General features: G+C 46.4%; 3 protein-coding genes across 9 annotated transcripts; 1 reads left to right on the top strand and 2 right to left on the bottom strand.

The window, feature by feature from the left end:
* Window positions 1-50,675: 50,675 nt before the first annotated feature.
* On the top strand, window positions 50,676-69,823 carry ENPP4 (ectonucleotide pyrophosphatase/phosphodiesterase 4). Of its 5 annotated transcripts, none has more exons than XM_048502896.1 (4): window positions 50,676-50,841; window positions 52,831-53,696; window positions 54,331-54,501; window positions 66,952-69,823. In XM_048502896.1, exons 2-4 carry the CDS (start codon window positions 52,874-52,876, stop codon window positions 67,314-67,316), a joined length of 1,359 nt encoding a protein of 452 aa, XP_048358853.1. In that variant the 5' UTR covers window positions 50,676-50,841; window positions 52,831-52,873; the 3' UTR covers window positions 67,317-69,823. The 5 variants fall into 5 exon arrangements, with proteins under 5 accessions (XP_048358853.1, XP_048358844.1, XP_048358836.1 ...); XM_048502887.1 differs by having other exon boundaries at window positions 50,676-50,950; XM_048502879.1 differs by having other exon boundaries at window positions 50,676-50,967.
* ENPP5 (ectonucleotide pyrophosphatase/phosphodiesterase family member 5) lies at window positions 53,871-83,840 on the bottom strand. Of its 3 annotated transcripts, none has more exons than XM_048502848.1 (5): window positions 83,753-83,840; window positions 81,090-81,956; window positions 79,559-79,735; window positions 78,302-78,413; window positions 53,871-53,979 (listed from the first exon to the last, which is right to left on the bottom strand). In XM_048502848.1, exons 2-5 carry the CDS (start codon window positions 81,916-81,918, stop codon window positions 53,904-53,906), a joined length of 1,194 nt encoding a protein of 397 aa, XP_048358805.1. In that variant the 5' UTR covers window positions 81,919-81,956; window positions 83,753-83,840; the 3' UTR covers window positions 53,871-53,903. The 3 variants fall into 3 exon arrangements, with proteins under 3 accessions (XP_048358805.1, XP_048358797.1, XP_048358787.1); XM_048502840.1 differs by lacking the exon at window positions 53,871-53,979 and adding an exon at window positions 74,006-76,407; XM_048502830.1 differs by lacking the exon at window positions 53,871-53,979 and having other exon boundaries at window positions 77,655-78,413.
* A 12,359-nt stretch (window positions 83,841-96,199) lies between these two features.
* On the bottom strand, window positions 96,200-113,721 carry RCAN2 (regulator of calcineurin 2). Its single transcript, XM_048502923.1, has 4 exons — window positions 113,241-113,721; window positions 108,391-108,564; window positions 105,554-105,725; window positions 96,200-97,104 (listed from the first exon to the last, which is right to left on the bottom strand). Exons 1-4 carry the CDS (start codon window positions 113,325-113,327, stop codon window positions 96,950-96,952), a joined length of 588 nt encoding a protein of 195 aa, XP_048358880.1. The 5' UTR covers window positions 113,328-113,721; the 3' UTR covers window positions 96,200-96,949.
* Window positions 113,722-143,831: the final 30,110 nt, after the last annotated feature.

The raw sequence follows: 143,831 nt of genomic DNA, 5'->3' as shown, positions 1-143,831 counted from the left end.
CGTGGAAATGGTTTCGCCCGTAAAAGCGGCGGCTGGGGGAAAGTTTGGTCAGATTTCGCATTGTCTGTAGAAGATCATGATTGCCTACCAATAAATGAACTGTAACGGTTACTATTGGTCTGGACTGTACTGATTCCTTACACATACCCTCAGTGGAGCAGCAGTGGCGTAGGAGGTTAAGAGCTCGTGTATCTAATCTGGAGGAACCAGGTTTGATTCCCCGCTCTGCCGCCTGAGCTGTGGAGGCTTATCTGGGGAATTCAGATTAGCCTGTACACTCCCACACATGCCAGCTGGGTGACCTTGGGCTAGTCACAGCTTCTCGGAGCTCTCTCAGCCCCACCTACCTCACAGGGTGTTTGTTGTGAGGGAGGAAGGGAAAGGAGATTGTAAGCTCCTTTGAGTCTCCTACAGGAGAGAAAGGGGGGATATAAATCCAAACTCTTCTTCTTCTTCACTGCAGGGCAGAGCACCAGTGTATCATTGGCCAGTGATCCCAACCATCATGAAAGTTCTACCCAGCGGTGGGATTCAAATAAATGAATCACTGGTTGTTTACAAGCACCATTTTAACAACCGGTTCTGCCGAAGTGGTGCGAACCGGCTGAATCCCACCACCGGTTCTACCCTACATGGGGTCCACCCCTGGGAATCAATTGTGTTCCAATCCTAGAAGCTCCAGACAAGCAGGTAATGACATTTAACATCCTCTCGGGGACTGACATATTTCCAGTCAACTTGCAGTATATTTTAGGGATTCGATGTGAAATGATCTCTGTGACCTTAACTGCTTTGGCACAGCTCCTTCAGTCTGCTGGCTCATGTGCAACCTCCACAACAGTGACGAGGGCTCGGCAGTCGGGACGCAAGAACTTCCCCTCGTCTTACAGATTAGAAGCTTGCAGGAGGCACTTATTCAATGGCAGAGACATCATGGAGACGGCACTGTCACGCCCCACCGTGCCCCAGTTTGGGATGAGCAGTTGTAGGGTTGCCAGATCTCCTGCTACCTTGTTTCCCCGAAAATAAGACATCCCCTGAGAATAAGACGTAGTAGAGGTTTTGCTGAAGTGCTAAATGTGAAACATCCCCCGAAAGTAAGACGTAGCAGAGTTTTTGTTTGGAAGCACGCCCGACGAACAGAACACCAGAGCATGCAGCTGTGGAGCAGAAAAATAAGACATCCCCTGAAAAAAGGACATAGCGCATCTTTGGGAGCAAAAATTAATATAAGACACTGTCTTATTTTCGGAGAAACACGGTAGCACCCCTGTGACTGCCTGAGCAGCATTAGGAGTGGGAAATTTAATTACCAGCAGCATGTATGGTACAATGTCAATTCCAGGGGAAACCCATAAGTGATGACACGTGACTCTAAGCATCACTGGTAACTCAGTGGTTTTACTGCAGATATTCTGGCAATTATTAGAGCAATATGGCAACACTTATGGTTTCCCCTGTAAATTGTATGACATCACTTATGGTTTCCCCTGTAGACTGGCATCCCCCCCCCCCATGTTTCTGCCCCCATCTACTACTGGTTGCCAGCCATCAGCTGCCACCCCTAGCAGTGATGCACATAGAGGCAAAAAATCCAAACTTCACATACACGCTATAGGAGTCAGTGCTATCAGTCACAGACCAGGAAAGGGATTTGGGCATCTTAGTTGATAGTTCCATGGGAATGCCAACTCAATGCATGGCAGCTGTGAAAAAGGCAAACTCTATGCTGGGGATAATTAGGAAAGGAATTGATAATAAAACTGCAAAGATTGTCATGCCTGCCCCTTATACCACTAAAGCAGTGGTGAACTTCACACTTGGAATACTGTGTTCAGTCTCTGGTCGTGCCACATCTCAAAAAAAATATCGAAGAGATAGAAAAAGTGCAGAGAAGGGCAACGAGGATGATTGAGGGACTGGAGCACCTTCCTTATGAGGAGAGGCTGCAGCGTTTGGGACTCTTTAGTTTGGAGAGGAGGCGGCTGAGGGGGGATAGGATTGAAGTCTATAAAATTAGGCTTGGGGTAGAAAATGTTGACAGAGAGAAATTTTTCTCTCTTTCTCACAATACTAGAACCAGGGGGTATGCATTGAAAATGCTGGGGGGAAGAATTAGGACTAATAAAAGGAAATACTTCTTCACACAACGTGTGATTGGTGTTTGGAATATGCTGCCACAGGAGGTGGTGATGGCCACTAACCTGGATAGCTTCAAAAGGGGCTTGGACAGATTTATGGAGGAGAAGTCGATCTCTGGCTACCAATCTTGATCCTCCTTGATCTGAGATTGCAAATGCCTTAGCAGACCAGGTGCTCAGGAGCAGCAGCAGCAGCAGCAGAAGGCCCTTGCTTTCACATCCTGCACGTGAGCTCCCAAAGGCACCTGGTGGGCCACTGCGAGTAGCAGAGTGCTGGACTAGATGGACTCTGGTCTGATCCAGCTGGCTTGTTCTTATGTTCTTATGTTCTTATGATAGGTGTTGCTTCTAAGAGGGGAGGTCATTATTGAGAAGGTTCTGACTGAAGTGTAATCCTATTGCTCAGATGTTGGTTAGTTGGTGTGGTCGGCTTAAACCATATATTAGTCACTTTCAGTGTTAGTAGCCATCTTTGTCTTTACACATATTTTCCTCTTCTTTTGTCTAAGTGTAAAGGTTTCAATGGTGTTGATTCTCAGCACAGCCGCTTGGCCTTGACTGGATTCCAGGACTCGGGCGATGGGCCAGAATCGGCAGCAATTACTCTGGTAGAGGCCTTATCTCACAGAGAGAGATGAGAATGCCGTTCCCATGAGAATGGGACTGGGGAAACCGGGAGGGGGATGGGACGGAGAAGGTTATAACCTGTGGTTCTGGCGGGAGACTTCATTCCTGTCACGTCGTGTACGTGAGCTTTCTAAGATGTCTGAATAAACGGTCTTTCAACCCAAAAAGCCTTTTATTTCTGCTCTGTGGAATTCCTTACATTGTGACAGGAATCCATCTTCATCTTCCTTCTAAATATCAGTGGACCTCTGGTGTTCCGGCATGCAGAGGTTGAATATTCCTGAAACTGTGGAAGGCACGGTAGCCCCCATAGAGGGTTCCGAGCCTTCCCTCCTGGCTTTGGAGGAACCAGCGGGAGAACGGGTCTCGCTGGTGACTCTCTCCCGTCCTCGTTTCAACACGAGTCTTCCCTTACTTCGTTGGGATGAGGGACGCGGAAATGATCAATGTGGAGTTGCATGAGTCGTTTGGGGCGCTGTCTATGGATCGTGGCCTGTGGATCGGATCTCTACCCGTGTCCGTGTGGATTACAAACCTCAGATGCAACCTGTCACGGAGGAGATGGGTCTGACCACTTTTCATGCGGCAACCCAGGAGTCAATTGAACGGTTCCTTGACTCGTATTTCGATGATGCTCCCAAGAATCCACAGTGGCATAGCACCGGGGCCCGTCCCAAGACCGCAGTTGATACGGGGACTTTTATCGGGATCGGGAATTGGGAGAAGGTTTCGTGCTGGCTCCCCAATCGGGCCCTCCAGATCGGACTAAAGGTAGCTGATGCACAAGAAGCCCGTGGAGCCGTCGGTGGACTCGAGGTGCTGCTCTCCGATGAGGAGGAATCCGAAGAAAGCCTGACTCCCCATCGGATTTATTTCCCTCCGTCCAAAGAAAGCTGGGACGATGAAGTGGCCCGACTGCGAGATGCCCAGGGGGCATGCGCCCGTGAACGCCAGCGATGGGAGGAGGAACGAGAACAGCGGCAAAAAGAGCGTGAAAACCTGCAAAGAGACCGTGAACAACAGCGCAAAGACATCCAACTCGAACTGGACCCGAGCCAAAGGCTGCGTTACAAGCGGCAATATATGCAGGATTTATCGATCCATGATAAGGTCCTGGAACACTCTAAAATGGACCTGGAGCGTCAACGCCTTGAAGGCATCAAAGGCCTTCGAGCGCAAAGTGAACTGACTGCAGCCATTCAAGCGGGGCGAACTAGCCAAACTGGACTGAGAAAAAGCGGCCTTGCATGCGCATCAAGATGCCTTGACTTCATAAGGAGAGGGAATTAGCTGCCTTGGAACAGGAGCTGAAGAAGCAGCGGGATAGGATACCCCGAGCTGGTGCCTACACCGTTACCCTGGCGCCCAACACCACTGCCCCTCCTATCGGTGGCGACGCTTCCTGAGTCCTGCTACTCCGGCGCACCTGCCGCCTCCCAAGGTCCTGCTCTCCAAAGAGGGCCAGCGGCGCCAGGCCCCGATGCCTCCACCGATTCCTGCTCTTCCTGCTCCGCCGCCTCAACCTGCGCAACCGCAGCCCCAGCTGGCTCCAAGGGCCGTGGAGAGAGGATACTACAGGCCCCGATCCCTGCCCGTTTCGATGGGACCGCTTCTAAGCTCCCCTACTTCATCCTGCAACTCGATGCACATATGGAGGAGTTTGATGACTTATATCGATCTGAGCGTGAAAAAAATACGGGACATCGGTTCTGTCCTGGATGGGGTGGCTGCTGACTGGTTTGTGACTCTTTTGAGCTGCAGGCGGATGATACTCGCACAGTGGCTGCATTTCTTCAAGCCTTACGGGCCGCTTCCAAGATCCGGACGCTGAAAATGAAGCCATCTGTACCATAAAATCTATTCAGCAGGGCAACCGTTCTTTTGCCGAATTTGCTCGTGAATTCATGCGGCGGCTGCTCGACTTCCTCCTGAGTGGCCTGGAACGCATGAAATGTGAATACTTCTTTGATGCCATCGACATCAAACTTAGTGAAACGGTGCTTCTCCATCCGTATCCAGCGCACTATCGCTGAATGGATCGAATTGGGATCGCAAGTAGCGGCTCGTTTGGATTACAGCTGCGCTCCGGGGGGCGTCCGCGAAACCTGCTACTACAACCACCCCTGCGTTCGCAAGCCAAGCCCAGCCATCTCTACGAAACCACCTCCGAGCGCCGTCGGCGTTTGGGATTGTGCCTCTATTGCGGGGGACCAGACCATCTGGCTGCCAACTGCCCGAAAAAACAGAAGTCCACGCTCCGACCCCGCACCCCCTCTGCCAAAGCCACCACGGAGGTCCGGTCCTCCTCCAACGGGCTCGTCTAAAGCTGTTACGGAAGATGGTACCGAGGAGGGGGGAGTGGCGGGTTGCCTATCAGCAGCAGCCATGGATGTGGGTCCTACTCCAGATCGCGGTGAGTGAAGGCGAAGCGCCCCCATTACGGTTCAAAGCGGTTCTGGCCAACCCTGCTAAGCATACCGTATTCTAGCCTCAGCCCTCGTAGATTCTGGCTGCTCCCATTTGCTTAATGCGGCCCCAAGTGGCTGAAGAGCTCGGTTTAGACCGAGTTCCCCTAACAAAGCCCATACCGTTCACACAAATGGGCGGCAGCCCACTCGGGCCGAGGGCCCGGCTCGATTCAAAACGCCAACCTGTTCTTCTTCGTTGCGCTGACCATTGGGAGAAGATTAGTTTCATACTTGCTCCAGTGGCCAAACATTCCATTGTCCTGGGCATGCCATGGTTATTGTTACATGAACCAAAAATTATTTGGAAAGAGCCAGTTCTAGAATTCACTGATCCCCTGTGGAGAGCATATGAATTGGGGGGAAAACCCACCACCCAATGACATAAACTCCCTGGTTTCTTCGGCTGTACACGTCCCAATGACTTTCAATTCCTCTGGCATTCCACAAGCTTACCAGGACTTAGCCAGAGTGTTTCAAGAACAGGAATGTGATCAATTGCCCCCCCATAGAGACACTGACTGCAAAATCATATTACAGCCCGGGGCTCAACTACCCAAGGGCAGAATCTATCGTATGAGCCCCAACGAAGAGAAGGAACTCCATGCCTTCTTAGATAAAAACCTTGCTCGCAGATTCATATGACGGGCTACCAAGCATACGCACGCCGCCCCTGTCCTATTTGTAAAGAAAAAGGACGGGTCTTTAAGACTTAGTACTGATTACCGAGGATTAAATGCTGTTTCCATGTCCAATAAATACCCTTTGCCCTTAATCAAGGACCTCTTAGATGCATTGGGCAAGGGACGGATTTTCACTAAGTTGGATTTGAGAGAAGCATACTACAGGGTCAGGATTGCAGAGGGCTACGAACATTTGACAGCATTTAACACTAAATTTGGACAGTATGAATACTTAATCATGCCATTCGGGTTAGCTGGGGCACCCGGCGCGTTCATGGCCCTCATCAATGAAGTTTTGCATGACTTATTATACAAAGGTGTGGTTGTGTACTTAGATGATGTTTTAATTTATTCACAAACCATGGAGGAGCATGAGGGCTTTGGTTCGGAAGTATTGCAGCTCACTCGACAACTCCCTCTTCGCAAAACTGTCCTAAGTGCTGTTTTTCATCAATCCTCCATAGACTATTTGGGCTACAGGATCTCACCGAGGGTTTAAAAATGGATCCTGCAAAGATTGAAGTAGTCCTCAATGGCCTGCCCCACCAACGGAAAGAGCTCCAATCTTTCCTAGGGTTTTGCATAATTTTTATCGTGACTTTATACCCCAATTTGCTAAACTAACCCTTCCACTCACAGACTTATTACGCACTAAGGGTAAAGACCCACAGGCTGCCAAGCCCGGGGCTCCCCTCCCTTGGTCTCAGGAATGTCAAACAGCCTTCCAGCTTTTGAAATCGACTTTCACTACCGAGCCTGTCTTAAAGCGCGACCCAGACCTTCCTTTCCGCATTGGTTCACGTGGATGCTTCGGACAAAGCGCTTGGGTTGCAGCCCTGTTGCAGAGAAATAAAGATGGTAGGCTTGTTCCGTGTGCTTATTTATCAAAAAAATTCTCGGCTCAGAACTCAACTGGACCGTAGGGGATAAAGAGACTGCTGCCATCAAGGTAGTGCTTTTCCCACTTAGAGCCACTGGCTTGAGGGGGCTAAACACCCTTCCAGGTTTGGTCGGATCACAAGAACTTGACCGCCCTCTCCACCCTCAGAATGTCTGCAAAACAACTACGTTGGGCGATTTCTTTTCCCGTTTTTCTTTCACTGTCCATTTTTTCCCCGGAAAAACCAACAAACTAGCTGATGCGCTGTCGCGCCTTCCGGGAGGGGGGTGGAGCTGCTTTACCGAGACATCCCGCGCACTGTCCTCTCCCCCTCCCAACTGGGGCTGGCCGTCACTCGGTCTCAGACATCCACTCCTCCTCCATCGCCCGTTCCCAGCCTTGTCTCCCCCTTCCCTGCGGGAAGTCGAGGAGGCGGGTCTTCGCGAGCTGCCGGCCCGAGGAGGAAGGCGACTCTAAGCTGCGCTTAGTGGATGGTGTTTGGAAGCGGGGAGTGTTGGTACGTGCCTTCCCCTTCGTAAGCAGGTTCTCGAAGCCTGTCATGATGCCCTTCGGCTGGACATTTTGGCTTTCTCAAGACACTGCATTTAGCCCGCCGTCCAGTTCTGGTGGCAGCCATGCGCCAAAGACATTGAGGCTTATATCAAGGGGTGCTCTGTTTGTGCGGAGGCCAAATCCATTCCGGGAAAGCCCCATGGACTGTTAAAACCTCTCCCGGTTGCCTCCCGTCCTGGGAAGTCATCTCAATGGATTTTATTACGGATTTACCAGAGAGCCAGGGAAACACAGTCTTGTGGGTGGTAGTGGACCTATTCTCCAAACAAGCCCATTTCATCCTGCACCTCCATTCCCTCAGCTCCTAAATTGGCGCGACTGTTCATTCAACATGTATATCGTCTACACTCCTCCCCCCTCAAGGTGGTGTCCGACCAGCGGGCCTCAATTCATTTCAAAATTCTGGAAAGCTTTCCTGGAGCTTGTTGGGGACCACCAGGTTGCCATACCACATTCAAAGTGGCGGAAGTCGGAGAGAACGAACAGAACTCTCGAACAGTATTTACGTTGTTACACCAACTATCACCAAGACAACTGGTGCGATTTAATTCCGTTTGCAGAATATGCCTATAACAGCGCCCGTTCACTGGCAGCACGCAAAACCCCTTGAAATTGTGTCTGGTCGCTCCTTCCCGCCATTGCCCCAACTACCCGCGGAGGCGCTGCATCCTCCAGAATTCCAGCAATGGATTTCATCTCTGGCTGAGGGGTGGAAAACGGTTCAGACTGCCTTGCAACAAGCTAAAGATTCCCAAAAGTTCCAGGCGGATAAACATCATTCTGACTTTCCTTTGCGTGTTGGGGCTTGGGTCTATTTGTCTACTAAAAATCTCAGAGACGTACATAAATTCTCAAAACTGGGCAAAACGTTCGTGGGACCTTTTAGAATTACAAAAGTGATTAATGATGTTACTGCCCGGTTAGATCTGCCTAATTCTTTAAGTAATATCCATCCTGTCTTTCATTCCAGTTTGCTCAAGGAGGCTCCCGCTTCCGATGCCTGGCACGACCCTCCGGAGATACCCCCGCCGACTATAATTGATGGCCACAAGCATTATGAAATTGATGCCATTCTGGACTCTCGTTTTAACCGCAATCGCTTGCAATACTTGGTTTCCTGGGTGGGGTATTCCTCTGGTTATAATCAATGGGTATATTCAGAAAATATTGACGCCCCCTCTCTTATTTCTGCTTTCCATTGTACCTTCCCGCACAAACCAGGGGGGGAGAAGTTTTTCTTAGAGGAGGCAGAGTGTAAAGGTTTCAATGGTGTTGATTCTCAGCACAGCCGCTTGGCCTTGACTGGATTCCAGGACTCGGGCGATGGGCCAGAATCAGCAGCAATTACTCTGGTAGAGGCCTTATCTCACAGAGAGAGATGAGAATGCCGTTCCCATGAGAATGGGACTGGGGAAACCGGGAGGGGGATGGGACGGAGAAGGTTATAACCTGTGGTTCTGGCGGGAGACTTCATTCCTGTCACGTCGTGTACGTGAGCTTTCTAAGATGTCTGAATAAACGGTCTTTCAACCCAAAAAGCCTTTTATTTCTGCTCTATGGAATTCCTTGCACTAAGCTTTTGCAACTATTGGTCTGAAGATACTTTGAGAACTTTGCACATGTACTGAGGACTTTTTATATTTTGCTTGCAAGTATTCTTTTCTAGGGAGCAGACTTTAGTGTTGTTGTTTTATTGTATGTCTGAGTGGCCCCTTTGATTTTGTATTCACTGTATTCAAACAGGGCCACTTGGTACACTACCTGTATTGTTTAATAAACCCCGTTCAAAGGAGAGCCATAATGCTCGCCAGGTTTAATGTTATCCCTTCCGCCTTGTCACACAGCAGATTTAACAAGCAAGAAAAGCCTAATACATTGTGCCCATGTAATGCTGTCTCAGTTGAATCTCTGCCCCACCAATTATTACACTGTCCCAGATTTAAGAAAATCAGATCCAAGTATGTGAATCTTACTCCTTTACACTTACCCCATCTCCCCAATTTACTGAAATTACACCACTTGCAGGAAAATCCTGATCCCTCCTTCTGTATGAAACTGGCAGACTTTCTCCTGGAAATTATTAAATGCCAGTGGATTTTCTTCTACTCAACATTTTATCTCCTGTTTTGTGTATCTGTGTTTTTATCAGTTTGTATTATTGCTGTATTTATTTTATTGCCCTTTATGCCAATAAAGGATTGGTTGCTTGCTTTTCTACCTTGTGTTCACTGTTCTATTTTAAACCTTGTTTTACAAACTTTCCTTTAATAAATTGAGATACAGTTTTGTCTGGAGTTCTAGTGTAACCCCCATGCTCAGAATGGGTTGACCCAGAAAAGGGTGGAGCAGGAGAAGGCTGCAGACCTCATGTAGTTTGGAGGAGACAAGGCTACCAGACTCGGACCTTGGATTGGTATAAGCCCTGAACACCTTGTTCAGGTAACTGCAATGTTGTTGGGAACTACTGGGAAGGTAGTTGTTTATTTTTTGTGTATGTAAATGCTGAGAGTTTTCTGGGAACCTTCAACACCTTGAATCCCGTTCACCAAGCCTCTGAAGTCTTCAAAACCAACCACCAGCAAAGAAGAATTGGACTTGGCAATATCAGTACTAGTATGTAAATATAAGGACTCGAAAATGCAAACTTAACAGGACTGTAAAGTGTAAATGTTAAATGTTTTAAAAGTGTTATTTGTTAAGAGAAGTAAACTGTTTTGTTTAAACTTAGTTCTTTGCAACTCCTTCCAAGTACTGCCCCACAGAACCCACAGAAAGAGGTTACACTAGCAGGGCTGGAGCAAGGGGAAACTGCGCCCGGGCCACATGCATGCCCTGTGCCCCTGCCCCGGCTGTGCCCACTCCTGCCCTGCCCCGGAATGCCCTGGAACGCCTCCACCACACCTCCACTGCTGCTCTGCCCGGGGTGTCGCGCCCCCCTGCCCCATTGGTGCTACGTTGCTGAGTTCTGGTCCAGAGCCCACAGCTTGGCACTGCTACCACCCCAAAGGCTTGTGGGGGGGGGGGTCTTTGACAGTAAGGTAATATTTGTTTGTCCCACCATGACGAGGGATAAGTATTGCCAGTCCTTCTGATCGCTGCAGGAGGATGAAGGAGCAGGTTGCCAGATCCAGGTTGGGAAATTCCTGGAGATTTAAGGGTGGAGCCTGGGACGGACAAGGACACCGTGGGGCACCAGGCCACAGAACACCCCCCCCCCCGCCTCCAAATCATCCATTTCCTCCAGGGGAGCTGATCTCTGTAGTCTGAAGATGAGCTGAAATTCCGGAGAATTCCCAGGACCCGCCTGAAGGTTGGCCTCCCGACTGGGGGCTTGGTGGTCCGTGGCTGAAGCAAGGCTTACTATTTGCTGCCATTCAGGATCAGAGGCCTCCAGCACTGTTGGCTGGAAATCCCATAATACCACGTAGTATAGCACAAGGCTGGGAAAAAGGGTGAAGGAAGCAAAGTCTCCTTGTGACCTTCCAGGGCCGTGAAGAAGGAAGAGTTAAAGTCCAGGATGCAGGTCAAAATGATTCTATTTCTTAGTCAGGCATGACGGAAATGCTGGGGCGTATCTGCCAGAGGGACATGGGGAGTCAATTGACCCTGGGCCAGAGGCAAGATCCGGCAGGTTCTCACCAGTTCCCGAGAGGGGGTTACTAATTATTTGTGTGTGCCGAGAGGGGGTTGCTAATGGGGTCCGCTTTTCCGTCTCCACGCCCTCGCCTCCCCGAGAGGCATCCTGCCTTTGAACGTGAAGCGTCTGCCTTATATAGCAATTAAGTGACTAATAGTAATGTCTCTCCCTGAACTGGGTTAATCCCTTTCAGGTCCTGCAATTCATTGATTCCCTCTCAGCCTTTTCAAAATTCCTTTTATCTCACCAGTCTCTATCAAAGAACCTGCGTGTTTCACCATTGCTGTGTTCAGATTTGTGAGTTGGGGCGTTTTCTATAATGTGATGATGATTTAGAAATGACCTGGTGCAAAAAAATTGGGAGGGTCGTCGGGTGGGGTTGGCTGCGCCTCCATGGGAATAGCCATCCAACTCCAGGTTTTGCCCCAGGGCTCCAGGGTTCCCGCTCTAAGGTACGCCTCTGCCCCCATTGCTGAGGGGGGGGCTGGCGAGGAAACCTGTTACTAAAATTTTTGGATCCCACCACTGCCCTGGGCACCAACATGGTTGGCGCAAAACCGCCCCCAACCCCTCCTGCAGAGAGGCACCCCTGCCCAGCATTCCCCCCACTTACCTCAGCCAGTGGAGGAGGGCGGCGGTGGTCCCAGGCAACCTGGCAGGGCTAGGCCAAGGGGTGCCCATTGGGCAGGCTCCCAGCCCGACTGCTCCTTTAGCCAGAGGAGTAGGGCGGCGGCAGTCTTGGGCAGCCAGGCGGGGCTGGGGCTGGGCGGGGTACGGGGGGTGGGCGGGGGTATGGGTGGGCAGGAGTTGCCCCGGGCACCATTTTCTCCCAGCATGCCTCTGCAGAAATGAAAGTAAATAATATTGCCATTCCCTGAGTCTTTGTTGTACTTGTATAGATCTTGGGTATTGAAGGATCTACCCTTTATCTCTGGAAGATTATATAGCCTGAATCTATCCTGTTGCTGCCCCATCCCAGGGGAAGTGGCTTTTGGAATAGCAAGAGTGGTGTTTGATGTGGGATCTTCAGATAAGGCTGTCAGATAGAGGTTGCTGGCGGGACCATCTATTAGGGACCGGATTACTCCGGTCCTGTACCAACTACACTGGCTGCCGATCGAGTACCGGGTCATGTTTAAAGTTCTGGTTTTGACCTTTAAAGCTATTCGCGGCCTTGGACCAGCATACCTACGGGACCGTCTCTCCCTATATCGCCCTGCTAGGCCCCTCCGCTCCTCGGAGGCGGACCTCCTGGTGACCCCTGGCCCCAAAGTGATCCGGCTTGGAGCCTCTCTACAAGGGCCAGGGCTTTTTACCCAGCTCCTGGCCCCTCACCTGGTGGGAACAGGGCTCCCAAGTGAGACTTCAGGGCCCTGCTGCCGGGACATACAGAGTTTCCGCAGGGCCTGTAAAACGGACCTGTTCCGCCAGGCGTTTGGCCAGCCGGGATAACATCTCACTTTTGTGGAAAAATCTGGCCTCCTGTGGGGGGGGGGCAGGAAGGGGGAAGGGGAAATAATTTTAATCGCCATCGGGACTTTGAATTTTATAATTTGTATATGGTTTTAACTGGGATTGGGGTGAAATGGATTTTAACTGTTATTTGAATGATGGACACCGCCCTGAGCCCTTCGGGGAAGGGCGGTATAGAAATTTAATAAAAATAAAAATAAATAAATAAATAAATAAATAAATAAAGAGATATCTCAAAATGGATGGCGAAGATCACAGCAATGAGCTCCGCTTTATTGAAGTATATATTTAAATAAGGTCATTGTTTTGTACAGTGATGTTTGTCAGCCCTCACTCTGTGTCCTGCCTGTGTCCAAAGAATGGCGGGGCAAATAAAAAGCCCTGTCGTTTTGAGAGGATGGCTGGTTCTCCTCGTCTTACATAAGAACATAAGAACAAGCCAGCTGGATCAGACCAGAGTCCATCTAGTCCAGCTCTCTGCTACTCGCAGTGGCCCACCAGGTGCCTTTGGGAGCTCACATGCAGGATGTGAAAGCAAGGGCCATCTGCGGCTGTTGCTCTCGAGCACCTGGTCTGTTAAGGCATTTGCAATCTCAGATCAAAGAGGATCAAGATTGGTAGCCATAAATCGACTTCTCCCCCATAAATCTGTCCAAGCCCCTTTTAAAGCTAATCTAAGTCTTAGATATAAAGCCCGCACAATCTGTGACCCTCCAAGCCAAACACAGCCCAATTGTTGCGTATTGTAACCTGCCAGCGTCTTGACAGATCTATACACTATTTTTTCCTTCTTCTCGAGTTCCAAGTGGGGTTCTCTACATCTCTGTCGGGTGCCATTCAGCTTGATGGGTGGCCCAGTACTGTTTTATTAAAAGTACAATATTGGAAACATTCTTCTTGATGGCTTTTTTTTTTTTTTTGGCTTTCAGGCCAGCTACCTGGAGACTTCCATTTTGCATCTTTCTAAGAAACAATCAGTGATTTGGTTTCCAGCCTGCATTACAATGCCGCTTGCCAAAGCCCACACAAACGGCTAAATGCATCCCGCATCAGGGGACCGTTAATATAAAATTATTTTGCTTCCCTGATAAAGGGGCCATTATTGCTAGACTCGCTCACACAAAGCAGAATAAATATCCAAAAATGTTCTTCAGTTTGGTTTTTGTAAAGGCAGCCGTGGGGAACCGCTCTTTTAGGTACATTCTACCCCTGATTTCAGCAGTTGGAGCAGCTGCAATTTGCAGAGCGCTGCCCCATGCCGCGGCTGGATCTCTACCTCTTTCTACAGCCTCAGCCAGCTGTCTTTTTGCTGCTTCCAAACACAGGATGTGTTTTTCTTTGTGCAAATGTTCAGTTTGAGGTAGTGGATCCGCTGCAGACTTTTTCTACTTGAAACTCTTCATTCATTCACATATCATCGCAGCCCTTGCTGTGGGACAACTGAAAGGGAGAACTACCTCTGCCACAAAACAATGCGCAAATCTTGGTGTTTCTGTCATACAAACATGTCATAAACCAGGTTTCCCCAACGTGGTGCCCACCAGTACCTCATGTAGTGCTCACTTTTTTCAGTACACTACCGCCCCCCCCCCTCATTTTTGTGGTGTCTCCCACCAGCGCCAGCAAGGACATGGAGCTGGCCCATGGGGCAGGGCCTGCCACAAGGTCAGCAGCCACCCCCACCCCCAGTGCTTCCCTTCACCCTGGGAGGGGAAGGTGGGGGGTGTGGCAAGCAGGGGCAATGGGAGGGGAAGGTAGAGGGTGGCGGCAGGGGTACCGTGAGATATGAAGAATGAGGTCAAGGGTACCCTGACCTCAAAAAGGTTGGGAAACACTGCTCTAAGCTATGCCCTTTCACCTGGAAATGTGGGGCAGTGGCTAAAAGCACTGGACTATAATCTGGAGAACCGGTTAAATTCTCCACTCCTCCACAGGAGAAAGTGGACTCTTATCTGGTGAACTGGATTTGTTTCCCAGCTCCTACACACGAAGTCTGCTGGGTGACCTTGGGGCAGACACAGTTCTCTCAGAACTCTCTCAACCCCACCTACCTTACAAGTGTCTGTTGCAGGGAGAGGAAGGGAAAGGAATTTGTCAGCCGCCCTGAGTCTCCTTACAGGAGAGAAAGGCGGGGGATAGATTCAAATTCTTCTTCTTCCCCCTCTCCCTTTATGCCAAGTAGAGGCTGGTAGGGCTGACTCAGAATCCAGAGTTGCCAGCTCAGAGCTAGAACGTTTCTGGGTATTTGTGGGGTGAAGCTTCGGGAGAGTGAGGTTTGGGGGTGGGGGGTGGGGAAGGGACCTTAGCAGGGTATAACACCAAAGAGTTTGCTCTCCAGTGAAGCCACTTTCTCCAAAGGAACTGATCTGAAAGTCACTTGCAATTCTAGGACAGTGGTGGCGAACCTTTGGCACTCCAGATGTTATGGCCATGCTGGCAGGGGCTGATGGGAATTGTAGTCCATAACATCTGGAGTGCCAAAGGTTCGCCACCATGGTTCTAGGAGAACTCCAGGCCACACCTGGAGGCTGGCAAGCGAATCAGAACCACTTCTGGTGGCACCAGCATATCATGCTCTACATCCATGTCCTACACATTACATATAGCAGGTCTAGGTCTCACGAAGACTGAGTCACGGCTGGGCCACTTCAGACCGAAGGTTCAGGCTAACATGACTAAAAATAGCCTCCAAAAATGTCTGCACAGCGGAAGTCAAATGTCAGGAAGGTGAATATTAGATCAGCTTTCTCCTGAACATGCTTCTTTTCCATGAGCAGGGGAGGTCTCTTTCACACGGCAGATTGCACCTCCACTCAGCCCCCTGCATGCGGAAAGAGCCCTCAAACAGGGCTACGGCCTTAATGAGAACAGGGTTCGCTCTGAACAACACCCCTCTGCCCAGGTCTCCACCTTTTCGATAAAGTTCATGCGAGCAGAATCGGTCACTTGCCCACAATTGTGCCCAATGAAATTATGCCGGCTGATTCAATGCCTGGCAAAGGTTTGGCCCTAACAAACTCAAAAGTACACACGTTGCACTCTGGCTGTGTCCAATCTTATATATTGATCTTACATATAATTAAACAACTTAACACTTCTATTTGTATTTACATTTCCTTATTTCTCTGACAAAGTTCTTAAAGATACAGTGTCAGTCTTCCAGCTCTTATAACTAAACAAAAACAATCACTTAGTCCGTTCAATTCTTTGTTCAGAAACAAAGCTTCAGTTCCATATAGTCCATATTCCAATTCTGTAGGTTCTACATAAAAACGTCTCGCGCATATAGAACGTTTTTCGTGCGTCTTCCTGAGTATGCCAGTATGTTCAAACAACTTCCAACAGTTCTTTGAGGCTTCTAATGGGTATATTGGCTCTCTGTTAAGAGTTGCCCGCTCCCATCTCTGCCTTCCGTTTGTCTTTGGCCCAGGTTTGGCCCTGCCATTTGCTACACTTGGGCGTTTTCCGGACGGACATAATATCCCGGGGGGAGGGGGGGACGGGACCATGATCATACATACCAGGTTCTATCTCGGGTTCTCCCTTCGCACGACCGACCGTTATCACGTTAAGACCGGGAGGAAGAACTCCAGGGAATTATGCGTGAGCCCCCAGGTTTTTTCCATTTTCCATGGCACTGTTTCCACGCATGTGCGGACATTCCCGTTTTTCCAACGCTCTGATTGGCTGCAGCCGTGGGGTGGGGAGGGCAGGCGGCAATGTGGGGGAAATAAATCAGTCCGTCTCCCACAGTGTTTTCCTGGGAGCAGGAGCGGCATGGGGTTTTTCAAAAGAACCGCCAATTTAGCAGTTTTTTAAAACCCTGGGATGAGGGAAATCTCGTGCGGTGGGCCTGATTTAGGGCCGGAGGACATGCAGAAGTCATGCTCAAACCAAGATGTTTCACCTCCCCATCCCAGGATATACGGTCTGTCTGGAAAACGCCTTATTCAGCTCAATTCAGGCAGCAGATGTGGGAGGGGGCAGAAAATAAGAGGTAGAAAATAGCCACAGCTTCATTCTTTGTGTGTGTGTGTGTTCTGTCAAATCACAACTGACTTATGGCGACCCTGCTGCTTTTTCATGGTATCAGACATTTGTTCAGAGGTGGTTTGCCACTGCCTGCCTCCTCGTGGGCTGAGAGAGGTTTGAGCAAATGGTGACTAGCCCAAGGTTGTCCAGCAGGCTTCATGGGGAGGAGTGGGAAATTAAATCCAGTTCTCCAGATTAGAGTTTACCGCCCTTAACCATGACGCCATGCTGGCTCTCCATATCAGAATTACCCTATTTATAATTAGATAGCGCCACCTGGATTTGCAGCCTCAGCTGCTATAATATTTTAGACCATAGGTGTCAAACTCGCGGCCCTCCAGATGTTATGAACTACAGTTCCCATCATCCCCTTCCAGCATCATGCTGGCAGGGGATGGTGGGAACTGTAGTCCATAACATCTGGAGGGCCACGAGTTTGACACCTGTGTTTTAGACCATCTCAGTCCTGGGAAAAGGCAGAAGTCTTTTGTTGATCGGTGTTTTGGCCCTCCATAGTGGTGGGAATGCACTTTCCACATGATCAGAGGCACTCTCCTTGATTTGTACATCTTATGAACCAGCATGATGTAGTGGTTAAGAGCAGGCGCACTCTAATCTGGAGAACTGGGTTTGCCACTTGAACTGTGCCGCTCTTCCACTTGAGCTGTGGAGGCTTATCTGGGGAACCAGATTAGCTTGTATACTCCAACACATGCCAGCTGGGTGACCTTGGGCCAGTCACAGTTCTTCTGAGCTCTCTCAGCCCCACCCACCTCACAGGGTGTTTGTTGTGAGGAGGGAAGGGAAAGGAGATTATAAACCCCTTTGAGTTTCGTACAGGAGAGAAAGGGGGGATATAAATCCAAACTCTTCTTCTTCTAAGCTGAGCTTAGATACTGAAATGATTTTATGAGCTGAAGAGATTGAAGTGCAGGCAGGTGAGGGAATGGAAAGTGAAAAGACTTCCTTTCTGCATAGTCCAAAAGACCTGTTGGAGGTAAAATAGATTTCTCTCCCCTTTGCTGGCTGTTCTAAAGCATGATACTCTTTCTCAGAGATGCACAGTTGGAGATAGTAGCTCTGTTGCACAGCAAAACCACTCATGGAATGCCCTAGAAACATAGAACTCATGTCTGGATTGTATTTACATTAGGGAATGAAGAAGAGCTAGATTTGAATCCAGGGGCATTTGGGAGACCCACAAGATTGGGGGAGGGGGGAGGTAGGAGCTTTCAAGAGTCAAAGCTCTATGAACTATCTGGTATGAAACTCTGCCTCTTGAAAGCTCATACCCCCAAAAACCTTGTTAGTCTGCAAGGTGATACCAGACTTGAATCCAGCTGCACTCTGAAATTATTAGGTAATGTAGCAAGACTCAAAATTATCTTGGGGAGGCATCTGAGCCATACTGTGGGTGGGAGCCCTTCTTAGAAGGGTCCCTGCAATTCTACCATGGAAGAATGGTCAGTCTGTCTGCTGTTGACAAAGTACTATTTGGGTTTAATCCCAGAGGCTTTGGAGCAGCAAGATTCCCTTCTGATTTCAAGAGCGGTGGGCCTTCTGGAAATAAATGCTCGCCATACGGTCGACCAGGTTTTGTATTCAGACTTTCTATTCTCAGCATCAAACAGAGATATCTTATGCCACCACAGAGATGCCTCGGGTTCCTCTGGCTTTACTACCCATTTGAGAGTTGATCTACAGATTTATTTATTATTTATTCATGACATGAAACATTGATATCCTTTTCTCAGGGCTCAAGACAGCTTGCGAGAATAGTTCAAACATCCCCAGCTAACCTCCCCACCCCCACACCAACAGAACCAAAGCCCCAAAGGATGTTCCATCTCTCAGTGCCGGCACCAGCACCAACAGCCCCTATGGCTACACCACAAAAGGTTCCCTTACGTCTCACAACACTTCAGTCACGACAGGTTGGATCCCATAGACCAGGGGTCTGCAACCTGTGGCTCTCCAGATGTTCATGGACTGCAATTCCCATCAGCCCCTGCCAGCAGGGCCAATTGGCAGGGGCTGATGGGAATTGTAGCCACAGGTTGCAGACCCCTGCCATAGACACACCCCACTTCCAGTGGCGCTTCACTTCCCCATTCTCTGATGTCAGGAAAAGGTTTAACATGATGGGCAAATGGATCCAGCCCAACGCTTTTCAAACAAACCAATTTATCCATTCTGGTGCCAGTCATTTAGTGACATACGTGCTGAGGGATGCGACCGATACACCCACATATTGCCTTTTTCAACCTTCTCGGGGACTGGCTTTCTCTATTCCAGTGGTGGCGAACCTTTGGCCCTCCAGATGTTATGGACTACAATTCCCATCAGCCCCTGCCAGCATGGCCAATTGGCCATGCTGGCAGGGGCTGATGGGAATCGTAGTCCATAACATCTGGAGTGCCAAAGGTTCGCCACCACGGCTCTATTCGCTACAGGACTCAGAAAGGAAAGAGGCCCAAGGCTTTGTAAGGTGACACAAGCACACAAAAGAGAACATTTCCCTAATTGGGGTGCTGTGGGGTTTCCAGGCTGTATGGCCGTGTTCTAGGAGCATCCTCTCCTGATGTTTTGCCTGCATCTGTGGCTGGCATCTTCAGAGGATCTGATGGTAGTAAAGCAAGTGGAGTATATATCCCTGCGGAATGTCCAGGGTGGGAGAAAGAACCATTTGTATTGGTTAAAAGTATTAAGGGTGCAATTTGTAAGTGTAATTTGCATGTGTTGAGTGGAATCCACCCATTCCTCAGGTGTATATACTCCACTTGCTTTACTACCATCAGATCCTCTGAAGATGCCAGCCACAGATGCTGGCAAAATGTCAGGAGAAAATGCTGCTAGATCAAGGCCATACAGCCCGGAAACCCCACAGCACCCCAATGATTCCGGCCCTCGTGAAAGCCTTCAACAATACATTTCCCTAATTGGCAACGTTCTCACATCACACTCAGCTCCTGTTTCCAAGAGCACCTGTGGCTGTGGGCAGGTTTGCACAAAGAATGCAGAGCTGTCAAACAGAGCCGGGCAGCGGCCGTGTTTGCCACATTCAACCCACGGCAAGCGGACGAGAGAGCGAAGGTGCTTCCGTCTGTCACCTACCTTGACAAAGAGCTCGATGTCCGGATCTTTTTCTTCTCCATTAGCAGGAGGCGCGTCTGTCATCCTCGACCCCCACGCACACAGGCTAGGAGATGCTCTCCTTGTACCACAAAGGAACAATCAAGATCCCGGTTCAACAAGAGCGATGCCTCCTTTCATAAAAGGGCGCCCAAAAAGCTTTTTATCCCTTCTCCTTCAAACCATTCCTGGGCTGTGTTTGAAATTCTCCACTGTTGGGGAATTTTAAGTAAATTTGTTACTTTAGAAAAATCAATGGAGGGGAAGGGGACAAAAAGACAGGGACAAACAGGAGAACGGAGCAAAGCAGGAGAGACTGTTCCAACCCGTTTGCCGGAGCAACAAGTGCAGCCGGCGGTGTGTTGTGTTTCAGAGCACTCGCCTGTCAGAGTTCTGGCTCACGCAGCCAGCCCAAAATAGCCCAGTGGCGGCAGAGAAGAGGGTGGCGTTAACTCACAGGGGAGGAGAGAGCGTATTGGTACCCAGGTCAGGAGAACAGCCTCTGGTTTCTTTTCCGCCTCCCGGGGCACTCTGCCTGGCCCTGCCTGGCCCACTTTCTCGCCCTCCCTTTCAAGGGCTCTTGCCAAACAGCATCGCACTTTTCCCAGCGAGAGCTTCAGTGCACACTCAGGAGTGCACCTAAGGATGCCTGGAGCACATCAGGGGACCTGAGAAAGGCTTTGGACTTGTTCAAATATGGAACAATTTTGCCAACTCTGAAAGGCAAAAGTCCTCCGTCCTCACCTGGAACATGACAACAGTTTTGTAATAGTGATTAGTAATTTAGTAGCTGCCATGAAAAGTGGGTTAGAGAACAGCTGAGAGGAAAATATCCCATTTAGGGGTTTGAAAGGGGCCCAGCAGTGGCGTACTGCTAATGGGGACATGGGGTAGCCAAGCTGTGCCCCCCTGCAGGCCGGCTCCTGCCCTCTCCAGGCCCTCCCGAGGACAGGAGCTGGCCTGCAGGGAGACCGAGGGGCGGGGCTTGGTGTCGGGCGGCCCAGGAGGGCACTGTGACACCTGTCCAAGTTGCTCCCCTGAGCCTTGCCCTCTCCCGGCCTCCCTGCTGGCTCCTGTTAGTGGGGCACGAGGGGCGGAGAACTGGGCAGGGAAGGCAAGGAGGTGGTCATGCCCCCGAGTGCCATTTGGGCCCGGTATGGCATTGGCGCCCAGTGCACCATTTTGGGGGCAGAGCTTAGCCCACCCCAGACTGGCTTCAAGAGCAGCGTTCACACGAACTCCTGCTGGCAGCTCCCCCCCCATCTCCACAGTTTTCAAACAGGGAGGGGGGATACAGGAGCCTCATGTGCCATGCAGACATCTTCCCCCAGAAGTGGGGGGATCCAGCTGGTCACACAAGGAAAAAGGCTGCGCTTACTTGGTCACCCTGTCCTTTTTGTGGCAAAGATGCAGAAGTGTGGCAAACTCCTTCGCAATGCTTTACAGGTTGATAAAGACAAGTTGGCTGCCTTCAGTTGCTGCGCAGTCCATCATCTGTGGTTTAATGTGACATCCGCACCGCCCAGAGCCCTTCGGGGGTTGGGCGGTATATAAAACCCATAAATAAATAAAATAAAATAAATAAAATCCAAACGCAGTCCCACTGAGTGTGCTTCGGAGGACGGTCACAAGCAGAGTTATCTCTAAGGCTGCCGTCTCTGAGTTGGAAAAATCTTGGGGATTTAGGGATTTGGGGCCTGGTTAGGGCAGGATTGATGAACAGGAGGAGCCTCAGCGGAGTATAATGCCTTTGGGGCCACCCTCCGTAGTAGCCAATTCCTCCAGGATCAGTTGTCTCGAGATCAGCTGTAATTCAGAGAAATCTCCCGGCTCAACCTGGAGGTTGGCAACTCTGGTTGGTAGTGACCTCGTTTAGTCATTGGGTCTGGCTGCAGAAATCCCCCAGATATCCAGGAATTCCCCAACCCAGACCTGCAACCAGCGCCACGCCGCTAATGGGGACATGGCACGCCACCCAGCCCCGCCCCCTGCCCTCTCCAGGCCCTTCCAAGGACAGGAGCCAGTCTGCAGAGAGGGTGGGGGCAGAGTCAACGGCAGATGGCCCAGTCGGGTGCTGAGCCCCTCCCTCTCCCGGCCTCCCTGCTGGCTCCTCTAAGTGGAGCATGGGGAGCTGGGCGGAGTGGGGGAGGCAGTTTTGCCCCCGGGTGCCATTTGAGCCCACTACACCACTGCCTGCAACCCTGGCTGTGAATGTGTTTCACATTTTTATTGCAGGTTTTTATTTTGAAGCTTTGCACCCGATGCTGCTTTTATTGCAATACTCCCCGTGCTGGATGCAGCCTGCTGTTTGGTCCCACAGCGGGACTTCCTCCTGAGTAAATATCCATAAGTTAGGGCTGAACAGGTGTCACGTAGGTTGCCAACTGTGGGTTGGGCAATTCCTGGAGCTTTGAAGGCAGTCTGAAAATTGTAATTCCGGGAGATTTCCAGGCCCGCCCGAAATTTTGCACCCAAGTTAGATTTGTCCTAAACACTTTCATGGGAGGGACGGTGACGTGGTATACCCCAATCTCACCAGATCGCGGAAGCTACGCCGGGACAGGAGACCACCGAGAAAGACTCTGCAGAGGAAGGCAAGAGCAAACCACATCTGTTTCTCACTTGCCTTGAAATACCCTTTGTGGTAGGGACTTGAGGATCCCCTAGAATTACAGCTCATCGCCAGACAACGCAGATCAGTTCTCCTGGTAAAAATAGATCCATTGCAGGGAGGGTTGTATGGCATTGTTACCGCGCTGCCTGGTAACTTTTAATAGCTCCAGACCAACCAGCTCTCGGCAGCGCAGAGGAACAGAAACGGGACCCAGCACAGCGAGTGTAGTGAAATAATAAAGATTTTATTGAGATGCCGACCTACGTGTCAGCACCTCCACACCACGGCCACTGCGCTGCCTAGCAGCTTTACCACACCTTAAATACACTTTCTCCTGCCGGGAGTCCGGGAGAATACAGGACAGCCTACAACCATTCATTCACAAAATACATGACAACCAATCATACATCTACAACTACATGGGAACCAATTAGAGTCCAGCGGGCAGTCCCTTCTGGAATTTTGTGGCAAAGGCAGGGCGAGGCGATGACGTAGGCACTGGCAGGAAGAACACAAAAGAGTCCTTTGGGTGCTTGGGGTCAGGAAACGAAACTTAACGATGATGGCATCCTTATCTGCCTGCTGGTGGGATTAGGCAGATTGAGGCGCTTCTTCCGGGGTCCCTTTTGTCAATGTCCATTCGAGGTTTTACAGATGAAAGGGACATGCCCAGGTGGAGCAGGGGTGGATTCCTGCCTTGAGCCAAGGAGGTTCCATGCAGACGCAAATACAAAAGATAACTATAATTCCTACTTTCTACCTAATGCAGTTTGTTCCTACCTATCTAATAAAGAAATAAAACATAGTTCCATCTTTGTTTAAAAACAAGATCAGAAATGGAATAAAATCACTTCTGACTCCGCTATCAGCATTGTGCCCTCCTGAGGTGCCGGTCTTCCCCAGCCTCCATCCCCAAATCTCCAGGAATTTCCAGACCTGGATCTGGCAACCCTACCAGTTGGAATCGCCAGAAGTCAGCTGCAACCTGATGGTACTTTACTCACAAGGTGAAATATTCATTTGTTGAACACCTGTTCTCAGACAAAACTGCAAAAACAAAATATTTCCAGAAAGGGAGCAGCAAAATTTCTTTAACAAATGGTGAGGGCTTAAAAGGCAGCATTATTTAAATAGGCTATTTGCCCTGGAGCATCACCTAGGAAACGAAGGCCCCTGGAGCCCATAATGTATAAATGTACCCGTGCCCCAGAGCCACGGGAGTTTTCAGTCGAAACAGAGATTTGGCAAAAACAGGTAAATGCAGGGAAGTCATCTGTTGTAGAGGAAGTTGTGTTTAACCCTTTCCTCCTACGTTTCCCAAACTAAATGCCTCCCCATGCTATTGTTTGTGTAGATCAGAGAGCAGTACAGATGTAATGTATGTTTCTCCCCTGAAGAGGGCAATATTCTAGGTTATATATATATAAACCTTTATTAGGCATAGAATCCATATAACAGCCAACATTGTCCAAACAAGTATCCCATACATGAGGACCATCGCAGGTAATCATTTCAAAGTTTCCATAAGGAACCTAGCTACAGAAGTTAAAATCTCGGAGGCAGAATTGTTTAATAGGAACGTAATCTTCCCCACAGTAGAGTATTCATTAAAGATTACAGGACAAAGAGCAAAGAGTCTGGTCCTAGATCCCTCGTATTTGGGGCAATATTCTAGGTGAAATCTCTCCCCAAAGCTCCAGGAATTTCCCAGGCTGGAGTTGGCAGCCCTACCAACAAATTGCTGAAATGCTAAGTGAAACATCTGTCCCACATATAGGAACCAAATTCTTCCTTTTGAATGATCGGAATAATCTAGAAGAAAAACAGCCAAGGATGTTCTCATCTTATTGCAACAAATAGGGCCGCGAAGCTCGGCCGGTTTGTTTTCTTACCAGTCCTCAACAACAAAGGCCTAGAATTATACTATGTTCCAATTATAGAATATAAATGACTATAAATGAGGCTCAGCTTGGCGAGGACTCCATAATATTAATCAGATGGCATCAACCCATGAATAAAACAGGAAGGCGGCTCCAGAAATGGAGTCAAGACTTTCTGTGCACAAACGCTTTACTGAACTATCTTGAAGGTGGACTCGGGTTTCATAGGACAGATCAAAGCAGCATTTCATGGCAGAGATTCATTCTGAGAAGGTGAGTGTGAGGTCAAGCAGAAAGCACCAAAGTGCACGCTGGAATCCTTTCTTGCTCACACACAAAGCATTTGGCGACATATACCAGTCACATTCAAGCCATTTGCTTGGCTGGCTGTCCATGGGATGGTTTCATGCAACCCGATTCTCACCTTTAGTTTATTGGCCCGTGTGGAAAGGGCCTATAAGAGAACTGATTGAGGCAAGGAAGGAAGGAAGGAAGGAAGGAAGGAAGGAAGGAAGGAAGGAAGGAAGGAAGGAAGGAAGGAAGGAAGGAAGGAAGGAAGGAAGGAAGGAAGGAAGGAAGGAAGGAAGGAAGGAAGGGGCATGCAATGAATGAGTAAAGTCCAGGCAAAAGTAACAGTTTATCAGTTCTTTATTGTACTGGCAGTCATAGTCGGATACAGGAAATGCGAGTTCTGAGAGCCTCAGAACTTTGATAATAGTTTGAACACAGTAGCAAACCTCCTTCCCGCCACATGAAATTCAACATTGCATAGTTTCACACAGTCAAGCTGAGATAACGCGAAAGCAGAAATCCCCAGACCAGGCAGAGAGCCAGGGCTGACAGGCGGGAAAGATTCAAGGACAGAACACACACCAACATCATCCTGACAGAGCATCATCCTGACAGGGCAGGGAACCACTGACCGCATAGGAAAACTGATGAAGAAGCATAACCTACAAACAATCTACAGACCCACTTAGAAAATTCAACAGATGCTACGTTCAGCAAAGGATAAGAGGGATCCTCTATCTACTGCAGGAGTCTACCGCATACCATGCAGCTGTGGACATGCCCATATTAGGAATCCACCAAACGCGCAGTACTCCAGACACGATTAAAAGAACAATTTAAAAGGCACTGTGACTATTTCAGCCAGAAAAATCACAAAGCAATAGCAGAACACATGATAAACCAACCTGGACATAGAATATTGGTTTGAAAAAACAGAAATTCTGGACCACTCTGAAAGCCACTATGTCAGATTACACAGAGAAGCCATTGAAATCCATAAGCACATGGACAATTTTAACAGAAAGGAAGAAACTGAAAATGAACAGAACTTGGCTGCCAGTGTTGAAAAATACTAGAGTCAAGACAGTGTCTAACCAGCTCCATTACTGCAAACATATAGGATGACTATAGACAAAGGAAACAAAGGCCAGGATACTTCTATTCAGATGCTCTCTACCAGTGACCTTAAGCTATCTCCATTGTTACTCCCATGCTATAGACTCTCCATTGTTACTCCATATAATTTCTATTCAGGATGCCCTCAACTATTGGACCTGGTTGTCTTCTTTGTTGGCTACTCACAGATAATACCGTTTCTTCTACCCACCCTGGACACTCCAACAGGTATATATACTCCACTTGCTTTCCCAACATCAGATCCTCTAAAGATGCCAGCCACAGATGCAGGTGAAACGTCAGGAGAGAATGTTGCTAGAACACGGCCATACAGCCCGGAAACCACACAGCACCCAAGAAAATGGGTTCATTTGTAATTACTGCAACCTATTATCCAAATGTTGTGCGGAATCCACCCTTGTGAAGCAGGTGGGACTGAGAGAGTTTTGAGAAAATTGTGACTGGCCCAAAGTAGACTTCATGTGGAGGAGCAGGGAATAAAACCTGGTTCTCCAGATTAGAGTCTATTGCTCTCAACTATGATACCACTTAGGTTCTTTTGATGAAGCTTGTGTGCGTGCGTGCGTGCGTGCGTGCGTGCGTGTTTAACGGTTGGAATGAGAAAACACGCTTTTACTTGGCTGTGTGTTGTGGAAAACTTTGTCACAAGACCAGGTTTTGATTTCTAAAAATGACCAAGTGAGGGGTTAATATCTTGGCTGTGAGATTAAGGGGTGATTCCCTATGACCCTAGACATGTGCTGTTAGATATGGTGAAAGGAACTCTGCACATGTGCAGAGGTATTATCATTACTAGTGTTTTACAAGTCTGGAGTCAAGCTCTGATGAACTATGCCTCTTCTGCTGTTTTTCACATGCACAGTAGTGACCATCACTATTTGCAAGTTCGTGATTTGTTCATGGACCATTGTTTGGTCCCATGGCATATGGTTTCTGGCCCTTTTTTATTCCCACCAGGCCATGCTTGTATTCATTATATTTTTTAGGAAATTTGGTTTTGATGCCACTGGGAGGCAGCAGAATCCTGCCTCTCAGTATCACAGATTTCACCCTTCATCATGATCCCGGGAACAGATCCTCCAGGTTTATGGTATGGTAGTCATTCTTTCTCTGGTGAACCAGATGCGTTTCCGCACTCCTACATTCCTGCTGGGTGGCCTTGGACTAGTCACAGTTCTCTCTGAGCTCTCTCAGTCCCACCTGCCTCACAAGGTGTCTGTTGTGGGGAGAGGACAGGAAAGAAGCTTGTAAGCCATTTTGAGTCTCCTTACAGGAGAGAAAGGTGAAATATAAATCCAAACACTGTCTTCTTCTTCTAGAAGCCATGGGGCATTTCCTCTTCAAGCTGGGTTGTGTGTCCTAGAATACGTTAACCCAGGAACTGAATACTTTTATAAAACCCTGAGATAAATGTGTTAATCTTTTTTACTTGTTTATTAATGACGTCTAATCTTTTCTTGAGTTATGATCCAGCTGTCACTGGGCTGGCCAGGGCACGGGCCTCCTACAATGAACAACATCCTATCTGCTGACCCTGAACTCTGCTACTGGGAGTTGTAGCGCTCTCTGGCTTTCCTTAGAGGCCAGCCCTTATTCATTTTTAATGCCACGCCTTGATACTCCAGTGCTAAAGTTTCCACAACGTTTGCAAGTCTAATTAGCTCATTTTAGGTTCTTAAGATAAAAACCTTTGGAGATAGAATGGACTGATTTGATCAATTCTGCTAAAAAGACACGTTCACCTTCATTTTTTACAATTCCTTTCCAACAAAACAGGGTTGCCCTATTATTCCAGCCTGATTAATCAATCCTAACCTGAGATGAGCTCTTTGGTACTCTAGTTCCGATTCAATGTTTTTCAGCGGCAGATCCAATAATATAGAAATGATAAAGGCCCCTTGTTCCCTGCAAAGATCGACAAATTGAAACCTTTCTTCACCAACTGTTTTGTTGCTCTAAGACAGAAAAAATTAGACATAAATATTTTAGTCTTTTTTTTTCACTGATGCCAAATGAAATGTCTGATATGTGCAGTGTGAGAAGTCAGGTGGGGTTCCCCCCCCCTCAAACGCAGGTAACTTTCATTCTCTGTGCCTCACCCACTGCTACCACACAACACACATACTCTCAAACACATCCAGCTCATCCTCACACACCTCACTCTGCCCTCCCTCACATCCAACCACCACTTACCCACTTCCTCACCCATATTTGCCACAGCTCTCTTTTACTAAAAGTGAGCTGCAGTCGCTCCTTTCTCTTGGCAAAATCCTGCTGGATGGGGCTTTTAAATCCACACTACTGGTTCCGGGCCTTCTCTAACAACTTTAAGAACCTGTGAGCTGGTCTCGATCTAAAGCAATCACCCCCCTGCCTCTGCCGCCCGACCGGGATAGGGCCGGTTCTGTCTCTAGTTCTGCCTTTCACCAGCTTCAGGACTGTCAGTGTCAACTAGCCCCATGGACAGCGGGATTCGGTGACTCTGGACAGTCTCCATTGTGGAATGGAAAGTGCTACCTTATACTAAAAAAACCGCAGTAAATAAATGTGAACTGAAAAGGGAAAGAGGGATTCCATTTGACCACCCCAAAAGGCTATGCTGCGGATCATTGGACCTGCATGGACATATGTGTGGGTTGCGGACTGTGATGGGAAGGACACTTGTTTCAGCAACGCGTGGTCAGGCCCTTAGCTTAGTATAAGTTGGTAATTTCAGGGCTATTCTCTTTCAACTGGATTTTTATCTTTTATCTTTGTCTTTTATTATTGGAATAGCTGTATATTTCCTTATATGGCGGCAATTTTATTCCCGGCGCCCAATCAATAACAAACTACAAATAACAATAAATAATAAATAATAAATACAAAATAATAAATAATAAATAATAGAAAAAAATAATAATAATTTAGGTTCCCCAAAGACCAATTCAAGACAACCTAAAACAATGAAAACCATTATGTTTGATTCAGATGGATTCCATTTTTGTGCCTGGACAAGTGGATTAGTTGAACTTCCCTTTCCAGCTCCAGTTTCACAATTTTAAATAAAATCTACTTGGTCCAAACTAACACCAGGGTCTACTTTCTTTAGGAATAGGTACTCAAAGGGACATTCCACGTTGAGGGTCGCCTTATCATGTTTCATGGACTCTTTGAATTGCTGGATAATGAGAAGAGACGGAAGATCACCCCACACTGATACCCTGTTTCCCCTAATATAAGACATCCCCGAAAAATAAGACATAGTAGAGGTTCCGCTGAAGTGCGAAATATAAGGCATCCCCCGAAAGTAAGACGTAGCAAAGTTTTTGTTTGGAAGCATGCCTGACGAACAGAACACAGAAAAATAAGACATCCCCTGAAAATAAGACATAGCGCATCTTTGGGAGCAAAAATTTATATAAGACACTTTTAGTTCTAATTAAAGCGTTCCATACGAATACAACTTGCCACATAAGAACTCCAAGAGATGGCACGTTAATAGAATCAATTAAGGTTAACAAAGGGGTTAAACAAGGTTGCCCACTGGCACCCAGTCTATTTTGTCTATTTCTTCATGACTTCCCTGCAACCTTAACTAAAATTGATGGCCATCCACCATGTTTAGGTTCCCTACATATATCTACCCTGCTCTATGCAGATGATGCTGTTCTTTTGTCATCTTCCCAAGTAGGCTTAAAACACCTACTAACCTGCAGTGCAGTTTACTGTCATGTAAATAAGCTGACGCTCAATTATGACAAGTCAAAAGCTATGGTCTTTGCAAAATCTAGGCGTAAATATAGCTGGAAAGTGAACAACCATGTCCTAGAGCAAGTAAGCCAGTTTAGATATCTAGGGCTCCTATTCAGCTACCACAACTCTATTCTTAGGGTCCCAGCCACAACAAACAAGTAGAGAACAAAGCTAAGGTGAATGCTGCAGCGATTCTCTGATTTTTCTATTCTAAAGGACACCAATTTGTCCCCGCTGCACTGAAAATCTTCTATGCAAAGATAATCCCTCAGCTATTATAGGGAGCTCCAATATGGATTACCCAAATTAAATCACCTTTCGAGTCAGTACAGGCATACTTTTTGCGAAGAATTTTAGGGTCACCAAGGTGTGTCCCATATGACACCCTACGTAGAGAAACTGGACAAAATAGAATGGAATTGATGGCATGGACAAGAGCATTTAAGTACTGGACCCAAATTCATTTTGAGCCCAGACCCAATAGTTTTATACATCAACTCTTATCAGAATCTGCATCTGTGAAATGGTTGGCTGACATAGATAAGAAACTTAACAACATGGGCTTAACAGCTGACCAGTTCCAAACTATGTCTGCTATCAGAATTCATAATGAAATTAAATCTGTTTTAGTTGAAAGAGAGAAACTGGAAATGGTGCAGGAGGGGGTGGGGGGGGGGGAGGGAATTGTAATACTAAAAACATAGAGCTATCCTGGCCAGAAGTGGAATGTTATATAAATAAATCTTTCCTTCGTTTACAACTGGCATAATTTCTGGCTGATCTACGAACTCTGGCAGGATATCCACATTGTTGAAATTTCTGAGCCACGTTCTCAACTTCTGTACAATAATACTCCGAACTGGATGTGGTATTCCATTTAACATGTAAAAAGGAACTATAAGGAAGATTCCTAATTATCCATGGAGGATGACAGCTGGTGCGATGTAGTCATGAATTCTTATTTCTCCATTTTGTAAATGCTTCAGCTCTCTCATCCTTCGTGAACAAAAATATGTGTGTTCAAAAAGGCAGTCTGACTGAAGTCAGATATGTAAGAAGATTTAATGGTGGGATTTAAACCATTCAGCCACTTTAGAAGTTCTGAAACTCATCTCTTCCACAGAACATCATAAACATGTCATCAGTTTATTAAATGATGCAAGGAAGTGGTGGAGGACTGAAAAATAAACAGTCAGCAATAGAAGGGTGGTACGCAATTGATTTCATAGTGACTGACCAAACTTTCTGGAATTAGAAATGCCCCAGCTGCTGACAGCAGGAACGGAAAGAAATGGAGACAGAGAATTCAGACGTCAAGAGTCTTATTACCCTTTGTACCCAACTGATTAAGGGAGAGTCTGTGTTTTGCTTCTAAGGCACACTTCCTGCTCACAACAAACAGCCTAGTAATTGCCTGCGGGACTTTATCTGAATTAGCAGTTTTGCTAACCTTCTCACTAAATGCAAAACAGTTCCCACAGACTATCAAAGAACAAGGGAGGAGGAAGCCACAGAAATTAGTGTGAAAGCACCTGTTAACTCAAGCCACTCACAAATCAGGTCCTTCTGTGGAGAAAGAGAACTGGGGTGACATTCAAGATAAACACAATTTCCATCTGTGGTGAACTGATAAGAAAAGTTCACTGCAGCTTGCAAATACGACTCTGCCAATCCCATGCTAGCTTGCACCCTCGTCGGCCGGCAGACGGGGTGGCTCTGCTTGAGCGTTCCCAGCCAAGGGATAATTGTGGCAGTTAAAATAAGTGACAGCTTCAAAACAGCAAAATTTATTCTAGTGTAAGTTCTCATGAGTTACAGTTCAGTTCATCGGACATGTGACACATGCAAAGAACATTTATCTGAAAAGCTGCGAAAGCAGAAGAGAAGGGAGAAGGATGATAAGTTCACGATCCAGGTCCTCCCTGGCGCTCAGTTCACTTCCCTTCTGCTGCTGCCTTGGCTCAGCGCCTGAGCTAAACCACCAAGGAAATGCGATTCATAATGAAAACTTTATCGTGTTTGGTTTCACCAGCCTCTGCCACAACTGGAGAGGGAGGTTTCTGTTGTTGGAGTGTTCCCAGCATAATACTGAAAGAGGTGCTCTCTGGTCTATCTCGGTTGAGTGCATGTGCAAGAGATGAGGTCGGGCCAGAGGCGTATAGCCTATAGGGACATGGGGTCACCCACGTCCCCAGGCGCACACCTTTCAGTCACATGGGGGGCACTGGGCACTGGGTAGCCCCCACATGACCAAAAGACCTGTGCCCCAGCTGCACGCCACCGAACCCCACCTCTCCGGCCTCCATGCAGGCTGGCTTTTGGCCTCCCCAGGCCCTGCCGGCCTGCACGGAGGCCGGGGAGTGGGGCTTAGCCTGTACAGAGCCTGTGGGCAAGGGGCGCCACTGGTGGGCAGCCTCGCCCCCACGCAGTCCCACCCTGGCTCGGCATCAGCTGCCTGCTTCCTGCGAAGAAGAGTCCTCGCAGGACCGTGGTTGAAGCTGGCGCAGGACTATAAAAGGATCCCAAAAGATGCTGTAGGGCAGTGATGGCGAACCTATGGCACGGGTGCCATAGGTGGCACTCAAAGCCCTTTCTGTGGGCACATGTGCACAGAGTTCATCATGTGGGGGGCGGAAAATCACACACATCTAGGCTAGCCTGGGCATGATCCTTTACCTGGGAGTAAGCTCAGTTGCTGGCAATGGGCCTTGCTTCTGAGTAAACCCTCCTAGGGTCGTGATTCACCCATTCGGAGCGTTGCACAGTTTATTTATTTATTTATTTATTTATATTTCAAATTTATAGGCCGCCTCTTCCCCAAGGGGCTCGAGGCGGCTTCCAACATGGCTGTTCTCTGACAGCAGCTCCAACAGCATAAATTAACACATTTAAAATCCAGCATAAATTAACACATTTAAAATCCAGCAACAATCATATACAATTTAAACAATAAACCAATAAAACGGTAAAAACGGGCGCCCAATCCCAAGGCTAAAAGGGAGAATTAAATAATAGAAAGAGAGGAAAAAAAAAGGGGGGAGCGGCTTGGCCCCAGATAGAATCAACAGTGGGCCTCCGACCCGGAAATAACAAAGGGATGGAGGAATGGCAGCCTCAGTTTCAATTCCGATGTGTTTCGAGTGGGGGCAGTATAAACTCGCTGACCAGCCTACTCCAAAAGCCCGGTGGAATAAGCTCTGTTTTGCAGGCCCTGCGAGGAACTCACCAAGGTCCCGCGAGGGCCCGGACTGATGGAGGTAGAGCATTCCACCAGGCAGGGGCCAGAGCATGCGTAAAGGCCCTGGCCTGGGTCGAGGCTCAGCACGCGCCATTCGTCAAGGGGCCGGGGGGTCACCAGCAGTTCAGAAGCCACCGGGGCTGAGCGTAGTGGCCTCGATGCTGGGACATGCTAAGGGGTGATCTCCCGGTCCCGTAGGTATGAGGGCCCCATGCCGCGTAAGGCCTTAAAGGTTATTACCACAAGCACCTTGAAGAGCGCATCCGGAACTCCACTGGGGAGCCAGTGCGAGCTGACGGGCATAGCACAGGGGTGATATGATCTGAATAATCACCACCTGCCAGAAGCCCGTGCCGCTGCATCTCTGGACCAGCTTCAGCTTCGGGATCAATCGCCAAGGGAAGGCCAGCGTCTGCAAAAGCGAAGTTACAGTAATCTAGCCCTCGAGGTGACCGTCGCGATGGGATCCACGCGGTGGCCAGGTCGGGCCGGGAGAGATAGGGGGGGGCCAACCGCCGCGGCCCTGTTTTCAGCGAAGATGAAAAAAGCGCCAAATTCCTGGGTTACATGGGCCACCTGGCTACTCCATTGTCAAGGCAGAGTCCAGGGCGGACCCCCCAGGCTGCCGGGCAGCCAGGGATGTCGAGGGCCAGAGTGACCCCCCTTCTAGAATAGGCGGCACTGGAAATCCCTCGGTCTCTCCCCCCGGCCCAGCCAGAGTGGACCTCCGTCTTTACGTTGGATTAAGTTTTAACCTACTCTGCCTCTGCAACCAAATCCGTAGCAACCGGACTCCAAACAATGCTGTAGAGCCGCGAGGGGCGGAGTTCGATCCCCCCTCTCCATCAACAGAATGAGCTGGAGTGTCATCCGCATATTGGTGACACGACCAGCCCAAAGCTCCGCACCAGCTGAGCAAGAGTGCGCATGTAGATATTAAATAAGAGCGGGGAAAGTAAGGCTCCCTGGGGAACCCCACAGCTAAGTGGAGCCCTTTGGGAAGCCTCGTCCCGCACCACACCTGCTGACCCCGACCCTGGAGAAGCGAGGCAATCCATTGAAGGGCGGTGCCCCGCACTCCAGAGGCTGCCAGGCGGTGGATCAAAAGGTCATGGTCGACCACATCAAACGCTGCTGTGAGGTCAAGTAACACAAGCAGCGCCGATCCGCCTTGGTCTAGCTGCATCGCGAGGCATATCTGTGATGGCAACGAGGGCGGTCTCCATCCCATGCCCAGCACGGAAGCCTGACTGGAAGGGATTGAGCACCGATGCGTCCTCCAGGAAGCCCTGAAGCCGCTCCAACACCACTCCCTCAATTACCTTCCCCAGAAGCGACAAGTTCGAAACGGGGCGGTAATTGGCCAGATCGCCAGGATCTAAAGATGGTCTTTTCAAGAGTGGGTGGACCACTGCCTCCTTCAACTCACCCGGAAACACTCCTTGCTCAAGGGAGCAGTTGACTATATTCAACAGGTGGGGTCGTAACTCCTCCCGGCAAGCTTTTATCAGCCAGGAGGGGAACGGATCCAGAGGACAGGTAGTAGGCCTAACAGCAGCTAGGACCCTGTCAACATCGGGCTCGCAGAGTAGGGAAAACCGGTCCAGTTTGGACCCAAAGGCGGCGAAGGAGCCTCAAGTTCCTTTACTGTATCAATTGTGGTCAGAAGGTCGGCGGAGAGACGCGACTTTATCTGCAAAGCTCTGGAATGCCTCACAGCCAATTGCCAATTGAGAATTTGTAGACCCTCCACCAAAGAGGTGAGGGATCGAACAATCGAAATAATTGTGCCGGGCGGGAGCTAGCAGATCACGAGGGAGGACGAGAAATGGGCATTCTTCGCCCTCCGTGACATCGCCAACTCATAGGCTTTCATAAGCGTCCTATAAGTTGTTCGCGCCGCCGTCGTGAGACTTCCTCCACACTACGCTCTAGCGTCCTGAGTTCCCGTTTCATTTGGCGCAGCTCCTCGGTATACCAAGGAGCTCGTCGTGAACGGGGGCGCAGAAGGCGCCTGGGAGCAATTTCTCGATGGCGTCGGCGAGCCTGGAATTCCAGTCTGACACCTGCTCATCGAGGGTGCCAGGAGGCTCAGGGTCCCGCAGAGCATTCAGGAACCTGTCGGTTCCATAAGTCACCGCGGGCGGACAAAAATAAGTCCGTCGCCGACAGGGTTGGGACGGCCGAGGTCCACCCGAACCTTCAGGGCAAAATGGTCGGACCATGGCACTCTGCTAACAGAGGATACGACCATATTCCTCCTGCCCCAAAGACCAGATCCAAAGTGTGACCAGCTTCGTGAGTGGCGTCGGTGTTTAGAAGGAGAGTCCTAAGCGTCGCCATGGATGACACCAGGTCCACAGCCGCTGAACAAGAGGCGGCGTCCACATGGAACGTTGAAGTCCCCAGAACAATAAGTCGGGGGAATCGCAACGCCCACTCGGCCACCTCCAGCAGCCGTGGCAGGCCGTCGCCTGGTGCGCTAGGCGACCGGTACACCAGGAGAACGGCCAACCTCTCCCCAGACAGCCACTCCAATCCGGCACACTCGAATCCGGGAATTTGAGGGGCAGGGACTGCCCTGAAGGCAATAGAATCTCGGATGAACATCGCCACCCCTCCCCCCCGGCCCTGTGTTCGAGGCTGGTGGACGCAGAAGCGAAACCTGGGAGCGTGATCGCATTCAAGGCTGACTGTCTCGCCTTCTCGCACCCAGGTCTCGTGATGCAGGCCAGGTCCATTAGCTGCGCCTCGAAAGTCTCGAAGTGTCGCGGTCTTATTATTAATGGACCTGGCATTTATCAACACCAGGCTCGAAGCAGGGTATACCTGAGTCTCTCTGCCCGCATCTCTCGGGATAGGTCGGAGGCCAGAAAGGGGACGAGCATAATTGTATCTCCTCCCCTTTCTCTCATATGGCCCCCTCCTACCCGCGTATCTACCCCCTCCCCCCCCCACCGGGATCTCCCCCCCCGCACTGCCCCCTCGCTGCCGTCTCCTCCCATAAAACAGGCCTAGTAGACTAACAATTTCCTTATAGTAAAACCTACTCTAACCTAACCTACACCTATACAGATAGATAGGTAATAAATTATTTAATTATTTAACTATTGATTGATTGGCTGCCTAGGGTCATCCAGCACTTCTGCTATCTAGTCCCGGCAGCCACCGCTCACAGATAGAGTACAGTAATACTAATAAATTCCAGCAAAGTGCTATACTAGCTAAGCTAACTAAGCTAAGCTAATAAAGTGCTAGTGCATCAGATGACAGATAACTTCCACTAATCTAACTAGGACTTAATATTAAACTACCACAGGCAAGGCTGGACTAAACTACTTACATTTAATGTATTGAATAATGCTACTAGCTCTATTTTCTTAACCTATAACCACCAAGCTTACTCCCAAGTAACGTGTGCCTCGGAGCCAACCATTTTTTCTAAACTAAAATCTCAATATTCAGGTTAAATTGTCGTGTTGGCACTTTGTGATAAATAAGTGGGTTTGGGGTTGCAGTTTGGGCACTCGGCCTCGAAAAGGTTCGCCATCACTGCTGTAGGGCGTGGTCAGTTTGTAATAAGTACAGCAAAGGCTGAACTGCCGCAGGTCCTCTGATTGAAACTCCGTAAGCCGACCTTGGACCAGAGCACATTGTTTGATTACTCTCTGGAAACTGATATCTGCCTTGAAAGACTCGGCCTCCTGGAACACTCCTCTCCTCCACTGCTTCAAAGAGCCAAGCAGGATGCTGTAACCTGACCCTTGAAGCCTGCAGAGCAGCGCAGAAGCCCTTTTTTTCCAGCTGAACGGATCTCTGTCACCTAGAGATCCACTGTAATCCCACGAGATCTCTGGCCACCACCTGGAGGCTGAGAACCCTCTGGAAGCACACAGCAACAGAAACAATATTAACGTGACTGAACTCATTGCTCTAATCTGGGGGGGGGGGGATATTGGGATTTCATTTTTCCATATGTAAAAGATGTCTTCTTTCTGCAAACAAACCAACCCAGAAACCAAAGGCCACTGCTTGGGCAAGTCTTACCCCAGGTGCCTTTCTTCTTCAAGCCACTTCCACCGGAGGAAGGCTTTGATTTGGCAGGTATAAGGAGCAGCAGTGGCGCAGTGGTTAAGAGCAGGTGCATTCTAATCTGGAGGAACCGGGTTTGATTCCCTGCTCTGCCGCTTGAGCTGTGGAGGCTTATCTGGGGAATTCAGATTAGCCTGTGCACTCCCACACATGCCAGCTGGGTGACCTTGGGCTAGTCACAGCTTTTCGGAGCTCTCTCAGCCCCACCCACCTCACAGGGTGTTTGTTGTGAGGGGGGAAGGGCAAGGAGATTGTCAGCCCCTTTGAGTCTCTGCAGGAGAGAAAGGGGGGATATAAATCCAAACTCCTCCTCCTCCTCCTCCTCCTCTTCTTCTTCTTCTTCTTCTTCTTCTTCTTCTTCTTCTTCTTCTTCTTCTTCTTCTTCTTCTCCTTCTCCTTCTCCTTCTCCTTCTCCTTCTCCTTCTTCTTCTTCTTCTTCTACTATAAGCCAGGATAAGTTAGGAGCCGTAAATGAAAAACCCCTAATTCCTGTTAACTCTGATCCTGTTTGTGCACACTGTTGCAAATCCACAGAACCCTTTTATTTGAGGCCTGCCGGGGTGGTTGTGGTGGGTGGATCAGAAGTGTGGGGGGGAGGGCAATCCCCCCTGGTGACTCACCAGGGGGCGACCATTTGTCCCCGAATGTCCCCATTATAGCTACGTGACTGCATCTATGGCTGTCATCCTCAAAGGCGTGCCACCAGGAGACAGGACATGCCTCTGAAGATGCCAGCCACGGTTGCAGGTGAAACATTAGTGTTAACGCGGGTTAACCAATAAACTTAAAGAAGCTCAAGAAAGCTCAAGCCGATACAGAATAAAATCGATTTGATTTTTATTCAGCCAACCAGGGCAATAGAGTATCAGAGGAGCCACACAAAATGACAGAGTGTTCTTACTTTTATAGCATTAAAGCAGGTTACATCAAAATGGCAGAAAAGAATACACCCCAAAATGCCCACATCATCAATCAATCATACAGAAAGGTGGAGATTTTCCCTTTCCCCAAAACATTTGGGGTTGTCCAAGACCCTTATTGGAAGATGTCAGCACCTGGTTCTTTGACGTAAGATGAACTAGGGCCGTGGTGGTGAACCTTTGGCACTCCAGATGTTGTGGACTCCAATTCCCATCAGCCCCTTCCAGCATGGCCAATTGGCCATGCTGGCAGGGGCTGATGGGAATTGTAGTCCACAACATCTGGAGTGCCAGAGGTTCGCCACCACTGAACTAGGGCCCTGTTTCTTTCTTATCTCTATTGTCTTTTGTTGCCCTTCTTCTTAGACAAAGAGCCTAAACATTTTCATGTTTCTCTCTTCTGTCTCTAGAAGAAGGGCAAATCCAAGGTATCTGTTTGAGAACAGCAAGACCTTAAAAACAGTTGAATCTGCACATTCTGTATAACTCTGAACAAGGGGCATTCTGCTGGGCTATCAAGCTTGCCTAGTAACAGAAAAAGGATAGATTTTCAGGCCTGCATCTTTTCTTTGTTCAGCTGCATCATGGTTGCCAACTCCCCATTACAGAAAGAAAGTAATGGGGGGGGGGGGAGAAGAAAGCAGTTGCTTTTGAGTATATCCCTCTTATGCCTTCTGCGCCTACATTAGGAGCGTAATCACACAGCCTGAAAAACCAACAAAAACCTGTTGATTCTGGTCATGAAAGCCTTTTTCAATACATACCAATATTTTCTTTCACTAAAATATCAATATAGAGTAGGCTGACCAGCCGTCACACTTTTGCCAGGACAATCCCGCCTTTGCATAATTTGTCCCGCGTCCCGCGGGTTCCTTGCATTGTCCCGATTTTTGGGAGGCTGCCGCACTGCCTTCTGGGGCGCAAGGCAGTGCGGCAGCCTCCTGCCCGTGCGGCCGCAGGAGCACGGCCTTCTGGGGCGCTGCCGTTTCGGCGGGAAACGGCAGAGTGCTCCTGCGGCTGCACGCGCATGTGTGTGTGCGCAGCCACCTACCCCCATCCCGGGTTTACAAGGTGACCATCTGGTCACCTTAATATAGAGTAAAATACTGCCGTGCCCCTGGACTGTTCAATAATGAGACTCTGTGTTCAGACGATTTCTTTATTATGAAACAGCACTTCTATTCCCAGAATTAAAGCATAAACAGCAAAGCGCCCTCCATTATACCCCCACATCACACAACACCACCCCTGGCCACCAGTTCCCAAGGGGGAATGGCACCTTACCACAGGGGCGTATAGCCCAGAGGGACATATGAAGACAAATGTCCCCGGGCAGCGCCCATTTAATCACGTGGGGCAGAAAATTGCCCCCACATCCCTCCAGTGGAGAGGCGCCCCCGCCGGTGCTGCCCCCTATGCTGCCGGCCGTAGCAGCCCCCTCCGGGCAATCCCGGCCCACCGCAACCTTTCCGGCTTCAACAGAGGAGGCTTTGGTGTGCCCATAGCTGCCCCCCCTCCTGGCCCAGCCTGGCTCGGCCATCCAGCCCCAGAGGCCACTTGGGCGGTCCAGGTCCCAGCAGCTGGGAGGGAAGGGAGAGAGCTGGGTGGCTCTTTGCCCCGAGTCGAAGTGGACGAGGCTTGTTGAGTTTCGGGGTAAAGGGGGGAATGTGAGAAAGTGGGGTGTGTGGAAAGCTCAGTTCTGGGGAGGGCAGTGGAAAGCTCAGTTCTTGCCCTGGGCTCCATTTTCTGTCAACATGCCACTGCCTTACCAGTCTCTTGGTCCAGAAACAATGCAGCCTTCCCCAGGGTCAAAAAACCTACATAAGAACATAAGAACAAGCCAGCTGGATCAGACCAGAGTCCATCTAGTCCAGTTCTCTGCTACTCGCAGTGGCCCACCAGGTGCTTTTGGGAGCTCACAGGCAGGATGTGAAATTCCACACTACATTCCACACTAGTGCCAGAACTGCAACAGCAAATATCCAGTGAGCTGATAAGGCCGTGCTCGGGAAGCAAAAGAACAAACAGCCAGAAAGTACAACCAACTACAGTCATTAAGAAGGAAGAGGGAAGGAAGAGAGAAAGGATCCCACATCCTGGGCAGGAGGCACGGCTGGGTCAAACCAGACATGTACTGATCATGACAAACACAAAGGCCATTCAGACATCATGTATCAGGTGGGTCTTACTGTTGGATTGTTTTGTTGAACCCATTGGACGTTTATTGAAATTTATTGCACAGCAAATCACCGTTGCGTTATCCTGCACCCTGTTCCGGGAATGACATGCTCAAATGCTCTATGCCTTAAAGGACTTTAAGGACACACAGGCAATGCTCTGGAATGCGTCAGTGGCTAATACGGAACCAGGGCAGGAAATATCATGGTGGGAAGAGTCCTCAGTTCAAGCCAAGTTAAGGTGACTCTAGGACAGTGGTGGCGAACCTTTGGCACTCCAGATGTTATGGACTACAATTCCCATCAGCCCCTGCCAGCATGGCCAATAGGCCATCCTGGCAGGGGCTGATAGTGTAGTCCTGCTTGTACCAAATACTCCCTACTCAAGGTTTTTCAAAGCAAGAGAGGTGCTTCACAGGAGATATAAGATACTAAATGAGTCAATGACATAGAAGCTGTCTTGCTGAAACAAAAACTCAGCGTATGGGCAACTTGAGTTGCAGGATTGCCAGGTGCCCGCAGGAAGGTTTCCCGCTCCAGGTTGGTAAACTCCTGGAGATTTGGGGATGGCGCCTGGCAGAACAGGGGGACTATGCCACAGAGCCCTGCCTCCCAAACAGCCATTTTCTCCAGGGGAACGGATCTCCGTCGTCTAAAGTGGAGCTGCAGTTTCAGGGGATCCTCAACTTTCCCCAACATTGGCACTTTTGTGGAAGGCTTTCACGGCCGGAATCACTGGGGTGCTGTGTGGTTTCCGGGCTGTCTGGCCGTATTCTAGCAGCATTCTCTCCTGACGTTTCGCCTGCATCTGTGGCTGGCATCTTCAGAAGATCCTCCTCTGAAGATGCCAGCCACAAATGCAGGCTCGCGTCAGGAAAGATATGCATCAGAAACCGAAACAGCTCGAGAAACTCCCGCACCCCATTCTACACAACACTGCAGCACAGGCCGTTTGATGAAACCACAGAACTAATATGAAGGTTCTGCAGGTTTGTAGCAGGAGCAGACTTGCTGGACAAACAAATGTCTCCCTGGGGAGCGCTGGTACACAAGGTTAGGGTTAGTGGCTCTTCATTCACAGCTCCTATCTTGCATTGGCTTATATTTGATGGCTCTACACAGCCACACTGAAGCTTTCCTCCAGTTAGAGAGGCCTGCAGAAGAAACACAACGTGGGTCAGAGGGAGTCTTTAGATTTAACTCTGCAGAGTCATAGAAATCAGCCTTGTGCTGGCTTTTCCTACGTACCCTAAAACCAGCTCAAGGAATGTACTGGTCCAAGTCAAGTTGATACCATTTTTAATTTGGTGAAGAAAATCTGTATATTAATGGGGCAAGAAAGACAGAAACAATCTACTCATGACTGTTTGGACTGCTCACAAAGAAAGCTCTTTCTCACATTACTCATATGAGAGCGATGTAACATCCTATTCCAGTTGACCCTTTGGAGGATCACTACCTTTGGAGGAAAAAGAGATGCAGACAATGTTGCTTTTACGATCACTTGTGTATTTACAGATATTAAATTGACCATGTGTAAAGGCTAATGCGCAACATTCATGAGACATTACAAAATACACTTGATCTCAGCCTCAGAAACGGCCTTTGGAACAAGGGTCTTAGAACAAAAAATCCAAACTTCACATACACACTACAAGGGTCAGTGCTATCAGTCACAGACCAGGAAAGGGATTTGGGCGTCTTAGTTGATAGTCCCATGGGAATGTCAACTCAATGCATGGCAGCTGTGAAAAAGGCAAACTCTATGCTGGGGATCATTAGGAAAGGAATTGATAATAAAACTGCAAAGATTGTCGTGCCCTTATATAAAGCAGTGGTGCGACCGCACTTGGGAGTACTGTGTTCAGTTCTGGTCGCCACATCTCAAAAAGGATATCGAAGAGATAGAAAAAAAGAAGTGCAGAGAAGGGCAACGAGGATCATCGAGAGACTGGAGCACCTTCCTTCTGAGGAGAGGCTGCAGCGTTTGGGACTCTTTAGTTTGGAGAGGAGACGGCTGAGGGGGGATATGATTGAAGTCTATAAAATTATGCATGGGATAGAAAATGTTGACAGAGAGAAATTTTTCTCTCTTTCTCACAATACTAGAACCAGGGGGCACTCATTGAAAATGCTGGGGGGGAAGAATTAGGACTAATAATAGGAAACACTTCTTCACGCAATGTGTGATTGGTATTTGGAATATGCTGCCACAGGAGGTGGTGATGGCCACTAACCTGGATAGTTTTAAAAGGGGCTTGGACAGATTTATGGAGGAGAAGTCGATTTATGGCTACCAATCTTGATCCTCTTTGACCTGAGATTGCAAATGCCTTAACAGACCAGGTGCTCGGGAGCAGCAGCCGCAGAAGGCCCTTGCTTTCACATCCTGCGTGTGAGCTCCCAAAGGCACCTGGTGGGTCACTGCGAGTAGCAGAGTGCTGGACTAGATGGACTCTGGTCTGATCCAGCTGGCTTGTTCTTATGTTCTTATGTTCTTAACACATTTTCGGAGACTTATATCCCACCCAATACTCAGGGACACTGCTCAGGGAGGTCCCATCCAAGATGCCCACAGTCGCCTCCAGGAGAATGGTCCATTAGTCACTTACCGTGAAGGGGGCTTCTCCTGCTGGGCGATGAGGGCATCTTGCCCCTCCCTGATGGCTACTCAGTCTCCCACACCACACAAAGGACACCATTAACGGCTATTCTGTTGCTTCACCTCTCGTTATCATTCTGGTTAACATTGTAATCATTGTTCTTGTTACTCAGAGAAAGAGGACTGTTACTGCTTTGACATTGGCTACTGGGGATTAAGATGGATGCCCAAGCCTTCCACAGGAAGTAGCAAGCTTTAGTTTCTGCCTCCCTCAGAAAGGGTTGGGAAATCATGGAGGTGGTTAAGAGTGGTGGACTCTAATCTGGAGGACCAAGTTTGATCCCCTGCTCCTCCACATGAAGACTGCTGGGTGACCTTGAGTCAGTCAGTTTTCTCAGAACTCGAGGCTCACCTACCGCACAAGATGCCAGTTGTAGGGGAGGATGGCAGCGAAGGGGATGGCAAGCTGCTTTGACACTCCTTTTGGTAGAGAAAAGCAGGGTATAAAAACCAACTCTTCTCCTAATTCCAAAATGCACTATGAAATCCCCTCTGAAACTTCTCGCATCAACAATGCTGACACGCAGCATCCTTTGCGTATGGTCCAAAAATGTACAGGAACAAAACCCTACAGGTTATTGAGTTTGACAGTGCCTCTGTCCAGAGATCTAAAATACTGGAGGTGGGAAGGATTTCTCTCTTGCATGACTGCCAACTTTCCCCCCTAAAATATGACTCAGATGCTGCTGGGTTCAGATGTTATTTTAACCCAAAAGCCAGAGCTGAAGCCAGGGGTGTGTGTCAGGGCACATGCATACACACTTGAAAAAACCTGATGTGATTTGTAGATGCTCCAAACTCCTGGTGGACTGTTTGAGTCTCCAGATTGTTCTTCACACTCCAAGAAACTGAAACTAGGCTGATGGCCAGAACTGCCCCACCTGGAGCTTTCACACCCTGCCCCGCCCAGAGCGCTCACCCTCTAGTTTTAATGTTTTTTCTCTGTGATGAACAGCATCAACATGCACAGCCTAACCAACCACACAGGGTTGCTGTGATGATAAAATGGAGGATAGGAGAACAACATAAGCTGCTTTGGGTCCCCACTGGGGAGAGAGGCAGAATACAAACAAACAAACAAACAAGGGAGGGAGGGAGGGAGGGAGGGAGGGAGGGAGGGAGGGAGGAAGGAAGGAAGGAAGGAAGGAAGGAAGGAAGGAAGGAAGGAAAGCAGCTCTCGCTACAGAGATGTATTCATTTATTTTTAGATTTTTACCCCGCCCATCCCTGAGGGGCTCAGGGTGGCAATACATCATAAAAAAGTTACTACATTTAAAACAACAATATCCTTTAATGCTAAAACAATTTATATAATGTAAACAGCTAAAAAACAACCAAGTTGGTGTCTTAAAAAACCCAATTTATCCCTTGAGAGGCTAGAAAAATAGATGTCAGCCAGGCTGACCTCCAGTGAAAGCCCGGTGGAATAGCTCCATCTTACAGGCCCTGCAGAAACAACTGAAGTCCCACATGGCCCTGATCTCAATCGGGAGCATATTCCACCAGGTAGGGGCCAGGACCGAAAAGGCCCTGGCCCCTGTGAAAGCCAGCCGGATAGTTTTTGGGCCAGGGATTGCCAGATGATTCTCCTCCGAGGAGCAGAGGGACCTACTTGGGCAATATGGGGAAAGGCGGTCCCTAAGGTATGTAAGTCCAAGACCACTCACAGCCTTAAAGGCCAAAACCAATACCTTGAAGATAACCTGGTACTTGATAGGCATCCGATAAAGATGGTATAGGACATGTATTATATGGTCCCTGCTAGAGGCTCCAACTAGTAGCCTAGCAGCTGCATGCTAAACAAGTTTTCTTTTCTGTTTTCTTTTCTTTTTTAAGTGTGGAGACCTGTGTATTCAGCAGGAAAAGCCCCTCTAGAGCCCCACAGAAGAAAAGACCGTCTTCCTGAAAGGTGTTTTAGTACCGACTGCAGCTGTTCTCCTTAAGGAAGCAGTGGAGTCTGCTCTCGCAGCCTTCAGTTCTGAAGTTCCCACGTAGCTGTCGCCAGAAGTTTTAATGTCCGGATTATATTCAAGGGCAGAGTTATAATAATCCAATCTAGAGGTGACCTAGGGTGATGTCCTAGGGTCACTGGACACCATGTGTGACCCCTATGTTTAGAATGGGTTGATTCAGGAAGGGGTGGAGACTCAAAGCAGCAGGAGGCTGCAGGGGCTCATGAAGTTGGAGGAAGCAAGGCTACCAGGCTGGGACCTTGATTTATTTCTTTATGAGCTCTTAACACCTGGTTTAAGGTAACTGCAAAGTTGTTGGGAACTAGTGGGAAGGGAGTTGTTTATTTTTGCTGTCTTGTAAATGTCAGAATTTATTGTTTCAGGGCCTTTTGTGTATATAGTTGATGGGAGTTCTTTTGGGGACCTTCATCATCTTGAATCCAGTTCCCCAAGCCTCTGAAGTCTTCATAAGCCAACCACCAGCAGGAAGAATTGGACTTGGCATTACAAGACTGCAAATAGAAGGACTTGAAATGCAACTCAACAGGACTGTGAAGTGTTCATGTTAAACGTTAATGTTTAATAAGTGTTATTTGTTAAGAAAAGTAAACCATTTTGTTTTAAATTTAGTTGTTGCAACTCCTTCCAAGTTCTGCCCCACAGAACCCACAGTTAGAGGTTACACATGCAGTCTTTGTTTCGGCTCTGTTCCTGAGATGATGCTGTCTTCTTGAGAGGGTACTGTGGGGAGAGTTTATTTTCAAAGGATTCCAACGGACCTCAGCTAAATGACTGTGTTTACCTCTTAGCAGGGCAGTTTTCAAAGAAATCAGTAACTGGACAAACAGTTTTGCTAGCAGATTTTGTACAGTGGCTTTAACTTTTCATAAGCATCACCATGCTGGACAATTTCATGAGCCAACGGGTCATATTCTCTCAAGTGCCTTTGAAGAACTTTTCAAGCAATGCTGACAGCAGCTTAGTTGTAGCTGAATATTAATTTCTGTTGCATTTTTAATCATATAATGTGCTTTGCATCTCTTCCCTTCTCTACCCTTACCTCAAAACTGCAAGACAATTTAAGGATTCCATTTGCCATTATTTTTACTATCCCCATTGGCCAATGGCATTCCAATGTGCTACCGTAGCCAAAGAACGATCAGAAACTCTACACAGCTTCAGTTAACAGAACAACGCTTCACTGTATTTCACTGACTCTTAAGAAAAGCAGCTGGATGAGAGATTTATGAGGGAAAGCCGGCTATTGCACTTCAGCTAGGCAAAGAAGATCAGACTGGTCAACACATAATTTACAAGGCATACTTCAGTGAGAGAAACTCAAATCCAGCTTGCGCTGAAAACATTTCATTTGATTGTCATATTAAAGTTGCAACATACACACCAAAGGCAAGCATGGTTCCCCGCTGAGAGCCAGCATGGTGTAGTCGTGGTTAAGAGCAGGTGGATTCTAATCCGGAGAACTGGGTTTGATTCCCCACTCCTCCACCTGATTGGCGGAGGCTGATCTGATGAACCAGATGTGTTTCCCCACTCCTACATTCCTGCTGGGCGACCTTGGGATAGTCACAGTTCTTTGGAACTCTCTCAGCCCCCCCCCCCCCACTCTCCACAGGGGGCCTGTTGTGGGGAGAGGAAGGGAAAGGAGCCACCTTTGTCAGCCACCTTGAGCCTCCTTACAGGAGAGAAAAGTGGGGTATAAATCCAAACTCTTCTACTCTTCTTCTTCTGCCTGCAAATGACAGAAATGTTTGTTTTCCCTAACATAATAACACGCAGCGCTATTCAGCTCAGTGAGTCATGAACTAAAACAATGCATCCTTTTATTTTATGTTTCTCTGTAATGATGGCCAAATTAAAGAATAAACAGTGCTCCCTTATCTAAAAATGTCATCTGTCTAGCACATTTTTATCCCACCTTTCCTTTAAGGAGCTCAGTGTAGTGTACACAGTTCTCCCCCATTTTATGTGTAAGGTACTTTACAGCGGGTGCCTTTCTTGCCCCTCTTGTAAACAATACTGATTCACTTGGACAGATTGATGGAGGAGAAGTCGATTTATGGCTACCAATCTTGATCCTCCTTGATCTGAGATTGCAAATGCCTTAGCAGACCAGGTGATCGGGAGCAACAGCCGCAGAAGGCCATTGCTTTCACCTCCTGCATGTGAGCTCCCAAAGGCACCTGGTGGGCCACTGCGAGTAGCAGAGTGCTGGACTAGATGGACTCTGGTCTGATCCAGCTGGCAAGATGCAATGTAAATCTTGTGCAGAGAAGGTCCTAGTTGCAGTCTCAAACTGTTAGAGGAAGGGGAGATGCCATGGATATATTCATACGTTATTATGATTAATCTCTATCAGGAGAGATAGAGCTCTGTGTTAGGAAAAGCAAGAGCAACTCAGTGAAACTTTGCAACTCAGTGGAAGCAACGTTTTATTTTACCTGAATAGAATCAAGCTTCATTTTCACCATGGGTATACCTGATACAAACAATGGTTTCTCAATCGATGTTCCGTGGTGAAAAAAAATGTGCTAACATGGAAACCGGCAGTGCCATTTTTACAGCCGAAGCTAAGCAGGTCTTCCTGGTTGGGAATTTGCTAGGTCTACTCTGCAGGCAACGAGGCAATAAACTCCAAAAGGTTTCAGCCTTTGGCAGAGAAAAATAATTAGTTTCACTGTCCTTTAAAACTTAACATAAATTACAGTATGAGTATTCATAAGGGTCAGTCTTACTTCCACTAGGATGATGCAGACCACAGAATTAGCAAAATCATTCACAGTAAGCGAGTAAGTCTCTAAAAGAACAGATATTTTGCCATCCAATTGAACCAACCTGCTGTAGCTGTTTAGTTAGACAGAATCTTTCATCAAGCCTGATCTAAGGCGCAAACAATCCAAATGCCTGCAGTCTTGTTTTTCCCAACTATATCCATCCACTCTTACCTTAACAATGAGGAAAATGTCATGATCCTCTTCCGGAAAGTTGTTGTTTTCTTCTGAACTGTTACGGGGAAACCTGATGGTAGTGGAGAATGTTTTGGATGTGCCCTGAACCTTTTTTTGACTGGAATCAGCCCAAGCTGTCAGGGCATTTTCAAAGGCCATAATTGGTATGCTTTGGTCACCCGCTCTTGGGCTCAACAGCTCAATCTCACCTGGGAGTTGCAGTTCTTCTGAAGCATCTTGTTGAGAAAAGTTGAACTCTTCTTTCCCATTAGACTCCTGCTGAGAGGACAGAGAACTACCGAGGCTGTTTTCTGGACTCTTTTGAGAGCTTACGTACACACCGCCTAACATAGCAACCGGAGAAGGAGACAGCAAATCTTCCTCAAAGTGATCATAAGCTTTTCCCCCTTTTGTGTCTTCAACATTTGGGACTTCGTAAAATCTAGCATTCTCCATGTTTTCATATATATTGCTGAACTGCTCACTTGCCATGCCAGACAGGTGGTTGAGTCGGCTGTTTACCTGGCCTCTGCAAATTAGAATTAAGTTGCTGATGGTGACTGATAAACACACTTTAAGAGGAAGCGAGGCTGTGGCGTGCTTTTTGAATGCCCTGTTCCACATGACAAGTTTCTAACAATCATTTACAGAGCATTTTAAATCAACAGATTAATTTTCACTGATGATTGACTCCCTCTTAACCCTTGCACAGTGCAAAGTATCTGAACATATCTTCACCATGTTTAAACCCCATGCTCTTTTTTATTTATGGCTGTAGCACAGATGATACTACAAACAAACAAAACCTTTATTGGGCATAAATTGATCATACATAAAATATAACTCATAAAGCCAGGACCCATAACAAAAACTGAGCAATCTTCTCCAGAATAAGAGGATCGTCACGATTCAAGAGTTGCACGATAGTTTGGCTTAAAGGGCCATTTGTCTTGCATAAGAGACAGCAGCCACCTGTAAGCAAAGAATATTTTGGACAAGTAAACAGAATATGCTCAAGAGTTTCTACAGAGATCAGGCAGTTTGTACAAACTCTATCTGAGAGAGGTATATTACAGAAGCGTCCCTGTTACAGAGCTGATGGCAAAGCATTGCATCTGGCCCTCGTAATGACCCACCTTTGTCTGGGCTCAGTTAGATGGTACAAATATTTAGCAGTCTGCCCCGGTTTTGGGGTAATGCCAAAATAAAGTGGGGAACATGATGTCATGGCACAGCTTAACAGATATTGTTGTTCCTGATCAAGAAGGCACACTTTAATTTCCTTCATAATCTCTTTGGGGTAAACATCAAAAGAGTCTCCAAAGAGAGACCGAGCCGAGCAAACTTTGTAATTATCGATCCCCACCACTTCATTGCTGGGAGTTCAGATAGCATGATGTTGGCTAGACTATTAGGCACAGAATTGAAACAGAGTCTTATCCAGAATTTAAAGGTGATTAACCACGCTCTAGTTTCAAGACAATGCAAACCAGATTCTAAACACAAAACTGTGTAGGGGACGCAATGTGGAACCCCCAAAACCCTGTAAAAAATTGATTGTTATCAATTTCTCCTGAGCAAAGCGCAAAGATCTTGCTCTCCAATATTCTTTGGGATTATCCCTCAGAAATCTAGCCCTGCTATATACCTGGAACAACTTGTTAATTACAATTGCAGATGGGTCATGACTAGAGCAAGGTGTAACTCTTTTCCGTCAGTACATCTTCAAGGTCGCTTCTCTAGTATTCCACAAAATGAGTGTTGCTGTCAATTTTGTCCTGATACAACTGAGTCACTTTCTCATATTCTGCTTCACTGCTCAAAATACAACAACATCAGAACAGATTTGATAACTGTATTACCAACAGGATTTATGCTCCTTTCTGATAAGATAAAAATGGCTAAGCTTCTAAATAACTCTAATGTTGAAATCTCTGAAGCTGTTGCTATATTTTTACTCTGTGTATTGCAAGTTGTGCAATAATGATCTTATTGTATTTGGAATTCTTGACACACACCGGTTTTTATGCCTAATAAAGGTTTTGGATTTGGATTTGGAAAATTGATTGTACTCTCTCGACAGAGTTGTTCCAGGCATTAATCCAGAGTGGGACTCCATATAGTAATTGTTGGACCACCTTTGCTTTATAGACCTTTAACACCACAGGGATATATGCATGTCCTTTAGAGGTACTGGACAACTACACTTCAAAGTTATGGTCCGTTACACTAATTTTTTGCTTAAACCGTTTGGTAAGAAGCCTCAGAAGTTCAAGGTAGGCCAATTTAAATCAAAGGCAGATTTCCAGTGCCTTTATGTGTTATTGATGGCATTTAAGGCTCCCTGGACTGCTTCGCACTCAGCATCCTGTTGAAACTGGGCTAGTGTGCATCAAAAATAACTAGCATGGAGGGCGTGTCTGGTTCTGCCTTGCCACCGGTGAGTGATTGAGGGGGCAGGGTAGGGTTGGAAGATCCAGGTTGGGAAACCCCTGAGATTCGGGGATGGGGTGTCAGCAGAAGAGGGATCTCAGTGATACCCAGCAGCTGTTTTTTCCAGGGGGACTGATCTCCCTAGTCTGAAAATTTGCTATGATTACATGGGATGCCCATGATATCTCACCATTTAAGGTGGCCAACCTCGGGGGGGGGGGGGTCTGGAGACCTCCCAGGGCTGTTTTTTGCCTGGCTCTCCCATTATGCACGGTTGCCAACCTCCAGGTAGGGCCTGAAGACCTCCCAAAAAGACAACAGGGCTGTTCCCCTGGTTCTCCCATCATGTAGGGTTGCCAACCTCCAGGTGAGGTCAGGAAATCTCCCAGAATGACAAAAAGATCAGTTCTCCTGTTTTCCCCACCTCCATGCAGGGTTGCCAACCTCCTGGGGGGGAGGGGGGGGGAGATCTCCCATAAGTACAAAAGGGGTCGCTTCCTCGGCAGTATATGGCTGATTTGGGCTGTATGGCGTCAGACCAGAGTGGGGTCCGCAACCTGCGGTTCTCCAGATGTTCATGGACTACAAATCCCATCAGCCCCTGCCCATGCTGGCAGGGGCTGATGGGATTTGTAGTCCATGAACATCTGGAGAACCGCAGGTTGCGGACCCCACTCTGGTCTGACGCCATACAGTCTGACGTCGGTCTGACACCCACTTCCCCCTCAGCCGCTGCCCTTCCCACGCGCACCTGTTTCTTCTCCCCGCACACCCCCCCCCCTTTGCTGTCAAAACCCGCCACCTCGCAGCCCAATCGGAACGCGAGGCAGCGAGCCCTCAACCAATCAGAGCGCGTGCCTCCGCGGAGTCCCGGCTCCTCCTCCTCCCGGGAGCTGAGCCGGAGGGTCATTGGAGAACCGTTAGTGGCGGTTGGGGGCAGCCAGTGCGCAGGCGCGCTGCGCCGCCCGGGACTGTGGTGCCGGCGGCGAAGGAGGAGGCGAGGACGGCGACCCGGGCTGTTTCGGCCGCCGCTCGAGGCGGGCGCTTGGGAAGGACGAGGGGGCGCTCTCCCCCCACCCCCCCCCACCTGTTTTCCGTGAGGTGAAGCTCTTTGGCCTCCTGGTTCAGAGCCTGAGGGTCTTTCTTCCTGGCTGAGGAGGTTTCGCCGCCACCCCACCTGAGGAGACAAATCGGAGCCTTGTGACGCGGGGTCCGCTTGTGTTGTGTGTGAGCTGTGATTGCCGCTTGCAAAATTAAAAGGCGGTGGGGGGGGGTGGGGGTAAGCCGTGTCCGTGGTTCCTACGAATGCCGCGAGTTCTGTGTCCGATTGTCACGTGTGGCGCGGAGGGAAGGGTTATCGGTGTCAAACTCGCGGCCCTCCAGATGTTATGGACTACAGTTCCCATCATCCCCTGCCGGGTGTCTCGTCTCAAAAGAGGCCTGATCAGAATCAAACTTGGCTTGCTAATCTACCCCATTCGTGGCTGGAGAAAACCCTTATATATCAAATGTGAGATATATCTATATCTATCCATATGTGTGTGTGTTTGTGTTTGTATTTCTATCTATACACACACACACACACACATGTTTATGTCAGATTTTCAGGGGTGGTTCTGTTGGCCTCGAAGAAGAAGGAATTATACAGTATTGTAGACCAGGAATGTCTGTATGGCTCTGGAGGCAATAGACTTGCCCTGTTCTTCATTTCTCTTATTGTACATAAATGTGAACAGTGAACTCAAATCTATGTATCCATAACTAAACATCAACACTTTTGTTTTAATTTTATGACTAGCTCTAGTGTAGACTTTGAAAAAGTTTCTCCAGATGCGAACTGGCTAGTCTCTGTCAGTGACTGAGTTATTAGAGCAAGGAGACTTAAATGAAGCAAGATTTGCTGTGAAATTATTTGACTAAATGCAAATTAATCTTAAGTATTGTAAGAATATCTTTGAGGTTTTGTGAGTTCAGATCTCAATTCAGATCTAAAGTTAAAGAAAACTTAAATGAGGAAAGTTTTTCTGAGAAATTATTTGACTATATACAAATTAATATTAAATATTGTAAGAATATTTTTGTTGTGTTGTGAATTCAGGCCTAAAGTTGTTAACGTGTACCAAGAGGAAACCAGGAAGTACAAACTGTCGGTCTAGTGGTTGTGTTGTAAGCTAGGAAAAAAACCACAAAGGAGGAAACAAGCTTGGTGTACAATGAAGCATAAGGACTGCTTCGATAGTTTTATATTGCTTTGCTAGTGTTTGTAGTAGCGCTATATATTATCGGCTTTAAAAACTTACACATATAGAATTGTTGCTAGGAAGTTTTACTGCAGACTTGAGTGACCAGTGGCCTTATTCCTGAAAAAGTCTACCGTCACTCCCCTTCACCCCAAATCAGCATGTGCTCTCTGAATAAGGATGCCAGTTAGAGCCTTTTAAAATATGTCTTCAGAACCTACTCTCTCAGTACTGTGTAACTCACGTAACATTAGGTTAGCTGAACTAAATTCCAATCTTGCAATGAAAATGTGTCATCCAGGGAAAATGAAACTATTTTGAGTGAAAACAATTCACTAAATGAGGAATAAAGCTTTGAAGAAGATATGGTCGGGGCATTTTCACAGGGGAAATCAAGATTAATGTTTTTTGCAAACACACTGTTATTGGACAGATTTATTGGACCAAGCTGAATATAAATGGAAAATAATGGCCATAAAATTTGCATGGAGTCTGCTTGGACATCTACCTACTTATTTAATTTATAACTAGTTGCTGAAGTACCTAGATACAGGACAAAACAGGAGGAAAATCTGTTCATCAATTAGAACAATCTGTAAATCAGACATAGTGGGATCATGGAAATTACTCTGTATAAAATTAGAGGTCAGGATATAAACATAGATAACTTAGTACCGCTTAACCTTAACTGTACTGGTGATAGTTGGTTTATGTTGGATAAAGGTTGCCAGCAGAAACTTCTGACTAGAATCCAAATAATACCTTAGATTTAGTTAGAATTATATTTGTGATGTGGCTGTTAGTTTGATCTGACATTGTTAATGAGGCTTTCTGATTTTTTTCTGTCTAGGTTTTACTGCATCTGAGTCCTAATAAGTGAAATTCTATCAACAATGAATTTTATACTGGTATTCCTCCTTAACGGTATCATTACCTTCTGTAGAGGTGATTCTATACACAAATCAACACCTCGGTTACTCCTGGTGTCTTTTGATGGTTTCAGGGCTGATTATATGGAGACATATAATCTTCCATATCTCCAAGATTTCATTAAAGATGGTGTGCTTGTGGAACATGTGACCAATGCTTTCATCACAAAAACATTTCCGAACCATTACAGCATAGTCACAGGTTTGTACGAGGAAACTCACGGCATTGTAGCAAACACTATGTACGATGCTGCTACGAAGAAAAACTTTTCGTCATTCAATGATGCGGATGCTTTTTGGTGGGATGAAGCAATTCCCATTTGGGTCACCAACCAGTGGCAAGAGAACAAAACAAGCGCCGCTGCAATGTGGCCTGGCACAGATGTCCGCATTCACAATACCACCCCTCATTTCTTCATGAAGTACAACTCTTCAGTAAGCTTCAGCGAAAGAGTAGAAAACATCATCAGATGGTTGAACAGTTCCAACCCCCTTGTCACTTTTGCGACTCTTTATTGGGAAGAGCCAGATGCGAGTGGACACAAGTATGGCCCGGAAGATAAAGAAAACATGAGTCGCGTCTTAGAGGAAGTGGATAAACATATTGGCCTGCTTGTTAAGAGGTTGAAGGCCTCTAAACTGTGGGAGGAAATAAATGTTATAATTACCAGCGATCATGGCATGGCACAGTGTTCTCCGGGCAGGTTGATCAACCTGGATGATTGCGTTGACCCACAGATGTACATGCTGATTGACAAGAGCCCAGTTGCAGCCATTCTGCCTTTTAGTAAGTATATGTTTGATCAGATTGAATTTAAGTTGATTTTTAAAAACAAAGTGTTAAAGATAATTAAAATTGTACCGTTCTTTTTTTTTTTTAATTGGTGTATTCGGACCGGTTCCTTACATACATATACAAAACTTTATATTTTATCCAACCTATACATTTCCCCCCTTTTCCCCTCCCCCCCAGAAGTTGTTTCTTCTTCATTTCTTAAGTAAACAGCAGCAGGTTCATCCTTTCTAGCCTCTTCATCCATCTTTCTTCTGTGACTCCAAATTGTACCGTTCTTGACCCTTGTTAAGATAAAGCAAGTATTTTCTAATGATTGGATTTGTACTGGAAACTTTGGAATTAACTTTTTTATTTATTTATATTTAAACCTGTAAATCATTGAACTGCATTTTAAGTGGGGAAAAAGGTGTGTTTTTTTCTTTTTCCTATAAAGCCTAAAAACTAGTGTGCTAAAGATATTGAAATAAATGAAAAGATGATATCCATGCTAAACATGCATCTTTTAATGAGGCAACCTTGTCTATCTTTAGAACTGCTCTTTGGGAGAAGGCAAGTTCTTGCTAACAGAATAAATTGTGATAAAAGATTGTCATTGGTTCAAACTCACTATTTAATTTCTTTTCAGATGAAACCTATGTTTACGAGAGCTTGAAAAAATGCAATTCTAATATGACAGTTTATCGTAAAGGAGAAATTCCAGACCGGTATCATTACTATCATAATGAGCGCATTCAACCCATAATTGTGGTAGCAAAAGAAGGCTGGACAATTGTGCAAAACCAGAGCTTGCCTAGATGTAAGTACTTGCCTCCCAACAGGTAACTGTTGGACTGGCTGGAGAAAATTATTTCAGGTGAAAGGAGCATCTGGTCACGTGGAGCACAGGAGAGTGACAGGAGAACAGTAAAGCCTTTGGGAAATCCTGCAAGTGTTTCTTCTTGACAGTGTACCGATTACCGTGATACCTGTGATTCAGTGCCATCTCACGGTTTTGGTCAAATTCCCTGTATAATTTAATGCATAATCCAGCAGATTATTCTAGTGCAGGGGTCTGCAACCTGCGGGTCTTTTGTCCTTGTACTGTGGTTCTGCGTGACTTGAGTCCTCTCAGCCTCCTTTGGAGAGTCGCCCTAAGGGTTAATGGGAAAGAGTCCCCATTCCTAGAGAGACACAGCCTGAGACGGCTATCCCAAGCCACTTTCAGTTTCCCTGTCCCAGCTGCCTGGTTGGCTGATGCCGAGTGAAGTAATGGCCCGGTAGGCCGAGGCGAGCACAGCTGGTGGATCCTGTTGAACAGGTGGCTGACAAAGGGATGGGAAACAGGAGGCGTTGCAGGAGGCGCGCCAGATTTTCAGCGCAATCTTAACCCAGTCTGCCCCCCTTGTATGGGGGGGTCAGGGGTAAACCCTGCTTTGGGTGGTCTCATTTCCCCCTCCCCCAGGCCCTTCTTGAGGGAAGGGACCACATGGCAGACCCCAGCAGCACCACCTTGGGTTGCAGACTTCCCAGCTTAACCCAGCTGAGCTCCCAGGGGCTTTCCTGGTGGATAGCAGCCTAGCTGAGTCAGAGTGAAAAAAAATATGATGTCAGGTTTTAAAGGAGTTATTACCTGCAGCCCTGCAAAGTTGCACTTGTCAGGGCGCTGTTTGATGGGGAGGCAGGGGTGGGTGGGAAATGTTTGCTTCTGCATTGCCAAGGAGGGCAGGAGTGCATGAGGAAAGACTTGCATGTGGATCTTGGAAGGTTTAGGTCAGAGTAAGCCAGTGGAGGGTAAGCTTGTAGATCGTGGAAGGAAGGAAGGTCGGGATCATCCTCAGCCATGATTGTCACGGGTTGCCAACTCCCAGCGGCGCATAATCAGCAGGCATTTGGGGAGTAGATTCTCAGAAGCTGTGGCTTTTGGGACCAGGGCAGGGGAGCCATGCTCAGTGAGGAATATGGCTGTCCCGAGTCCACCCTCCATGGCAGGCATTGAGGTCTGTTATTATTTTTTAAGAGTTCAAAATGTGTTCTTTACATAAATAAAATATCATTTTCTCTGTAGCACTTCATGGATTTCATAAGCAACACACTATAATTGTTTATACAAAGCGTAAAGGTAAAAAATATATATACAGTGTTATCTTCATTTTAAATGTCAAAAAGTATTTGCGACTCTAAGTGTTTTCCGTGGAAAACGGGTCCAAATGGCTCTTTGGGTGTTAAAGGTTGCCTACCCCTGTTCTAGTGTGAGATAATAGAGATAAGTATTGAAGTTGCTGTTCTCCTGAAATTCATTTCATCAAATCAGATAAGAATGTCATTAGTGATGGCAGCTATTCCAGATAACAGCGACCTATGTTGCATTTTGCAACCTGTGTTGCATTTTGACTTTCGTTTCTTATTATATCCTGTGCTTGAAATCATTTGGATTAATGTGCAAATTAATGTACATTAAAGTAGGAGAAGGTTCAGATGTATTTTAGATGTGCAGTTGAATGCCTCAAACTTGTCACAATCTTATCTAACCTGCCAAAAAGATTGTGGAAATGGTGAGCCAGCAGTGAGCATTTGTAATAGTGAAAGTACAAGAAAAGGGCTTATATTCCCTCAAGAGTTTTCCCATGGATTGAAAGAGTTCACAGCATTCTCATCTCCCCCACTCTTGCAGCCACCTGAAATGCCCCCAGGATTACAGGCGGCATTTCAAAGTTCTGTGAGAGAAAGAAGGCAAGCAAATTGTGCTTCATGAATGGAAATGCTTCCACCTGCTGAGACTCTGGATGATCTAAGCAAAGATGGTCTCTGAAATAGGTGCTGTACCACAGCTCTCCACACATACTTCTGTTGGTCATGCATGGGATTCTGGTGGCTAGATGATATCACCATTGATTCAGCTCATTAAAATTTTCCTGCAAAGTTGTTTTCCGTGCAGCCAGACAAATAGATGGCTTTAAATCTGCATGCTGTGAATAAGCATGCTCTGCAGATAGTGAGGCTCTAAGGAAACAGAGGCTTGATTCAGATGGCTCATGTGCTATATCATGTCTCAAAACCTGAAACTCTCTAGCATGTGACAGTGGCAAGATGGCATCTTGTAATTTAAGACTGATATTGTTGGAGAGAGACTGTAAATCATAAAGGGATGAGAAATCAGAAAAGAATCTGCAAAATATGGTCTTGTATCTCACTGCATTTTTTAAAATGAAACCCTCATGTAATGCAGTTTTATTTTTGTTGACCTTCTCTGCTTGTGAAGAGATGTGTTTGTGTGACATTTGAAGAAATTTCCTTTTCCCTTTTCTCATGTTTTGGCATCATAAAAATGCTAAAGGTAACAAAGATGTAGGTAACGTCTAAATAAGCATTAACATACAAACCCGCATTATTACCACTGGCAGCCAATTTAAAGTGTGGTATTTTCTTATTTGGTATAATAAGGAACAATGCTCATAACATACAATAATATAATTCACTGTTGTATCATCCACATGAATTATTTTTCTCTTTTCATTCAATAATCTAAACTAAACCCTTTTCTCTTTTTTTCATTCCAATAGTCCTTTCAAAGGTGTATCCACATTCATATAAATCCAAATTCATATAAATCCAAGTTCTTGCAATTGATAACAAAGTTCAGTCATAAATTGTTGCAGTCTTCAATTCATTGCTGGCAGGAGCATCGCATGCAATTTAGCATCTTAGGTGCGCTTCATCAGTGCCAATTTGCCATTACTTGTACAGCAGAGGTGTTCTATAGGTAATCTGTCAATGGATGTTACATCATATCAATTCATAGCTCATTTCAATGTCTTATTGAATCCATCACTTATTAAACACATATATATACAATTATAACATACATATATGAAATGAGCAATTATTAAGCTCACTAATGTTATTAGTTCCACTTACAAAGCGCTTTCCAGAAGCTGTTAGATCCTACCACACCTTTCCTCTGGTAGCTGACTCTCTCTGGTTGGAAAGCCTAGCGTGCACGGCTGATAAGTAACACCTGTTCAGTGTTCTTAAAGACACAGTATTAAAGATGACAAGAAAAATCAATGTTATAAATTTAATCCAATGGAATCTGTTTCTAAACTTATATATATGAGGCCGGTTTTCTGCTTGGAGACGAATTCTGTCTAAATTCGTAATGGGAGAATCTCCCTGAAGAATTGCTGTAGCATACAAAGCGAGGAGGTCAGTGTCATTATGGGTTATCTCGTCAAAATGTTCCACCAGTGGTGCTTCTTTTCTTAGCCCTGATACAACTTCTGTGTTCTGACACTCTTAATTTTTTAAGAATGACGCGTTTTTCCCATACATTTTTTAGGACATGGGCACATGTCGCATACATACATTTATCTGAGTCACAGTTAGTAAATTGGCGTAATGTCCATACAATCTCAGTATTAGGAACCTTCAGAGAAACGAACAGACATAAGAAAAATTACATTGTATACATTTTTCACATGGAAAATGTCCATATGATGTTGATTGTAGAAGGCTGTTTTCACTAATAAATTAGCTTATGATACCAATAACTTGTCTCGCGTTGGTTGTGCGTCTAAGACCTATCATAGGAGGTGTGTCTGACACCCAGGCCAAGTCTGAAATGACATGCCAATGTGTTTGTAAACTCTAAATTTAATAATTGCTGTTAAATTGGGTGTGATCTAAAGACCATATTAAAGCGAGATTGTTGTTGTTGTTGTTTCGGTTTAACAAGGAGGAGCGATCTACTTTTGAGATTCTGTCCCATGTGCTTCATATAGGACCTCTTTTGGGATAGCCCGGTTATAGTAATTGTTCTGTCAATGCGATTAGCTTCCGTATGAGAAATCCAGATTCCATTGTAAAATTACGTTTGGCTGCGCACTACAAAGCATTATGGTAGGAGTAATGCGTAAGCGTCGTTAGGGTGGATATGATTTAAAATGGAAGCGCTTAACTTGTTACCGGTCCGTGGGCTTATGGAAACAGTCGAAAAGCTATTTTCACGATCGCTGTGATAATACGAAGTGTCCAAATAGTGTACCTCTTCTTTGCTGGCCTGACCATAAATTGTAAATTAGATTGAAGTCCATTGATCCATACTAAGAAATGCATTAGAATTGAAATGGAGCATGGAAAATGAAGAATAAATGTCGTCAATGTAGCGTTTGCCAATAGAAACTGTAGCGTTGAAAAAAGGGTTAGCTGTTGCATTCAAATATATGTTATTTTCAAATGGATTCCATATAAAGGTTAGCTTCTGAGGGTCTTGAAGCTACTCCCCATACTCAATCCTCTAGTTTGTAGAAGAAATCATCAAAAATTTAAAATAGCTGTTGTCTAGGATGAGTTCTATCAAACTAATCAAAAAAAATAATACAGGTGGATGATCGTATTTTTTGTGCCAAAGCATCATATAAAAATAGCTCTAATTTCATGGTGTGGGATCTGGTATACAAGGAGGTGACATCTAGTGTCACCAACACCGTCTTAGCCTTCCGGACTATCCAAACCTTCCAATAAGGTAATAAGATGTACCAGAATCCGAATATATGAAGACATGCCTTTCACCAATGGCTGTAAGAAAGAGTCCACATATTGGGCTAGTGGCTCTGTAATAGACTCAGTTGCAGACACAATGGGCCGGCCAGGAGGAGGAAAACCCTCTTTATGGATCTTGGGCAACTTATATAAAATATAAGGGCCCGTGCAGTAGAACTTGTTAATGAGAGATTTATTACCAGTGTGTTAATCCACCCTGCTGGATTCTGCTTCCTGAACCGTAATCTTGATAGAGTCTTGCTATATGATCCGTTGGGTCACCCGTAAAGTTTTTTGTAAAAATCATCCATCAGTTGTCGTCTGGCTTCTGCTATGTAGTCTACTCGATTCTGTATCACGATGGCCCCGCCCTTATCCGCTTCCTTGATGACAATCTCCGGATCCTTTCTAAGTCTATTTAATGTAGCCCAATCATCTTTCGAAAAATTATGATAATCTCGTTTCCTGCTGTTATGATATGGATTGCCCTCTCCATGTATTATATCTTTAAGGACCAATTTTTCAAATGTACTTATAGATGGTTCCTGTATTGGAAGGGATAGAATTTTGACTTCATAATAATAACCTGACCGGGTAAGAAATAGGTAGTTCGCGAAGTTGCATCCGCAAAGAAAACCTTTAGTTTAATGCGTACCGGACAAGAGTTTGAATAAATCTACTCTCTAGTTTGATAAGGATAAAATTGTCGGCGTTACTCGCGTAACCAACCCAATTTAATACCTTCCGTTCTTAGCGGTGTGAGTTGTTTGGAAGAAAGATTCACTATTAGGTCTTCCTTAGGTACCTCTCCAGGCCCGAGAAACCGGAAAAAAAGAGGGTGGTCTTTGCGTTCTCTCCCACTCGTCTGCCCTGTTATATCTCGATGCGTTCATACATATCATTCCGGCCCTTGTCTTAGATTTCCAATGACTCATTCATAGCTTTGCCCTATCTTCTTCCCCTGAGGATGAAAAAGTCTGATCCGATCCGTCATGTCATATTCAGAAGAGCTGTATCCATCGAACCTACCACGTGCTCAGGCCTTCGAGAGTTGTGATTCGAGGATGAGATTACCACTTATACACTCTATTTGTATCACTTAGTCTCTTTGATCCGCATAAAATTTTTTGCCTTAAAAAATCAATCAATTTTTTGTTTTAAATTGGGATAAATCTCTTTCTATTATGGACAGTTTTATCCTCAAACCGTAAGCCCTGTCTCATAGTCTGCTGTAATTCCAGTTTCCTTAAGTTTTATATCATTAGTTGGATTTTGCTTCCAATTCAGCTGCAGTTTCTATAATGATAGGCACCATGAGGTCCAGAGAACATTTATTCAGGATGTTAGCCCAGCGGATCTTAAAATTATCTCTATGTCCGCAAACAAAGTAGGGCCTTTCTGGACACGTAAACCCCTAGGTATCCTATTGGATTTCACATACTCAATAAGAGAGGCAGCATGTTGGTGGATTCTAAGCTTCCGTTTACGTGTATTAACATATGTGAGCCACGTATTATCTGCAGTAGAATCCATAGTTCTTTCCTCAATCTGTACACTAGTAATAATTCGCTGCACGTCTTCTGCATTATTTATTTATTTATTTATTTATATTTTAGATTTCTAAGGCAGCCTCTTCCCGAAGAGGCTGTTTCACTAATAAATTAGCGCATTACCAATAACTTTGTCTCCGTTTGGTTGTCGTCTAAAAGGACTATCATAGAGGAGGTGTCTGACTTACCCAGGTAAGTCTGAAATGACATGCCAATGTTTGTAAACACTGCGTTTAATAATTGCTGTTAAATTGGTGTGATCTAAAGACCATATTAAGCGAGATTGTTGTTGTTGTTGTTTCAGTTTTAACAAGGAGGAACGATCTACTTTTTGTCCCATGCTTCATATAGGACCTCTTTGGGATAGCCCCGGTTATAGTAATATAGTTATGCTAATTTATTAGTGAAACAGCCTTCTACACCAACATCATATGGACATTTTCCATGTGAAAAATGTATACAATGTAATTTTTCTATGTCTGTTCGTTCTCTGAAGGTTCCTAATACTGAGATTGTATGGACATTACGTCAATTTACTAACTGTGACTCAGATAAATGTGTGTATGCGATTATGTGCCCATGTCCTAAAATGTATGTGGGAAAAGCGTTAAGCATTATAAAATTAGAGTGTCAGAACACAGAAGTTGTATCAGGGCTTTAAGAAAATGGAAACACCACTGGTGCTTGGAACATTTTTATTGCCAGCATAACCATCACCGGTTACTGACCTCCGTTTGATAGCGTTACAGCAATTTCAGGAGATTCTCCCCACATGAATTTAGACAAGAATTATCCTCCAAGCTGAAAGAAACGTCTCATATATATAAGTTTAGAACAGATTCCCATTGGATTAAACAGGTCATTTGGATTTTTTTTTCTTGTCATCTTTAATGCTGTGTCTTTTAAGGCACTGGAGCAGGTGTTACTTATCAGCTGTGCCACATTAGCCTTCCAACCAGAGAGTCAGCTACCAGAGGAAGGTGTGGTAGGATCCTAACAGCTTCTTGGCAGGCGTTTGTAAAGTGGAACTAATAACATTGGTGAGCTTAATAATTGCTCATTTCGGTATATATGTATGTTATAATTGTATATATATGTGTTTTAATAAGTGATGGATTCAATAAGACATTGAAATGAGCTATGAATTGATATGATGTAATATCCATTGACAGATTACCTATAGAACACCTCATGTACAAATGCAAATGGCAAATTGGCAGCTGATGAAGGCACCGAAGAGAGCGCCAATTTGCGTCTGCGATGCGTTCCTACCAGCAATGAATTGAAGACTGTAATAATTATGACTGAACTTTGTTATCAAATGCAAGAACTTGGGTTATATGAATTTGGATTTATATGAATGTGGATACACCTTTGAAAAGGACTATTGAATGAAGAAAAGAGAGGTTTAGTTTAGATTATTGGAATGAAAAAAAGAGAAAAATAGTTCATGTGAGGATGCAACAGTGGAATTATATTGTGTATGTTATGAGCATTGTTCCTTATGTATACAAATAAGAAATGCCACACTTAAATTGGCTGCCAGTGGGTTACGTGGTTTGTATGTTAATGCTTATTTAAGAGCGTTACACCTACATCTTTGTTGCAGCACATTATTATGGCAGAATGGCAACGTAGTTTCTCATATAATGCAGAAGACGTGCAGCGAATTATTACTAGTGTACAGATTGAGGAAAGAACTATGGATTCTACTGCAGATAATACTTGGCTCACATATGTTAATACACGTAAACGGAAGCTTAGAATCCACCAACATGCTGCCTCTCTTATTGAGTATGTGAAATCCAATAGGATACCTAGGGGTTTCTACGTGTCCAGAAAGGCCCTACTTTTGTTTCTTGGGACATAGATAATTTTAAGATCCGGCTGGGCTAACATCCTGAATAAATGTTCTCTGGACCCTCATGAGATTGCTCATTATAGAAACTGCAGCTGAATTGGAAGAAAAACTAATAATGATATAAAACTTAAGGAAGCTGGTTACAGCAGACTATGAGACAGGGCTTATTTGAGGATAAACTGTCCATACTAGAAAGAGATTTATCCCAATTTAAACAAAAATTGATTGATTTTTAAGGCAAAAAATTTATCATTGATCCAAAGAGACTATGATACAAATAGAGTGTATAAAGTGGCAGATTCATCCCACGAATCACAACCCGGAAGGGCAGCCGTAAGAGTACGGTGGTTCGATGGATACAGCTCTTCTGAATATGACATGACGGATCGGGACGAGACTTTTTCATCCTCAGGGGAAGAAGATAGGCAAAAGCAGGGAGTAGGTCATTGGGCGAACAAGGCGAATGATATGTATGAGCGGCGAGGAGATAGCAACAGGCAGAGCGCAGTGGGGAGAAGCATAGACCACCTCTTTTTTCGTTAGGCCTGGAAGTGCGGCGAGGAAGACCTAATAGTGAATCTTTTCTTCCAAACTAACTCACATGAAGCGGAAGGTGATTAAATTGGGGGGGTTGGGTTCGTTATAGCATACCGATCGATCCTTATCAAACTAGAGTAGATTTATTCAAACTTGTCCGAGCGATTAAACTAAAGGTTTCTTTCGCGGATGCAACCGTAATTACCTATTTCTCGGGTCAGGTTATTATGAAGTCAAAATTTATCCTCCAATACAGGAACCATCTATAAGTACATTTGAAAATTGGTCCTTAAGATATAATACATGGAAGGGTAATCCATGTATCATAACAGCAGGAAGCTTGAAGATTATCATAATTTTTTGAAAGATGATTGGGCTACATTAAATAGACTTAGAAGGATCCGGAGATTGTCATCAAGAAGAGGCGGATAAGGGGCCATCGTGATACAGAATCGAGTAGACTACATAGCAGAAGCCAGGCGACAACTGATGGATGTGGATTTTTTACAAAACTACTGGGTATTAGCGGATCATATAGCAAGACTTATCAAGATTACCTGCGGTTCAGGAAAAGAACTAGCAGGGGTGGATTAACACTGCGGTGGCAAATTTCTCATTAACAAGTTCCCATTATTTGTACGCTTATTTTATATGTTTTAAGATCACTTAAAGGGTTTTCCTCTAACTTTAAAACCCGTGTAATCTGCAACTGAAGTCTCTATTACAGAAACCACCAGCTATCAACGGACTCTTCTTGGCCATTGGTGAAAACCATGACCGAGTCTGCATCTTATTACCTTATTGGAAGGTTTAATTAGTCGAAGAAGGCTTGCCGACAATTATTGACACTAGATGTCACCTGTGATCCCCGATGAAGTAAATGACACACTATGATAACGGCACAAAAAAATATCATCCACCTGGCTACGACACGATTAGTTTTGACAGAATCATCTGGAACAACTTTTAAATTTTTTGGATATTCTTACAACAGAAGACAGTATGAAACAACTGCACCCTCGGGGCGCAGCTGCCGCACAATAAGGCGATTTAATAAATATGATACGAATGCGGCAGCAACCATTAAGCTACATTCTATAGCGTTACATTGGCGAACATTATTTCATTTTCCATCGCCATTCAATTAATGCATTCTTTAGTAATGGATCAATGAACTTCAATCTGAGCCTGAACTGAATGATCGAAACCAGCGCAAGGTACACTATTTAGTTTTGCCATTCCAGCATGGCGGTCGTAATAACTTTTACGTTGTTTCACTAATGCCAGGAACCGTAGCGCTCATTTAAATCATATTATCACCCGCGGTACGTTCATGTTACTGCATATAATAACGAATTAACGACCGTATTTTACGATAGTCTGGTTTCATCTGGTATTGAGCCAATTACTAACGAGGGCTATCAGAATTTATGAAACGTAAAGGACTTCAAAAGCGAATGGATTCGCAAAACTGAACAGCTGGCACAACAACTGTCTTTAAGCAACTCACTGTTTTAGATCACACCAACAACATTGATAGCGCGGTGTTACAAACTGACCAATAAAACTGGAACTTTTACGGTGTCAGCACCTCTATGATGAGCGTAGGCGTACATTAGCGTGGACGAATATTGATAGATAACTATTTATTAGTGAAAACGACATTACACCAACATCTGGACATTTTCCGCGTATTGAAAAGAATGTGCAACCACGATATTTTCTATGTCTGTTCTTGGATTCTCTGAAGGTTCTAATACTGAATTGGCGTATGACATTCGTCAGTTACCAACTTTGTGAACTCGAATAAATATTGACATCGTTCCATAATGCCCGTGATCTAAAATACGTATTGAGATAAGCTTACCAAAACCAGGTGTCCGGAAACTTTAGAGAGACGTATCGAAGATGAAAATGAACTGCTGAACATTTTTTTGACGCGCTTCCTCGGTTTTACTGACATCGTTTACCTATTTCGGAGATTCTCACGTAATTTGAACGGGAATTATCCTCGAAGCGGCGCAGATATCTGTAAGTTTAAGAACAATTCCATTGGATGCTGGTCATTGGTTTTCTTTGATAATCTTTAATACTATGACTTTAAAGAACGCTGAACACCCGGAGTGTTGCACCGGCTATGCGCGTAACTTCAACCGAAGAAGTCGTACCAGTGCGTAGCAACTGTTGACGGTTGCGAAACCGGAGAAACAATAACGATGAGTGACTTAATATTCGCAGTATATGTTATAATTGAAAGCGCTAGTGCTATGTCGTTTAATAGTGATGGATAATAGTTGTTAATTGTATAATGATATGATGTCCATTGACGAACCACTATAGAGCACCTCGTATTACAATGAAAAATAACGGGAATGCTGATGGTACCAGCGAGCTTCGTCGCGTCAGGTCCTGGCTATAGTCGAAGACTGCAATATTATGACTGAACTTTGTTATCAGTAGAACTGAATTTACTTCGAACTATGCACTGCTGAAAGACCAGTGAAAAAGAAAAGGTTTGGTTCAGGTATGAATGAAAAAAAGAAAATAATGTGATATTCTATTCCGGTAGTCTCAACCGGTAACAATGATATGAAGCATTGTTCCTGTTATACAAATAAGAAATACCACATAGAAACCGGCTGCGCCGATTAATTACGTGGTTTGTATGTTAATCATAAAAATGCTGCCTAATGTGACTTTTAGCAACTCACTAAGGACAGATTTAGAGTTGAAATCTTTTCCAACTCTGACTTCTTTCCTTGCTGGTCTTCCTTCTCCTTAACCCAGAAACTATAGGGTGGGGCAGAATGTGTCAGAAACGTATTGCCCTTTTGTCTGCAAGGAGAAATCCACTTGGGAGAAGGCTTGACATAGTTTCTCCTCTTCTCCACCCTCAAACCCCTGGGCACTAGCAGCGGTTGGTGTGATGTGTTTCACTGGGAGACTCCAGCACCAAGAAGGGACTTTGATTTACTTTATTGTGCACCCATTGTTTGAAAAATAAACACTCAACATGGTAGAAATCATTGCTGCTAATTCAGATGGACCCAGCTTATTCAAAATTAATATTTTCATACCTGTCTTAGAGCGTTTCGAGGTGCTTCAGTTCTTATATTTAAGGACAAATAGTTTGTCCAAAGATATTAAATAGAGCAAACATGCTTCCCTTTTCATCTTGTTTCTGAACGTCCAAGTTGAAACAGTTTCAGAGAGTTGGATCAAGCCAGCTTTTTCACCTGGTCTCATTCATGTCTCCTGTTTCACATGACACTTGTGCATGCCCATGATCCCCTTTTTTGGTGATTAAAGGGGACCCGCTTTCTTTATTTTACCCACAGAAAAGCTGAATGGATCCAACCAAGGACCCTGACATGAAGCTGAACACACATTCCTTGTTTCAGGAACTACTGAAGCCCCAATGTAATTTTTTTGGCATGGGGCAGGGGAGAGAGGGAACTGATCCCTTTAGTAGGGAAATAATTCTCAACTAAGTCAGTTCATATTTATGATGTGGACGGTAGTTTGAGAGGCAGGCTTGTGAAAATCTGGATTTGTGCTACTTCTTGTTTCCATGTTAATAAGCATGAAGATGAATTAAGAACTCTGTTAAGCACTGAGTGATCAAACAGAAACATCCTACAGACAAGTCCATCATAAATTAGAAAATCCTTGCACAGCATGTCAAGGTTGATGGGCACCAACTAACTAGCAGGACAAAGAGGCCCCTGTTATTGAAATCATTTGGATTAATATGCAAGTTAACTCTGGATTTCTTTTTCAGTAGGAGACCATGGCTATGATAATGCATTTCCAAGCATGCATCCATTCTTGGCAGCTCACGGGCCTGCTTTCCGCAAAGGCTATTGGAGGAAAACCATGAATACTGTTGACATTTATCCCATGATGTGTCACATCCTTGGCTTGACACCCCAGCCCAACAATGGGACCTTGAGCAATTCTAAGTGTTTGCTTGCTGACCAGTGGTGCATAAATATCCCTGAAGCCATTGGGATTGTGATTGGGGTCTTGATGGTGTTAACCACTCTGACTTGCCTTATCATCATCATGAAGAATAGAACACCTTCTCTGCGTCCATTTTCACGCCTTCAGCTTCAGGAAGACGATGATGATCCCTTAATTGGATAGCCTGCTTAGTAGTTTTGGCAGCACTCCACTGACTGTGTCTTGAAAACTGGACATCATAGGTCAACTTACACTGGAGAACATCTTGTGATGCACTTTAATAAAGATCCACCCTGAATACTGCAGAAGAATAGCGAGCGTCTGGGAAAATGCCACTAGCTTAGATGCAATGCAACCGTGAATTCACAGAAGAGGTTTTTACAGTTATTCCTGCCTCCTGCAGCCCTCGCCCTTGATGTGCATCTTGTTCTTTTTTTCCTGGTTCTTTAGGGTCTCTTGCCATGGAAAGGACATTAATGATCTTAAACCTTGAATTCAGGTAAACGTTTTTCTTACAATAAATACATTATCTGGGCTGACTAAGAGGACTCATTTCCACAATGTTGTAAGATATTGTTAGGAACAGCTACTGTGAGGATCATTTTCTAATTAGAAGCTGTCCGCATAAGAATTCTGCAGTTCTAGCCCTTTCAGTTGCTCTGTAACATCGCCCTCCACAAAATGGAAATACAGATTAGTTTGCCTTATTGGGATTTTTGATATAGAAACCCCAGCAGTTAGGAATGACAGCCAGAACAGAGCCAAAAGAAATATTATGCCAAGCCACTTCCACAACCTTGTCCAAAGCCATATTCTTAGAGCTACTGTTGGAGTGTTTTCTTATTTACAAAGTTACAATCTGGAAACTCTATGAATACTATGGGTCACCTGTGGTTGCTCCTGCCACATCTCACTCCTTGCAGATGACCCTTGTGGTGGGACTGTTGCATTTAAACTCCATTTATACACTCACCCAAATGAATGGAGCATTCCTATGAGATGGCCATTCCTGCTTGTCTTGACTGGCTTAGTAAAAACACTGAAATGTTACCCCCTGCTGTGTAGATCACATGCATAAGGAACAGCTGTTTAATGGTAACTGTTGAAATCAACTGTGACTTTTCAAGTATGCTTTTGAAGTTGCTATTTATAGATGTGTGTACTAATTACTCAGACTGTTAACAAATTAGTGTGTTAATGGAGCTGTATTTAGCTTTTTTGCACTTACAAAACTGGCACTTTTGTCAGAAGAAAGAAGACCCGCAAGGAGAGTTGGAGATCTAAATGTGAACAGAAGCCCAGTTTTGACATGAATTGCAAAAACTACCCACCTTACAGGTATATGTAGACTTTCTGTTGTCACAAGTTTAAATCTGAAGGTTAGTGCCTTGGAGAAATGAGTATTTCTGTTTAGAAGTGGTCATGGGTTTAAATCCTTAGTTCTTTTTAAACAAGGCCCTAAAATTGCTTAGAACTATTCTGCTAATATCAGGACTGTTTTTAGAGCAGTCGGGTCAGCTGAGTTCTTATCCTACCTCACGTACCACATCCTGTCGCTTTATATTTTTGCAGGCTTTTTAGAACTGTTTTCAAACAATCTAATAGTAACAGTGACTTTTTTTGAAGAGCCACTTATCAGTGTGGGATCCAAAATACCGCAGGCCACCTTCTACACACACACAGGCATTTCGCATGTTTCCTTTTCCTTAAATATGTTCCTCTGCCACCCAAAAGCATGCACTGATACCATACTCGGTGTAAAGTGCTACTGCCAGAAGGTAATCGATTTTATTTGTGCATCAGCAGAAGTGCCTTCCCAGGGGGTGGTGTGGGGTTGCAGTTGGATCACAGCCAATGTGAATGTGCTTATGTTGAGCTGAGTAGTGACCCTGCCCCGACGTAATTGGTGTTCCACTTTGCATTTGTTGTGGAAAATATCGATGATCAGATTTTGTCAAAGCATTTCGTCAAAGCATTCTGATGTTCAAGTAAAATAATTTCTGCAAGAATTTCGCCTAAAATCCATTTGACTTTTCTCTCACAGAGAAACTTTTTAAAAAATTGTTTGGTCGAATATCTTCGTGTACGTACATGGGAATGAATAATAGAACAGAAAATTAGGATACACTAGATTTGGGCTGAAAAGAGCACCCCTTAAATCTTTCCTATAAATGTTTGAACATTAATCATCCAGATGTCATTCATCAAGGCTGTGGATTTGTAGCAAAAATGGGCCAAGACTTTGACTTCTTCTTTTAAGACTACCTACAGAAACTAGGTAGTCATTCTAAAAGTATATCCTGTTATGATTTTAGCTCTTATAACTTCTGAATTGTGGCCATATTACTTAATTTTACCCATCACACATTTTTTTAATGTAATGATTATACCAGTTAACACGGGTTGAGTCAGAAGCAAACAGTTCAACAAATAAAATACATAGAATGTTTATTACTGTTCTTTCCACTGCAGTGGGCCAGTGGTACATAGGTGGGGATGGCTGAACAATTCCCTCTTTTATTGGGGTGCCTACATCTCAGGAGATGGGGGGGTAGGGGAGAGTTGTATGTATTATACTTTGAAGTGTTTGTTTTAAAGGGGCAGTGCCTTAAGTGGATAGATAAATTTATATGCATATATGACATGGATTTCCATGGAGAAGTTTTGTGTATATAAAAAATCTTTTAAAATCCTGATGTAGAGTTGGTTATTGTTTTCAGTGTCAAAGGTTTTGCTTTACTACATTTAGCCAATTACATATTCTGATATGTCACATTCCTTGTTCTGCTATTTCAATCAACTTGTTATGTTTCTTTCTATTTTCATGTGTATGTGAGCCTCTTTCTCGTCTATGAAAGGTGGTGGAGGGAAACAAGTGCCGCACACAAGTGGGTGGAGTCATGCCACTTTGGCATGAAAAGAAGGTGGCAATTTGCATTTCCTCTTGCCTTGTTGAACGTATCACTTTCTGAACTGGAGAGTTACAGAACAAGTTCCACTAATACCACAGCTAAACAGAACAATGCAGTCTTCTCTTGCGAAGGCCAATTAATTCAGGAAGGTAATAAATTCTGGTGTGCTACTTAAGGCCATGCCAAACCACCTTGCAAATTTGAGGTCCCTCCATAGAATGTCAGAACAAAGGTTGTGGTACAACTTAGACCTTATCTGCACAGGGTGTTTATGTAGAAGATTGACAGTGCAACCCTAAAGTGTTCCATTTACTTCAACGGGCTTAGACAGAAGTAACTGTACATCATTGCACTGTGAAGTAACTATGGCAGATGTGAGGGTTGAGTGGGGGTGCCCAATGAAACTTTCTGCTGCACTTTGTCTCTGGAACCCTGGCACATGGAGTTCCTTCGGCCCTAACCACTACAGGTTAATGTATTATTGAAGACTTTGCAGGTTCGTTTTTGGTTGTGATGATAACCAAGATTTATGTACTGTTAACACATATGACACAGCTTTAGCAAAATGACAAGAAACAGATTAAGAATAGTTTTTTGTAGTAGAAGGAATCAGAAAATATGGTCCTTAAAATGGAAAACTCCAAAGGCTAAGAAATGAATATGGCTCCTGAGTTTTTGAGCTTGCTCCTTAGGACTAAAGAATACTGGTCAAGGGTCGATTCCCCACTTCAAAAATGGAGGTTGATACGCACCGGTTTGGTTTGCTTTGGGACCTTTTGAGCGCGGTTTCATGGTTCCCACTGCAGCTTCTGCCCCCTTGGTCCCATAAACGCAGCAGCCATGCAGGACTCCCCACTGTCAGCGGATCAAACGCGCACGATCCGCTCAGGCTGTCCTGATTGGCTGCTGTGTTGTGCTGGGGCGGGAATTTTTTTAAACTTTCAAACTGACAGATCCACATCTCCGCGAGCATGCGTGGGAACGTTTTTCAGTGAATGCAAGGTAGACACACACTCCCCCCTCCCCATTGCCTCAGATCGACATGTAGACCTCTGTTTTTGTGCGAAAATGAAAAAAAAAGGCTGCGCGCGCATCGCGCACACTCCGCTGTGGTCTGATTAAACAGAAGGATCACTTCACTATCAGTGGCGAAAATCCCAAACCCAGAGTCACCCTTCGGACTTCCACACTGCTCTGCGCTCGGTGTGCGGTTTCCAAAAAGGTGCACTTCCAACCAGGATCCGAAATGACGCGCTGCGGGGTGGGAGGAGTGGCAGAATCAGAGTGACTGCGTTGTCGCTGGTGGTGTAGTGGGGAGTGCTGCAGGACCCCGGGATATTTGCCGTGAGGAGCGCGCATCTAATGGTGAGTGAGGAATCGACCAAGGTCTATGTTAAGCAGAGTGTCAGTGAGCTAGGTACCACTGTGAGACAGCTCTGAGGTTTGTGGCAGGGTTTGCATGTTACGCGGAAAAGACCGTTGTGCCACACATACAGTAAAGGAATGCCTGGCCCTTGGGTTCCAGTTTGGTTTGGGAAATCTTAGCAGCAGAAAGTGGCACAGAATAGAGGTTGGGGCCCCATCATAACAGACAGTGTATGCAGTAAGCTTGGTGGTGCAAAAGAGCCATACACTATAGATCCAGCACCTATGCCATAGCATGACGTCTGAAGTATGGCTGTGTGCATGGAAAATATTCGGAATCTGGTGTGGGCACAGTGTAATGCCAGTATGAAAGGACATTGCTGTGTTTCTAAAATATATGCCAGTTATCCTGAGGGCAGTTTATTGGATCCTAGTTTAAGTTCTATTTCAAACATGAAGAGACAGTGTGACCTTGGGTCAGCCATTCTATTGTAGCCTAAAATATTGTGTTTTGGTCCTCTGCAGTTTGGCTGCAGACTGGACTGTGAGGACAGAACAGTTCTGGTGCTCGATCTCGGGTTGCAGATGGATACAGGAAGTGCCTCTTGTCTGTCCATGGATTTTTGGACTTGACAGTAGCGTTTGATGTGCCTGATCCAGTTATAACATCTTGTCCTTGAAAACAACAGCACCAAAGAAAGGTGCTTTATAGTGAATTGGTCCATTGAGATCATTATAGTCTATTCAGACCAGCAATGGCTCTCCAAGGCTTCAAGTAGATTTCAGCTCACCTAATACCTGATCTTTTTAACTGGAGACGCCAGGGATTGAACCTGGGACCTTCTGCCTGCCAGCAGCTGCTCAACAATTGCGCCACTTTTCTCCAATTCAGGGTATTATTTTCAAGCTTCAAAATAATTTATGGCTTAGGATTTGCATAAGTGAAGGCGAGCCTCTCTTTAGGTGTTCCTCACAATGCTCTCACTAGGGGCTGCTTTCTGTTCCTTGTGGAGTACCTGAGTAGCTACAGTCCTGGTGAAAATACTGTTCTACAATCTAGAAAGAAATACAAGGCCGAGCTATTCAGGAGGGTGGTTGGATGAATCATGGTTTTATCTTGGCTGTAATCTTTGGAAACCACTGTGAAGCTTACAGAGAAGCATTATATAAATATTATGTATTTATACACATTTCTGGGTGTTCTAAAGATATAATGGAGAATGGGAGAAACCCATGTACTATCTTGGACCCCTGGAAGGAGGGCAAGAGAAAATTGTGATAGGAATGGAACTCCAAAAAAGGATGCTAGCCAGTTCACGATGGGCCAGCTCCCGGACATCAATACTTAAGGCTGCTCTTGTTTGGTGGGTATAGTAAGAATTCTACTTAAAGCTTTACTTTCTCCTGATGGGACAGGAGGACATCATGTTTCCGTGATTCCCACTAGGCTTGGCGATTCAATATAGCTGAATAGCAAAAAAAAGCCGACCTATGGCAAGATTCATCTTTTTCACCTTGTATTCCGGCCAAATACAAGCTGTCCAAATACAAGCCAATCTGAATACCTCTGAATGCAGGATGCCAAATAGAAATTCGGCATTCAGGGGATTTAAAGTTTAAAGGGAGCCTCAAAAACAGCTAGCCACCTTGGATCCCTTTAAACAAAGTTTCCCTAGCATCTATTTCAAACTAAGTAATCCCTCCCCCCAACCCCCCCCATACCTTACATTGCTGTGTTTGGGGGCTCTCTGGTGGGGGTGGGGGGGGAGCTAGCCTGAAGCCCAGCAGCAGCAGCGGAACTGTTTGAGTTGGCTGCCTCAAGCTGCAGCCTCTCCCTCTGCTGTTCTGTCAATTTTTTACCAGGACAACAAATTGAAGACAGCTGGGTATGACTCAGCCAGTGATTGATTGCCAGTGCATTTCTGCAGAGACCCAGCTAGCTAGCCAAGTTTTTGCAGAGATGCATCTTGAGGGACAGGACACAGGAGGGGAGGAAAAGTTTAATCTGGCCAATAAAGTGTGAGCATAACTGCTCAACATTGCTCCTTGACCAATCAGGGACAGTTTTTATTCCCTGGGATATTCACACTCTGAGTCCTGATTGAATTTTGGTTGCAGGCCCAAAAGTATAAATTGCAGTGTTGGTTCCTACCCAGCCCATTCCGTGCCAGAGACTCCAGAGAGGTAGAGCGATAGTTCAAGAGCCTTGAACTTGTCCTCCTCTCTCTAGTAACTGATCAGAGGCTGCCTTTGTGGGACACACCAGCCCTGCAGAGGAGACCTGCCTGGAGAGGAGAAGACGCTGAAGGGTTTCATTTTAATTTAACTAACCAAGCTTTACTTTTAAAAACCATTTGATTTTGCTTACAGTTAAAAGTGTATTACTATCTGGGGAATTCAGATTAGCCTGTACACTCCCACACACGCCAGCTGGGTGACCTTGAGCTAGTCACAGTTCTTCTGAGCTCTCTCAGCCCCACCTACCTCACAGGGTGTTTGTTGTGAGGGGGGAAGGGCAAGGAGATTGTAAGTCCCTTTGAGTCTCCTACAGGAGAGAAAGGGGGGATATAAATCCAAACTCTTCTTCTTCTTTCCTGTTTGGGGATGGGGTGGGGTGGTGGTAGAGGGAGGCTGATGGCATAAGCTGAAAGGCCGAGGGTGTTTAGGGTTTCATTTGTTATTTGTTCAATTGTTTTACTGTTGTTAAGTTGCTGCTAGCAGCATTTTCTTTTTTCAGTTCAGGTTTGGGGTGTGTGTGGGGGTGAGGCCTTAGGCCAAGCCCACACAGGCCTGCCTTACTTAAGAAAAGACGGTAGCTTGTGATTTTCCCTTGTTTTACTGTTAGTTTGCTTTTGTTAAATTTCTGTATGTCTCCCAGGTTCACCACCCCCTCCCCCTTGTGCTGCTGTTTCTGTTCCTCCTTGGCTTTTGTTTGGATTAGAACGCGACTTCTGTTTTTTTGGTTAAGGTTTGGGTCATTTGAATTTCTCCCTGTGTTTGCTGTTAAGTTGCTTGCCCTTTTCAGTTTGACTAGTCGTAGCTTTTCATTCCAAACTATTCGGAGATTTAGGTTTATCTTTTCTTTAGAAGTGGTTTCTGTTGCTGGTTTGTTTGTTTTCCTGGTAGGTCTTGCTGTGGTCTGGGCAGGTCTGTGGGTCTCCCCACTTTAGTTGAGAGGAGATTTTGGGAGGTTGTGTTTCTTCCAGGCTCAAGTAGGTGAAGTAGCCTTGCTTTGGTTATTTGTTTGGGTTCTTAGTATTTGAGGTGAGCCACAGTTCTGGAAATTGTAAGATTTAACTAGAGTCTAGTTGTGAAAGGGCTTGATAGGGTTCATTAGAGTTCTTTAAATCAGCGCTGTAGGGTTTCTATGTCCCACTTAACAGGATATCAGCAAGTTAAATAACAGCAAAGGTCTTGTGCTTGCAACTAAATAGTCCACAAATAGCCTTTTTGGATTCAGTCCCACCTTCACCACAGAATAGGTATTTTATCCATTCACAGCTTTTAAGCTTCCAGTTCCACTTTTCCACAAGCATGTCCTTGAACTTTTTATATCCAAAGAGGGATGCAACCTTTAGTGGCATTCAGTTGAACACCTGGTGTTCTTTCCCGATGCTAATACCTTTGTAGGTCTCATACAGTGTTGAGAAATGAATTATCTGTTGCATCTTACAGGATAAGTACTACTAACAGGAAAACCTAAAAAATATTGGCCCAGTAACCACGAGGAAATGAAGATGATCCTTGAGGACTTCCTTGATATTACACATTCCTTGATATTAGCCATCAAAGCATGCATTCAGAAACGTGTGGCCCTTTATGCATGCAGTGCTCTCCCTGTGGCCACCAGCTTTGCAGTGGGTTTTTCCCATATTTGTTTAAACAGGATTCTCCTGCTGCAAAGTATCCCCAGCTGAGCTGCCATTTTACCCACCCGTTCCCTCTGCGCAATCTCCAGCTGGGGAGGTTGCTCTCTACTGCTTGTTTTGTGTGTGTGTGTGCCATCTTGTGTCAAGCATTATTTTGCTAGACTGTGTAAATTTCAGGCACATTCTACTGCTCCAACAATGGACTGGCAGCATTAAAATAATTTTTAAAAAGAAAGCTCTTACAATAGCTCTGAACTGCTGCTCTGAAGAGTGGAAGGAACTGCTTTTGGGCAGGCAGGAAAGAGTGAGAAAACTCAATGCAAGCCAAATGCATGTTGTCTCTCTTCACTTTCCTTGTGAAGTTAGAGAAAAAGTTGCATTTTCAGAAGTTAGGGAAACCATGGAGATTCTCTAATCTAAGGCACAGTGAGTTCAAGAGAGGGGAAAGCATGTGTGTATCCAAGAAGGGAATGCATGCTCACTGTGAAGTGCATAAATGGCCTGTGTGTGTGTCCTCAGGTCACAGCTGACTTCTGGTGACCTCATAGTTTTCAAGGCAAGAGGCTAAAAGATGTGGTTTGCCATTGTCTTCCTCTGCATAGTGACCTTGGTGGTCTTCCGTCCAATCACAAACCAGGGTTGACCCTGCTTAGCTTCTGAGATCTGATGAGATGGGGCTACCCTCGAGTTATCCAGGTCAGGGACTCCAGAAATACTGACTAAAAGTACATCACTGAGTTCTTGTGTATTATCACATTCGTGTATTATTTGTGTATTATCACATTATGACTCTGCTTCCCCTTCATCAAAATGTTGCTTTGTACTACATTATACTGAAATGCATGTTAAAAGTTAATTTAGGATAATTTTGTTCACTGATTTAATATCCACCACAGGGTGGCAGGATTAGCTGCTTTTATTTTGGGGCAAGGAAAATGCCAATAGATATGTTTAATACAAACATAAAATTGAACTCCAAGCAGATGAGTAACTTGTATAGTCTTCAAGCTTGGCAAATTAGCTGTAAGATGAGCCAGCCCCTGTTTCAACAAAGAAAACATGAGAGGAAAAGGGAATTGGCCATAAACATCATCTAGCATCCCCTCAGGGGTTGTAAAATAGGGATCTCTGCCATATGATTAAGTGCCATAATTAGTAATGGTTACTGTGGAGAAATGTAATTTGAATGCCACTCATCTGTAAAAGTTGTATTATGTGATCTTGCCTAATTGCTTCACCTGTCTCAGTTATGTATAAATTAACATTTCAAAAGAATCACTACAAGAAAAGCAAGACATGATGCCACCTGTTGTGCTCTTCCCTCCTAGGTAGGCTCCATTTACCTGGCAAGCCATGCCTTAGTTCAACAGCCACGGTGACATGATCTCTTACACTTGGCCTTATGGAGTTCAGCATTAAGTGCTGCATTTTCCTGAAAATTACAGATCTGGCTTGAAGACAACAGGCTAATTCACGCCCTGTTGCAAGATGGCGCAGTAACTTGGCTTGCAAGTGTTGTTGTTTTTTTAAAGGCCATCTAAATTAGTCAACATCTCTAAGCATAAAACAAAATAGATCAAAGAAACTGCAAACTAAATAAACAAAAGTCAGGAAAATGTTTAACTGTGCATGTAAAGCCATATACAGAAAAGAGTCAAGTTCATGCAAGCTAATGTGAATCTCATCCCTCTTCCTGCTTGGCAGCTAGCCTACATGTTCCCGCAACATTCAATAGCTTGCTTCTTATTCAGCATAAGTAGCAGAAGACATGAATTTAATTGTGCTGTTGTGTTAATGTGAAATGTGCCATGATTTGGAAGGAGGAGAAAGAAAGTTAACTTTTGCAGGTTTGCTGTCAATTTGTACCTGATTTGGAAAGTAATATATTAACAGATGCAGTTCTTAAGAACAGCGAGGATCAGATTCGCACATTCAGAAAATAAGGCATATGTGAGTCAAGTCTAAGCCCACCAGTACTTCTATTATTTCAAACAAAGGCCAGATGTTACAGTGTTATCCTAAGCAGAGTTGCACCTTCTAAATTAATTGAAATCCAAGGGCTTAGAAAGGTGTAGCTCTGCATAGAATGTAGCTCTGTTATTTGGTAGTAATTTTATGTGCCAAGTCAACTGCCAGTCCCTCAACTAGAGATGCGTTGCAATAATTTTGAAAACATATCAACATTGACCTTATACTAAACTGGGCTTTCACATACCTTCTGCAGTTAATGTTTAAGGTTGCTTTAATTTTTCACTGAAATCCTATTAAAATCAAAGGCTGTATCCACATCTTGTGCAACTGCTACCACCACTAGCATAGGATCAGTTAAAGCAGTTTCATGAGGTTTATGTGTGTATCAACACAACCACCCCGGCTTGTTTCATTTCTTTAATCTGTAAACAACATTAGCAGTGATTTTGACAAAGACAATGATTTGTTAAGATGAAGGCCAATGCTTAGACGAATTCCATAAAGTGCATTCAAGAAGATGATTTCATTCTGAAAAGTTCCAGTAGTTCAGAATGGCACATTAGTATAAGATCACTAATTAGAGACTGCCAGTTCTCTTTAAAAGGTTTAAACACTTCAAAAGAATCTCTGTTAAAGAGCAACCAATCCATGCAGTTACCACCTGGTCAAATAACCTACAGATTCCTTCGGTGTCCACTTACACTATGTCTGGAAAATCTCTTTTACGTAAGAATAATAGGCAACCCAAAAGAAACAGAGTGCCTTTGTTCTGAAATGAGGCTAACTTTGTAGTAATGGCTGTGCTATTTCTGTGTTTTGTATCCACATGGCTGAGACTTGGCTACGGGTTAAATGTTTTACAAACATTACAAGAAAACCAAGAACAAGGATGCTACCAAGAACAATACCACTGTAATAGGCGTATGATTCTTCTTGATGTCTATCCAGAGGCTCTTTTGGAGCAGCACTCACAAGCAGATCCTTTACATGTTCAAGAGAACCATTGTTGGGCAATGGCTCAATCCCCAACAGATAGCACAACAAAGGATACAAGTCTGTGGACTCCATAGTCTGCTTACTAACGTTCTTTCTAAAGGCAGGTCCGTGGGCTAAGAAGATAGGGTGCATGTCTGGCAGGATGTTGTCATATCCATGATTGCCCACTAGAAGAAGAACAAAAGTTCACAATTACTGTCACCACTTGTAAGTACATACCTATAAGTCAAGAGAGTATCAACTGGATCAAGAATGGTTACGCAGCTGGAGCCATTGAAGTTAGACACAACATGCAGGGTTTGATGTGAGAGGTAAACTGGACAGATCAGGACAGTTCACATAAGCCAATAATACAGGGGAGCGAAGGGATGGGGGATTTTTACTTTGTTGTTTTCACAGACACACAACCCCTCCCCCCATGATCGCTAACCACTAGTTTAAACTACGGAAGCAAATCATTTAGCTGCACTCTAAAATGAGACAAAACATATACAAACATTCTTGGATTTCTGAGCAGTGCAAACCTTGCCGCAAAAGACAACTGTCCAAGGGGAAATTTGTGTGTTGCATTATTAGCACATCAGATGAGAATTCTCCATATTCTCTAACATGACACACCCATGACTAACACCCAGATCTCACAACTGGACTGAGTTCACTTTTTGATACCAAGTGAATTCTGGTATCTTACTACAAGAGAGGAAGGAGCAGAATGTCAGCATCGTTATTCAAGCTAATAGCAGAAAGAGATCTAAAGCAACGTTCTTGGTTTTGCTCCATATATTTAATATCATATATTTAATGCAAGAGAAGAACTACTTCACTTGTATGTCTCAATAGGAAGAGTATTTTGAAAGCAGGCTCTGCAGCTAAGTTTATTCTTAATTTCCTTTTTGGAGTACCTTTCTGTGTACAGCACAACTTCTGTTTCTTTTCCTTTGAGTTACAGGTGGCTGAGATGGTTGCTTACCCAATGCCGACTAGCAAGGCGAAATTTTAATTTTTCTCCCATATATTTAGACGTCATACTGGCTTTTGTTAGCTCAGCGTTATTTTCAACAAAATGAAATCATTTTCAACAAAATATGCAATGAAACAGCAATTGTTTTCCCATCAAGTAACTGCTGACACAGTGATGTTATAGGTTTCCAAGGCAACAGTCGTTCAGTGGTGGGTTGCCATTGCCTGCCTCCACAACACGCCTCTGGCCTCCCAAGTATTAGCCAGGGTCAGGGCTGAGAGACTACGACTGGCCCAAGTGCCCCAGCAAGCTTCCATAACAGAACGGGGCTTTGAACGTGGACATACTTACATTCAAAGTGGTCAGACCTGTTTTGCAAGATTTCCCATCCTTCATCAGCCACTGCTAAGATTGGCTGAATTCTACTGCTGTGCCTGTAATGCAGCCTATATGGGATGTCCTCCTTCTTATAGACAGTCATATGGGGGTGGGCTTTGACCAAAGCACTGAACACAGCATCAAGTTGGCCTTCAGATAAACAAAAACATGGTTTAATAATCAAGTTCTGACAGATTTCTCCCTCTGCATGCTACAGATCTCTCAAAAAGAAGTCAGCAATTTTAAATTATGTATGTTTGACTTGTAAATAGAACTTCCGAGTATGATTCAAAGCTGCTACAAACAAAGCAAGTTGAAAGTGGCAATTTTTACCACCTTTTTCTCTGCAGCTTCTCGTGCCTGTCAAAAAGTCACTTAAGGTCATGGGTCCCCCAGTGCAGCCAGCTCTTTCATACAAGCAAAGGGGCTGAAGCCCAACCCCTGCTCACACAAGAGGGACCATGGCACCAACTATTGTGCTTCAGCACAGCTTTATCACTGAAGCAATTCATTGGAAGTCTTTGCAAGTTAGGTCCGTGCATTCGACAATATGTCATTTCCTGTTCAAGAAGGAACCACGGAGTCTTTGACCTCTCTGTATGTTCTCTAACTGTTTGCAGTCACATGTAAAAGCGCAGATATTCAGGGGCCGTGGGAATTAAGGATTGCAGTCACATGCTGCCCTCTTATGCTGCCAAGTCAGATGCTATGGCAAAAGGCATTTCGTGACATGATTGCTTTCCACAAACTGGGCTTGATCTTAACCGACCCAGACAATGCCTTACAGGTAAGCTATGCACAGGCCCTTTGTACAGCTCTTGAAAGCCATTACAGCTAGCCTCTGACCCACTTACTGCTAACACATCAGCACTGTGCATGGAAGGACAGGTGCATGGAATTGGAACTCTGTGATCTCAGCCCACAAAGCATCCTTCTGCACCATGCTTCACTTTCAACATGTGATCAAAAGTGAGAGTCAGTCACAACCTTTTCCAGTAGTAAGAGTAGCCTTGCAGTAGCCGGCCTGTCTCACACCTGCTGCACATTGTGGCTGTTTCAACATTTTGGTTCTTATGTCGTCACAGCAAATATGATCACAAGCACCAAGAGCTCTCTGTGGTCAGTCCAGTTGTCTAAACAGCCACCCATGCTGGGATCACAGTGTATTTGTACTGCCTGCATTTATGAAGGCCTGCAAGACAATTTTTGTGCTCCTGCACCTTCTGGCTATTTGTTACCTGCCTTGAATCCAAAGAGAGAAAGCAGGATATAAATGTTTTTAAGGAAAAAACCATGAAGGATACTCAGCACACAAAAACCTTTCTTAGTTCTTTCCAGTTAAATGCAGTTTACTGAGGTTGGCCATAAATAAGTACAATATAAAAAAGAATCTTTTCTTCTAATGCTGAACAAGGTGGCAGACCCTGTAACCCTCAGGTCTTTAAACATAAGTGGGTGTTGATGCTGAGCTCTCCCTTCCCAAATCAAATATATTATTTCCTACCTTCCACTGGTAAAATAGCTACATCCGGTGAATGGTCAATCATGGTATACAAGTCTTTGTCCACATACTGATCCAGTTCTATGATCCTGTCGGCTGAGGACTGGGCCATTCCATGGTCACTTGTGATGATGACATTTAAAGTGTCCCACAATTTTGCTTTCTTCAGCTCCTGCACAAGATAGTCCAGCAGTTCATCAATCTCAGCAATGACTGCCTTCATGCGCGGATTATTCGGACCCCAAAGATGTCCCTTCTCATCTGGCTGCTCCCAGTACAGCAGTCCAAGATTTATGGACTCTTCAGATATAAACCATTCAATCAGCTTGGCGACACGATCTTCAAATGAAACAGACTCATTGTAATGCATGTAGTATGTGGGAAAGGCGCCATGTATCTGGACATCCGTGCCTGGCCACATTGCGGCTCCACTTCTATGCCCCTGCATTTGGTTAGTGATCCATACTGGATAAGCATCTTCCCAAAATTTTGAATTATAGATGGTCATATGGTTCATGGAGAATGTTTCATTCAAAACTGGATCGTACATCTCATTGGCGATGATGCCGTGGCTCTCGGCGTAAAGACCAGTCACCATCGTATAGTGGTTAGGATACGTCTTGGTAATGAACACATTTGTTATCTGTTCAACATGAACACCATTCTTTATGATGTCATGGAAACTGGGTGTTGGGAATTTGTAGATATAATCCCATCTAAAGCCATCAAAAGACAAAAGCAGTACCCTCTGTTGTTTTGGCAAGAAACATAGAGTCTTTGGGAAAATCAGGGTACAGATTGTCAGGAATCTGCAATAGCCATTCAAAGTCATCCCTGCAGGTAGCTTTGATCCAAACACTAGGTAAGCATCTGTGAAATAAAAAAGGTACAACAAATCGCAAGGCTCAGCAAACAAAACAATTTGCTGTGGACTACCTTGCTCTCTTTGCCTTCTTATCCTCACAATACCCCTGTCAGGCTGTGAGTGTGAAATATTGGCGATAATGATTTGGAAAGAAGTTCAACTTACAGATGTGATTACAAAACTTTGGATTAGGAACAGTGAGACTGCCAGTAGATGCAGCTTGGCTTACTTGCCAGGATAACTTGAAGAAACTGTTCTGCAAAGATCTTACTGCTGGGCAAAGGTTTAGAAGAAGAGTTTGGATTTATACCCCGCCTTTCTCAACCGTAAGGATTGCTAAAGAGGCTTACAAACACCTTTCCCTTCCTCTCCCCACAACAGACACCTAGTGAGGCAGGTGCAGCTGACAGAGTTCAGAAAGAACTGGGACTGGCCCAAGGTCACCCAGCAGGCTTCATGTGAAGGAGAAGAAGAGTTTGGATATATATCCCCCTTTCTCTCCTGTAGGAGACTCTAAGGGACTTACAATCTCCTTGCCCTTCCCCCCCTCACAACAAACACCCTCTGAGGTGGGTGGGGCTGAGAGAGCTCCTAAAAGCTGTGACTAGCCCAAGGTCACCCAGCTGGCGTGTGTGGGAGTGCACAGGCTAATCTGAATTCCCCAGATAAGCCTCCACAGCTCAAGTGGCAGAGGGGGAATCAAACCCTGTTCCTCCAGATTAGAATGCACCTGCTCTTAACCACTATGCTACTGCTGAAGAAGAAGTGTTTGGATTTATACCTCACTTTTCTCAACCATAGACTCAAAGGGGCTTACAAACTCTTCCTCTCCCTGCAACAGACACCCTATGAGGCAGATGGGGCTGAGAGAGCTCTGAGAGAATTGTGACCACGGTCACCCAGCAAACTTCTTGTGGAAGAGCAGGGAATCGAACCCAGTTCTCCAGATTGGAGACCACTGCTCTTAACTACTACACCAGAATCTTGGCCTCTGGCAAGAATACTGACTTTCTAGAGCCAGCGTCGTGTAGTGGTTAAGAGCAGGTGCACTCTAATCTGGAGAACCGGGTTTGATTCCACTCTGCCACTTGAGCTGTGGAGGCTTATCTGGTGAACCAGATTAGCTTGTGCACTCCAACACACGTCAGCTGGGTGACCTTGGGCTAGTCACAGTTTTTTGGAGTTCTCTTAGTCTCACCCCCCTCACAGGGTGTTTGTTGTGTGTGGGGGGGGGGGGAGGAAATTGTAAGCCCTTTTGAGTCTCCTTACAGGAGAGAAAAGGGGGGATAGAAATCCAAATTCCTCCTCCTCCTGGCAATGCAGACCTTTAGTACACCATAGTAAGGCTCAAAGCTACTAACTGAGAACATTACTACAAGTCACAATTACTCAAGTAAGCAAGTCACACTAAAAGAAAAAAGCAAGCAAAATCACCAGTGACCTAAGTAATAGAGTTTTCATGCCTGCCCCGAGGAAAGTCAAACAACTGAGGGCCATTGAATTGCGCACATGATTTCCCACCATATTTAAATAATATCCTGGCAGGGGTTGATGGGAATCGTAGTCCACGAACATCTGGAAGGCCAGAGTTGGGCACCCCCACATTAAGGCTTTCCAAGAGAGAGCGAGAGAACTCACCCCATTGAGGGAGAACCAGCAAAGGGGGGAATGCCATCCCCCCTTCCCCCCCCCCCCCAAGGACCCCACCCCACGAGGGCTTCAGCCTTCCCTGCCAAGCAACCCCCCCCCCTCCGGACCCCCATTCCCCCAGAGGCCCCTCCCCCGCGACCCTCCGCCTCACCTGAGCGCCAGGCGCGGCTCCTCTTCCCAGCCCGCACCTGCCAATGTCGAGCGACCAGCAGCCAAGTCCCGCCCCCTCGCCCACAGCGGCCCTATCGCGATTGAGCCACGCCACGCCCCTCGGCGTTTCCCCCACCGCCTCCGAGGGCAGCCTGCGCCCGAGGCGTCCGGCTCCTGTCTGCGACTGCGCAGCTCGAACGCGGCGGGAGGAGAGCGGGAGGGGATTACGTCACGCGTCAGAGCCCAACTGTCAAGCGGAAGAGGCGGAAGAGAAAACCACACACTTTAAAAAAAATTAAAGAATAACTATAAATTAAATGACGTGTCCTGTATTTATTATGTTGTGTTTAATTATAGCTGGACACCGCCTTGAGCCTGAAAGGGGAAGAAGTCGCATGATAAATAAAGTGTTGTGTGGGGAGGGGGGCTTCCCCAGGCGCCATAGCTCCCGCCCTAAAAGGTCTGGTCTGCCATGAGGCAGGTCTGAGGGCTGGAGGGCTAGTCCAGGGCTTTGAGGCTGCCGATGCCAGACTGGGAATGGCCATGCTGGCAGGGGCTGATGGGAATTGTAGTCCATGGACATCTGGCGTGCCATAGGTCCGCCACCACGGCGCCTGGTGTGTGTGTGTGCGCCTAATGCACCCTGAGGGTTGCCAACCTCCACTTGGAGAAAATGGCTGCTTTGGATGGTAGACTGTGGCTTCATACCCCTTCTCTCTCCAAAAGATGTCCTGCTGCCCAGGTTCCATCCCCCACATTGCCAGGAGTTCCCCCCCACCCCACCCCCCTGGAGTTGGCAACCTGGTGATAGATCCCTTGCTGAAGGTTGTCTCCCAGGTGATTATTGGGCAGAAAGCTATTAAATGGCACAGCAAAAGAGTATCTGTGTGAGCCGACCATAGCCAAACAAAACAGGAGCAACAGAGGCAGCCCTCAGAAACTGTTCAGGTGTCAGAAGGGAGGCTCAGCCGATGAAATGGCACCTGCAAAGACCTGGGGTGGTGGTAGGAGACTCCCTGTTGAGGGGAACAGAAACAGTCATCTGCAGGTCTGGCAAGATGTCTCAAGAGGTGTGCTGTCTCCCTGGGGCAAAAATCCAAGTTGTCTCAGACAGGCTGATTTGTCAAGTCCTCTGATCATTACTCCTTCCTTTTGATCAACGTGGGAACAAATGACACTGTAAGACGAAGCTTTTGGGACATCAGAAGGGATTTTGAGGCTTTGGGAAGGAAGTTGAAGGAACTGGAAGCACAGGTGGTCATTTCATCTCTACTTCCCGTTAAAGGACGTGGCCCAGAGAGGGAAAGCAGAACAGTGGAGGTGAACAACTGGCTTAGTCAGTGGTGCCGCCAGGAACATTTTAGGTTTTTGGATCATGGTCTGCAGTTTCATGAAGAGGGACAACTGGGAAGAGAGCAGTTGCACCTCACACCTGTAGGTAGGAACATTCTTGCTAGGAGGCTCACAGACCTCATCAGAAGGGCTTTAAACTGAGTTATGTTGAGGCGGGAGTTCCGTTAGTGCCAGAGATTATAGTCCAAAGGTTATAGAGAGAACTGAACGAATAGTTCATGAACCCACCAGTGTGAGGGATAAAACTTTAAATAAGCAGCCAGAGGGCATGAACCGTGGCCTTCGATGTCTCTACACTAATGCACAGAGCACAGGAAATAAACAAGATGAATTTGAACTCTTAACATGTCTAAACAAATACAATACAATAGGCATCACTGAAACCTGTCTCATGATTGGAATGAAATAATTAAAGGGTATAACCTATTTCAGATTTTTATTTATTTTATTTATACTTTGGGCTTCTAGACCGCCCCATCCCCGAGGTGATGAATAGATCAAGCAGGAAAGGAGGAGAAAGGATGAATAGATCAAGCAGGAAAGGATTTTTATTTATTTTATTTATACTTTGGGCTTCTAGACCGCCCCATCCCCGAGGTGATGAATAGATCAAGCAGGAAAGGAGGAGAAAGGATGAATAGATCAAGCAGGAAAGGAGGAGAATAGATCAAGCAGGAAAGGAGGAGGCGTAGCATTATATATCAGGGATGATTACAGCTGTGAGCATGATTTAAATCCTGGAAGCCATGTTGAGAGTATCTAGGTAAAAATTAAGGAGGAGAAAAACAGCAGCGAACTCATTGTGGGAATTTCTTAAAAGTGAGATCTTGGAAGGCAAAATTTGAAACAGTTCCAATGAGGAGGAACAATGGGAGGTGTCTAAGGAAACCAGGATGGCTGTCTAAAGAACTTTCAACTGAGCTAAGATTTAAAAAGGACATGTACAAAAAATGGAAAATCACCAAAGAGGAATTCAAACAAATAGCGAGTATGTGTAAGAAGTCAGAAAAGCTAAAGCTCACAATGAGCTCAGGCTTGCGAGAGAGGTTAAAAACAACAAATAGAGATGGGAGGGGGGGGGGGGATGCCCGTAGAAAAAGGAAGAAAAAAAGATAGGATAGAATCACTGAATGGAGAAGATGGCAAAATGCTAACAGGGGATGGAGAAAATGCAGAACTACTTAACACCTTCTTTGCCTTGGTCTTTTCTCAAAAAGAAAACAGTGATCATCCGGAGAAAATGAAACAGAAGATACAGTCGAGGAAATTCTGCACAGAATAAATAAAGAGGTGGTTCAGGAATATCTGGCTACCATAAATAAATACAAATCTGCAGGCCCTGATGAGCTACATCCCAGGGTATTAAAAGAACTGGCAGAAGTAATCTCAGAACTACTTGCTATAATCTTTGAGAACTCCTGGAGAACAGGAGACATCCCAGTGGGCTGGAGGAGGGATAATGTAATTCCCATCTTCAAAAAGGGGGAAAAAGAGGACCCAAACAATTACCATCCAGATCATTAGACAGACAGTGTGTAAGCACTTCAAAGGGAATAGTATGATCACTAAAAGTCAACGTAGGTTTCTCAAAATCAAGTCATGCCAGACTAATCTCATCTCTTTTTTTGACAGAGTGACACACTTGGTAGATGAAGGTATACTGTTGATGTAGTATACCTAGATTTTAGGAAAGCCTTTGATAAGGTGCCCCATGACATTCTTGTAAGTAAGCTAGTAAAATGTGGACTGCACAATGCTACTGTTAGGTGAATTTGTAATTGGTTGACTGACCAAACTCAAAGGGTGCTCATCAATGGCTCATCTTCATCCTGGAGAGAAGTGACTAGAGGGGTGCCACAGGGTTTTGTTCTGGGCACAGTGCTATTCAATATCAATGAAATAGAGGGCATGCTAATCAAATTTGCAGACGACACCAAATTAGGAGGTATAGCTAATACCCCAGAGGACAGTGTCAGGATTCAAAATGGCCTGGACAAGTTAGAGAGATGGGCCAAAGTTAACAAAATGAACTTCAACAGAGATAGATGTAAGATACTCCACTTAGGCAGAAAAAATGAAACACATAGATATAGGATGGCTGAAACCCGACTTGACAACATCTGGGATCTGCAAGTCTTAGTAGACCACAAGTAAACATGAAACAACAGTGTGATGTGGCATCCAAGAAAGCCAATGCAATTCTGGGATGCATTAATAGGAGTATAGTGTCTAGATCAAGGGACACAATAGTACCCTCTATTCTGCATTGGTCAGACCTCACCTGGAATACTGTGTTCAGTTCTGGGCACCGCAATTCAAGAAGGATATTGACAATCTGGAACGGGTCAAGAGGAGGGCGACCAAAATGGTAAAAGGTCTGGATTCTATATCCTGTGAGGAGAGACTTAGGGAGCTGGGGATGTTTAGTTTGGCAAACAGAAGGTTAAGGGGTGACATAATAGCCATGTTTAGATATTTGAAGGGGTGTCATGTTGGTGAGGGAGCAAGCTTGTTTTCTGCTGCTCCAGAGATTAGGACCAGGAGCAATGGGTTCAAGGTAAAGGAAAAGAGATTCCCCCTAAACATCAGGAAAAACTTCCTGACTGTCAGGGCTGTTTGACAATGGAATGTACTACCTCAGAGTGTGGTGGAGTCTCCTTCTTTGGAGGTTTTTAAATAGAGCCTGGATGGTCATCTGTCAGGGGTGCTTTGATTGTGTGTTCCTGCATTGCAGGGGGTTGGACTTGATGGCTCTTGAGGTCTCTTCCAACTCTATGATTCTATGATTCCTCAACTGAGTCATAACCCCTCCCCTTATTAAAGTTCACTGATCATTTTTATGTAGAGGGAATGGAATAGTTTTACAGCAGTGGTTGATTTAATGATCGTTTGTGCCTTTACCTTGCAGTTTCACACTACCGGATCTCCAGTAAGCCAAAGTGTGAACTGTGCAAACTTTGGAGCTCAGCAGACCTCTTCCTGAGACTGAATATCACAATATTTAAAAAGGTGGAAAGCAGATTCTTCAGGCCAAGTTGGCTGGCCAAAAGGCCGTAATAATAAATATCTATCTATCTTCAGGCCAAGGTGTTAAGGTCTGATCTTGTGTGCATGGTCCGTGAGATGCTTTTCACTTATCTTTTAACATTTTGTAAAATCCAGCTTGATGAAGAATTCTGCTTAGCTCAAAAGCTTACACAATGTTTTGCATTAGTTTGGTTGGCCTTAATATAAAGTATAACATGGGATTTTGTTCTTGTTTTTGGATAGCAACAGCTGACCAGAAGTAGCAACAATCTGTGCCAGTATTTGGGATGTGGCAGAAAATAGCAGATCGCAACTACAAAGAAGGTGTTCATGCTCTGAGAGTTATGATGACCAAACCCTGTCAAATTCCAAGTTGATTGTCAGTTGCAAAGGCATTAACATTAAATGGAAAAGGGGAATGAAGCACAAACTATTTCCACCAAATTTTAATATCTTACATTTCTAATGAAATACAGAACAAACGTGGATATTTGTACAAAAGATATGGTTAAAAATAGTATTGATCTGTAATATTTACACGTATGTCACATCTCTGTCATCATTTCTGATACCTGAATGAGAAGAATGTGATATTGGAGTATGGAACAAAGAGGAACACGCTTAAACAGCTTGAGTGGGACTAGCCACAAACAGACAAACTTGTCAAAACTTGTCAAGGATTTGTAATTTTTTAAAGAAAATCAAAAGTGGCATATTCCTTTAGGACATTCTAGAACACAAAGGACACTCTCATCTAAAATATATCCTAGTCACATACTTTGTTTTTTCTTGCTGAATATATTAACAAACAGAAACACAACTTCAAGGAATTTACGGAGAAACAGCTGTTTGCCATTGTAACTTTCAATGGCTGAATAAAACTGGTTTTAAAATATAACAAAGAAAGGAGGAGTCATTTTTAACCCCGCCAACTTATGCCTGTTAACAGGAAGTGTTTGCAAAATGCAAAGATGGGATATAGTGCACAAATAAGTTGCCATTTAAAGTGGCCTATGACATTTCAAACCCACATGCAAGTACCCTACATATAAAATGCTCCAAGAGGAAGAATTCGTGAGAACTTTCCTATGCAGTTTTAACAATGTTACATCTACAGCTCACAACTCTACACACCCAAACCTCCATTGCATTAGCTCTTTCCTTCTCTTTCCCCTCACATTTCCCCACTATGCGCCTGTGTAGTGATTAAGAGCAGGTGCACTCTGGAGAACCGGATTTGATTTCCCACTCTGCCACTTGAGCTGCGGAGGCTTTTCTGTGGAACCAGATTATCTTGTGCAGTTCAACACATGCCCGCTGGGTGACCTTGGGCTAGTCACAGCTCTTTGGAGCTCACTCAGCCCCACCCACCTCACAGGGTGTCTGTTGTAGGGGGTAGGAAGGGGAAGGAGATGGTAAGCCCCTTTGAGTCTCCTTACAGGAGAGAAATGGGGATATAAATCCAAACTCTTCTTCTTCAAGCCCACCCTTTTTGTATGGACCAGTGGCGAAGTGCCAAGGGGACGGGGGGTGCGTCGTGCACCGGGCACATGCCTGGGGGGGACGGAAAATCGCCCCCTGGGCCCTCCCATTTTCCCCGCGGCCCCCAGCAGCACACACACCTCCGCCCCCCTTCCCACACTTACCTACGTTCCTTTTCTTTTTTTAGTACTTTTTTTTACAGTACTTAATAGTTTTACAGCAGTGGTTTACAGTTCAGTCTAAAAACTGCCTGAGGAACTACAGTTCCCAGGAGACCTTGGGGCTCACAAGGTCTCTTGGGAAGTATAGTTCGTCAGGCAGTTTTTTCCCTGAACTGTGATGAGGCTGCTTTTTTCAGCCTCAAAAAGTACTAGAAATAGAAAAGGAACATAGGTAAGTGTGGGAAGGGGGGCAGGGGTGTGTGCCGCTGGGAGGTGCCATGTGGGGCCATGGGGGGGGCGGAAAAAACACACTGCACACCTGGCACAGTTTGGCCCAGCTACACCTCTGGTATGGACACATGAACGAAGTTCCATTTACAGTCAGACTCCAACAGCCCTGCTTTCTCAGGGCAACATATTTGCTATTCTGCTTCTGTGTTAAAAAATAACTAAGAATATGTATTCCAAGTAAGTCGAATATTTTAAAAGCACTATGTAATACAACAGTGTTCTGGCAGAATAAAACAAAGATTTTTCCCCCTGTTCTAGCAATAGCTGCTGGAGGCCACTGCATAGTGCCCGCAGTGACAGCTAGTGACATGTATTGACTAATACCCTGTTTCCCTGAATATAAGACATCCCCAGAAAATAAGACGTAGTAGAGGTTTTGCTGAAGTGCGAAATATAAGGCATCCCCCAAAAGTAAGACATAGCAAAGTTTTTGTTTGGAAGCATGCCCGACGAACAGAACACAGAAATATAAGACATCCCCTGAAAATAAGACATAGCACATCTTTGGGAGCAAAAATTAATATAAGACACTGTCTTATATTTGGGGAAACACGGTATACAAATCCGGAAGTTCCTGGTACAATTCTCAGCTTTGTCATGAATTCGCTATCTGGACTCAGCCTCAACTCCCCATCTGCAATATGGGAATAATAATAGTGGCCTTCCTTCAGGCTTGGCATAAGGATTTATTGGAAGTACTTTGAACCCTCTGAGGTATTAGAAAATGCCGAGGACCACTGGTCACATCTCACCTAGATTGTAAATCACCAAGAAACCCCCTAGGAGTGATCGTGGGAAATGTTTGCAAAAACAATACTTATACAGTTTTTGTAATGTCACTGTTCCCCAGAGGCGTATCGGGGAAAATGGCATACAGGGAAGGGTGCCGCCCAGGAGCCAGTCTGAGCTGCCCCCTGCAGGTTGCCTTCTGACCTCCCCAGGCCCTGGGGAGGCCCTACTGTCACGGTGCCAGTCCGAGCCACCCCCAAGCCCCACCCCTGAGGGCCCGGGGAGGGAAGGAGGTGGCTTGGACGAGCACCGCTCTGTCTTTAGGCGCCTCCCCTGCGGTCGGCACGAGGGAGGAAGGGCTCGGGCGATTTTGTGCCCCCCCCGCCCTTGCACCTGGGGTCATTTGAGCCTCCTGCCCACGTGGGCAGTACGCCCCTGCTGTTCCCCCTTTGAGAGGCGTGCCAAGAGAATTTTCAGTATCCTCTTTCACCTCCAGGTAAAGCCTCTAGGAGAAATGACTTGTAGCTCTGGAAATGGACATCAACAATATGCAGGCAGTACCCAGCTTTACATCTCTCTGTCTAACCCCCTCTGTGATGCAGTGGAAATCCTTAGCCACAGTGGCCAAGCAGCTGAAAGCAAACAAGATGAAACTGAACCCAGACAAGACAGAAGTGATGCTGGGTGGGAAGGACACTGTGTTCTCCGCTTTCAGCGGATTTCAGCTGGCCCTTGCAGGTTTGCTTGAGAGGTTATACGGGATCCTGCCGTGCTGCAGGAGAAGCCATTGATTGCAGCTGCAAAAAAGGCTTTCTTCCAGTCTAGCCGGCTGGATGTCCCCACCTCGGCACAGCTGATCTGGCCACCTGGATCCACACCGTAGTGGCATCAAAACTAGACTACTGTAATGCACTCTACATAGGCCTCAGAGACTCTGCGTGGTGCAAAACACTGCAGCTCAGCTATGATCAGGAACTAGACGGAGCATGCATTTCATCCCAGTCTACAGTAACTCCATTGGCTGCCCATTATAGTATTAGTCTGGCCATATAGAATCATAGAGTTGGAAGGGGGCCATACATGCCTTTGCTCAATGCAGGATCAGCCTAGAGCAGACCTGGGCATTATACGGCCCGCGGGCCGTATCCGGCCCGCCGGATGACCCTGACCGGCCCCCCTGCCTTGCTGGGGACCACAGGCGTATTTGCCTAGGGACAGTACCTCTTGTCCCCGGGCGCATCCATTGTGGTCACGTGAGGGGCGCCAAAACGCTGATTCAGTAGGCACTGAGGCAGCAACTGTTGCCAGTGCCTGTTGTAGCCCCGCCCACTCTGTACGGTGGCCTGGAGTGTCCAGGGGGCGGGGGAGAAATCCCACTGTGCTCCCAGGAGCAGGACTGGGGCGCTCCGCCTCCCCTCCCTCTGACCCAGTGTGCCTTATTCTCCCTTACTCACAAGCCTTCTCAGCAGACTGGTTCTGGATAGGGCACAGGAGAAGGGAAGCTGAGCTGGACTCCCAAAGCAGCAACAGAACTGGTGCATGATGCTGGCATTTGTTTGGTAGACCTTCAGATGGGGTGATTTGTGAGAGAATTATATGCTTAAAAGTTAATTTCTTTGCACTGGCTTGGAGCTGTTTCTCAGTGGGCCAGGCCTACCTTCACAGGGTTGGTGTAAGGGACAAAACAGGAAAGAGAGTTGGTGGGGAGGGAGCCATGTATGTTTTGCTGGGGGTGGGGGGTGATCTTTGCCGTGGTGCAAAAAAATCATTGTTTGGTCGTGGGGGGGGAAGGGTGGCTTCCCATACCGGGGAGGGGAAGCCAAATTCAGGTTTTGTCCCCGGCTCCAGTTTGCATATGGGGTTGGTACACCTCTGCTGGGGAGTGAGGCGCCTTTGAAAGCCCCTGCAGAAGCTGGTTGCCTTGGCTGCCGGCTTCATGCGGGGCTTCTCACCTAGCTCTTGTTGGGGTGAGCCAGGCTGCCTTTGAAAGTCTCTCCCGCGACTGCTGGTTGCTACCTTGGCTGCTGGAGTTTCATGCGGGGCTTCTCAAAACCAAATTCTCGCCCCCCTCGGCCTTGCTGGGGAGCGAGGCGCCGTTTAAAGCCCCGCGAGAAGCTGGGAGCTGCCTTGGCTGCCGGCTTCATGCGGGGCTTTCAGCCAACAGGCTGGGCCCAGTGAGCGTGTCTCTTTTGAAAGCCCCCCCACAGAAGCCGGGTTGCCTTTGGCTGGCCAGGCTTCTGTGGGCTTTCAAAACCAATTCCTCAAGCTGGCCGCTTTTGGCCCGGCCCTCCACAATATTTTCTGTTTCTTATGCGGCCCCAAGGAAAAAATAATTGCCCACCCCTGGCCTAGAGCATCCCAGATAAGGTGTTTGTCCAGCCGCTGCTTAAGGACATCCTGTGAGGAAGAACTCACCCCCCCCCCTTAAGCAGTTGATTCCACTGTATACTCTTACTGTAAAAGTTTTTTCCCCTAATATCCAATTGGAACCTTTCTTCCCATAATTTAAACCCATTATTGTGAGTCCTCTCTTCTGCTGCAACAGGAATAGCTCCCTGCCCTTCTCTTAAGTGACAGCCCTCCAAATACTTCAAGAGGGCAATCATATTTCCCCACCCCCACCCCCGCAATCTCCTCTTCTCCAGACTATCCCATCATGGGCTTTCAAGATTTACTTTTCGTAGTATGGTTCATTCAAAGTGTATTGGGCCCTTGTTGGTTAAAAAGTTCAGGGTTCTCAGAAAGAAATTATGCTCAAAAGGCTCCTCTCTGACAAAAATCCTTCAGTTGTTAGACAAGTTGTAAAGTTTTGTACCTTGGTGTATAAAGTTTGTCAGACATTGAGTATTAAATAGGGAATCTACAGGCTTATTTTTAGGGGTTTTAAGGCTTATAGCTGTAATAATGGTTTTAAATATTTTCCCTGTCTATTTTATATTATGATTGCAAACTGTTCACATGCATGGCTTGTATTTTATGCTATATGTAGGGTTTTTTTAATGGCTAGGTGCCACCGGGCCTTTCCCCACTTAACAAATGGGAGTAGAGTCAAACCGCTGTGGGGGGAAACGGGACCTTTTGAGTGCGGGTTCATGTCCCCCACTGCAGCTTCTACCCCGCAGACGATCATCAGCCAGCAGCCACCAGGATTGCCCACGCTACCCGCGCGTTCAGCTCAGGGGTCATCTTGATTGGCTGCTGCTGCTGATGGGCGGGACTTTTTTTACTTTTCCCCTGTAGGATCCACTTCTGCACGAGCATGCGCAGACTGTCTCCACAAATCAAGGTCATTCTCGGAGCCCTCTCCTCGTTCCTTCTCCTCCCCGCTCCTCTTGCTTTTTTATCACATGCCTAATTCTCTCCACGCCCCACTGCTGCCGCTTGGTGAGTGCAGCCCGCTCGCCAGCTTGCATCCTGCCTACACACGAGTCAGTCTGCCCCCTCCACTCGCCTGCACACGATTGCTGCTTCTGTCTGCACGTCTCAATGAAATGATGTGGATTTCTCCTTCACGGAAACAGCCCCCTGCTTCCTGATTGGGGAAAAGGCTCCGCGTCACTTGCAGGGGCGGGAACCTCAAACCCGGAGTCACCCCCAGAGTTCCCCACCGCTGCGCGCTCCACGCTCAGTTTTTCAAAAAGGGTACTCTCCATCTAGCAACAAAAATGACGCGCGCTGAGGGGCTGGGAGAGCACCAGATTCGGGGTGGCTGCGCTGTGGCCGCTCTTGCGGTGGGGAGCGCTGAGGAATCCCAGGTCATTTGGCGAGATTAGCCCGCAACATACGGTGAGTGGGGAAAGCCCCACAGTAAAATATTTTGTTGCTGGTTGTGGTTGTACCAGTCACAATTTCATGTCCTTGGTCCCTCATATCTGTCTGATGCCTCTCTTCCTACACTTTGTCATAATAGCTTCACTCTTCTGAATGGAGCCAAGTGCCTGTGCATCTGCTTCCTTCGATATTGCCCCCACCTCATAGAAGGGCCAGGCCAGGAAGACTCCCCTCCCTAACCCCGGCTTTCGACAAACAATGCAAATTATTATTCATGAAGGCAGTTTTATGTACGCAAAAGAGCTGTACAGTAATGAGATGGCTCCAACAGATGCTTTTGTTAATGGGCAGCGGTGGCGGACTGCACTCCTGTGCATAATATGTAATGTCTGCTGCTGTAAGTAGGATCCTACGGTGTAATTTCTGCATCATTTAATTTAATCTGCAACATCTCAGTTAAAAGGACCGGACAGGAGGTGAAATACTTGCACCTGAGACCTTAGAGAGTCGCTGCCAGTCTGAGCAGGCAAGACTGACCTTGGTGTAGCTAACACGGGGTGGCATGAGGACAGGTGCCCCGGGCGGATGCAGTTGGGGTCACATGGGGTGGAAAATCACCCCCACACCGCTCCTCCTCTCCTCGCCCGGCCAGGCCCAGCAGAGGTTGCTGCGCATGCCCCTGCCTGGCCCCAGCCCGATAGGGCTTGTGGAGGCCGCTGCCCCTGTCCCTGCCCCACCGCTGGCTAAGGTAAATGGGGCGTTGGGTGGCGTGGGGGCGCTGAAACCTCGGAGTCTGTCCCAGCCTCCATTTTTCCCTAGCTACACCCCTGAGACTGGCCCTAGTGGGCCAACACTCTGATCCAGTAGAAGGCAGTTCCTTGAGATTATGCAGAGCAGCTTTTCTAGCGCTGGTCCACCTAGCTCAGTAGTCCCCATTTGGACTGGCAAAGCCTCTCCCAGACTTGCTACCTGACGTTTCATTAGAGATGCCCAGGACTGACTCCAGGCTTCTAGGCACGCAGAGCAAGCCGCCGTCCGCTGAAGTCCGGTCCCTGTCTCAGACTGGAGAGGAAGCCCATCCCGGCAAGAGGCACCACAGTCATCAGCCTTCCTGATGTTGCTGAAAGTTGTGGGGATTTTGTTACGTCTTTTCAAAGAGGCAAAGGAAGGGAGATGTCTCCAAGCCACTGGGCTGGATCCCGCATCTCTGCCTAGCTAACTCCAATGCTTTCCCCGGCATTGAGACTCTCGCATTGGAGCCTTGCAGCCACCTTTTGTGGCTCAGTGGCAGAGCATCTGCTTGGAATGCTGAAGGTCCCAGGTTCGATTCCTACCATTTCTACTTCAAAAAGGATCAGATAGTGGGTGATGCCAAAGAACTCTGCTTGAGACTGTGGAGAGCTGCTGCCGGTCTGAGTAGGCAATACAGGCCTTGACAGAACAGGGGTCTGTTTTGGAATAGTGTGACGTCATACATGCACCAGAAGCGAAAGCACTGGAGTTAGTGGAACAGACCCACAGGTGTCAGGATGCGTTTTCTCCTTCCATCAAAGGAATGACTATAGATGAGGGCATTCACACCTGCTCCAGAAAAGAGGTAGCGCTCGCTCCTCCCTCCTTTGTTAACAGAACTTCCTTTCATTTCCTTTGGTGGTTGCAACTATAGATAATAGGAATGACCCTGGCGGCGGCAGGTGGCTGGTCTATCGCGGCTGTGGCCTTGGGATGCTTGCCTCTCCAATGGCTCTTTCTTTTCGCTGTGTCTTTCTCACATTCCAATGGAAAAAGGAGGGGGGATTTATGGTTGCTGCATGGGGATAGTTGTCATTGCAAGTGTGGCCAGAACTGGCTTTTGCAAAGCCAGGTACGTGCTGTTGTTATCAATAAAGACTTCTGATCAAGAATCCAGAGTCCCTTATTGACTTCAGTCATAGAACCTGAACACAGGATCCAACCTATGAAGTATACCTCAGCAGGGATCTTGAACCCAATGGGAGTTGGGAATCTGGAAGGAGGTGGGAAATCTCAGGGGACCACTCTGATGAATTAAGCAACCATGCGGTATCATTGCCGCCGCCGACTGAATGATGTGTCAAAGTTCCTCGACAAAGCAAGCTGCGAAAAACTGAGCCTCAACTCTTCATCCCACCCTGGCCTGATCTCAGATGCATCAACCACTGGGAACCCTGCTACGGTTACAAATAACATTTTCCTAACCTGTTAGCTAAGTCAGACTTCACAGCAGTGGAAGAGAACACTCCACGAAGCTCAAACAGGCCACGACTCCCTGGCCAAGGGCTTGCCCTTTCACAAAGAAACAAAGCCAATGGAAAAACAAATGGGACAAAGGCTGAAGAAAGAAGAGAGACTCTCGCAGGAGACAGTTAGTCAGACACCGGAGGAGGCAGGCCTGGACGGCGAGTCTGAGCTATTTTTGGCTTTGGTGAATTCTTTGGATCCTCCTCCAAGCCACTGTCACAGATCTGCACGATGACGCTCGGAGTGGACTCTGTGCCAGCGTGTAACTCGTATTTCTCACCTGCAAGGAAAGACAAGCATTTAGAAGAAAAGTTCCCGTTTCCATGTCTGGCAAAGAGCCATGTCCTTCTCTATCGTGAAAGTATGGTGGTGAGGTCAGGGGTCCCCAACCATTTTGAACCTGTGGGCCTCTTTGGAATTCTGGTGCAGCAGAGAGAGCACCTCCATAACATGGCAGCCACAAAATGGTGGCAGCAGGAGGAGGAACAAGTCACAAAATAGCTGCCTTCAGTCACACAGTGAAGAAGAAGAAGAAGAAGAAGAAGAAGAAGAAGAAGAAGAAGAAGAAGAAGAAGAAGAAGAAGAAGAAGAAGAAGAAGAAGAAGAAGAAGAAGAAGAAGAAGAAGAAGAAGAGGAGGAGGAGGAGGAGGAGGAGGAGGAGGAAGAGGAGGAGTTTGGATTTATATCCCCCTTTTCTCTCCTGCAGGAGACTCAAAGGGGCTGACAATCTCCTTGCCCTTCCCCCCTCACAACAAACACCCTGTGAGGTGGGTGGGGCTGAGAGAGCTCCGAAAAGCTGAGACTAGCCCAAGGTCACCCAGCTGGCGTTTGTGGGAGTGCACAGGCTAATCTGAATTCCTCAGATAAGCCTCCACAACTCAAGCGGCAGAGCTGGGAATCAAACCCGGTTCCTCCAGATCAGAGTGCACCTGCTCTTAGCCACTGCTCTTAGCCACTACGCCACTGCTGCTCCTTGAAGATCCTTGTGCTGTGGTGGTAGCTGCTGTCAAAGCAACATTTTTTTAAAATCTGCACAGCCAATAAAATCTCTAATGGCCAATCAGAAGATTTGCTGAATGAAAGCCCCAATCACTTCCTAAAAATACTTGGTGTTGACAGGAACCATGGCGCCGGCGGGCTCTATGTTAAGGACTCCTGGGCCAGACATTCGGAGTACATCGGCCATGGATCGGCTACAGCATTTCCAAGCCTACTGATGGGTGAAATTTCCATCAGAACATTTTACGGACACTTGGGCCATGTCCACACATTGTGGGATTGTGCACGCACTTCAGAAATTATTCACAACTGGATTTGGAAACTTGAGCTGCTAAGATGAAGTGGAAGGAGTGTCAGGTTCTGTCGACCGCCCTGCCATAGCTAGACTCTCAGGTGCAGAAACAGGCTTATTGAACAGGATCACAGCACACAGCCACCTCTAGCTCTTTTCTGGAACTAAGTTTCAACGCAGCATTTCTGGGCTAACATCCCTTCCCCTCTAGCCCCCGCCCTCAAGATCCCAGCAGAATGAAGTAACTAACTGCACCCTCAATCTGCTTTTATCCTTGAAGAAACACTCCCCAAGTCCTGCCGGCCTGCACGGAGACCGGGAGTGGGGCTCGACCTGCACGGAAGCCGGGGCAAGACTCAGCAGTGGGAGGCCCCACCACTGAGCCCCACTCTCACTTGTCCCTCTGGCAGATCCGCCCCTGCTCACTAGCCCCGCCCACAGTCTAGTTTAGCCCCCGGGAGCACCTTATCAGAGGATTTTCAGGATTCAAGCTTTTGAAAGTAAAAGCTCTGTTCCTCAGGGGTGATCATGGACTCTAATCCAGTTGTTGTGCTGCAGACCACCACGGCGAGCCTCTGAAACCCTTGCACACGCTTAGTGCGGCTCAATGGATTTGTGTGAGCGGAAGTGATTTATTTACATTTTTATTTAAGAGACCGCAACCAAAGCGTTGGGACAGAAGTGTACAGCTTGCAAAATCAAGTTAGAAAACATCAGCAGGCTTCGGGGGGGCGATCAATTATTACAGTTCGTCTATATGAAAATGTAAATTAATGTACCGCATAAAACAAGCATTTAGCAGAGGGACTTCTCAAAGGAGGAAGGTGGTGTTTCTGTCCTTGTTTTGGAAATGGAATGCTAACAGTAGCGGGCTTACATCTTATCCTGGCAGCTCATTTTAAAACTGTCATCTGCACTTAACTAAAATTGATCTTACCAATATGTGCTAAAAATAACACAGGGGGGGGGAGGGGAGGAGGAGGGAGGAAAAATTCTCCCCACACTGACTTGTCCTAGCTCTGCCCGCAGGCTCTTCAAAGCGGAGAGCCACACGACCTTTGTGCAATGCTATTCCAGAATGCAGAATAATGGGTAACGTTTCATTCTGAAGCAGGAATTGATTTATCATGCAGATAACTGGTCTAAATGTTTTCTCCTGCAAAGGGATGGGCGTGCGTGTGTGTAGAGTTGGTGCTCATGTTCTTTTCATGCAGCACACGTGGCAACATAAAATGCAGGTTTTTCAGAACAAATCACACGGGGTGCAGCGTGGGGATATCCATTGCTGGAGATGCATACAAAGAACTTTTAAAAAGGGAAATCTCCACCCTGGTATTCTGCTACACACACAAATGGGCAGATGTATTTATTTGTTTTTATTCCGCTTTTCTCCCTAACTGGGACTGACCAGCAGCTTAGAACATCTGCTCTCCTCTGTTCTCCCACAGCAATAACCTTGTGAGTTGTGTGATGGGTCCAACATCACCCAGCAAGCTTCTGGAATTACAATTGATCTCCAGATGACGGAGATCAGTTCTCCCGGAGAAAATGGCTCCTTTGGAGAAGAGACTCTATGGCAGGGGTGTCTAACTCTGCCGCTTCAGATGTTCATGGACCAATTGGCCATGCCAGCAGGGGCTGATGGGAATTGTAGTCCATGAACATCTGAAGCATTAGAGTTGGACACCTCTGCTCTATGGCATTATACCTCACTGAGCTCTCTGTTTTCCCCAGGTTCCATCCCCCCCCAAATCTCCAGAAATTTCTCAACCTGGAGGTGACAACCCATTCTCTTCTAGGCGAAAGGCATCTTGATGGGTGCTTTCCACCCCATCTTGGGGAGGCAGGAAAAGGAATTTCGTCACTTTCTGTTGAGGCGAGGCATCCATTTTGGGCAGTATTCTTTCCTGCCTAATCAGGGAGTGCACGAAATTCTTGGTGCTCCACACCAGAATTAGCCTAGAACATTTTTCCCTCAGCCTTTTGCCTTTCTGTCTGTGTCCCTTCTTTCTCTTTGTCTCCTGTGATTGTGCGTGAGTAAGGGGGACTACCTTGGGGGGGGGTAGTTGGGTTTGAGGGCAAACACTTCTCCCAGTAACCTTCCCGCCAAAAAAAAACCCCCTCCAAATGGCCGCTCAGCACTTTTCCCCTCCCAGGGGATATTTCCATCGATCAGCAGCAGAAGCCACCAGGGGAGATTCTGGCCATAGTCACACACAAGGGACAATCAAAGCAACCGCTTGCAAAGCGCTCTGCTCCTGAGCCCCCCGCTGAGAAGCAATCAGCTCAGAAAGAAAAGCCACGTTCTGAGCGGCCAGTCAGCCTTTCATCTGCTTCTCAAAGCGGTGCCTCTCAAGAGTCTCTCCAAGCGGAGAGATCTCCCCCCCTCCTCCCTCCAGAGCAAAGAACTCCTGACGCTGGCTCATTCAACAGAGCAGAGGGTGGGAGAGACATTCTCCTGCCTGACGAACCCAGGCAACATGACCGTTGCGAAAGGGGGGAGGAGATCAGTATGGAGGAGGGGGAACATTTTGTAGACGCTGAGGCCCCATTTAATTGGCAATCACTCACTCCTGCTGATTTTGCCAACTTTCTCAACAAAGCTATTGAGGATAAACTACAGCAGCTCCATAGGTCTACTGTACCCAATATTCTACTGTACCCAATACCTCTGTATCCAGGGCAACTCAAGCGCATGTGCATGGGTCTAGGGGTTACCCTAGCTCCCTGTTGCCGGGTCCATCAGGTGCATTGCAGGGACTAACTAGGGATTACCCTAGGTCCTCTCGAAGGGACCCCCTCCTCATGGGCATGCTAGGGGTTACCCTAGATCCCCATCTCCAGATCACAGGCAACCTCGGGGTTACCCTAGAGACCCTACAGAGGACCCTCTCCACTTCCTTGGGGATGAAGGGGACAGTTCAGAAGAGGATGACAACGCCAGGGAACATTTTTCACACACTGAGGAAATTCCATAGAATTCCAGTCCTTTCCTCCTACTCGATACCTTCCCTCTCCTCTCAGCAACAGAAGGGAAAAAGCCTTAAGGATGATGCAAGCGGTAGACCACCTCCTAGCAATCAGAGCAATAGAAGCAGTCCCCAAAGAAGAGTTCTTCTCAGGTCATTACTCTCATTTCTTCACGGTTCCCAAAAAGAGCGGGGACTGGAGGGCTATCCTCAACCTCAGGGATCGTCAACAAGTTCCTCAAACTTCACAGGTTCAAGATGGAATCCCTCCAGACCATCTCGGAGGCTCTCAGACCAGGGGACTACCTGACCTCCTTGGACTTAGCTGAAGCCTATCTTCACATTCCAATCAGACCCTCACACTGAAAATTCCTGAGATTTGCCATTGCAACCAATCACTACCAATTCAGAGCTCTTCTGTTCGGGCTGGCTTCTGCCCCTTGTGTCTTCTCCAAAATCCTTCTGGCTCCGGTCACTCTGCTTCATCAACAGGGGATACATATTCATCCATACCTGGACGATCTCTTGATTTGATCCAGAACCAGGGAGAAGGCGATCCAGGACCTAGAGATAGTCATGCAGACCCTTCAACATCATGGGTTCAACAAGCAGAAGAGCATCCTTGTTCCAACACAATGGATCCTCCATCTCAGGGCAATTATAGACTCCAACCAAAACGCGTTCTTCCTTCCCGAGGAGAAAATTCTCAAGATCTAGGGGATGATCAGATCGATCATGCAACCCAGATCAACATCCTTAATGTTCTTGGTAAAACTCCTAGGGATACTGACTGCATCCATGGACCTGGTACAGTGGGGAATGTTCCATGCTCGTCCTCTACAACGTTTGCTCTGACCCTTTCAACAGGATATCATACAAAAAAGAGACAGACCCATTCTAGTTCCTTGGGCCACCAAGGAACAACTTTGATGGTGGCTCTGCAAGCAGAACCTCAATCAGGGCAAACAGTACCTACCGACGATAGATCTTCACGGATGCCAGCCTACAGGGCTGGGTGGTCAACCTCGACCACCACTATGCCCAAGGAAAGTGGGATCAACATCTATCCAAGTGAAAGCCATCCTCTTAGCTCTCCTATCGTTTCAACATTTAATTACAGGTCAACATATTCTTATCCGCACAGACAACATTGCGGCAAAATCTTATCTCAACAACCAGGGGGGTTCTTGATCCTCACGTCTGTCCAAGGAAACATCCCAAATTCTAACCTGCGCGGAACTCAATGTTCAGAATATCAAGGCTGAACACATCAAAGGTTCCTTGAATCTGAATGCGGATTGGCTAAGTCGACAAACCATCTCTCTGGCGGAATGGACCTTGAACAAAGAGGTTTTTCTAAACATCACCCAGAGGTATCCAACCGTTGACTTATTTACCACGGCACAGAATGCTCAAGTCTCCCAATTCATGACCAGGTTCTACCATCACAAGGCTCTGTCAGTGGACGCCCTAGTCAGCCCGTAGCCTCCAACCCTTCTTTATCCTTTTCCACCCATTCCTATCATTCCAAAACTACTTCGAAAGATCATGGTGGAGAAAGCTCAAGTGATCTTAGTGGCGCCCTTATGGCCACGGAGACCATGGTTCTCAACAATACAGGAACTATCCATAGGCTCTCCGTGGCGATTACCAGTGTTTCCGGAACTATGTGTGATTGGTGTTTGGAATATGCTGCCACAGGAGGTGGTGATGGCCACTAACCTGGATAGCTTTAAAAAGGGCTTGGACAGATTTATGGAGGAGAAGTCAATCTATGGCTACCAATCTTGATCCTCCTTGATCTCAGATTGCAAATGCCTTAGCAGACCAGGTGCTCAGGAGCAGCAGCAGCAGCAGAAGGCTATTGCTTTCACATCCTGCATGTGAGCTCCCAAAGGCACCTGGTGGGCCACTGCGAGTAGCAGAATGCTGGACTAGATGGACTCTTGTCTGATCCAGCAGGCTAGTTCTTATGTTCTTATGTACTCCACCAGGGACCCCTGCTGCATCCCGACCCAGTCTGGCTCAGGCTGACTGCCTGGCTGTTGAGTGGAGAAAACTGTTGTCTAAGGGTTATTCGAGGAAGGTAGCCAGGCCTCTAGACGTCAGTCCACTCTCAGGATTTACAACTATACATGGAAGAAGTTTGTGGGGTGGGCCAGATCCAAGAGCATCGACCTGGAATCTCCACCCTTGTCTGCAGTCTTAGAATTCTTACAAGAAGGTTTCGAATCTGGGCTCAGAAGCAATACGCTGAGGAGACAGGTAGCTGCCTTATCCACTGTCTGGCAACACTTTCACAGTTTTCCAGCCACACAACATCCGGACGTCCTCAGATTTCTGATAGGGGTTCAACAATCTCAATCCCCTATTTGTCATCGGTTCCCATCCTGGCGACTCCACACGGTTCTCTTGGCCCTCACGAAGTCTCTATTTGAGCCCATTCAGACCATCCATTTAAGATGGCTCAGGATGAAGGTCTTGTTTTTGACATCTATTACCTCGGCCAGGAGGATTTCGGAACTTTGTGCCCTTTCCATTAACCCTAACCTCTGCGTTTTCCATGATGACAAGGTGGTCCTCCGTATGGATCCTACCTTTCGACCTAAGGCAGCATCTGCATTCCATCTTCAACAGGTTTCCCTAACAATGGAATGTTTAGCATCCAATAAGAATGATGAGTCATACTACCTGCTTGCGTTAATGGGTGATATAGATCACCTGGGGGATAATGTTTTCTATAGCTGACTATTTAGGCTGGCTTAACTTAACCTCCCTTTTTCCGCTTGTTGCAGTTAGTTGCAACTATGCTGTTTGGTGCTTAGAGCTTTTATAAGATTCATTGCTTGCTTATGGAGTTAATATCTGTACTTCCAAGGATGTGTTTTATGTCTTGGTTTTTAGTTGCTGGCCCTTCATGGACTGATTGCTTGCCAGTATTTTTGGTTTATTAAAAGGACTTTGTAGTCAATAAAACCTTCAAAAGATATTTTAAAAGATTTTCTGTCTCCAAGTTGTGAGTGTTCTCAAGGTCCTGACCCACACAGAGAGGAGAGAAGTTATCTCTTCCTCTACACTATGCAAATAAACACTCAGTGATATTTTTCCCTTCCCCTGTCACATGCAACAGGCGCAACAAGTAATCCTGACAATGGTCATTGTTTTGCAAGACTATTCTCCCCAAATCTCAGACTGTAAATATCTCACAACTAGACTGATGTTCATTTCACATCTGCACACACTCAAATTGCTTGAGAAACCTGGGAATGGGGGTGAGGTGGGGGTGTAATTGACAGCCCTCTACAGAAACTGCTAAGACAAAAAAAACTTCAGGTAATTTATCTATTTATTCATTTTGTTTATTTAGTTAATACCTTAATTAGCCACCTTTCTTCCTTACGAAGCTCAAGGTGGCTTGCAACATAAATGAAACACATAAAATACATTTTAAACATTTAAAAAAACCCAAAATTTAAAATCACAGCTCAGGGCTGCTAGTGAACATAACCAAATGCAGTTCTAAGGAAAATTATCTTCAACTGCCTCCTAAAGGTCAAAAGGGAGGGGGCCATATGCACCTCTCTGGGAAGGCAGTTCCATAATCATGGGGCTGCCACTGAAACGACCCCCTCTTATGTATCCACCAGTAGCTGACAAGTTTGTCCCAGAATGCTGCCCCAAGGTGCATACTAAACGACTGAACAGAAGAATGATGGGGAGTGGCATGAGTGGCCCTGGGACACGAGGACTCTGACGTGGCCCCTGAAGGCACTGTGGACCAGGAGCTGAGGACAACAGAGCCCTTCCCTGCCAGCTGAGGCAGAGCCGAGTCTGATGCCGGCAGCTGGGAGAGCCATCAGTTTACCTCAGACAAGCTGAATAGTGAGCCAGCTGCTCGAAAAAGGCAAAGACAAAAGAAGCAGCTGAGTAGTAAAAGGAGAAGTGCTCGCATTGCTGCTCAGTATGGAAGAAGGCTCTGAGAAATGGAGGCATCTGCGGAGGACAGAGTCCTTGCAGAACCCTAGCCACATTAGCCAGGATCTCCTCTGTAAACCCCGTCTCAACCTTGGCTCTGCCTGGGTGCAACGACTGTGTTTCACTGGAAAGCTCCACACACTAGGTTTTCTGCTCCACGCCTTGTACTTTTGCACCTAGCCCTGCCTGCCCGCTTGAATCCCTGGACTTACTTGACTCTGGACTGTCTTACACATTTGTCGGCTGCCTGCTACTTGCCTTGAGTCAGTCAGTCAGTCAGTCAGTCAGTCAGTCAGTCAGTCAGTCAGTCAGTCAGTCAGTCAGTCAGTCAGTCAGTCAGTCAGTCAGTCTGTCTGTCTGTCTGTCTGTCTGTCTGATGCGCCATAGCTGACTCCTGCTTGCAGCACAAGGGGCTTAATACACAGAATCAGAACAAAGTCAGGACAAATACCTTTTAAAAGCACACTTCGCAAGGCCACAATCACGCAACCTACCTGGCTCCAGTTGCGAAACAGCGCAAAGGAGGTCATAATTGATAACAGGCGTTGTGTCACTGACCGGCTGCCAACCAATGGGAGACGAGGTGGGAGGGGAGATGAGAAACTGCTTTGCCGGCTGCGGGGGAGCCAAGTGCCGCTTGTCCCCATCAGCCTCAGAGGTCTGGACCTTTCAAATGAACGAGAAAACCAAATCAGGACTCTTGTTTCAACAGGGGGAAGACCAAAAGGGCAAAGGCAGAGAACCTGTTTGCAAGACGGACATTTACATGATTAGGTGTACACTGTATTCTGCTGGGGTCACACCTATTGGAGCTTACAAGAATGTTGTGCTCAGAGGGTCCCTGATTTAGGAATCTTATTGCACAAAACAAGAGTGCAAATAAAATTCCCCATTGTGGGAAGCTCAGCTTATATAAAAGATTGACCCAGGATAAAGTAATTGCCACATTGTCTCTCCTTCTTGTTTCATCTATGTACTATCTAGCTCTGTGTGTGTGTGTGTGTGTGTGTGTGTGTGTGTGTGTGTGTGTGTGTGTGTGTGTGTGTGTGTGTGTGTGTGTGTGTGTGTGTTGTAAATAGCATCAAGTTACTTCTGACTCATGGCAACCCTATGAATAAATGTCCTCCAAGACACCTTCTTGTGAACAGCCTTGCATAGGTCTTGCAAACAGAGGGCCATTATAAAGTCAGTTCATTTCATGTTGGGTCTCAAGGACATAGGTAAGGGGGGGGGGGTTTCTCAGGTTCAAACCGCCCCATTCATGTCAGAAGCTCCGCCCCCCCCATTTGTGGGTTTTAAAAACATTTTAGTGTTTTTTTTGGTTTTTGGCCTGCAGGGGGCGCATTGTTTAGGCTAGCAGCACCAAACTTTCAGGGATTGTTTGAGGGACTCTCTTGAAGATACCTGCCAGGTTTGGTGAGGTTTGGTTTAGGGGGTCCAAAGTTATGGACTCCCAAAGGGGGTGCCCCCATACCCCATTGTTTCCAATGGGAGGTAATAGGAGATGGGTCTTCCTCTTTTTCTGCTGCCTTCAGATTTTCTTAGCATTACTGTCTTTTCTTAAGGGAGCAGCAGTGGCGTAGTGGTTAAGGGCACTTGAGCTGTGGAGGCTTATCTGTGCCAGCTGGGTGACCTTGGGCGAGTCACAGTTCTTTGGAGCTTTCTCAGCCACACCCACCTCACAGGGTGTTTTTTGTGAGGGGGGAAGGACAAGGAGATTGTCAGCCCCTTTGAGTCTCCTACAGGAGAGAAAAGGGGGATATAAATCCAAACTCTTCTTCTTCTTCTCCAGTGAGTCTTGTCTTCTCATAATGTGACAAAGGACAACTGCCTCAGTTTAGTATTTATCTAGAACATTTTTATCCCAACTATTCTCCAAAGGAGCTCAGAGCAAGCTATGTGGTGCTGCTTTCTCTAAATACTCAGCCCCTTGGTAGAGAGACTGGCTGCCCATTTCCCTCCAATTTCACCCCAGTCCAATCACAAGCCTCAAAGGGTGCCTGGGAAACGTAGGCCTGTTTGAATAATTAAATAAAATTAAATTTTAACAAACTCAATCAATTAATTAATTAAATCGAATAATTAAATTGCTAACTTCACACAATGTCTCAGACGTTTCCTACATAACCATAAGGTAAAGTGTCCCAAGCAGCCCGTGGCTACCCCATAAAGTTCTACCTCATGGAGTTTTCAAGGCAAGAGATGAGTAGAGGCGATCTGCCGTGGTTGCCTTCTTCTGCAAAGCCTTCCTTGGTGGTCTCCTATCCAAGTACTGGTCTTGCTTGGCTTCTGAGCTCTAATGGGATCAGACTAGTCAGAGCTATTTTTCTTTTGAAATAATTCCATTAAGATTAAGTTTGATGAGCCTTTGCTTTGCAGAATTCAAGAGCTTTCCTTTATCTAGCAAACTCTCTTCCGTGATTGAAAACGAGCGTTATCTTCTGTTGCCTGAGGTGGAATCCATGCAATGAAATCTTTAGAGCCACTCCTCACTTGCAGTTCGCAGGTTTCCAGAATATCCCATCAACTAACGTGGTGTTGGTGGCAACCAAACGATTATCCACCTCAATTGCAGGTGAATTTGGAACTGGATACATTTATATACTACACAGGCTCCCATCATGCCACAAAACACAATTCTCCTTACAGAAGGAATTCATAAACTATCTGTGGGTGAACTGTAAAGTAGTAAGACATGCCTGCGGACCCACCCCACCAGGGGTAATTCTTGTTGCCCATGATTTCAGTGCGAACAAGCGCTTGGGAGTATTTTGACCATTTCTTCCAAACACAGAAGTATTGCTATTCCTTTTATTAGAAATATCTGTATAGAATTCCTCTCACGATTTTCATCTACTGAATATTTACAACTGCCACTCAGGAAAAAGTTTCATGCTAAATTAAGGGAAAAAACCCCAATACTGTAATACTTTACACACACACACAGCACGCGCACACACACACACACACACACACACACACACACACACACACACACACACACACACACACAGAGCGCTTTGGGCCCCCCCCCCCCTTAAGGTCCAAACCTCTTTTCTCATATTACCCATTTCCCTGAAAATAAGACCTACTACGAAAATAAGCCCTAGCATGATTTTTCTGGATTTTGGGAGGATGCTTGAAATATAAGCCCTACTCCAAAAATAAGCCCTAGTTACAGCTTCCCCGGCGCAGCTGATCTGGTGATGTGGGGGGAAATCATGGGGGAAAGAAGACATCCCCTGAAAATAAGCCCTAACGCATCTTTTGGCGCAAAAATTAATATAAGACCCTGCTTTATTTTTGGGGAGACACGGTAAAAGATTCTTACCTGTGCAAAATACAGTTTTAACTTCTTCCCTCGGAACTGTGTTTCATGAAGCTCTGTTCTCGCACGAGCAGCTGATTTGGGGTTGCTGAAGTTTATTCGTACCCGCCGAAAACTCTTAAAGAGCTGAAACGTCACACAGTCGTCATAAGCACGAAATAGGCCCTCAAATTTTTCCTGTAGACATAAGATGATTTGGGTCACCTTCAAAGCCCACGTTTTCCTCCTCCCCTTTGAAAATCAGTCACAAAGCCAGTCTTTTGCAGTTGTAGTGATTTATAGACATATATTGCACATGGCCCACATCCCTTTTTCTAAACAGAAACACACATCCCCACACATCCCCAGAAGTGCAGGCATTGTATCAATAGTGCACAGCAGTGCCCAGGTCCTATCAAGCTTTTCCCACCAGTCCTTGCTGGCCTCACCCTCCATAGGGTTAACCTCTCTCTCTCTCTCTCTTGCTCTTTAGGGTTTCCAATATGCTCTCTGTGGGCACCGCGCTTCCTGCCAACCCCATCTCTGGTGCCTGCCACATGATTTTAGAAGTGGGTGGGGACAAACCAGGCTTCTGCCCAGCAAGATTTTTGATTGACCACTGGAGATCTGATTGGCTGTCTGGATTTTTCAAAAAAGCATTGCTTTGTGTAAGTGTCTGTTACTCCAGTCAATAATTGAGACTCAGGAATATTTCTAGAGCTTCATTGAACTGTGTCGTGACCTGGGCTGCAAAAAGCCAGAGCTGGCGATCAAACTTTTGCAGCTAGTTTATATCTCCATACATTAAGACATGATCCATTCAGGTGTCCCCTCCTCCCACAGATTCCCACAATTGCCCACTTGAGAAGAGAGAGTGTGAATGCAGCATTGTTATGAGTTGCCCAAGGCCGCAACAGTCATACTGCCGTCTCCAGGAAATAGGCAATGGGGGAAAGTATGCATACTTCGCTAGTTGCAAGCAAGCACGAAGAGACAGAGCAAAGAGACCCTCAAACCACAGATAACAGCAGGCACAGGTGTGGCCTTGGCTCTAGCCCTGTGATGCCTGGCCCCAGCAGAGCCAGGTCTGACACTTTGGCAGCACCTCAGCATTAAGATCTCCACTATGTCTTTGGCCGATTATGCACTGGTGCTCTGCCCTTCAGCGACGGTACGTTTCCTACAAGGCAGAGTTTTCCACTGCAGACGCACTCAAACATACGCTGCCGGAGATCCTGGAAGCCCCACAGTTCCTGAGAGTGGGCAACCCCAATGTTTTCCCTGACCTCGGAGTTTTGCTCCTTCTGGTCTCTCTCCACTCCCGCCCAAATCATTGGAGGCATTTCCAGTGGATTCTAGACAACAACTATTGCACTATGGCCACTGGCCACAATCCAAAACAACTAAGAAAACGATACAGGTGGTTTTAATGTAGAAAAGTGCAACGTGCAATGCCAACATAGAAGAACAAAATACAGAACAGACTAAAACAAGCAACTGAGAGACAATCCTCTATTCTAGGAACGATGCCTAATATAACTTAATTTCCAGTATAGTTGTATATTGTCCATTTGAAGTTCCAAGCTAGAGGACAAATAAGGCAAGCTCACAGTCCAAGTTTGTAGCTTCCTCAAAGCAGTCTCTGTTCTTGGCAGTCAATGCCTACGCGATGACTTCCAACTATCCTGTGATAAGATTAACAACTTGGGATCTCTCCCATTCAAAACTCCCATCTAATTGGCATCCGGATCAACCGAACGTTTTCCTTGGCTCATATTCACATTTCACAGAGTCTTTATCAGCCAACAATATATGGGGGGTCAGGCTCAATTTAGGAAGGTCTGAGGGTAAAAGTGTACGCCACAGTTCTTCGCCCTGTGGACCTATCTGGAACAGAACGTTGGTCAACAACTTGGAAACATGAACAGACTCTTCATGTGGCTCATTCCGCACACGCAGAATAATGCACTTTCAAACTGCTTTCAGTGCTCTTTGAAGCTGTGCGGAATAGCAAAATCCACTTGCAAACAGTTGTGAAAGTGGTTTGAAAACGCATTATTTTGCATGTGCGGAAGGGGTCATGTGATAGAAATGAAGGTGCACCGGTGGATGCGCGGCCTGACTCTTTCCGATCGTGTTACGGACAAAGACATACAATAAAGGCTTGGAATCACACCAATTACAAAGAAAACGAGGGAAGCCTGCCTCCAGTGGCACGAGCACATGATGCGACAGGAGGAGACTTCTGTTGCAAAAACGACCCGAAGCTTTGACCCTAGAGGCTGTCGCCTGCGTGGAAGACCAAAGAAATGGTGGATGGACAGCATTGCTGTCAACCTTACCCCTGAAAATATCCAAAATCGAGCTATTTGGCAAAGAAAATGTCAGTGCCAACCCCCTCAAGGGGAATATAGCCCAAGAACAAGAAGAAGAAGGATCAATTTAGGAAGGTTTTCAGAGGATTTATCCTCTGGCTTCCCCCCACCCCCACCCCCCACCCCCCTTCAAATGAATAATAACAAGTCACTGGGGAAAGGGCTGCAAGCAGCAGCAAGCTTGGGTTCCGAGAGAGTTCACAAAGAGACAGGGAAAGAACACACAGGCAGGTCGGTGGGAGGAAGGGAAAGGAAGGAGGGCATCTGGAGGGGTCTGGTCTATGCTATCTCACCAAAAGGTCAAAATGTGGTTCTGCGTTGTTCGGTAAAAGTAAAAGTAGTATGCTCCTGCTGTAGAAAAAAGTCCCAATTTTAAAATGGCTGCAACAGATAAAACCACCCTTCTCTCTGGGATCCCCTTGGCTAGCCCAGCGGTCTTCATTGCATTCTGCTCAGCGGCCCCTAAGGATTCTTCCCACTTATCAGTTTTTTGAAATTCAGGCTCCCTGATTTTTCAAAAATGGCTGCCGTGGGTAAAAACACCTGTATCTCTGGACTCCCTTGGGCTATCACAGTGGTTTTAACCGAATTCTCATTGGGGTCACCTAGGGATTCTTCTCCACCCATCGGTTTTTCAAAACTTAAACCTTCCAATTTCATATTTTTTTTCCTGGGCTCCTAAGATGGGTATCACCTCCTTTCAATACAAAGAAGGTCCAGGAAGTAGCTGCCTACTAATTCAACGCTGAGGTTCTTTCTTACTGTGAGACAAGATATAGTACATAGAAGAGGGAGAAGGACCCCGGAAACTCTGCTCAGGACCTCTGAAAATCTGGTCCTGTGTTCTTCTGTTTCCTTAAGAACTGAGGCCAGCTGTCATGGGGTCATTCCACTTTATCTTCATCACCGCTATGAAGTAGACTAGGCTAAAAAAAAGGATTGCAACTCTCTCAAGACATTACCATTGTGAACCGCACGAGTGTGAAACTGGCACGGATGTCCAGCGCAAAGACATTAAGAGAAATGTGGCCAATTGGAATAGGCAGAAACTGGCAAGAAGGTTTGCCTCAAGCAGCATAAGAAAGAGCTTGGAGGGCTCCGCATACCTGCCAGGTTGCTGATCCCCCACTCCAGGTTGCCAACATCTTAGGCGGCAGCACTTGGCTCTGCCCAGCGGAGAACATCTTGAGAGGTGATGTGCCAGGTGGAAATGCGGCGACCTTTCCTTTAAGGCCAAACATCTGTTTCAGCAACCCAGTTCATAAACAAAGGAGGGCAAAAAATAGAATATTTCCCCCCCAGTTAAGAGCTTCACGAGGTAAGCTTTGGAAAGGGGGGAAGTTGCTGGTTATGCAGAGATTTCCAATCTTGTTCAGCTTGTGAGGAGCAGAGAACAGGCCCTGCTGCAAAATGACTGCCGTGGAGGACCAAAGAGCCGCCCCCTGCAGATCCATTCTGCTGACAGCCATGCCTTTTCCCAAAGCAAGAAGCTTTCCCCTTGGTGCCTGGGCCAGAGGAAGGCTCCGTGCGGTGGGCAGACGGTGCTTTGCGAAGATCCAGGTGGAAATAAAGAAGGCCACCGACTCAATCGCCCACCAACCTGTGATCAGAGAAGCTAAAAGCACTTCCATCCAACTGCACAGCGACTGATGAAATGCAGAAGGACAGACCTATGTAAGGAAGGGTTGTGATTCTAAAAGGAATGGATCTAAGCTATTTAAGAATCAGCTTTTAAAAACTGTCAGACTCTTCTTGCTGTGGATCCAGAGATGACAGAGCACCCCAGGCTCCCTTTTTTACATATCCTTCATTTACGTGGAAAGCTTCCCTCCCTGCCGTCTACAAACACATTTATTTTAAAGTTTCTCTTTTAAAACTTCATTTCAGTGGTGCTTTATTGGGCTATGAAACAAAGAGGGGAAAGTATAATTTATTTCATCAAGGCACGTAGTTACCTAGCATGAAGACAGGATGCGACAATTACAGCTGCATGAAAATACAAACAGCCCAGCACTTCAGCCTTCCACATAAAAGAGTTGCTCTGAAGTTACACATCTGTATAAGCAGCCTCAACTTTTCCATGCAGAAGGATCTACACTGCAGCTACTATAAAGCCGTGCAGCGCGGAAAGAGCTGTGTCTGAGGCAAGAAAACCCCCAGAAGAATTCTGACAACAAACACAGAAAACCGGCTTATCATTTTAAAACATCTCTTGTATGCTTCCAACCCTATTATCAAACACACTGAATTGTAAGTCGTTTCGTTCGTACTTACAACCCACCGGAAAGCACGCAGAGAACTAAACGATCAAGCATGATCTCATTCTGCCCATCCATCTTTCTCCCCTCAAAAGCCAACATTTCAAAGCTATCCTTTAAGTTCACATCAACACACATGCCCTGTAATCTCTTCAGATAAAGGACTGCAGCCCTTCCCTTGCAACGTTTCGGCCTCGTCTCCTTAAGATGTCTTTACAAACCGGGGAAGGTGGGCACATACCTTAACATCTTGGCTGGTGAAAACCTCAACATCCACCACACATGCGACCAGAGCGGAGACGTCACAGTCCATGGCCCGCGCTGGCATTCCCTGCTCGAGTAAATCAAGGAGCTCAGGTGGCCTCAGATTTTGAGGAAACCTCCAAACTGCTGCGGCTGTTTTAAGTCTCTAAACCCGCCTTCAGGACCGAAAACAGCTGCATTAAAAGACACAGAGCGGGAGACGCAACATCACACCGAGTCTGACACACCAGTTTTTCTCCACGTTGTTTTCTGTCTCACAACCGTCAGCTAAACTAGCACAGAATAGTAACTGAGCTATTCTGTCCTCACAAAGCAATGACATCACCACAGACATAAGCTAAATCTCTCCCCCCCCCCACACACACACACCCCGCAAGCGTTTTTATCTCCGGGCATCACAGTGGCGCAAATTGAACATCATGATGTGCTCCAGCTGAACCTGTGCTAAATCCATTTAGGCAGCGTTCGCTGGTGACTGAATCATCTCTGCTGCTGTTTTTGGCTGGCTGCCTGTGTTGCGAAAACGTTTGAGGGGAAGGTTACACACACCCCTCTCCCCGACAATGAAAGCAGCATTCTGGCGCAGGCATTAATGCTGTGTTTCAAACCTGTGAAGGACTTTGCTTTGGCAATTTAACATTTTAACACAGAGACAGGCACACAGCACCCAGCGTGAAAAAGCCAGCATCTCCGTTCAACACTACAACAGTGAAGCAGTGCTACTGTTCACCTCTGGGCAGGGGCAGGGGATCTCTTGCTACCAATTGTCCTGGCAGGTTTTTTGGTGCCTCCAAGAAGCAAAGGTGCCCTTTCCTACTATGCCAGCCTGCCAAACATCTACCCATCAGGTGAAGGCACAGGAGTTCTTCTAGAGGAAGAAAAGTGGGTAAAACCTGACCCTAATCCAGATCATGGTGTAAGGAATGGGGGTGGGTGTTGGCTGGCCAAAAGGCCGTAATAATAAATATCTATCTAATGGGGGTGGGTTGAATTGGGGGGAGGTTCTAGTTCCGTGGTGGCGAACCTTTGTCACTCCAGATGTTATGGACTACAATTCCCATCAGCCCCTTCCAGCATGGCCAATTGGCCATGCTGGAAGGGGCTGGTGGGAATTGTAGTCCATAACATCTGGAGTGCCAGAGGTTTGCCACCACTTATGGGTTTGGGTTTCAACAGATTGAGAATTGGCCATGCTGGAAGGGGCTGATGGGAATTGTAGTCCATAACATCTGGAGTGACAAAGGTTCGCCACCACTGTTCTAGTTGTTCTGGGGAGCTGGTTCAATGGATTCTACCTCCGCCCCTCACATGCACGGGGCCCCTGGCGGTCCTCGGCAAACTGGAAGAAATGCTGCCAAATCAATCGGCACAGCCCTCCTCCCGTAAGTCACCCACAACGTTACCACCCACAACAGCTCCGTCATCGTAACGCAAAAACCGTTCTGCACGCACAGTCAGTGAATCACGCCGACTAACTCACAACTTCTGCCATTCAGCAGTGCATGGGAAATAAACTGCAGCCCCACGAGGCCAACATAATGGCGCGACTTTATAGCGCGCCAGTTTGTCTATTATTATTATTATTATTATTATTATTATTATTATTATTATTATTATTATTATTATTATTATTATTATTATTATACACATAACAACACAGCACAAGTGTCTGGAATTCATCTCTGAATATCGAGTCCTTCCCAAGGACCTAGGATATTAGAGGTATTTGCGTAGAATGTGTGCAGTTCCTAGAAGTCGCTGCTTTCTGCAGCATGTGGACCCTGATAAATCTTCTGTCCAAGTTTAGGCTTTCCAGATGTTTTTCAAGGACTTCTTTGGGATTCCTTCCTAGAGCACCGACTCACTCATCAGTGGCAGGATTACTCATTGTTGTTCTTTCGCCACAATCGTTCAACTTCAATTTGTAGGTCCTTGTATTTTGTGATCTTTTCCAGCTCTTTGTCCTCTACCCTGCTGTCAACTGGCACAGCAACATCTATGATCCAAACATGTTTTTTTCTCTATCACTGTTATGTCTGGGGTGTTGTGTGCCAGGTGTCTGTCTGTTATTGTTGTTGTTGTTGTTGTTGTTGTTGTTGTTGTTGTTGTTGTTGTTATTATTATTATTATTATTATTATTATTATTATTATTATTATTATTATTATTATTATTATTATTATTATTAATTTGATTTAATATACCGCCCTATCCCCGAGGGGCTCAGCCTAGTTCTGGTAATGCACAAAGGTCGGACTGCCAGCGGCATGCGTGGCTCTTCCTTCTTGCAGTTGTCCTCGGCAGAACTCTGTGAGTTAGGTTAGGGTGAGGGGGGGACACATTCCAAGTCACCCAGCTGGCTTCATGGCAGAGTGGGGATCTAAACCACTGTCCCAAATCCTGGTCTTAGTGATTTCAGTGCCATTGCACAATTACTGGATATCTTTTGCTTTCTGAATTGTCATCCGTCTCGAGTCTCTGTGAGAAAGGTGGGCTGTAAATGAGAGATATGTAGTGTCAAATATTGTCCTCATTACCTGAACAGCAAGAACCTCCCTTGAGTTAGAGGTGGCTCCAAACAGGCCTGGAGGCATCATTTTTGGGTCTCCAAATTGTTGGGTCTCCACACTGTTGCCATCCGATTGTTGTAGTGTTAGTCTTAGATTGTTATGTTGCTATAGCAGCTATAGACTGTAATTTCTAGGTTATATTGTTCTCTGTAGTTAAGCTACAGAATGGGAAAGCACCATTCGTGTTTATTACTGTCTGTTTATTCTGATTGTGCTGTCTTACAGTTTCCATGTTATAATTATTGTGGTTGTTGTTATAATGCCATATTTAATGCTACATTTATTGTGGTTTAATGCTATGGTTCATAATTGATGTTTATAATGTTATGTCTATGATTTTATGTTTATGATGTTTTATGTTATGTTTATTAGAATATTGTTGTTTATACTTTATGATGTTTGACTATTGATGTTTGTTATTTAGAAGGTTATGTTTACTACTGTTCACAATGTTATATTTACAGTTGTATGTTTACTGCTGTTATGCTGCTATGTTTATTAGTTATATCCATGATGTACATGCTCCCCATTACACCTAGGTATCTATCCCAATATGGGTAAGATGGCCAATTATCTATTACAAATTTCAGATCCCAAACAACGCTGGGTTCTGACTAGAGCCAGATGCAATGTCTTCTCCCCTGCCCTCTTCCAAGGTTGGATTGAGAAGCTCCCCCTATTGGACAGAGTATGCCCACATTGTCCTTCTGCAGTGGAAACACTGGAGCATATTGCATGTTACTGTCCAAAATATAATTCACAGAGGGAAGCTCTATTATCATCAAAGCATCTTCCAAAGTGTGCATGGTAAAACTATTTAATAGTAACTAGCGGGGCCCGGCCACGTGTTGCTGTGGCAATTGTCCTTCTCATCACAGTCCGCAACCCACACAGATGTCCATGCAGGTCCAATGATCCCCAGCATAGCCTTTCGGGAGCAGCAGTAGCACAGTGGCTAAGAGCAGGTGCACTCTGATCTGGAGGAACGGGGTTTGATTCCCAGCTCTGCAGCTTGAGTTGTGGAGGTTTATCTGGGGGATTCAGATTAGCCTGTGCACTCCCACACACACCAGCTGTGTGACCTTGGGATAGTCACAGATTTTCAGAGCTCTCTCAGCCCCACCCACCTCTCAGGGTGTTTGTTGTGAGTGGGGAAGGGCAAGGAGATTGTGAGCCCCTTTGAGTCTCCTGCAGGAGAGAAAGGGGGGATATAAATCCAAACTCCTCCTCCTCCTCTTCTTCTTTTGGGATGGTCAAATGGAATCCCTCTTTCCCTTTTCAATTCACATTATTATATGGTGCAGTCTTGGTTTTTAGTATAAGGTAACCCTTTCCGTTCCACAACGGAACTGTCCAGGAGGCGGTAATCCCTGGGCCTGTCCATGAGGCTGGTTGGACACGCACAGTCCTGGCTTGGAGTAAGGCAGAACTGGGGCAAGCAGTGCCGATCCCAGTCAGAGCTGTGCAGCAGAGGCAGGGGGGGTGGAGGCGCATCAGGATCAAGGCCAGCTCCCCTGGGTTCTTAAAGGCTGCCATGCAGTGCAAAAGAAGCGGAGCCAGTAGTGTTGGTTCGCCCCCACCCTCCGTGGATTTTCTTAACCCAGAAAAAAAAAAGGCAAACTCAACAAGCTCGCTTTTAGTAAAAGTAGAGAGCTGTGTGAGGTGAATATGGGTGAGGAAGTGGGTAAGTGGTGGTTGGATATGAGGGAGGGCAGGGTGAGGTGTGTGAGGATGAGCTGGATGTGTGTTGTGTGGTAGCAGTGGGTGAGGCACAGAGGGAGAAAGTTACCTGCCTGTGAGAGGGGGAACCCCACCTGTCTCACACGGCAAAGTGTGTATGTGTTTCACTTCCACTCGTATTACTCCTAACAGTGTTACCTATTTACTGTTTCCACTGCTCCTCTCTGCCCATCTGCGTGAACATCCTAAGCCCTCAGGCCACAGACAGACAGGCTGCACAGACATTCTAAGGGTGACAGTTAAACACAGCCAGCTTCATGGCCTGATGCACCAGGAAAAAGACATTTTACCTGGCTCAGGTATGGACTTTCGGCGATTTGAAGGTCTGATTACCTGCCCGCAGCAGGGAGGGACGTCCTGTGAAAATTTGGGGGCCAGCCGTCCAGCCGCTTCGGCATTAGCGAGTCACCAACAAACAGATGGTTAGCTTTTTATATATATAGATGATCCTCTGATTTTAGGGAAAACAGCTCCCTACTTGTTACAGGTCACGTCGCTGAGAGGGAATTAACAGCACACGTTTTACCTTCTCTTGTAATTTTATGTAGCACAAATATGCCTAATAAAGGTCTTTGTATTGTTGTATTGTATCCATGATATCTATGATATCTATGATGTTAGGTTTGATTCTGTGTTTACTGAGACTATGTTTTGATGGTTGTTGTATGATGTGATGTTGTTGTGCACCGCCCCTGAGCCTCTCGGGGCAGGGCGGTATATAGACTAAATACCAATCCAATCCAAGGGGCACCCATGTGGAAATAGCTTCGTTTTTCAAGAGGATGTTTGGCTTGAAACATGTTAACATGCTGGTGAACTGCCTAGCATGTTAGGATTGGACCCTGCCCCCATGAGAACTGTTTTATGATCAATCCTCCCACCTCCCTGCATGGCAGCCATTTTGCTGTAGGTGAAACCTGTTCTCAAAATCCCAAATGTGCCTACAGTTTGGGAATTCTGGCACTGCTGACTCAAACTGAAGGCCTGTTCTCTTATAATAGGCTGACCAGACGTCCCGCTTTTGGAGGGACAGTCCCACCTTTAAACAATTTGTCCCACGTCCCGCGGGTTCTTCAAATTGTCCCAATTTTTGGGAGGCTGCCACACTGCCTTCTGGGGCGCAAGGCAGTGCGGCAGCCTCCCCCGCGCGCGGCTGCAGGAGCGCACGGCCTTCTGGGGCTTGCCGTTTCCCGCCCTGTGACAGCAAGCCCCAGAAAGCAGTGTGCTCCTTAGGCTGCACACGCATGCGCACGGCCGCCTCCCCCCGTCCCGGATCACAAAGGTGACCATCTGTATATTATGGTATTATGGTATTATGGTATTCATAGATGTATATTATGGTTCTGTGCGACAGAAATGGGAACCTGAATTCCAGTACTAGACTATGGATTAAATTTTATTTTACTCTCTGCCAGGAGAAGACCAGCTATGCAATCAGAGCCTCTTTTAAAATTCTCAGGCCTGCAGGCTGGGCCTTTTGCTCCATCAACTCAAAGGCAGACTTTTGTCCTGGGTGGCAGAAATCCCTGGAACCACAAGAAAACTGAACTTCTTAAGAATTCTGTTCCATTACTTCTTTCCCAAAGCTCAAAGACATTTCAAGGTATATACAGGAAACAATTTTGCAGGTCCAAGTAAATCCTGCAGTCGAATTCTCACTCACTTCAGAAATTCAGTTTAGATTGGCAAAGCTTTTGGGAAGGGAAGGTGCGGAAAGTATCGATATAACCTATTGTGAATCGTGAAACCTAAGCATCTAGTGTTTCTCGAGAAGAAATACAGGTTATTTTTCAAGAACAAAGACAGGCTAGAGAGAGAGACGGATTGTTCAGTTTGCAATTCAGTGAAATTCAAAGACAGCGGCAGAGTCGGAGCCAGCAAAGATCTATTTTCTGTAAATTGTTGAATTTGGAGCTGCTGCTTATTTACTGTGAAATCTGAGACAATCTTTACTAGACTGTAAGCTGAGCCCCCTCCCTGAAAGTATTGCTTTTAAATTGCCTTAATCGATGATTATTTTTGTGGTGGATATCTCTAGAGAGTCTTGGCATTTTGATAGTGTACCAGAAGCAGAGCTAATCTGTTCACAGAGGACTTAATTTAGTGGCTAATTTATCCTGGTCTTGTACCTTAACAAAATTTCTTGGGGGAAAAAAGGATGAGTGGGTTTTGAGCTAAAGCGATGCAGAGCTGTCAAAAGACCAAACCACAAGACACATTACCATCTCTGTTCAGTGGATGTTATACAGCAGCTTCTTCAGTCTTAGGCTGATTCCGCATGGGCCAAAAACAGCAGTGTGAAAACGGTGTGAAAATGGTGTAAAAGGGTTTATACCCGTGGTGGCGAACCTTTGGCACTCCAGATGTTATGGACTACAATTCCCATCAGCCCCTTCCAGCATGGCCAATTGGCCATGCTGGCAGGGGCTGATGGGAATTGTAGTCCACAACATCTGGAGTGCCAAAGGTTCGCCACCCCTGGTTTATACTGTTTTCACACCGTTTTCACACCACTGTTTTTGGCCCATGCGGAATCAGCCCTAGTGTTGGGCGTTCCCTGGCAGCTTTGGTGGGAAGTTAACGTGAAGGGAAGATTGACTGACTGACATTCATAGGGCCAAACCAGATGCAACGAAGAAAGAACCGGTAGTTCATAAACCACATCCTTGGGAGGCGCTCTCTTGGATCCAAACTGATGTGGTGAAGGGGGTATAACTTTCTCTTCACCTGCTACACCTGAACGTGCCCTGAAGCCTGTGCTTTGAGAATGGTTAAGCAAGCTGAATTATCCATTCGCAGGGGATTATCCACATCTCCTGAAGAAGTAATTTATGAAAACGCTTTTGTTATCGCGAACAACATTTTAGAATGGCCTTCTGTTGTGTTCAAAGAAGTACAGCGTTACTCTAATTCCCTATCATTGCAGCCAAGACTGTTATTAAGGGAACTGTTTGATTCACACATGTTTTCTGTACTTTTTGTATGGTGGAAGGTTTTGTATGTTTATACTGTTCTAGATGATTAAGGCACCTTTATTACTTTTTCACTTCGCTACGTAAATGGTGTAGCTCAACACAGGAGTGTTGTTGTATGTGTGTCGATGATAGGAGCAGCAGGACTGGCGGTGGTTTCATCATCAATTGTTATCTGGTACGCTAGTCCTGATCTTTATAGGTATACCTTTCTCCCCTCACACGCCATCTCCTAGCAGCTTCTGTGTCTGCCTGGTATTACAAGAGAGTGCCTCTTGCTGGCCAGAAGGTTTGGGAGGCTGGAGCACCTGAGGCGAAAGACCCAGACTTGTGTTCAAGTACAAAAGAGTCTTTTCTTAGGCACAAATTTCTTCGCTCTGGATAAAACTAACTCAATTCAACAGTGTTGCAAGGAACAAAGGGTATGTTGATTCCAAAGTCCTTGTTCAAAAGATTTTTGTGTGTAGCTTCCACGCTAGTGTTCATTAGTGAAAATTCATCAAGTGACAGATTTTTTTTTACTTTCCACAGCGAAAGAAACAGCATTTTTTATTTTGTCTAAGGCCCCTTCCGCACACGCAAAATAACGCGTTTTCAAACCACTTTCACAACTGTTTGCAAGTGGATTTTGCCATTCCGCACAGCTTCAAAGAGCACTGAAAGCAGTTTGAAAGTGCATTATTCTGCATGTGTGAAAGGAGCCTAAGTAACCTGCTCTGCTACATGAGCTGTGGAGGCTTATCTGGGGAACCAGATTAGCTTGTGCAGTCCAACACCTGCCAGCTAGGTGACCTTGGGCTAGTCACAGTTCTTCGGAGCTCTCTCAGCCCCACCCATCTCACAGGGTGTTTGTGGGGGGGGGGGGGCTGGGAAGGGAAAGGAGATTGTAAACCCCTTTGAGTCTCCTTACAGGAGAGAAAGGGGGGATATAAATCCAAACGCTTCTTCTTCTTTTGAATGTCAGTAAACTGAGGGGGGCCCTGACCCACGAATGCAACAGAACCCCCACCCCTATGTGGCAAGGAACATTTGGGTGATAAGTGATTTCAAATGTCCAACATTCACCAATATGTGGATCTTCTATTGTGATTCCATGTACAACGAATGCCAGAGGGGCAACCTGATTGCACAGAAGCGCATGGCACCCTGGGTGGAGTTTGTCGGGGGCGGGGGGGTAGAGACAGGGACACCAGGAAGGCTGCAATGTTACATGTACCATTCTGTGACTTCCACTGAAAAACCAGAAGTAATGGAAGTACTGCTAGGAATTTCCAAAATAACTCTATAGTAATACCATGAAGCTTCCAGCAATTCCTAGAGTTACCCTCCATTAGTTCAGGTTTTACATCAGAAGTGACATAACCATGCATGCAGTGCTGCCAACTTATAACAATGTTTTTCTCCTGCCTCTGCTCAGAGTGGTCAGGGCAAAGGTATCTGGTGGTATTCCCTGCCCTAACCGGCAAGTCTAAACCAAGTGTATGTTAGCCAATCATGAAGGCGCATGTGCCCGTACCCACCTTAATCCCCTAATGCCACAATATACATCCAAGCCCTGGCTGCAAACCAAGTGAGGTGACAAACAAGGTCCAGATAAGGGGGGGGGGGGAGCAGAAAGGAGAGAAGGGGGTTTAAGGCCGTGGTGGCGAACCTTTGGCACTCCAGATGTTATGGACTACAATTCCCATCAGCCCCTACCAGCATAGCCAATTGGCCATGCTGGCAGAGGCTGATGGGAATTGTAGTCCATAACATCTGGAGTGCCAAAGGTTCGCCACCACTGGTTTAGGGTCACCTGTAGCCCAAAAGAAGGAGAACTTCCCACTCCAGGGTGCCCCCCCTCCATTTCCTTAACAACATGCCTGGAACTCTGCCCTTGGTTCTGAACCTTCAAGTACAATTGGTTTGTGTTTCAGCAGCTGCTTAGCTAACGGAAAGCAGAATTCAATACAACTGCTTGCTATGTACTTCTTCAAATCTCCCCTTTGCTAAGACGCTGGCATTTGAGATGCTGGAACTTTAGCTTCCTCCAGCTGCTCCTTTAGCAAGGATCCAGTCTGCAACTCCAGTGTTTTAACAGAGGCTGACAAAGGTTAAAAAACCTTTGTTACTTAACTGCTGCAAGGCAAAGCTGAACAGACTGGGACTATCCTGACTTCTAGATCAGCAAAAGCCCCCTTCTCCAGCAAAAGGACTTCAAAGGGAGATTCCAACATCAAGTTGCTGTATTAGAATTCATCAAGAATTTGATACACCAAAAGACTTAACAAGGACCCTGGCAATTCTGTTCATTAATATCATATTCCAAGCCCTCCAATACCAATAATGCAGAGCTGGTCGGTTTGATACCTTTTGGAGCCTTCAAAGACATTTGGGAGGCCATAATGATCAAGGGGGACAAGGACCCCCTCGCTCCATTCAATTTGAGCACGGGTTTCCCAAGTTCTATTCCAACAGACCACTTGCCTAAGCTGGTTTCCCCTTATTTACAGGTGTTCTTCCTTAGGAATCCCACCTATCATGGTGACGGTTGTCAGATCTCCCCAGCTACCGGTGAGGGCAGGGTTGCCAGTTTTTTTTTTTAGAACTAGCCTGCTGGATCAGACCAGAGTCCATCTAGTCCAGCACTCTGCTACTCGCAGTGGCCCACCAGGTGCCTTTGGGAGCTCACGTGCAGGAGGTTAAAGCAATGGCCTTCTGTGGCTGCTGCTCCCGAGCACCTGGTCTGCTAAGGCATTTGCAATCTCAGATCAATGAGGATCAAGATTGGTAGCCATAGATCGACTTCTCCTCCATAAATCTGTCCAGGCCCTTTTTAAAGCTATCCAGATGAGTGGCCATCACCACCTCCTGTGGCAGCATATTCCAAACACCAGTCACACGTTGCGTGAAGAAGTGTTTCCTTTTATTAGTATTTTATTAGGTTCAGGTTGAGAAACTGCTGGAGATTTGGGGATGCAGCCTGGGGAGGATTATTTCTGCTTTACATATAACAGAATAAGCACGCAGGCATTTTTAGAAGCAGCAAAGGAAGGTGGCATTGACAATGGTTATATCCCCACCGGGATGAACAGAAGGGGTCTTGTCTTGCGCATTGATGATGATTTTGTGTAATTGACTTCTGAAAATTTAATTTTTTTTCCTGCAAAGAAAAGATCATCTGTGAAGCAAACCGACTTTGTATTATTATTGTCGAAGGCTTTCACGGCCGGATTCAACTGGTTGTTTTCCGGGCTGTGTGGCTGTGGTCTGGTAGATCTTGTTCCTAATGTTTCGCCTGCATCTGTGGCTGGCATCTTCAGAAGCGTATCACAGAGAGAAGTCTGTTACTGTGTCTAGTGAGAGGGGAATGTTTAGTGGGGTCTATATTGTCCATGTCCCAGGGTGGGGAACCAATAATTAAGTGTTTGGGTGGAACTTGCTATGCAAAGGTGTGATTGAGTGCATTGTATTGCGGGTGGGGTTATCAGTCCATTTACATTAGTAGTCGCATTTGCATTCCCTGCAGCAGCAGCAGTATTGGTGAATGCAAATCCTGAGTTTGGGTGGAGTCCATTGTCCGTGAACTTAGCATGCCCTTGGGGTTTGATTCTGCTGTTTTTAAGTACTGGCAGCCAAGCTTTGTTAATTCTCAGAATCTCTTCTTCTTGAAGTTGTCTTGGTGTTTGTGAATTTCAATGGCCTCTCTGTGCAGTCTGACATAGTATATTGTGCTCTACCTATGTTGTTCACCGCCCTGAGCCCTTAGTCTATAAACCGAATATATAAATAAATAAAATAAATAAATACTTTATATTTGCTTGAAAAGTCATTCAAATGCCCAGTGACAGCACAAGAGAAATTATACTCCCAAATGACAATTGTGAGAAATTAAACATCTTTCTCCCATTTTACACATCAGACTTGAGGGGTAGAGAAACCTATCAAAAGATCAGCAAACACTGCAAACATAATCAGGAGAAATGTTACAAAATGACACACAGAAGACATCAACCTTCCAACCCCAATTTGAGCAAACCGCACACTCATTAAGAAACCGTGTGCACGTTAGGACATCTGTTTCATGCAACGCAGACTTGTAATGTTGATTACTTGTTATTCAAAATAGCCTGACGCAAGAGCATCGTAACCACATGAATTCCTACTGCTGGAGAATGCAACAGCTTGTACTGTGGCATAAGAACATAAGAAAGAGCCTGCTGGATCAGACCAGAGTCCATCTAGTCCAGCACTCTGCTACTCGCAGTGGCCCACCAGGTGCCATTGGGAGCTCACATGCAGGATGTGAAAGCAATGGCCTTCTGCTGCTGCTGCTGCTCCCGAGCACCTGGTCTGCTAAGGCATTTGCAATCTCAGATCAAGGAGGATCAAGATTGGTAGTCACAGATCGACTTCTCCTCCATAAATCTGTCCAAACCCCTTTTAAAGCTATCCAGATAAGTGGCCATCACCACCTCCTGTGGCAGCATATTCCAAACACCAATCATGCGTTGCGTGAAGAAATGTTTCCTTTTATTAGTCCTAATTCTCCCCCCCCCCAGCATTTTCAATGGATGCCCCCTGATTTTAGTATTGTGAGAGAGGAAAATTTCTCTCTGTCAACATTTTCTATCCCATGCATAATTTTATAGACTTCAATCATATCCCCCCTCAGACGTCTCCCCTCCAACTCCAAGCTAAAGAGTCCCAAATGCTGCAGCCTCTTCTCATAAGGAAGGTGCTCCAGTCCCTCAATCATCCTCGTTGCCCTTCTCTGCACTTTTTCTATCCTTTTTGAGATATTCCAGAACTGAACACAGTACTCCAAGTGTGGTCGCACCACGGCTTTATATAAGGGCATGACAATCTTTGCAGTTTTATTATCAATTCCTTTCCTAATTATCCCCAGCATAGAGTTTGCCTTTTTCACAGCTGCCATGCATTGAGTTGACATTCCCATGGAACTATCAACTAAGACGCCCAAATCCCTTTCCTAATCTGTGACTGATAGCACTGACCCCTGTAGCCTGTATGTGAAGTTTGGATTTTTTGCCCCTATGTGCATCACTTTCCATTTTGCTACATTGAACTGCATTTGCCATTTCTTAGCCCACTCACCTAATTTATCAAAAGGTCCACTTGGAGCTCGCCTTCACAATCGCTTTGCTGGTTCTCACCACCCTACATAATGTTGGTATCATCCTAACCAAACTTGGCCACCACGCTTACCCACCCCTACTTCCGGGTAATTTATGAATGGGTTAAAGAGCACTGGTCCCAAAACGGATCCTTGGGGGACACCTCACTCCTTTACATCTCTCCATCATTCTGGAGAGAACCTCCTCCCATTTACACCCACCCTTTAGCTTCCCTTTGTTTACCTCAACCACAGTTTTAATCCCATAGGAGGACTTCCCCTCTTATTCCTTGATTGTGGAGTTTTCTCAACAGTCTCTGATGAGGAACTTTGTCAAAAGCCTTTTGGAAATCCAAGTAGACAATATCCACTGGTTCCCCCTTATCCACATGCCTGTTTACACCCTCAAAGAACTCTAGTAAGTTTGTAAGACAGGACTTGCTCTCTTGCAAAAGCCATGCTGACTTTTCCTCAGCAGGTCTTGCTTTTCTACATGTTTTATAATTTTATCTTTAATGATACATTTGACTAATTTACCAGGAACAGATGTCAAACTGACTGGCCTGTAATTTCTTGGGTCCACCCTAGATCCTTTCTTAAAGATTGGTGTGACATTGGCCATCTTCCAGTCTTCAGGGATGGAGGCTGATTTCAGGGATAAGTTGCATATTAAAGTGAGAAGATCAGCAATTTCATGCTTGAGCTCTTTAAGAACTCTTGGGTGAATGTAATCTGGGCCAGGGGATTTGGTAGCATTTAGTTTATCAATGGCTGCCAGAACTTCTTCCTTGTCTACCACTATTTTCACTAGTTCCTTGGATTTGCCTCCTAAGAAGCTTGGTTCAGGTGCAGGAATTTTCCTTACCTCCTCGAGGTGAAGACAGATGCAAAGAATTCATTCAGCTTCTCTGCAATCTCCCTGTCATCCTTTAGCACTCCCTCTGTTCCTTCATCATCTAATGGGCCTACCGGTTCCTTAGCTGGCTTCCTACTTTTGAAGTACTTGAATAACTGCTTGTTGCTGGTCTTGATGTTCACAGCCATGCGTTCCTCATGCGTCTCCTTTTTTGCCTCCCTTACAGCTAACTTGCTTCTCTTTTGCCACCATTTTTGTTCCTTCTCGTATCAGTCGAGCTGGGCTTCCATTTTCTAAAGGACATCTTTTTTCTGATAATTTCCTCAACCTCCCTTGTTAACCATGGTGGCTTTCTTTTGGACTGGGTAATTCCTTTCCTAATCTGTGGAACACATTCCAGCTGAGCCCCTTTGAGTCTCCTGCAGGAGAGAAAGGGGGGATATAAATCCAAACTACTACTCCTACTACTACTACTACTACTACTCTTCTTCTTTTATTATTGTTTTTTTAAAATAACCTCCAAGCATCTACTGGATTCTAGCACTGTGAAAAGCTCAGTCGGATGCCTCAGTGTAGCAAACAATGTCTGTCTGCACAGAGAGCAATGCCAGGCAGCACCGCCAGCCCTTCCCTAGCTAGACTCCAAAGGGTCTACCCTTGACTGTTACCAACTGAGCACAGTGCATGCTTTCAGATCCATTCTAGATGATTACCCGTGGAAAGGGCCAAGGCCAGGGCCAAGGAGTTGGATCTCAGGATCCTTGCCCAAGCTACGGAGGAAGATGGTGCCCAACTCAGAAGGCTCAGGTCATGATACCAAAATGGACCACTTTACCTGTAACTCTTGCTCTCTTGAGCAACTAACCAGAGCCTTGTCTGATCAGACAGTCCTGCTAAGGGGTACTGTGGAAATTGCTTTGAATGAATTAATGTTCCATTAGAGTTAGGTTTCACAGGAAAGTGCTTCATATTCTTGGTTTTCCCTGACAATGCCTTTGCAAAAGCAGAGTCGAAAACAGAACAGGGACAAATGTAACCTAGGTAATAAAAATCAACTATATAAAAACCAGGCTGGGCAGTACCATCCGTGAAAAGGGTTGGAAAGTTTTAGTGGATCATAAGCTTAAAATGAGCCAGCAGTGAGATGCGGCAGTAAAAAAGGCAAATGCAATTTTAGGCTGCATTAGCAAAAGGGTAGAATATGGATATAAACTACAACAAAGGAAGTTCTGACTAAATTTTAAAAACTTCCTGACAAGGAGATGCATCCAACACTGGAACATATTCACCTGGTGGTAGCTTCTTCTTCATTGTTTTTTCTTTTGCATCCATTGGATTCCGACTTCCAGGAATATTATTGCAATAGTTGATCTTGGTAGTTCCTTCCAACTTGGAGATTTTAAAAAATAAACTAAAAATAAAACAAAAGGACACAAGAAATGCAGATCTGGACACTGACAAAGAAAGGGGAAGGAATGCACAGAGGAAGCGCCCTTTGTGCACGTTTATGGAAATGAAAGGCCAGGAGGAATGTTTCCACAGCAGAGTGCAAAGAGGGACAAACATTTCCAAATAATAATTTTTAAAATCCCAACAACAACAGAGAGGGAGAGTTCCCCCATGCTGTTCTAGGAAGAATGCTAATCTCTCCCTGTTCATTACATGAGCTCCGCTGAAGTTAAGTGCTCGGGAACATTGTTCCAGCACAGATAAGTCTTCCTTCGGTCGGTTTGGTCTACAGCTAGTCTCAGTCTCCCATCCTTGCCAGGTTACTTGAGCACTTAAGCCTTCTGCATGCTGGATAAAAAATAAACCTCAAACAATGAATGTGGAAGTCCAGCTTCTAAATGTGTCCAGATGACTATCCTGGGCCCATGCCCCTTTGGATTTCCGTTTTTTAAAATCACTGTCTTAATACTTTGTGGAGTGGCACTTTGTATATGTTTCCTACTTTGGTAATTACAGTGTGTGTGTGTAGGGGGAAGGGGTTAATGAACAGTGTACCTATTTATTAACAAAACGTTTACCCCACCTTTCTGCCATTAAAACCAAGGCAGCTAACAGGCTGAAAATGTGTTATAAGAACACATTTTAAAAGCTTTTACAGCCAAAGACAACACATCATTCAACAATTAAAAGTAAATTAATAGGTGTGTATACACACAGAGAAACACAGACACATACATACAATACAATACAAAAAGTGTGCATACATAAAAATGACATTTACAAACAGGGCAGGAAAGAGGGATCAGTGATGATGAAACAAAAAGAAGGGCCTCACCTGCTGGTGGAAGACAACAGCAAAAGGAGGCAGGAGAGCAAGGGTGTAACTAGGGTGGGGCAAGCGAGGGCACTGTTTGAGGGGAGCACCAGGCAGCCCAGAGCCCCCCACAGAGTCCTGCCTGCCCTCGCCACCATTGAACTGTTTGGGATGAGGGTGCAGCTCAAGGATAAGTCCAGCTGGGTCCCACCCCCAAACTTTGGAGGCAGAGCAAGCAGTATAAAGCTGGACCCAGCTAGAGAAGATCTTGCAGTTGAACGCTGGTATCAGCGTGGCTGAGTCCAGCTTTAAACTGCAGTCATTGGATGTGGAGACTACAGTTTAAAGTTAGGCCCAGCTGAGCCCAGTCTTGAACTGTGTTTCCCACACAACTCCATGTGGGATGGGGAGGGCACAGCTAAACACTTGCCATTTTTCGAAGATACGCCCCTGCAGGTGAGGCTCTCTTGGGAAAGAGTTCCAGAGTTTTGGCGCCACAAATAATTTTGTGCTGCTTGTTGTATCTACCCACCCATAGATGCTTTTAATTTGGTTTGTACAGGGGGGGAAATGGAAGCAGGGGGAAAGAACCTAAACTGGGATTCCATTTATTTGTGTTATGTATAGCCCATCTTTCTCATTGGGATGCAAGGCAGATTACACAAAGGGCACTTTCGCATATGCAGGATAATGCCCTTTCAATCTACTTTCATGATTGTTTACAAGTGGATTTTGCTATTTTGCATGGTAAAATCCAGCTGCAAAGTGCACTGAAAGTTGATTGAAAGTACATTATTCTGCATGTGCAAAAGTGCCCAGTCAATACAGTCAAAATGGCAGGCGAAACAATAAATGATTCAAGAGGATATATAGGGTTGTAGATCCAACCAGAAATCCAACAACTGAACTGAAAGAAGTCCTGTAAAGAACCAGTAACGACCAGCCAAAAGCAACTGTGTGAAGTTCTTTATTGAGCTGGCATTCGTAGTCAAGACAGGCAATGCAGGAACTAACTTTCCAGGACCCAAGCAGCCGCTTTTACGGGCTTCAGGCAAGTTCCCACCAAGAGCAGACAGATAAGAAGCAAACCAGTTTCTCACAGACATTCTCACAGGCAAGCTGATAACTACTCTGGGAGCTCTGCCAGGCACCACAGCAGAAATCTACCAAGGTTAAACAATAACCTTACAAGTCCTAAGTAATAACATGACACAGTAAATGATGCAAAATCACATAGCAGAATCCCACTAAGCTATATATAGAAGTATAGATCACAGTCAATAATTTATCCAAGAAACTTTGTGAATAATTTTCTACAGGGCAATGCTGTGGTCTGCACTGAAAAGCTGTCTTAAAGCCATGGGACTTGGCGAAATCTAACCTACAGAGGTTCTGATATTTTTTAGACTATTGTAAATATTTTATGATCTGCATCATCATCATTTATTTGTACGGTCCTTGACCAGAATATATCAATATAAGTGATACTTAAGAAGATATAATACAAAATAGATATGCCGGTAAAATAAATATAAAAATGTATGGAATAGGCTAAAATATATATCAAAATATATATCATAAATAATAAATTTAAAATGTAACCAACCGGTGCAGATTATAATGGAAATCCAGTAAATACCTGTAAGTCACTGTAAGTCACTGACCAACCTTTTCCCAATTTTGTTCACTATCCATCCAACTTTAGGTACACTGCAAGTTATCTCCTGATTCTGTACCTTATTTAATTTCATTTTTTTAATCATAGGCTTTTGTTGTTGTCTGTTAAACCAGCTGTTGTGGGTTTTCTGGGCTGTGCAACAGTGGTCTGGTGGCTTTAGCTTGTAACAATTCACCTGCATCTGTGGCTGGCAACCTCAGATGCATGTCACAGTAAGATGTATTTCTCTCCATGGCATGGTGCCACTGAAGATGCCAGCCACAGATGTGGGTAAAATGTTAGAGACTACAACTACCAGACCACAGCTACACAGCCCAGAAAAAACCACAACAGCTCTCTTAAACAGTTCAGTTCTACATAGTTTGTGGAAAGTCAGGAGGGTGGGCAACCATTCCACAAAGTGAGGCCACCACTGAGAATGGGCAGTTCTTGATTTTGCATGTTGGCACCTGTGAAAGACACTGTTCACATGAGCAAAGCTGTTGTGGCAGAGTACAGCAGGAGAGACTGTCTCACAGATATGAAACAGGCCACAGGATCATCAAGTAGCCACATTCATAAAAGAAATGAGTTTTGCTTGTCAAATGGAGATGCCTGTGGCAGTCAGACATACAGATGCAAATCACCAAAGAGGTCTGCTGTACACCGCCCAGAGCCCCTCGGGGATGGGGCGGTCTAGAAGCCCAAAATATAAACAAATAAATAAATAAATAAATAAATAAATAAATAAATAAATAAATAAATAAATAAATAAATAAATAAGACAGACCAAAAGAAAAATACTTCAGTACGGAAAAGGGAGTGTGGAACAAAGGGCCTTTCCCCACTCTCTTCCATCCTACCTATGCCGGGCGCTGCTCTCAGCGCCCGGCATCCCAGGCACGCGCCCGGGCGTCCCCACGACCCCACGCTCTGCGCGGGGTCATCAAAAGGCGCCCTTAAGAAGGGATGCCGCGCGCTGAGGGGGCACGACAGCGGCAGCGTCAGGGCGGCTGCGCTGTCGCCGCCCCTGTCGTGGGGAGTGCCGGGGGACCCCGCGCTACTCTGCTCAAGTAGCGCGGGGCTTAAGGTAAGTGGGGAAAGGCCCAAAGTCCACCGAAAGGAGAAAAAGAGTGACATTTCTGCCCAGAAAAACTGCCCAAGACCTTCTTTAAGGGAATACCAGCTTTCACAGGAATCACTGCGACATCCTGGAATGTAGTGTAGACACCCACCTTCCTGGCCAATTTTCTATGGCAGATTGTAATTAAAAGCCACCAAATGATTAGACTTACAAATGGACGCCCATGGAAGAGTAACATCTTGTGGGTAAATTCTGGAATTCTTTCATCATATTGGCCCCAGCTGGATTAGGTTTTTAATTGGGTCTGACCCATAAAAATAACAAAGAGTAGAGAAGATTTTTAATTTTCAAGTGAGAAAATTATCTGTAGCATTTTCACCACTCTTTGCAGGGGGTAGATGAACAATACTGAAAAAACCCTCTTGAATTGTACAGATTTTTTAATGAATCTGTGAAGGAAGGAAGCCACCTGCTGTGCGTGACATGTGCCGTCAAGTCATTTCTAACTTTGCTAAAGTTTGCCTGGGATGGCCGAATGCTGTGGGCATCAGGTTCACCTTCAACTTGGGGCCCACAGCATTTTCCTCTTCCATACACATTTTAGCAAATTTGGTTGGTTCCTTTCAGGAGACTCACACCAGCAGCCCTACAGGAAATGCCCCCACCCAGAGCAAGACCCCTACCACAGTGCCTCCCATTGAAACCTCTACCACAGAGCCATCTGGGCATAACAGAAAGCCCCACTGAAGTCTATGGTGGGAAAAGTAATTTTTCCCACCACAGAACTTGCTGAAGAGCCTGGCAGATTCTGGGGAATTTCTGAGTGTGTAAGCACTGGCTGCACATTTTTGAAGATAGAGGCACCAGACTTTCAAGGTGGCTCCAAGAGGTCTTAGGTAATAGCATCTAAGCTTGGTGAGCTTTGCTTCTGGAGTGGGGGGGGGGGGCGAGTTGAGAGAGTTCTGAGAACTCAGCCCACAGGCTTTCATGTGCAGGAGCGGGGAAACAAAATAAGCCTTTTGGGGGCCCATAAAACTGAACCCCCAGAAGCAAAGGTCTCCAAACCTGGATGCTATTACCAGGAGGGCCTCCCGAGCCACCTTGAAAGTCTGGTGCCTCTATCTTCAAAAATGTGCAGCCTGCTTAGACACTCAGAAATTCCCCATGGGCTACAATGGAGCAAAGTCACTGCAAAACAAAGAATCTTGGGCAAATTTCTTGGGGTGCCTGTAAGGGTTGTATTTTTAAAGCTAGTGACACCAAAATTTCAGGGTATCATATGGTAACTATTCTTATGATGCCACCCAAGTTTGGTGAAGTTAGGTTCAGGGGGACCAAAGTTATGGTCCCTCAAATGGGTAGCCCCCATCTCCTGTTAGCTCCCATGGAAAACAATGGGGATGGGGCACCCCCTTTGGAAGTCCATAACTTTGCTCCCCCTGAACCAAACATCACCAAACTTGGGTGGTATCATCAGGACAGTCTCTTGATGGTACCCTGAAATTTTGGTACCACTAGCCTTAAAATGCGCCCCCTGCAGGCCAAAACGTAAAAAACACTAAAAATTTAAAAACACACAAACGACCCTGAAATGGTGGCGCCCCCCCCCCACGTGACCAAATGGGGCGCCCATTTGGTACCCCCTGTCCCTAGGCAGGTACGCCACTGGGGAGGGCAGAGTGAGGTGTGTGAGGATGAGCTGGATGTGGATGAGAGTATGTGTGTTGTGTGGTAGCAGTGGGTGAGGCACAGAGAGTGAAAGTTACCTGCGTGTGTGTGGGGGGGGGGGGGGAACCCCACCTGACGTCTCACATGGCAAAGTGTGTATGTGTTTCACTTCCACTCGTATTACCTACCAGTGTTACCTATTTACTGTTTTCACTGCTCATCTTTGCCCATCTGCCCATTCTAAGCCCTCAGGCCACAGACAGACAGGCTGCACGGACATTCTAAGGGTGACAGTTAAACACAGCCAGCTTCATGGCCTGGTGCGCCAGGAAAAAGATGTTTTACCTGGCTCAGGTATGGACTTTTGGCGATTTGAAGGTCCGATTACCTGCCCGCAACAGGGAGGGACGTCCTGTGAAAATTTGGGGGCGATCCGTCCAGCAGCTTCTGAGGGAGACCATCAGGGACAAACACACTGTTAGATTTTTATATATATAGATATCTGCACAGCAAATCAAATCTCCAGTGGCCAATCTGAGCAGCGGCCCTACCTCACTTTGTAAAAGTACTTGTTGGGCACCAGAAAATGTGACAGTGGGCACCATTTTGGGGGGTTCTGAAATAAGGACAGGCTAGGACAAAAAATAAACTATTACCTGCTGTGTACAACACAATGCCAAAATCTTACCTGGAATTACTCAGCTGTCCAGGAATACAAGCATGGTAAAGGGGAAAAAACCCAGGATGATATTTTGGAACATGTGCCCGGCGTGGTTGCACACAGTCCAAGTAAAATTGTTGCAGCCCAAGACACACAAATCTCTCCAGAGGCAAGATTTGATAGCACTATCTCTTAAAGAGAGGCAACAGCAACCTTAAAAGGCAGAAAACTAATGTAAAACCAAGGCAAAAGTGTACCAGGAAGGTGGGAACGGGGCCTGCGTGCGAACTGGTCCTCAGAGCTGTGACCTCGTCTTTGTTGGGGTGACTTTCTATGGAATGCAGGCCTCGGAGCTATTCTTAGGACTGGAAATGCACGCCGCCTCCTAAAATAAATGTGATTCAGCACCTAAGGGATTCGCTGATGTAATCCAGCCAGAGAGGTTTACGTTTGCAGGCTGTTTTTGAAAACAAAACAAAGGAAATCTGTCATTTATGCCCGGGGAGCATCCCAGGCAACAACGTCTGGTCCTGGACCCCGACAGAGTCGAGAACCATCACAGCGGTACGACAGTCCTGGCTCAGGTTAGCAGCTCTGTTTGGACCTAGAGATGGTAACCCTTGGGTGAGGCCAGGAGATCTGGATTCCCAGTTGATCTCCAAACTACAGAGGTCGGTTCCACTGGAGAAAACAGCTGTTTTGAATGGTGGACTCTAGAGAAGTACATTCCACTGAAGGTTCTAGCCCCCTGAACAAGGCTCTCTATATAAGCCTTGCTGTGAGCTTGCTTCTGCCTGGGGGCAACAAGTGTGTTACCTGTTGCCGCTGTGTGCCAGGTTCTTTGTTGATTCCTAGCCTGCTCCTCGGTTCTCCCGTGCCTTGACCTATTGGACTGTGACCTAACTATGGGGCTTTCTGCACTACAGAAGGGAGCTAAGGTCAACTCGGTTCCCTTCAGTGGGGGGCGATTCCAGGCTGTCTGCACAGCAACTTACTTGGCCCCCTGGAACCGAGCTAAGTGGGCGGGACCATCTTGGTGCCTGTTTCGCTCCTCAGTCGTGATTGGAGCTTGTGTTACCATGGGAAACGGGAGCGTTCTTTCCCCCCCCAGTTTTTACAGTTACATGCCTGCCACGACTCTCCCGTTCTGCGCATGCCACAAAAGTGGCTCCTGATTGGTTGAACAGATGAGGTGTCGTTTCGATGCGTCCGCACTTCGAAGCTTTGAAGCGGTATCGACCTTGTTCCAGCAGAAAGGTGTAGTTCATAACTGTGACAGGGATGTCGCAGTTCTGAGGGGGGGGGGGGGAACTGAGACAAAACAACGTTGAGCTCAGTTGCAGTGCAGATACACTGAGGTGAACCTAGATAGAAACCAGTACAACTCTGTCAGTGCGGAAAGCCCCTATGCCTTGCCTGCCGCCTGCCTTAACCCACTGGACTGCAACCTGACCACACCGGTGCTTGCTGCCTGTTTGGCTCTGCGGGGTCAGACCTGGCTATGCCCCTGCTTGCTAGCAGCACAGTTGCGTGCCAAAATTGCCAGGATTTTCCCAACTGGGAGTTCTCAACCCTACACAGAGCAGACCTGAATGATTCATATAGTACCCCAAAGCCATCTATAGACAGCACTACCCGGCCACCCATCCTTGATAAGCCTTCTATTTAGAAGGCCTGCCAAGAATTGCATATGTGGACCACCAAGCAACACTCAAGATGGCTGGTAGCAGGTTAAGCCAATGGGATCTCGAGCAAGTGATTTGCAAAATAAGTAAAAAGCGAAACCAAACTACCTCCATTCATGCACTGACTAATTTCACACACTGCAAATATGCTCTTAAGGTTAGGCTGCCTTGTCTCTGGACTGTGGGGCCAGTGGGCCATCCCCCCTTGGGAACTGGTGGTCAGGGGTGGTGTTGTGTGACATGGGGGGTATGATGTGGAGTATAATGGAGGGCACTTTGCTGCTGATGCTTCAGTTCTGGCAGTAGACGTCTAAATGCTCATTCCTGATGCTGGTTCATTATATATAAAAAATCATCAGAACACAGAGTCCCATTACTGAACACTCCAGGGACATGACAGGTCATGAGAACAAGCAGAGATCTTATAGAAAAAGCTCCCTTAACTGGAAAATCTCTTCTCCTCCTCCCACTTCTCAGTTCTACCGAACAATCTTGCACAATTCCAAGCTGTTCCACCAAAGACTGCAACGAAATCTATCGCTAGCCTGCCTGCCTTCTCTTCCCCCCCCCCCCCTTTGAGACCAACGAAGCAAAACTGATTCCCCCCAACCTTGCTGGATTTTATATGTGAAAGGTGCCAGGATTGAGTACTGTTTGTATACTTTTGTATGATGATTTTAATTATTTTTTTGTGTAAAGGGACTACAATGGAAACTGCTTTGAGCAAATGGGGCAAGAGGGAGAAGTCTAATAATCAAAAACATACATACATACATACATACATACATACATACATACATACATACATACATACATACATACATACATACATAGTCTCTTATTCCTGAACAAAGGATAGTACAGTACTTAAGAGACTCCAACTAGGTTCTAAGAGTCTTGGGTTCAGATTTCTACCTGGCCACAGGTGACCTTGGACCACCGTTGTCTCTCCGTCTAGCCTACCCCACAGAGGTACTGTGAGCATATATTAGAGAGGAAAGCCGCATAAGTGACCCTAACTACGTCCCTTGGAAGAGTGGTATAAAAAATGTAACAGAATAAATTGCTAGTTAATTCATAATAATAATGAAACAATTAAATTAATAATTATTATATTATTAAACACAGACCATAAACAAGGCCCAGAAAAGAATACAGCTTTGTTTAGCTGATGACCAGGACTACTAAAAGCCCTCTTATCATAGGCAAAGGATTTAAATAAAGCCATGGCTATGCATAGGGTTTTTTTAATGATGTAATTTCATTCCTCCACGTTTCACTGCCCTTCTTATCACAGCAAAACCCAGGAGTGGTTAAAAATTCTGGTTGGCTGGCAGTATGCAACTGAAGAACCAACTTCTTCTTCTGAAATTCACGTGTTCCTGTCCTGCAGCAAAGGCTAATAATAGAAAGGATTATGAAAAACAAATCAGTTTCGGAGCAGGGCGGAATCTGTTCTTGGGAAACAGCTAAATTGCAAATTAGTTCAGTTCAGTAAAGCGTACAAGCTTCCATAGTAAGCCTGTTTGCTAATTCCAGTTCGATTAAAGACACTGAGCCAAAAAAATGGACCTTAATGCTTAAATCTGCTGTTTTATTTAGCAGCATCAATACCCCCCGGGGAGCAACTTGGCATACTCTCCGGGGCATCTGGTATCCTGGGTTGGGCCGAGAGAAAATGCTTAAGAAAGAGTAGACATCTTGAGGAGAGCTGATTACGCCAGCAAAATCTCGCTGGATGAAGTCAATCGGCAGATAAGCACCAAAATAATCTTGTCCCTCGACAAACGGCAGCGACAGAGGATATCACATACTACCCTGTTTCCCTGAATATAAGACATCCCCTGAAAATAAGACGTAGTAGAGGTTTTGCTGAAGTGCGAAATAGAAGGCATCCCCCGAAAGTAAGACGTAGCAAAGTTTTTGTTTGGAAGCATGCCCGACGAACAGAATACAGAAATATAAGACATCCCCTGAAAATAAGACATGGCGCATCTTTGGGAGCAAAAATTAATATAAGACACTGTCTTATTTTCAGGGAAACACGGTAAAAGGAATGTTAAGGGCATTCAGAACAGGCGTGCAGCAAAACTGGTTTCCACGTCTCCTGCCTCTTCGTGTGATTAGGCCTGAAGAGATCCAGACTGGCCATGAAGCTCGCTGGGTGCTCTTGGGCCAGTTATTTCCTCTAGCCTACATCACAGGGTTGTTGTGGGATAAACACTGGGGTGGGGGGAACCACATACTCTAGGCTCCTAAGTGGAAAGGCATGATTAAAATGTATTAAAATCAATGTTTCCTTCCACAATACTTCCACAGCCATTGGGGTATTAAAATCATCAGTCAACTGGTGCAGTCGAGTGGCCAAAATGTGGGGCTGTCAGCCAAGGTGTCCTCTGTTCACATCATGTCTCCATCGTGAGCTGATTTGGTGGCTGTCAGCAGGGTTCAGTTTCAAGCCCTCAGTTTCCCTCTTCACATAACAACATAGGAAGAGCCCTGCTGGATCAAGCCAAAGGCCCATCAAGTCCAGCATTCTGTTCACACAGCCGCCAATCGCTGGGGAGCCCACGAGCAGGATGACTGCCGCAGCATCTTCACTCACGCCTATGCACCTGTACTGCCTCTGGTACTAGAGCACAGGTGTCAAACTCGCGGCCCTCCAGATGTTATGGACTACAGTTCCCATTATCCCCTGCCAGCATCATGCTGGCAGGGGATGATGGGAACTGTAGTCCATAACATCTGGAGGGCCGCGAGTTTGACACCTGTGTACTAGAGGGAGTAAGAGAGACGTCATGACTAATATCCACTGATAGAACTGTCCTCCATGAATTTGTCTATTCCCATTTTCAAGCCTTCCAAGATGGCAGCCATCATCATATCCTGACGCAGCAAGTTCCACAGTTCAACTATGATGCGGCTGGCCTCTACTAGGGCCAGGGCTTTTACGGCCCTGGCCCCTGCCTGGTGGAATGCTCTTCCTCCAGCTGTCCGGGCCCTGCGGGATCTCAACGAGTTCCGCAGGGCCTGTAAGACCGAGCTATTCCACCGGGCCTTTGGTGAGACCAGCTGCTGATATGGGTGCCCAAAACAGCCTAAGAAATATTCTGAGACCCACTGCCCCCCCCCCTTTAAGAGGAGTTTTAAATAGCTGGATGCCATCTATTTTAAATATCTAAACTTACTTGGATTTGGAAATTGTATGCTGCATTTTTTTAAAAAATTTAAACTTCTTGTTTTATCTGTTTGATAATGTTGTACACCGCCCTGAGCCCTCCGGGGGAGGGCGGTATAAAAATGAAACAATAAACAAACAAACAAACAAACAAACAAACAAACTAGGCATTAAGTGAAGGCAGTGCAGGTGCATTCTCCTGAATCGAGAATCATAAAGTTGGAAAAGACCACAAAAGCCATTGAATCCAACCCTCTGCCATGCAAAAAGACACAATCAAAGCACTCCCGACATATGATCATTAGCTAGCCATTAGCTCGCTAGTAAAAAAAACCCTCTGTAGGGTGAGGCAGGAAACAGCTTAAAGTCCCTTTCTTCCAACAGCTCCAAGGGGGTGAGGGGGGGGTGCAATGCACCAGGCACATGCCCCTGTGGGGGTGTGGTGAGGGCATTCCATGGGGGGGGGTGTTCCGGGGCAGGGCGGGGGCAGAGGATGCACCGGGGCACTGGGCGCTTTCCCCCCTGGCTACGCCTCTGAGGTTGTGGGATCTGGTCTGTGTAGTTCAAAACCCCCTCCCTCTACTTTTCAGTAAAAGTAGTTAACCCGGCACAATGTAAAGGGAAGCAGAGGCAACTGATTTCCTTTGGAAGCTTTCAGAGCCATCACAGGTGACCTCTGGGAGGAGGTTGGTTTGGACAGGACTGCAGAAAATGATCTGGAATGCCTGTTCCAACAACACAAGCCTTAATTGGCATATAAAACAGGACAAAATTTTAAAACAAAACTAGGTTAAGAAATGCAGTTAAAACTACTAATTTCCAGTATAGAAATGCCTGTAACTGTCTTACGCACCAAGAGTTCTGGTGAGGTTATGACTGCAGCAGGGGCGTACCACCCAGGGGGACATATGGGGGCAAATGTCCCCAGGTAGTGCCCATTTAGTCACATTTATTTATTTATTTATTTATTTATTTATTTATTTATTTATTTATTTATTCGATTTGGTAAACCGCCCTACCCCCGAAGGGCTCAGGGCGGTGCACAACAACAACAATACAATAAAACAAATCGAATCACCCCAGTCAAAATACAAAGCCATAAAACTATAAAACTATAAACTACAGCAGCAGTAATACTTGCTCCTTCCGCTCGGGTCCTGCATGACCGGCACTCTCTGGGGAAGGAAGGGCTCGCCCCTCTGTAGATAGCATGCCGAGCCAACGGCCCCGAGGAGATTGCTATGCCAACCCTGCTGCTCCCCTGTCCACGTGCCTTCTGGGTGGTGGCCCCACCAGGTGGCAGAGCAAGTCGGGAAGGCAGGTCCCACAGGCTCCTGGCCTTTGCCAGCCTCCAGCCCCTCTCCTTGCCCCAGAGGCCGCCTGGGGAGGGGGCGGAAAACTCCGGTTTTGCCCCAGGCTCCATTTTCCCTCAATGCACCACTGGAAGGCAGCACATTTTCGGTGATGGAACAAAATCCCTGAAGTTAGCCAACGGCTGGAGAAAGCAAAGGAGGGGCTTTTGGTGATCTGAAACTCGCATCTCTCCAAAGGGACAAGAACTTTGACTGACTGAGGTCCAAGCGGGTTACAGTTTTAGAGAGTGGTTTGGTTCACAGCTGAAGAGCCAAAAGTGGAAGAAATGCTGATTTGTTTTGAAATGTGGATCCATCGAACTGAACTCTGAAGCTCTATGAAAAGGCGATTTGGGACATTTGTTGGAGGGGGGGGGGCATCAGGCGAGGAGAGCGAGGTGGGCAGCGGCTTTGGATGCCAGGAGGACCTTCCAGAGCAGCCAAGTTTTATCCTGGGCCGGAAGTTTTCAGGTGGATGCAAACTTCTTCTGGGACCCCTGAAAACAGAGCTGGATCTTTAGATGGGAGGGGGCGGGGTTGTGATCAACCCCCCCCCTCCCCCACGCGCCACTCTGTCCTGGATCTGCCCAAAGGCATCCAGGGTTTGCCAGCCGCACAAGGGAAACGGCCGGCCCGGATCCTGCCCGCAGAAGGTGAACTGGGGCGGGGAGGGCTGGGCCTGGCCAGGGGGAGTCCGGCCCCGCCCGAGACTCGCGGCTCAGAGCCCGGCAAGGCCGCAGCAGGTGCCCAGAGCCCGGCGCTGGCCCGGGGGGTCCCGGAAAGCCGCAAAGGGGGCCGGGGCTCCCCCCCCCCCCCCCAAGCAGGCGCCGGGAGCGGCGGGCCAGCCAAAGCCCCAGGTGCGCCCGAGCCGGCCTCGCGCTCCCAGCACAGACAGGTGGCCCAGGAGAGCCCCCCGCCACAGAGCCCCCTTCCCACGGGCCGGAGGAGGGAGAGAGAAGGAAGGAAGGAAGGGGAAGAGCGACAGAAGGGGTGGGGTGGGGTGGGGTGGGAGGGTCCGAGCGGCGGGAGCTTCCCGGACTCGGCTTACCTGCCCGCCCCGCCCGCTGCGTGGCCCGGGAGCCGCCGCCCCCTCGCGCTCGCGCTCGCCCTCCTGGCCGGGCAGTGTCACGGGCGGGGGGCGCTGGAGGGGGCGGTCCGCGCAGCCCCCACTGGCCGCCCGAGGAAGGCCGCTGGGCGGGGCCCGTTGCCCTCCGGTTCTTTGCTGGCCGCGGGCGAGCCTTTTCCTCGGGAGGGCGGTCCACACGCTCTAGCAAACGCGCGTTCAACGCGTGCCCAGCGGGCGTTGGCTTTACCTCGATGGCCTGTCGGGGAACGCTCTTGCAGCTGGACGTGGCCTCGAAGCTCCGCACAGGCGCAGCCCCCCCCCCCCCGGTCTCCGCTTTGGGTCGCCCACGCAGCACCGGGGGGGGGGGGTTTACAAACTTGCACACACCTACAGGTAAGCTGTGCGAGTTTTCCTGTAACGTATGAACAACGCTTAGACCTGCAGGTGTGGGTAAGTGGGCAGAGCCTGGCCTCCTTCCCCCCCAATTCTGAGCCAAGATTCAAGGCGATTTACAAATTCCTTTCCCTTCCTTTCCCCACAACAGACACCTTGTGAGGCAGGTGGGGCTGAGAGAGTTCTGAGAGAACTGTGACTAGCCCAAAGTCACCCAGCAGGAATGTAGGAGTGGGGAAACAAATCCAGTTCGCCAGATAAGACTCCGCAGCTCATGTGCAGGAGTGGGGAATCAAGGCCGGTTCTTCAGATTAGAGTCCACCTGCTCTTAACCACTATGCCATGCTGGCTAGAGAGCTATTGCCTCTTCATAACAACCTCCCATATTCTCTTTAGTTATCCTGTAGGGCCTTTTGCAGGTCCCCAACCCGGGATGGCTTGGTTAGCTGTTACCAAGGGAAGGGCCTTCTCTGCTTTGGTCCTGACACAGTGGAGTATTCTCTCAGATGGCACCCATGCCCTGCTGGACTTCCTAAGTTTCCACAGGACGGGCAAAGCTAAATTTATCTTTAATGAGTGTACTCCATAAGCTTGGGGAGAGCCAGAGTGGTGTGGTGATTAAGGGCCTGGAGAGGGCAAAAGCCGGCCTGCAGGGAGGCGGGGGGGGGGGGGGCAGCAGTTTGCACCTGGAGACATGGGATACCCCATGTCCCCATTAGTGGGACACCACTGCTTAGAAGTGACTGGAGAACTGGGCTTGATTCCCCGCTCTGCCACTTGAGCTGTGCAGGCTTATCTGGGGAGCTAGATTAGTCTGTGCATTCCCACACACATGCCAGCTGGGTGACCTTGGGCTATTCACACTTCTCCTGAGCTCTCTCAGCCCCACCCACCTCACAGGGTGTTTGTTGTGAGGGGTGGGAAAGGGAAAGTAGATCTCCTTACAGGAGAGAAAGGGGGGATATAAATCCAACTCTTCTTGTTCTTGTTAGTGGGATGAGTCTAGCCACAAATTTCAATATTGTAAGGTTAGTATTTTATATGATCTGTTTTTATGTTGCTTTTAACTCATTTATACGGTTTTAAGTTGCCACAAGGCTCTTTGGGTGAGCGGTGCCAGTGGCTAAAAAAAATAATCAAATAAATAAGTGCCGGACTTGAATCTAGCAATGGAAACACCTGGTGCGCATGCAAAGAGGAACAAAAAAATAGGGCGAACCTGGCACCGTGCCAGCAGATCAGGGGGGGAGGGGGGCTTCCTTTCCTGAGATAACACAAACATTTTATTGCCTGGTCCCAGCATGCAGGTGTGATTCCTCCGAGGCTGCTGGTCCCTCCTGCCTGATGCTGGGCATCCCATGTCCCCCAGCCACAACAGCGCCCAATCAGAGAAGACCAGTAGCTCTTAAATGGTGGGTCGGGGCCACAAAGTTGGCTGTAACTATGTTGCAAGTGGGTCATGAGGCCAGGAGGAGGAGGAGGAGGAAGAGGATGATTTGGGGTGCTTGGAAGAAGAAGCTCGGTGGCAGATATGGGGTTCCCTCTGCCTAACATGTGAAATGGCCACACACCACAGCCCGTGGCTCATCCCCACACACCCCCTCTGTGCCCCACTTACAGGAGCCAGGGAGGCAGCGGGGAGGGCGGGGCTCAGGGTCTGGGCTCAGACGGGTGCTGCAGCAGCAAACTGGCTCCTGGGTTGCCCGCTGCCGAGCCCTGCTCCCCTGGCCTCCCTCCAGGCTGACTCCTGCCCTCCCCAGGGCCTGGAGAGGGCAAAAGCCGGCCTGCAGGGAGGCGGGGGGGGGGGGGTCAGCAGTTTGCACCTGGAGACATGGGATACCCCATGTTCCCATTAGTGGGACACCACTGCTTAGAAGTGACTCCTTTTCAAAAAGTTTGAGAACTGGGGTCAGATGGTATAAGGCAGCATCCTTGAGGTAGCCAAGAGGTTCCCTAACATAGTGTCCAAGACCACCAAGCTCCCACCCCCCAAGGGGTTTTAGAAAGGGGGTGGGATCAGCTAGAGCTTTTGTCAAGCAAGGCTTCTGATTGGCCAGATTTTTAAAAACATTGCTTGGGCAGCAGCTGCTGCCATGCCTGCCATGGCAGACCCGCCTCACACTCCCACTCCTCCTACCCGAGGAACGTGCAACATACCCTGAAAGAAAACTCCCTGCCTTTCATAGAAGAGTAATTTTAAGGCGCAGACAGATCGTGCAGGGATAACTTTTAAAAAATCGATCCCACCCATTCTGTTATCGGCTCTGGGGAAAGAATGACAGCAGCTAAAAAAGAGAGAGAACAAATTC

The sequence above is a fragment of the Sphaerodactylus townsendi genome, linkage group LG01 (genome assembly GCF_021028975.2).
Source record: "Sphaerodactylus townsendi isolate TG3544 linkage group LG01, MPM_Stown_v2.3, whole genome shotgun sequence".
NCBI classification, from domain to species: domain Eukaryota; kingdom Metazoa; phylum Chordata; class Lepidosauria; order Squamata; family Sphaerodactylidae; genus Sphaerodactylus; species Sphaerodactylus townsendi.
This window is presented reverse-complemented; position numbering and strand designations above follow the sequence as displayed.

Coding starts and splice junctions, on each gene's coding strand:
- ENPP4 (XM_048502896.1), top strand. CDS start 52,874: ATGAATTTTATACTGGTATTCCTCCTTAACGGTATCATTACCTTCTGT. Junction 53,697..54,330: donor TGCAGCCATTCTGCCTTTTA/GTAAGTATATGT, acceptor ATTTCTTTTCAG/ATGAAACCTATGTTTACGAG. Junction 54,502..66,951: donor AAACCAGAGCTTGCCTAGAT/GTAAGTACTTGC, acceptor TTTCTTTTTCAG/TAGGAGACCATGGCTATGAT.
- ENPP5 (XM_048502830.1), bottom strand. CDS start 81,918: ATGACTTTGAATGGCTATTGCAGATTCCTGACAATCTGTACCCTGATT. Junction 79,736..81,089: donor AGCTATTTTACCAGTGGAAG/GTAGGAAATAAT, acceptor GTTTATCTGAAG/GCCAACTTGATGCTGTGTTC. Junction 78,414..79,558: donor CAGGTCTGACCACTTTGAAT/GTAAGTATGTCC, acceptor TTCTTCTTCTAG/TGGGCAATCATGGATATGAC.
- RCAN2 (XM_048502923.1), bottom strand. CDS start 113,327: ATGCCAGCGCGGGCCATGGACTGTGACGTCTCCGCTCTGGTCGCATGT. Junction 108,565..113,240: donor TCACCAGCCAAGATGTTAAG/GTATGTGCCCAC, acceptor TTATGTCTACAG/GAAAAATTTGAGGGCCTATT. Junction 105,726..108,390: donor TAAAACTGTATTTTGCACAG/GTAAGAATCTTT, acceptor TTCATTTGAAAG/GTCCAGACCTCTGAGGCTGA.